Raw genomic sequence first — 121,896 nt, 5'->3', positions numbered from 1 at the left:
AATATTACAATAAAACTTGTCCCAGGCAGTGGGCTGCAGGAATAAACTTAGAAGGTAAGGAGGGAGGAGCGCAATAGTGGGGAAAACAAAAACAAAAATGAGAACTGAGTGGAGGTAGGAGGGATGACCATCGAGAAAGAGAACAATCCTCCCCAATCTGTAAATAAGAGGAACAGCAACCCAACCGCCACCTCAGTTCTGCCTTTTCCTAACACTCAAATAAAAAGTAAGAAAAGGTGAGTTTTCCTCCCATTGCTTTCTTCACGTGGCAAGCTACCGTAAGCCAGACACTATCAAACTGAAGTATTATTAATGTTATTTTTTAAACATTTAAAAAATATATATTTTATTGATTTTTTACAGAGAGGAAGAGAGAGGCTAGAAAGTTAGAAACATTGATCAGAGAGAAGCATCAATCAGCTGCCTCTTACACACCCCCTGCTGGGGACTTGCTTGCAACCAAGGTACATGCCCCCGAATGGAACCTAACCGGGACCCTTCAGTCCACAGGCCCATGCTCTATCCACTGAGCCAAACCGGTTTCAGCTTATTAATAATTTTAACATCTAACTTTTATTGCTTTCAGGGAGAGGGAGAGAAAGAGAAGCATCAACGATGTAAGGGAATCATTGATGAACTGCCTCCTTCAGGCTCTCTGCCTGGGATGGGGGCGAGGAGCCCGGACCTTTCAACCTATGGGCAGACGCTCTACCCACTGAGCTAACTGGCTAGGACTCCAACCTTCTCCCGGGAAGAGTCGGCCCGGCGCCAAGACCGCGCATGCGCAGTCTCAGCACCGCGCTCCCTCCTCCCGGGCCCTCACCGCAGAGGACGTGACGTCAGGAGGGGCGTGGCGTGGCGCCGGGAGGGGCGGGGCACGCTCTGCGCCGGAAGCGCCTCGCAGATCGTAAATAAGCCCGAGAAAACCGGGCGAGGCGCCGTCTCCATTTTGTGGGCATCGGCCGCTCCCGGACGCCGCGGAGATGGGGAGCGTCCTGGGGCTGTGCTCCGTGGCGAGCTGGGTGAGGCGAGGCGGGCCGGGCGGCCGGCGGGGGGCCGGCGTGGCGGGCGGAGGCGAAGGGGATGCGGGTGCGCGGGGACCGGCGGGTGCGCGGCGCCCCGCACCCCCCAGGGAGTGCCTGCCTTCCCCGGTTTCCCTTTCTCTTTCCCCGACCCCGCCGGCTCCGATTCTGGCCCCGATTCTGGCCCCGAGCGGCTTGCCGGTGGCCGCGGGGAGCGGAGGGCGGAGGAGATGGGAGGCGGCGCCGATGGGAGGAGGGGAGGCAGCGGATGGCATTCCGCCTCGTCCCCCTCATCCCCCTCCCCTGTCTGTCTGGAAAGCTGCTCCCCGCACGCCCCCTTGGTGGTTTTGTCCTGTCTGCCCAGACCCCGGGCCCTCTCCTTCCCGGGCGCCCCCTCCCTCCGCGCACCCCTTCCCCGCGGCCTCCCTCCCCGCGGGGCGTCCCCGGGGGCCGCGGCCTCTTTGTTCTGCGCCCGGACCGGAGGCCGCGGTCGGGGGCGGCGGGCTGGCGTGGCGATGCGGGAACGGGGTCCGGAAATCAGGAATCGTGTCGTGGGACGGGGTCCGCGGCCTGCCTGGTGCGGAGACATCCCACGCGGAGCCGCCGGGGGATGGGGCGCCTGGAAAGGCCGGCTCTGCGGCGCCGCGCACCCTGCAGTCTCTGCACAGAGCGCGTTCTTGTGTAACCTGGAATGCATTACGCGTACTGTGCATTCGTTATGTTTTAAGTCAGAACGATGGTAACTTTAGTGGACAGGGTGAGGAAAATGATATTCCTGTATAGGTTTTTAAAACTCAGCTGCTGAGAGTGCGTTGTTAAAGAATGAAACCCGTTTTTTTCATTTTAATGGCAAGATTTCTTGATCTCGGTGGTACAAATAAACATCAGTTTAAAATAACCACACGCTCCCAAATAAAAAAAAAAAGGAAACAAAACATTGATATTACAGTTAATAAAGATATTTGTAATTTGGGGTGAGATAATGTGGATTCAAATCGTATTTCTTTAACCTATGAATCCTAATTTCCACTTCTAACAATTTGCTTGTCTGACTTCCCAAATTACATCATGTACATTTCCCAGCATTTTATTTTGCATTCTTTTTTCCTTCCAAAAGATCTTAATATGGCTTGAATTATAAATGTTGAATTTTAATAAAATAGTAAGTGGAGATTGTTACTCCAATCCAGGTCGTTCTTGTAATTGGACAGGGAAACTAGATGTATTTATTTTTTTAATCTGGGTTAGGGAATTTACTTGTATCTATTGACGAGAGACATATAGTGTAATAAAATGTGTTACAAAATAATAAATGATGATTATAAGATTGGCTGTTTTTTTGGGGGGGGAGGGGGGAATATAGTGTAATTTGATTATAAAGTTAGATTTTGTCCAGATATCAAGGGGGCATTTTTTTTGTATATAGGAAAGCTTTAAAAAGAGGAGTAGATGTTTTCCATTTTGTTTTCATCTCCAGGTCAGTGATGAGCAAACTTGACCTAAAGGACAATTAACAGGTTAAAGAAACAAGTTTTAAGGTTTCGTTATGTATATGTGTTTTAAGTCAGATGGTAGCTTTAGTGGACAGTGTGGGGAAAATGATATTCCTATATACGTTTTTAAAATTCAGTTTTCCACCTTTATTGACCACAATGTGTGATAGTGTTCGTACTGCCGTTCCAAGGTACATTGGGAAGAGTAACAGGCAGTTTTCTTACCTTCTACTGATGAGATTCCTGGCAGATACGGAAGTCCGGTGGCCAAGGTTATTTAGGTTCTGGAAGATTGTGGCCAGTCTAGGGATGTATCTGTAGCATGCAGCTCCCATCATCTCCTCCGTCCCTTCCTGGTGCCTTTGTCTCTTTCTTCCTGAGGAGTTGGAGTGCAGTTCCACAGCAGTTAAAGGAGAATTTGCCTTTTAATATACACATCCATTTCTTCTGCAGTCTTAATAGCCAATAGGCTCATTTACCTAGAGGTGTTGACAAATTTAAAATTTATTCAAATTTTTAAAAATATTCACATTATTAAATTAGATCAGTTAAGTAAAAATCCCTTTTTCATTCTACTGACGTTTCTAAAGGGAACATGAGTAAATTCATATATTCAGCCTGCCACCTTTAACCAGAATCCCTTTGTACTATTTTTTTATATGTGGCTGTTATGTTTTATGCCCATAACTGCCACAGTTGCTTAGTCTTTGCACTAAACTAGTGTGTTCCTAGACCCCGGGGTATCCCAGGCTGGAAAACTTATTGGAAACATTGACTACGGCTCAGCATCCTGTTTTAATAAGCTTTCCACTTAAGTGGGTTCAAAGCTAAAAAGGATACCTAAAAATCTTAATGTCATCTCCTAATAGACCAAATTTTGCCATATAAAATTTTCAAAAAGGATCATGGATGCTATAATCCCTGAATTCTTTCATATTTAGAAACGTCTGTTAAATTCTTGAGAGACATTGTGGATTGGTATGATGTACAGTTAACCTTGAACAAGGGGGGTTGGTTAGGGGCACTGACTCCCATGCAGTTGAAACTCCAAGTACGACTTTGATTCCCCTGAAACTTAACTACCCTTGGCATCTGGAGGGGTTTGGTTCCAGGACCCCTGCAGATACCAAAACTCACGGGTGCTCAGGTCCCCTGAATAAAATGTGAGTAAATACATGTAGCTAGCCCTGCCCATCCTTGGACTCCTAGCTTCAGATTAAAAATAGTATCGGGTATTTATTGGAAAGAACCCACATATATGTGGACCAAAACAGGTTATACCCATTTGTTCAAGGGCCAACTGTATACTAATAAGTACTTTTTCCATGTGCATGTTGGGTGTCTATATATATATATATATATATGTGTGTGTGTGTGTGTGTGTGTGTGTGTGTATATATATATATATTTTTTAATGTTGAAATGTTTTTGCCTTTTTTCTAATTAAGCTTGATAATTCCTTATATTATGGATACAAATGAATTATTAGACACCTGATTTGTAAATACTACCTTTAAGTCTGTGGCTTGTCTTTCCATTTTCTTAATGCTGCCTTTTAAAGATAAGTTCTTAATATTAATGAGGCCCAACTTATCAATTTTCTTTTTTTGTGGGTCACACTTAATTTTGATAAGCGTTTTGTAAGTCTTTTGGGATCTTCATGTAAACTCTATTTTTACTTTCCAGTGTATGTATCTTGTCTTTATTTTTCTTGCCTTGTTATGTTGGCTAGAACCTCCAATGTGAGGTTGAGAACACAAGTAGTGAGAACAGGTGTCCTTCCTTGCCTTGTTTTGGATCTTGGGGGGAATCATTCAGATTTTCACTAGGAAGTTTGGATGGTTATAGATTTTTTGTAAATGCCCTTTATCAAGCTGAGGATATGCTAGTCCTTGTTTGAAGAAAGCTGTATTTGTTTATCATGGGAATTGAATTTTGTAAATTTTTTTTCTAAAATATTTTTTCTGTATCCATTGAGATGATTATAGTGTGTGTGTGTGTTTAGTCTGTTAATGTGGTGAATTGCATTAGTCAGTTTTCAAATGCTCAGTCAGCCTTGGTTTCCTCTGCTATATCCCATCTGATCAATGTGTTATCATTTTTATATACTCATTTTAAAGATTATATTTTAGAATAGTTTTAGTTTCACTGAAATATTGAGAGGAAGATACAGAGATTTCCCATGTATTCCCTGTCCCCATGCATATATAGCCCTCCTGATTATCAATGTTCACCAGGGTGGTAGATTTTTTACAATTAATGAACTTACATTGACATATTACAATCATCCAAAGTCTATAGTCTACGTAAAGGTTAACTTTTGCTGTTGGACATTCTGTGGGTTTGGGCAAATATATAATGACATATATCCACCATTATAGGAGCATACAAAATAGATTTATTGCCCTAAAAAATCATCCTTGCCTTGCCTATTCATCCCTTCACCTACTCCCAACCCCTGATTTTTTTTTTTTAACTGTCTCCAGTTCTTTCCCTTTTCCTGAATATCTTACAGTGGCAATCATATAGTATTTATGATTTATTAATAAATAAATTTCAGATTTATTTCTTTTATTTAGTAATATCCTCTTAAGATTTCTTCATGTCTTTTCATGGCTTGATAGCATTTTTTTTATTTTTTAGCCCTGATTAATATTCCGTTGTCTGGATGTGCCACGTTTTATTTGTTCATGTACTTACTGAAGTACATCATGGGCAATTATGAATAAAGCTGCTATAAACATAGGTGTGGGAGGCTAACTCAACAATGGAAAATCAGTTAATGTAATCCATTACATTAGCAAGTTTTTAAAAATCACATTATCACGTCAGTAGATGCAGAAAACACATTTGATAAAATTCATACCCTTATTCATGAAAACTTCCAATAAATTAGGAGTAGAGGGAACTTCTTCAACATGATAAAGAATATCAACAATAGCCTACAGCTAACATACTTAATGGTAAGAAACTAAAATCTTTCTCAAAATCAGGCACAAGGCAAAGAATGTTTCCTCTCACCACTTCTTTTTAACATTGTCCTTGTAGTTCTAGCTAGTGCAATAAGATAAGGAAATAAAAGATAAAAGGTATACAGATTCACAGATGACTTTATCATCTATGTAGAAAATTCAAAAGAATAAAGATAAAAAATTGGATCCCCTAAGCAATCATAGCAAGGTTGCAGTATACAAGGTTAATATATAAAAGTATATCACTTTTCTATCATGATACCATTTACATTAGCATCCAAAAACAACACAAGTACTTAGGTATAAATCTTGTAAGTACTTAGATACTTGCAAGATCAATATGAGGAAAACAAAACTCTGATGAGCAAAGTTTAAATGGACATAGATTAATAAGACTCATTGTTAAGCTGTCAGTTTCTCAAATATGATCTATAGGTTCAGTGCATTCCCAGTCAAAATCCCAGGAAGTTATTGTTTGGATATTGACAAATTGATTCTAAAGTTTATATGGAGCTACAGAAGGTGCAGAACAGCCAACTCAATATTGAAAAGCAAAGCTAGAAGATTGGCACTACCCAACTACATGACTTAGTATAAAGCTATAGCAGTAATCAGACAGTGTGGTATTGGCAAAAGAATAGAAAGATTAGTGGAACAGAATAGAGAGCCCAGAAATAGAACTATGTAAATATAGTCGACTGATATTTATTGAATACAAGTGGTGAGAATAGGTATACTTGCCTCAGAATCAGTAGGAAGTAGAAAATACTTCTGTTAAAAAGTACTCTTGGGCTTTATTCTTGGATATAGGTGAGTTACTTGAAGAGAATTTGATCTTTTTGGTATTTGCTTTTAGACTTTGTTAGGTGAGACTGGAGTGGCCTTGAGTTTATGGCTGATTCTCCCCCCGCCCCCCCCCCCCCCAAAGTAATGAGTAAACCCTTATAGCTCAATCAATGCCTTATGGATTACAAGGATTTTTCTTTCTGGCTGGTGGGAATTCCAACTCCTCTTCCTGCCCCCCCTTCCCAAGGGTAATTTATTCCAAAGGTCTCCTGAAGACTCAAGTTGAAGCCTCTGCAAATCTCCAGGGCTTATTTTGTGTAGTTTTCTCTAGGATTCTGCCCAGTGAAGCTGTCTTCATTTCCCTGAACTCTCAGACTGCTGGTCTCGGCCTGGATCCCATACCCTGCACTGGGAACTCCTGGCAGAAAGATGGGCCAATCATAGTGTTTCCTCTCTCAGAAATTACTGTCCTACAGTGCCTCTTGTCTGAAAATCATTGTTTCATTTCCTTTTTTCCCTTGATTAAGGCACTGTTTCTCTGTTTTGGCCCGAGTTTACTTTCGGTTACATTAGAGACAGTTAGCTGGCCTCAGTTCATTTATCTTATCTTACCTAATTATCACTACCATCAAATCGGAAGAGGGAAAAGATAAGGATACCAATTTACTTCTTTTCCTCTGGGGTATTTGAGACTTGTCAGAATTTTGTGAAATCACTAGTATGATTTCTGGGGAGCTGAGGATGGCCTTGTAATCATGAATATTCCATCCCCATTCTGTTTCCCTCCCCCCTTTTACTTTGTTTTAGCTAAACATTGATTGCTGCTGGTGATTTTTTCCCCTTTGTTGTTTTAACTGATTTTATTCATTTTGCTTGATGTAGGGACAAGCACTTTTACGTTAGACTTTGTTCAGTTTTTACCCAGATGACACTAAGTTATAATTTACAGATAATACATGTGAGCCAAACACCTTTTATCCCTTGGTACTTACCTTAACTTCAGTTCTTTTTCTCTTTTAATGAAAGAATGTGAATTTCCCCTCATCATTTTAAACTATTCTTATTTTTGCTATTCTCTCAGATACCATGTTTGTGTGGCAGTGCCCCGTGTCTGCTGTGCCGCTGCTGCCCTAGTGGGAACAACTCCACTATAACGAGGCTGATCTATGTCTTCTTCTTGTTTATTGGAGTGTGTGTGGCTTGTGTAATGTTAATACCAGGAATGGAAGAACAACTGAATAAGGTTAGTATTTTTTTTTTTTAAATTAACTACACCTATAGTGTGTGTATGCACGAAAATGATTTTTTTTTTTGTATTCGAAGCAGAATAATGTACAAAGTAAAATAATACATAATCTCAATTTTAATTGCTCATAATCTTAGGAAAAACAGACAATATAGATGTCTTATTCTGTGATGGTGATATAGAAAATATGCTGTGCTAATAAGAGAAAATAAGTAATTCTAACCAAATAAATGCCAATTTCAGTGGGTGTCAAGAAAAAGAGCCCATTCTGAAAATGAATAGAACTTTTGTATTCAGAGATTGAAAAATAGGAACCTGACTGAAGATAGAGAGCTTCTTGAACCTAGTATGTATGCTTTGGGAAGATCGATCTGATAATTAGGATGGAAGTCAAGCAATTACATGTAGAGGCTGTTGCAGCAATTTAATAAGTGAATGTATAGAGGTTCTGAAATAGTCTTTGATTGTAGAAATGACTTCTGGGTTTAAATATCGGCAGTGATAGGATTATAAATAATAGCAAGGTTCTGGTCTTAAGACGACTGGGATGAAACTGTTGCTGTTAATCCAGAAAAAAGTAATAAGAAGAAAGGGTGTTATATTTTTAAGATTTTTTTTCATAGAGCCAGGTTGTAAAAAGCAGTGAGGAAAATACAATTTATTATAGTTTGTGGCATGTTGACTTGGGAGTACTGAACTACATATGGGGGATGGGGGGGGGTGGGGGGAGGGAGGGAGGGAGGGAGGGAGGGAGGGAGGGAGAGAGAGAGAGAGAGAGAGAGAGAGAGAGAGAGAGAGAGAGAGAATGAATATGAGAAAATGAGAATCAGTAGGAAGTAGAAAATATGAGTATATAACTTAAAAAAGAAAGGAGTTTGGTAGAGAAAAAGGGACCTCTGAAGAAACAGTGAAGAAAAGGGAGAACCAAGAGAATGTATTGTTGTGCAGTCTTCAGAAAGAGAGTATTGGACAACAAGTTCATGACTTGAGAAAGCAGTTTCTTCAGAGTGTTGGGTCTAGAGGGGAGTAGGAGAGGAATCATTAGGCCATGAGGAAATGTATCCAGTGGGTACAAAATGCTGATTTGAGGAGTTTTATAGTGAAGTTGGTGGTCTTGGTAGGGAACTGAGTTAAGGAAAGGATTTTTTTTAGAATGGGGAGGTCTAGTAATTTTTATTTTGAGAGCAGTCACAGATAAGAGATCTCATCTGTGTGAGAGAGAAAGAGGGAGGGAGAAGAAGGTGATCAAGAGAGGAAATACAGAGGTTAGCTACCTTCAAAGCAAGATGAATGATAATAGAATATTTGATGCTGAAAGAGAATATTTATGTCAGAGAACCTCCATTTCAAAGCATATAGTTGTATGCTTGGGGTTGGCTTTGGGTGAGGATAATGGTAAAAATTTAGATAGATTATGATGAATTTGAAAGTAGTTAACATCATAGCTGGATGCTCAGTTAATGTTATTTCAAGTCCTGGGTATAAGCAAATCATGCCAAGAGGTGTTCATATGATTTGCAATGGATCCAGTTGACAATGGTTATAATAGTTTAGCTAGTGGATCTAAATTCTTAACACGAAATATTTCTACTTCTCTGCTTTCTGAAGGTCATCAAAGATTTGTATTTCCTAGAGTACTTATGATATGTAGGGTCATGTCCCCAGTACTGGTTGTGAAGGATATGATACACCTCAGCTTCTACTTGCTGATGTAAGATCTCCTTTTCTATTACAACATTTTCTATTACAACGTGTGCAACATTTGAGATGGTGGCTTCTCCAGCAGCATGGATTCCAGAGTTGACTACACTAGACCAAGAAATGGCTTATTGACTGTGTAGAAACTACCAAAAGGAATTGTAGTGCCTTCTTAGCTTAAATGTAATTTTAAGTTCTTGTGTATGCAAATAGTATATATAGCTCTGAGGACTACCCCCAGTTATTTCACTTAAATTTTTTAAATTTTTTGTATTCTGATTTCAATGTGACTTTCCGAAATGGTCATTGGTCTTTTTCAAGATTCTAAGTTAAAAAATAAAATCTGAATTTATTCATTATCAGAAATACCAGTTGTTATTTACATAGCATTGTTTTTGAAAAGCCATCATTATTCTCTTTAGGGTTTTAAACCCTAAAGAGAATATGATTTGGATCCATTACAAATCATATAATTCTTTAAACTTTTATTGATTATATTTTTCTCTTCCTAAATAGGTAATTCAGTATATCACAGCAGAATGCAAGTTTTAGAAAATTCAGAATAAGTCTGCAAGTCAAAATAAATATTCTCTCTAGGACTTGCATTTGTAGTTTATCATGTGCTCACATAAAGTGAAAAATGAATTAAATTCTAGCTATAAAAATGTTCTAGACTTACCTTGATTACATACTTAGTATTAACTGAAAAGCAAACTTTAATTTTCTAAGTTTTTACTTAAACTACTTGATTACAGAGAAATTTTATGTTTTACTTGAAAAAATTCTAGATCACAGACTCTTGTTTTGTTGTATTAGATCCCTGGATTTTGTGAGAATGAGAAAGGTGTCGTCCCTTGTAATATTCTGGTTGGCTACAAAGCTGTATACCGTTTGTGCTTTGGCTTGGCTATGTTCTATCTTCTGCTCTCTCTGTTGATGATCAAAGTGAAGAGCAGCAGTGATCCTAGAGCTGCAATACACAATGGGTAAGTTTCCTAATATAGCCAAATGCTGCTTGATGACGGGATACATTTCATTCTGAGAAATGTGTTGTTAGGCGATTTTATTGTTGCGAGAACAGCGAACATCATAGGGTGCACCTACACAAACCTATATACGTAGTATAGCTTGCTACACAACTAAGCTATATGATGTAGCTAGGCTATAAACCTGTATAGCATGTTATTGTACTTATTAATACTGTAAGCAGTTATACATATGTACTTGTGTATTTAAACAAATCTAAACAGTACAGTAAAAACATAGAATAAAAGATAAAAAATGGTACAATTAATCATGAATGCAGTTTGCAGGACTGGAATTGCTCAAGGTGTCGGAGTGAGTAGTGAGTGAATGTGAAGACCTAGGACAGTACTGTAGATAAACTTGATGAATACTGTACACTTAGGCTGCACTGAATGTAAAATAACACAAGATTAAGTCAAACATGAGATAAAATGTTGCAGTCAAGAGACATGGTAAACATGAGAGATATGAGGCTGCTGCTGTCGTAACAACAGTTTTACAGGAAAACTTGTTTTTGTAAATAGAAAAGACTACAATAATAAAGAGTATAGCATTCCTTGAAACTAATATAATATTGTATGTCAACTATAATTTAAAAATGTTTTTAAAAAGTATATTATAGTAAATACCAGAGGCCCGGTGCACGAAATTTGTGTACAAGTAGGGTCTCTAGGCCAGGCTGGCAATCAGGACTGATCTATGGGGTGACTAGCAAGGCGATCAGGGGACCCTCTCCTGGTACCACTTTGGGTGGCCTGGGGTCTGCGGGCTGGGGGCAGCTCTCGTGTTGAGTGTCTTCCCCTTGTTGGTCAGTATGTATGTGTCATAGCGACCAGTCATTCCACCGGTTGTTCTGCTGTTTGGTCGATTTGCATATTAGGTTTTTGTTATATAGGATATAAGCCAGAAACAGTTCTCTATTAGCATTATCTAGTTTATGTGCTATACATGATTGTACTAATATGGGCTGTACTTTTATACAGCATAATAGTTTTGTTTACACCAACATTTCCACAAACACTTGAGTGATGTGTTTCACTACAACATTACCTCAGCTATAATGTTATTAGATTAGGCCATATGAATTTTTCTGCTCCGTTATGATCTTATGGAACCATTGTCCTATAGGTTGTTAATCTATTGGTGACCTAAATGTTGTTACATGATGCATGACTGTAAGCTTTAATATAGAAGTCTGGGTAGCCTGTTACCAGTAATTTTGAATCTATCTAAATAAACATTAAAGCCAAATAAACTTAAACAATTTATTATAGAATATTTTGTTATTCATGAATGACAAAGTAAGAATATTTTCTTGTCTACTTGAGAATGTCACTCTTTGGAAACATAAACATTAAATGTAAGCCTTCGTTCATTTATTGGTATAATCTCTGATACATCATGTTTTATATTTTCATCTTAAACGGAATCACCACATCTGTGACTAGTAACAAGAAGCTTATTCCTTTGGTATGTACTTTAACTACTACATAAAATAGAACTCAGTTCCTTAGACATACAATGTAGCCAAAACGAAAAACTTCATTCCTAAACACAGTGATTGATTACCTTTCTAAATGTTTGGTTGTACTGAACAACCTAGAAGGAAATTTCAGGGTCCCTTTCATTATTCTCCTATAATATAGAACACCATTTCTGGTACTCTGTTTGAAAATGTTAAATTTTTATCTCTCCCCCTGTCTCCCCTAATAAGTTTAAAAAAAATAAATTTAGTATTTGCAATTGCTTATTTACTTAACAGGGAAATTAGTCTATAGTTTTCTTTTCTTGAGGTTAGGGTGGCATGCAGGCACTGACCGGGCTGGGCCTTTAGCTGGCGGTGAGCTAGCTGGCTGTGGCCTCGGTGATGAGGCTTCCCTGTGCCATTTGGGCTCTCCGGAGCAGATGGAGATAGGAAACCTTACGGACCCACCCACCCCATGCAGAGTGGATGCGGCCACAGCAGTGATGGAAAGAACTCCGTGCTTTCTCTTCTGCCTCTGTGCAGAATTTGATGCTGTGGTTGGATATTTTAAGGACATTATTGTGGAGTTCCAGTTATGACAGAGAAACGTTATGGACAACTACTACCAGGAGTTCGAAGACACAGAAGAGACTAAACTGGCCTGCATGCCTATTTTTAATGAATATATTTCTTTGGTAGAAAAATATATTGATGAAGAGCTGCTGGAGCGGATTCCTGGATGTAACATGGTGGCTTTCACAACAACTTTATAGCACCATAAAGACGAAGTGGCTGATGACATATTTGACATGCTATCGATATTGACCGATTTTTCTGGCTTTTAAAGAAATATTTGTGGACTACAGAACAGAAGAAGCCTGGGGACTGGACTTACACAATGGTTTAGTGGTAACTTCATTGTGCAAATCATCCTCTTTGCTGGCTTTCCAGAACAATCTGTGGCACTGTGTCCCACCTCCAGGCAATGACGTTGTTCTGGAGAGCAGCAGCCAGATATATTAGGAGAGGCGTTGGCTAATGACAGAAGAATACATCCTGGAAAGACTAGCTCTGTTCTGCCACTCTTCATTAATGTTAAGTAAAGTATTAATGGGTCAAAAAACCACCTGACTTTTCCTGGGACCTGGTTATCCTGAAAACCCTTGTGTGTCAGTAGACACCTCTCCAGGGACTTTGAGTCAGGCTCTGGAGCAAGCCCACATCCAGCATTCCACCTGGACGCTTTCCACAGCATACACGGTGGCTTGTCTGCAACCACCATCAGCACCATTATCAGCCCTCTTTGTTCTGGAAGGCTTTGCATGAATATTGTGCACTGGGAGCTTTTCGTATACATTCAAGTTTCAGTTCTCAATGGAGTTTTGACTGTTGGGAATTGTTTATGTGGGCATTACTGAAGCCAGGCGCCTGCCTTGACATTTCTGGAGCTCCTATTATCACAGCTAATCTTGGTAATAGACTGGAATCAACTGAGAAGAGATGTTCTTGACCTAAAAGCTACATGTGACAATCAATTCCTAGTCTTACATGTGCAGTCCTTGTGTCATTATATCTTCTGCTGGTCCTAATGGAGCCCCACTGTTTCTAGAAATCTCTCTCAAGCATTTTTGAAAAAACATTGCATAGATGAACTAGAGGCCCAATGCATGAAATTCGTGCAAGAGTAGGCCTTCCTCTCCTGGCTGCGCACCACTGTTTCCCTCTGGCCACCGCCAGGCACCAGGGGCCTGGGCTTCTCTCGCAGCCCAGCTTCATCACGAAGGAAATCTGGTCTATTTAGCATATTACGCTTTTATTATTATAGATACAAGACTATCCTAGTAGATATAATCTTAGAACTTCCATGATTACTCCCCTAAAGCTGAAGTGTTATGTGCTGTGTGCTTTTTAAAGTGTGTGTGTGTGTGTGTGTATTTTATTTGATTTCCGAAAGGGAGAGGGGGAGTGAGAGAGAAAAACATCAGTGATGAAAATCATTGATCGGCTGCCTCTTGTGCATCCCACACGAGATTGATTCTATGACCCAGGCATGTGCCCTGATCAGGAATTGAACTGTGACCTCCTGATTCATAGGTTGATGCTCAATCACTGAGCCATGCAGGCCTGGCTGTGCTGTGTGCTTTTTAAAGCAAAAATGCTTTTTTTTAAAAATTTTATTGTGGCACTCATGTTTGTTTTACTGGGCACTGGTGAATGTGTGCTTGTGCTGTAAGTAGAATAACAGGTATTTTTTTTCTTATAACATGTTAAGTGTGTGTACAGATTTGCTTAAAACCCTTTCTGTATAAATCAGTTCTTTGTTAGGTATTCTGTTAGGGTAGGACTCTGCAGTTCTTTCTTCTTAAAACCTTTCTACTAAGACAGTGTTCCACTGATCTAGCTCAGCATGAGGTGAAATAGCAAACAGTTCCCAGTCATCTGCTTTGATTTAGTACATTGGCTTAAGTACTTTTCACTTGGCTGTTCTGGTTTTAAAAAATGAGCTACAGACTGTGTTTTTGTACTGATAACGGTGCTTATTACTTTCGTACTGTGAGTTAGAACAGCATCAAAGGCTCTGGCCAGGTAGCTCAGTTGGATTAGAGCTTGTCCTGATACACCAGATTGCAAGTTTTATCTTGGGTCAGGGCACAAATGAAAAGCAACCAATGAATACAAACTTACCTAGTTGTACAATGTACATTATATTTTCACATATTATTGCACTTATTACATAAAATTAACATGTGAAATGGAACTGAGTCTCATTTTATTGTAACCAATTAAATATAAAAATATTTTCCTTAAAATTGTCCTAAAACAGTGTACATAGTAGTCTTCGCTTCTCATTCTCTGGGTATCATCAGAAAAAAATAGAACAGTAACATGAATTAAAGCTATTCAAGGTGCTTTTAAAAGATTTTATATATGACATTTATTGAATGACTTATTTATTAATAAAAAATCGTATTTCCTGTTCTTTTAGATTCTGGTTCTTTAAATTTTCTGCAGCAATAGCAATTATTATTGGGGCTTTCTTCATTCCAGAAGGAACTTTTACAACTGGTAAGAAACATATTTTTAAAATTGTGTGATATTGATATTTTTTAAAGAAAGTTAAAGAATTGCCTGGAACTATAACTATTTGTTTGTTTTGTTTACCTTTTCTCCCAGTTGGCAAAATCAAAGCATTTATGTATTGTAAAATTGTATTTCCCCTTTTGTGTATTACGATAGTGACAAATAATAAAACTGAACCGGTCACTTATTTGTATATTGTTGTTGTTTTTTCTCTTTCAGTGTGGTTTTATGTCGGCATGGCAGGCGCCTTTTGTTTCATCCTCATACAGCTTGTCTTACTGATTGATTTTGCCCATTCATGGAATGAATCATGGGTTGAAAAAATGGAAGAAGGAAACTCAAGATGTTGGTATGCAGGTAAGTGTTTGTTGTACAGAATATCTTCAAGATAGCTTAATTTTGAAGATGGGAGCAGTATGGAATAACCTCAAAAAAGTAAAAATGGAACTGCCTTGTGACCAAGCAATTCCATTGCTGGGAATTTACCTGAAGAAGCCCAAAACACTAATTCAAAAGCATATACACCTATATTCATTGAAGTGTTACTTAAAATAGCTAAGATTTGGAAGCATTCCAAGTTTATAAATGGAATATTACTAAGTTGTACAAAGGAAGAAAATTTTAACTCTTTGTGACAGCATAGATGGACCTGGAGACCATTATGCTAAGTGAAATAAGCCAATCAGAGAAAGACAAGTACTATAGTATGAACATTATATGTGGAATATAATGAACAAACGGGACTACCAAGCAAAACGGCAAGCAGACAGCTCTGATGGGTGGGTGAAGGGTGTTAGCGGAAGAGGGATTAAGCAAAAAAAAATTAAAAAGGGAGAAAGAACTCATGGACACAGCCACAGTGTGGAGATTATAGGGGGCAGAGTGGAAGAGGCTATAGGGGGTGAGGGTAAATGGTGATGGGGGAAAATAAAGATTAAAACAAACCTTAAGTAATATTCCCCTTCTAGTTTTTGTTTTCTGTATTTTGAAAATAATTTTTAGCATATGTAACTTTTATAAGGTCTATTGATACAGTTACCATTTTTTCTCTAGTCTGACCTCTCTGGTCTACAGCAGGTACACTGCCACAGTGGAGCAGTTTAAATAAATAAAATAAATAAATACACACACACACACACACACACACACACCTATACATACAAAAAATATTATATGATCGGTTGCCTGCTATACAACTCCACTGGGAATCGAGCTTGCAACCTGAGCATATACCCTGACCTGGAATGGAACCGTGACCACCTGGTTCATAGGTTGATGCTCAACCACTGAGCCACACTGGCCGGGCTAGTTATCATTTTTTTTTTTTTAAATATATTTTATTGATTTGTTACAGAGAGGAAGAGAGAGGGATAGAGTTAGAAATGCTGATGAGAGAGAATCCATCAGCTGCCTCTTGCACACCACCCACTGGGGATGTGCCTGCAACCAAGGTACATGCCCTTGATCAGAATTGAACCTGGGACCATCCAGTCCCCAGGCCGATGCCCTATCCACTGAGCCAAACCAGTTTCAGCTAGTTATCACTCTTTAAAACCAATCATATTAGTATGCTACTAACTTGAAAACATAATAGCAGTGAGCTATATGTAAAGAGTATAAAACTATTCTGTTATGAAGTTCAGAATATTTCCTCCTTTTATAGCCTGCATATTGCTCATAATGTTAGTTGCTTAAATAGAAGTAAAACAAGATAAGGCAGTTTCTTGCATTTGTGATAAAATCTAATTGTCCAATTATATTTCTTCCACAGCTTTGTTATCAGCTACAGCTCTGAATTATCTGCTGTCTTTAGTTGCTATCATCCTGTTCTTTGTTTACTATACTCATCCAGCTGGTTGTTCAGAAAACAAGGCATTCATCAGTGTCAACATGCTCCTCTGCCTTGGTGCTTCTATAATGTCTATACTGCCAAAAATCCAAGTATGCTTTTTATTTAATAGTTTGTATGAAACTTCTACTTTTCCGAGTTTTTCTAAATTTTAGATGATGTTAGAATATTTATCTTCACTGTTTATTTCTTGTAGGAATCACAACCAAGGTCTGGTTTATTACAATCTTCAGTGATTACAGTCTACACAATGTATTTGACATGGTCTGCTATGACCAATGAACCAGGTATGTTTTGTTTGCTTGCCTTTATTTTTTTGTAATCCTGCAACTTTTATTTTTTCCAGAGATGGTCATTTTGTGAAATTAAACTATTTAAAGATGAAGACAAATGCATGATTTCACTCATATGTGGAATGTCAAAACAACAAACTCACAGACAATAGATTGGTGGTGACCAGAGGGCAATGGGTGCCAGAGGGAGGGCAAATTGGGTAAAGGGGACTGGCTGTTATGGTGGGTAGAGAAGACAATTGTATTCCTAGAGGAATAGAGTATGGAAATAATTCCATTTCCATGTTTAATGTATTGCTATATACTTCTTAGTTTTTTTCACTAACAGAATTATAAGAAATTACATGAACATGACAAGAAATATACCTAATTTGCACAGTTTATATGATAAATAGGAAGAAATATGGATTCCGTTGAAGAAATAAAATATTAATTCAGTTGTAGACTACAGTTTTTTTCACTGAAGATTTTTTAAAATCTATTACTACCTTGTAAGTGAATATAATTGAGCTTTGTAATGAATATCTTTATAGGTTAGTTACATTGCATTTCATGGGAATAGAAGTAATATATGTCATTTGAGGTGAAAAAATGGTTGAGGAATTAGTTTTCAGGAAAAAAAAACAAAACACAAAATAACCCACACAGACTTTTTGGAAACTTCACTGAATACTTTCCCAACCCTACTTTAATTTTATGTTAGAACAGTTAAAAACTGAATAAGCATCAGGTAATTATTGACACAAAGCATTTGCTAGCATTCTAATAATTGGTATTATGTGTAAGCTATTTCTTTTATAACAATGTACTTTGACAGATTGATAAAATTCCTAGTCACTATTGATATATCACAATATAGAGTAAAAAGCCAGTGAATTTTGGTGTAGAACACCTGAATTCCTAAGTCAGCTAGAGATTCATTTATACTTTGAGAGCTTACTAATATTTCTCAGCTCTGCCTGAGGTTGAAAATGAAATTAACTTTTCCAAGCACTGCTATAAAACTAACAATATGAAACTTGGAAGGTTTCATTATTAATATAAATACAATTTGTCTTAAAATATTTTGTTATACTTCTGCCCTTTTTCAGAAAACCTTTTTTTTTTTTGTAAGGGTATAAAGAATTAAAAAGAACTACAATTATACCTTGAAAAAATAATGTTTTAACTATTCTAATATTCAGATTGGTGGTGGATACTAATTTGAATATTCAATTATGTTATAATCTTAATTTTACATTGCAGAAACAAATTGCAACCCAAGTCTGCTAAGCATAATTGGGTACAATACAACAAGAATTGTCCCAAAGGAGGGAGAGTCTGTTCAGTGGTGGCATGCTCAAGGAATTATTGGACTAATCCTCTTTCTATTGTGTGTGTTTTACTCAAGGTAAGAAAAATATGGAATTTTTTGACAAGAAGTATATTCATTTATAAATCATTTTAATGCCGTTTTTCTTCTCTTCCTAAACGGTCTTTCCTTTTAGCATCCGCACTTCGAACAACAGTCAGGTGAATAAACTGACTCTAACAAGTGATGAATCCACACTAATAGAAGATGGTGGACCCAGAAATGACGGGTCACTGGAGGATGGAGATGACGTTCACCGCGCTGTAGATAACGAAAGGGATGGGGTCACTTACAGTTACTCCTTCTTCCACTTCATGCTTTTCCTGGCTTCCCTTTACATCATGATGACCCTTACCAACTGGTACAGGTGCTTACCTCTTGTGAAACTCTGTGTATAGCTTTCTTAATGCCATTGCAAAATATGGTGTGAAGTACTTTTTATCCTTCAGTGTATTTCAAAACTACAGCGAAATGAATGAGATATTAGTGTGCGAAATGCACTTTCTTTCCGTGCTTTTGTGATAACATTGAAATATTTCTAAATCTTGTAGAGATTAAAATATATCTTCATGAAACTAACATTTCCTATAGAAATTCATGTTGGTAGTTTATCCAATAGTTTATTACTTTTTAAATTCCCGACAAAATACAGTCAAAGATATGTCTCCTGGTTTGTTCAAACCTTGTCGTTAAGGCTTTAAAATTAAAGTGTGAATACATTAATGTAGATGGGTCCATAGAACCTCTTTAAAAACGAATTTATGCTTTTTTAATTATTATTGTTACTTCAAAACTAATCCATAAATCTTTTTCTTATGAGAGGAACATAGCAATTTATATTATTTTTGAAAATTCAAATTTTGTCCAAATGATTACTGAAAGATTTGATATAAGGTTCAAGGTGAACTGTATGTTTTGGGCAGTTCTGTTTTTATTTTTTATTTTTTTTTAATTTTATTTATTTTAAAAATATATTTTATTGATTTGTGTACAGAGAGGAAGGGAGAGAGATAGTTAGAAACATCAATGAGAGAGAGTCATTGATCAGCTGCCTCTTGCACACCCCCTACTGGGGATATGCCCGCAACCAAGGTACATGCCCTTGACCGGGCCCTTCAGTCCCCAAGCCGACGCTCTATCCATTGAGCCAAACCGGTCCCGGCCAGTTCTGTTTTTAATGTATAGTACCTTTAACTTGTAATAAGACTAAGTACCAGCAAAAAATTAATCTGCTTCATTTCTTTGAGAGCAGCCTTTACTGGCATTTACTATTGAAAATTGAACATTAAAAAAGTTTCTACAGAACCAACATAGTAGGTTGTAAGAATCCACATAGTTCTCAGTAATTCACAGCTTTGGCTCATAGGTAATAAAAGTAAATGTTAGACTTTAGATCAAAAGTATACTTGCTATGTTTCATTAACAGAAAAATCAGCTAGGTTTGGGATGTATATCCTTCCCAGTCTTAAATCTGAGAGGGGGATGAGGGAGAGAGGTGAGTTCCCCGTATGTATTTTGAACAGATTATATTCTTTGTCTTCTGTGTTATAACATCTTACTTATCTAGAAGTTACACTCCATTTCTCTGCTGTCGTAACCACTAAGCTAGAAATACACAGAAAGCCTCAGAGTGTTATGTAAAAAAACTACTTTAGATGCCTGCCTCTTACTCCTTTAAAGAAAATTACTGCTTTTTAGCTTTACATTATTAAAGTTAGTATGAAAAACAAGGCAACAGATTAGTCAGGACCTATAGGATCTGTTATCACAAACTGCATACAAAGAACACTTCGGAAGTAATGAAGTAGCTTGATGGCTCATTCGACACCTCTCCTTTGTTTTCTTTGAATTTCAGGTATGAGCCTTCTCATGAGATGAAGAGTCAGTGGACAGCTGTCTGGGTGAAAATCTCTTCGAGTTGGATTGGCCTCGTACTCTATGTTTGGACACTGGTGGCACCTCTTGTTCTTACCAATCGTGATTTTGACTGAACAGGACTTCTGGCATGAAAGTCCCAGTTTGATCATTGCTTGTTGGAAATTAATAGTATTTCCAACTTTTGTAAAGTTGTGTGTGTGTGTGCTTCCCATAAAATTTCTCCAGTGTTCTGGCATGAGATTTTGCTGCTTGCCATTTTATTCATTCTTGCCAAGTGCATTGATAGGTGTGTTAGAATGAATCAAAGGTTTTATGAGTATGGTGGAAAGTTAAGAAAAGTGGACATTTAGGTTCATCTTGTTCTGTACCTGTGAAAATAATAGTAAAAAGAAAAATTGACAATTTGATTTTTAAGTTGTTAGAACTTAAACTGTTTTAGAAAGTATAAAAGGAAGTGGCTGCCTTTTGAAATACTTGATGCCTTGCCTTACAGGAGATTTCAAAGAACATGGACTATTTAAGAATTATGTAAACAAGTCACTTAAATGACAGTTGTCTGAAAAATCTTTTCAGGTTTTTCCGTTATATAAATATAGGGAACTTAGAAAGGTGGGGAGTGTTTGAGGGACAATAGTGTAGGTTATGATGAAGATTGAGACAGAGACTTCAACGAAACTCATATTGGTGATGAGTACTAAATTAAATATTCACTTAGGTTATAATCTTCCTTGGGTAGAGAATGCCTTCCACACCAACATAGTGAACTTTGTTTTGGTCATTGTAAACACATGTGGAAGTAAGGGGTTAATGGAGATGCTGGGAACTCTGAAGGATTTAGACAAAGGCTTTGAAAAGGATAATCATGAATTAGAAGGAAGTTGGTGAAAATCACCTTGAAAGTTCATTTTGAAAATCAAAGGAGTTAAACTTTTGACAGGACAGCAAGAAACTGCAAATACTAGGCCTCAGTAGATACTTAGACAAAATCTAGTCCAATCCTCCTGTTATAAAAATGAAGCAACTGAGGAACAGACTTAGATAGCTAATTAGTGGCAAAGCTGAGAAGTCCTAAGCCAAAAATAGCTGACATTCAAAATTTATTTCTATTAAAAAAAAACCACCCCACATAATAGATTTTACACCTGAGTACTGGTGGGTAATTTATGTAATGTGGATTGCTGGTGTCCAGCTTGCCTTCTACTTTTAAATTGAGGTCACGAGAATGATGGAATGCTGTATAATAAACTGCTTATAGTATACTATACAATTCAAAAAGTGTTTAAAATGCTTTGTATCTACTGCCACCTAATTAATATATATAGGTTATTATAATCTTAAAAATCAAGCAGTATAACAGCCAATTAGAAACTTAGTTACTTGTGTCATTAGTGAGTATATTAATCTACCTTTACTTTTAATATATTTATTTAAACAAAATATAACAATTCAACTTAATTCCCCTTTATTCTGTATTGATATTGTGTTCCATGATTTAAATGTGTGTTCTCTCTAAATAAAAGAATTAAGAGGAAGTGTGCAGTGTATTAATTCTTTATCAGCTCAAATTTAGGTGACTTTAATACTCAGACCCGTGTTCCTCCTGTGTACAAAAGAATCTGGCACTAGAGGGTTAACTGACCATTTTCTCTCCTGAAAAATTCTTTTAAAGGTGGTATTTACTCTTTTTGTCCCCTGAAAGTAACCCCTAACATTAGATCTCAATGGTGATTAAAAGTTGGCTTCTCCTGAAGAACTTTTAGGTGGACCAGCTTAGTTTGGAGAATATTCTTAATTCACTTGATAGATAATTCTCTTCTTGATGTATCTTCCAGGCATTTTTAGTTCCTTACTAAAAAATAAATAAATGCTCTATTCCATGACTTAGTTTTATTACACTTTATTCAATAACTCATTTGAAATGGTCTGTTTCTCCAGTATTATTCACAAAACGACGTCCTTAAAAAAACTCTTGGGTGTTTACCCAGAAGAACTAACATTCACAAAAATTTACATAAATGTTCATAGGAGCTTTATTGGTAACTTCCCAACAGATGAAGTTTTAAACACAATGGTACATCTGTGTCATGGAATACTATTTTAACTATAAAGAGAGGGAACTATTGGTACAACTTGAGTGGATCTCCAGGGCAATATGGTGGGTTATAAAAACTAATCCCAAATGGTCATATATGTTATTGCACTCATATAGCATAATTGCAATAAAATTAGAGAAATTGAGAACAGGTTACTGGTTTGCCAGAGTCAGATGAAGAGAGGAATCCTTGTGGATGAGTTAAGTGTTTAGTTTTATAAGAAATTGCCAAACTTTTCCAGAGTGACAGCATTTCATAGTCAAACCTTTGATATATGTTTGGTTTCCTTGAATTTTTGCATTTGATATCACTTATTTTAGCTGTCTTGAGAGAAATGTGGTATCTCATTATGGTTTAATTTGCCTTTCCCAAATGGCTAATGGACACATGCATATATGCCATCCATGTGTCCTTTCGGGAAACGTCAATTCATGTCTTTTTGGCCTTTTTCTAGTTGGATTTTTTAATTTGTTTTTTTGAGTTTTTTTTAATATATTTTATTAGATTGCTCTTTATCAGATATGCAGTTTGCAAATATTTTCTCCCAGTCTGTAGCTTTGTCTTTCCACCTTCTTAACAGTGTCTCTGCAGATCAAGTGTGTTTCATTTTTATTGGATTTCATTTTCCTTGTCTTGCTTCCTATGGTTGACTTGTATTTGGCTAGTGTTATTTATACCTTTTAGTACTGCCCAGTGACATCTCTAAAAGCATCCTTATTTACTGGGCAAAAGCTGTTCTACTCCTTCACCCAAGATTTTCTAAGATATATATATAGCATAAAGAGAGCTTCTATTAATTTTTTAGTTATTAGAACCAATGGAAGTGGCTCACTAATTGCAAAGCTAATGAGTTCAAAATCTGTAGCTGGCAGACAAAAACAAACTGATGTGTGAAAGGCAGTGGCGCCATGGGCCACTCGGGTTGTTTTTGAGATGGCATGGAAGATACTGAACCTTTGTGCTCAGAAATGTTCCCTTTGACATTCCAATCTAAGTTAAGGTTAACGGTGAAAAGTTAACATTGACAGCATGTATCTTGACATATGATGAAAATGGCATTTCACCTCTCTAATCTTTCCCAAAACCTACAACCCCAGTCTAACCAGGAAAAAAAAAAAAGTAACCCCAAATTGGGGGACACTACAAAAAGTACTAGGCACTGTTCCTCAAAACTATCGAAGTCTATTGTATTGTAGTCTGTTCGATACCAATTTCTTGAAATAGGTTGATTAGCTCTATTGCCCAATATGCAACCAGCTCTCAAAAAAAAAAAAAAAAAAAGTTTGAAAACAAAAATCTAGGAAGTATAGGTGCTAATTCTTAAATGTAGGCATTCTGTGAGTGTTCATCAAAATGTCATACAGCAAAACCAACTTTATCATAGGCTAATTGATATAAATAATTGTGAAGTTAATCTGGAATATATCTGGTCACAAAAAATCACAAAACTTCTCAATAAAGACCCAAAATACTTGTAGTATTACACATAGAAATGTGTTGTATACATGAATCTGAGAAAGATAATTATTTTCTAGTCTGTTTATTCCAGTTAATGTGCAGGTGGCCAGGGCCCATCACAGCAGCTCAGGGCTCAAGGTGGGAACCAAAGGACAGGAAACTTCCATCATGGGGTACACCCACTCTACTGAGACAATTTATTGATAGTGATTAACCTCACGTGCACATCTTTGGAACGTAGGAGGAAACGAGTCCTAGAGAAAATCCACGCAGACATGGAGAGAACAAGCAAACTTCACAGTGGTCCCAGCTGGGAATTAATTTCCTCATCAACATCATAACGAAACAACAGTGAATGAAATATTGGAGGACCAGCTGTAGGGACATGCCTTGAAAAAACACGGTTAGCTCTTGTTAGTTACAGGCTACCTATTTTATCTCTTGAGGTAAAAGAAAGTTGGAGGGGGATGGAGATGGGAGTAATTCTCTAAATTAACTGTCTGCATATGGTGGTAATTTGTTTTCCAAGTAATACACAGAGACTTCCTCTGGTAAACACAAAATTATTTTTAAAGAAGTCAGTTTCCAGGTCTCCAATTTTCATGCGTACTTTCCTAAACTTGATCTGCCTGAAAAGATGCCTCACAACAAGGCTTTATCCCCCTTAACAATTATTCTTTCCACATTAGACAAAACATAACACCTTTTATCTATTCTGAATCTTAAAATGTCAACTTAAAATTACTAAGGGATATAGTTTTCCAAAATCATTTTAGAATACTTTCACAGCTCCAAAATGTCCCCAAGGAGAAGAAACTTGGTCATATCCCAGTGAGGAAGGGAAGAGAAAGAGAAAAGGTCTCTAAAGTTCTTTTTCTTCTAAGTTTCTCAACTCTTTTCACCTGAAAACATCTAGAAAGCTTATGCAGAAAACTGTTCTGAGGTCTTTTAATTAGTTCACTGAGATCCCATTGTCTGAGCCAAATATTTTATAATCTGCTAAGAAAGGGTTTTCTACTACTCTGTGCTAGGTTTTACTTTGCATTTTTGCATCATAGTAAGAGAAATTCCAAGATATCAAGAAACAGAATATGGCCAATAGGGAAGCCACCCATGTAATACCTCATTAAATAGCCCCATAAAATATTCAGGCACCACACTGTTTCCAGCCCCCTGCCTGATCTTCAAGATGGCCTTACCTTGCATTAAGTGTCTATAATCCTCTGAGCACCTGTTCCAAAGAGACTGTGACCTGACTTTCTCTCAGAACAAAAATTATAGACCCTTAGAGGCATCCAGTGATGTGTTCTTTACTCATTTGGAACAATGAGAGGCATAATTCTCTCAGTTCTTTATTAGAAACAGAAAGCAAGCCACTATAATTCTTAAACAAAGAACTATAAAACATTAAGTTTAGAGACTTTATATTCCTCCCATTCCTCCCTTATTATAATACAGTCTATCTTCTGAGAAGAGGCACAAAGATCATGATGTAACTCATATTAAGGATAACAGTTTACAGTTTAAATCTACTTCACAAGAAGAGGGGGAAAAAATGGTTCATGTGGATGTCACCTCCAAAGAAGACACATAATAAACACCAGTATGCAACATTCATTATATTTATTTTACTAAATATTATGGTTCAAAAAAACAAACCAAAAACTTTTACTTAAAACTAGTCCAACTAGGTGGATTGGGCTGACACCTTCCCATCCTCTTCTAGGCATACAGAACTGGAACCATATCAGACACAAGCACTCATGTACACTGCCTTTCCTGAAGAACATGAATGAACTTCTCTGAACCAAGAGAGACAAATGAAGTTTTACAAGATACAGGCACTTTATGTTCCCAGTTTTAAAAATAAGCCAAGTGAAAAATACTTAGTAAAAGTAATTGGAACAGAGAAAGCTTTAGTTCTACCGTTAATTTTAGTGACTGACACTCAATGCCAACAGACAGCATCAAACAAGTAAAACAAACAAAAGTTTAACCTGGGTTAATGGGCATATATATATATAAAAAATAATTCAAATTTACTACCATCAGAAAAAAAATGCCCATCTGAATCCAACTTAAAGATATGCAGTAATGTGCATTAAATCTTGTGTACCTATAGAGCTGAGTAATATCTGAAAGCTTTGCAAGGCTGTGTGGTTAGTGAGAAAAGCAAAAGGTGCTTTTGATTCCACAGTATCCAATTAAAACAAAACAAAGAAATTTACAAAAAAGGGTACCAAATAATACTTTAAAATAAATAGTTCATCATTTTGATGAATATATACATGTAGAGTCCACTTCTTGGGAATTTAGCTATCTAAAAGTGGCATTTCACTATCCAGAGGCGCAGGAGCCAGTTCACATAAATAGAACAGTGTGGCTTCACTAGCTTCGGCTTCAGTCAACGGCTCCAGGCGAACAAGCTTACTTTGGGTCGGTTCTGGGTCCAGGTTGCTATTGAGAAGCTCATCAACTTCTATGGGCTTATCTACAGAGGACAGAACTTCTGAGGATGCTGTGCTCCCCTGTTCAACAGCAGAAGCAGGGTTCCCATCAAGGAATGCAAGAAGTGGAAAGGCAGTGTACTGGATAAGCTGTTTATCTATAACAAAGATTAGAAAAAAAGCACTTTTATCACCAGCTTATACAGAGTTCATGATGTAAGTGGAAAATACAAAAGCAGAGATCTACTTATGTGTAATCACTAAGCCAACAAAATAAGGTATTTGTCAGCAAATTAAAAAATGTTCAAGTCTGAATAGTCTTTTATTCAACAATTAAGAGGCCCGGTGCATGAAATTCATGCATGGGGTGGGGGTGGAGGGTGTCCCTCAGCCCCGCCTGCACCCATTTCAATCTGGGACCTCTTGAGGGATGTTCATCCCTCTCACAATCCAGGACTGCTGGCTCCCAACTGCTCACCTGCCTGCCTTCCTGATTGCCCCTAGCCACCTCTGCCTGCCAGCCTGATCACCCCCTAACCACTCTCATGCCAGCCTGATTAATGTCTAACTGCTCCTCTGCCAGCCTGTTTGCCCCCAACTTCCCTCCTCTGCCAGCCTGGTCACCCCTGATTGCCCTTCCCTGCAGGGTTGATCGCCTCAAACTGCCCTCCCTTGAAGACCTTGTCCCTCCCCAATTGCCCTCCCCTGCTGGTCATCTTGTGTCCACATGGGGGCAGTCAGCTTGTGTGTTGGAGTGATGGTCAATCTGCCTATTACTCTTATTAGACAGGATAGAGGCCTGGTGCACAGGTGGGCCAGCTGGTTTACCCTGAAGGATGTCCCGGATCAGGATGGGAGTTCCCTAGGGGTGTAGGATGGCCTGGGTGAGGGGCCTGTGATGGTTTGCAGGCCAGCCACACCCCCTGGCTACCCAAGTCGAGACCCTGGTATCTGGAATTTATTTACCTTCTACAATTGAAACTTTGCAGCCTGGAGCAGAGCCAAGGCCCCTGCTTGCTCCGCAGTTGCCGCCATTTCTGTTTGAATTCGTTTACCTTCTACAATTAAAACTTTGTAGCTTTAGTGGAGGCTTAGGCTAGGCTGCAGAAGCTTGGCTTCCTCTATTGCATGGGAAACCCAAGCCCCTCTCCTGCTCTCTGTGGTCGCAGCCATCTTGGTTGTGGTTAATATGCATACTCGCTCTGATTGGCTGGTGGTGTGGCTGGTGGGCATGTTTTGTGGGTATAGTGGAGTGATGATTAATTTGCATATTACACTTTTTTATTAGGTAGGATTAAGAAATGAAGGTTCTTTCCAAAGTTAAATAGAAAATCCCCCCACACAACTTAAATTTTAAGAACTATTACCTTACCAACTCAATTTTCTCTATATTCTGGAACCATTATGCAGAGAACTGAGATCAATATATCTGTGTTCAATTGTTAAGTATGGCAAGAAGTTCACTGGCATGCATTAGCTTCTTTACAGGACATTTACTTTAGAAATTCTATAGAAATTAGTACTACATTTATACCTACCTGTTTTGGGTTTAGATTTTCTTCCCTCTTCTGAAACTGGCTGAACTACATTACCCTTGGTAGTTTCTAATCCTTTATTCTCCGACTAAAAGAGAAAAAAATAACAAATTTTTTTCATATTTTATGTGTTCCTGAAAAGAGCAAAAAAAAAAAAAAAAAAAAGTGAATATTGGTATATTATCTGACATATAGAGAAGAGGGAGCAAGAAATATGTACTAGAGAGAGATTTGAGTAGAGGTAACAAGACTGATTTAAAAAGCTATTGCTGTCATCAAGTGGATGAAACAAAGATCCTGAACTAGGATGACAATAGTATGAAAAGGAGGGAGCATTTCAACAGCAGAATACACAGAATTTGTCAAGGCCAAAAGATGGGAATAAGTCAAAGATGGCTGGTTTCAAACTTCTAATAAAGAGATCACCCTTTAAACAAATCAATTTTAAAATTTTCATTAAAAATGTACTATACATTTCATTCACAGAGTAACTGAACACATTTAGAAAGTTGAGGATAACATGATAACATCCTAAAACTATTTATCCCTGTATTTGGAAGTCTCACAGTTGAGATGGTTCTTCATTTCCTTTATGTGGCTCTTTTAATTATTTTCTCAGTTCTTTTCTGTCATTTAAATTGCTTCTTTCAACCAGTGATGTCTTCTCTCCTTACATATGATTGTAAGGGAATTAAATCACTAATGCTGTTAAATTCTTCAGTGCTCTTTTCAAAGATATTCAAAGTGAGGTGTAGAGATTCACAACTTCTCCTAAACAGCTGTAAATCCCAGATAGCTGTTGCTGGTTAGGTACATATGGTATAACAAACACACTAATTCCAGTAATTCCCTGATATTCATCGTAAAATAAAGCAGTAAGAGTTCTAGGATTCCGAAACAATAAAAACACCATGATATAACAACTTACACCTTTCCAAAAATTTATATTAAAATAATTCTTAGCATTTACAATAAATATTAAAGCACTAATACCATTATTTTTATACTTCTTAAAATAGGTATTTTCCAAGGATACCAATAAAACATATGAGAACCAGGATGACAAATGGGTTTCAGCTCCCATGCAGACTCTTATTCATTAATAGGGGCCACACAGATTCCTGTATTGAGGAGTATCCTAATTTAGTAGGAAAGATTATTATAAATCCATGTCACATAGTATCTGTCATGATCAAGGGAATAGCAGTTGATGTGATATTGTTCTTGGTAGTTTCTAATCCTGGGTAATTTAAAGTTGAAAGAATTTATGAACTTTGAATCACTTTGGATGATTTATGTTAGGGATTGGCAGACTTTTTCTATAAAGGCCGGTTAGTAAATTTAAGTGTGGGTATGTGTGTGTATATATACATATACACACATACATACACACACACACACACACACACACACATATATATATATATATATATATATATATATACACACACACATACATACACACACACATAAATGTGTTCTCTGTCTTAACTACTCAATTCTGTAATTTTCATGCAAAATAAGCCATAGACAGTACATGAAAGAACAAGTATGGCTATGTTCCAATAAAATTTATTGACAAAAGCAGGCAGCATGCCTAAATTTGTCAAGTGGATCATAGTTTGCCTAGATTTATGTTATAAGATTCTATGTACCATTTCACTATGTTTCAGTAAATATGATATTATTAAATGTTAGACCTTAAGTTGAATGAACCCATGTATTGCACTTGTTTAGTGATGTGATATAGTGTTTGTTTTTTGTATACACTATGTCATTCTTTATTCTTGGATCTCCTCCCTATTCCGAAAACCAATACCTTAAATCCAGTTAAACAGCAAAATACATATTGCTCCAAAATATATAGAAAAATTAGAGTTCTAGATAGTGTCCAATAGTTTAATCAAGTGATCTCCCAGCACTTTGAGGACTGATTTCATACTAATAGTTAATGGCACTGATAGTTAAATACCAGTAAAACTGGGTAATGATTCACCTATAACCCAAAGCTAATTTTTCATCTGGAATTTTACTATCTTGATCACACATATTAGGTAATATAAAATGCTTTGTAACTGGGAGAGGTATTGCTCTATGCTTACTAAGACCTCTTAAAAATTCTTATAGCTATGGGTCCTGAGCAACATGAATTAAAACTTACTTTTGTATTATTGATGTAATCTGTGGGATTCATCTGCACAGAACTAGTGAAAAGCTGAAAGACCAAACAAGAAAGATGATAAGTTTAAAAAATATTAAAAAGCTAACTGTATTCAAAATTTTTATACAGCCATGTTGGGTGAAGAGATGTAGTTCCTGCACTAGGAAGCTTCCATGGAGTAAAATACGTTGCGAAGAGAAAAGCAGAAAGAAAAACAGAGCAAGCTAGCCCATGAATGAGACATTGTAACGAATCCTATCATATATAATAAAAGGCTAATATGCAAATCGACCAAATGGCAGACAACTGGTCATTATGATGTGCACTGACCACCAGGGGGCATGAATTCAATGCAAAAGCTGCCCCTGGTGGTCAGTGTGCTCCCACAGGGGGAGCGCCGCTTAGCCAGAAGCAGCAGCACTAAGGATATTCTCCGAGGGCTCTTGGACTGGGACAGAGCACAGGCCGGGCTGAGAAACCACCCCCCTCCAGTGCACGAATTGCGTGCACTGAGCCTCTAGTTTCTCTATAAAACTATAAAGTAAAAACTTGAGACAAATGGTGATTTTTCCAAAACTCCATTCTCCTTCATTTCCTTAATTTTTCTTCTCCCTAAATACCTTGGGCCTTAAGTGCCAACCAGGACTGAGTTCACTTTCCTGACACTGTCTTTACTGACTATTTGCTAATGATGTGATAAATTTATAGAATCTGTTCTGATAGTGGCTCCTAGATTACAGATAGTATATCTCTGCTGGTTCTTTTTAATTCATCTAGCGAGGGAAGCTATAAATGCTAAAATCATTGCTTACTGTACTCCTCAGGCCAGCCAGTTTACAGACATAACTTTTGTTTAAACCGTGTCAAAGTCATTAATTTCATAGGGATTTATTGACCATATAACAACATCATAAAAAATGTAAAATGAATACACTATTCCTGCTCTTCAGGAGCTTACAATCTAAAAGATAAGAACAACAGCAAATAGAAACATATGATCATATACAATCTATCTACACTAATAAAAAAGAAATGCAAATTGACCTTCGTTGACACCCACCAGCCAATCAGGAGTGAATATGCAAATCCACCCAACAAAGATGGAGGATTGATTTGCATACGCAGGTGCGGAGAATCAGGGGCAGGACGCTTGTGTTGTTGCCATGGCGACAACACAGGTGTTCAGCACTACCCCAGCAGCTCTGGGCCTCTGGGCAGCGTGGGAAGGTGGAAAGGCAGCTCTGGCCCAGAGCAAAGGCAGAAAGGCGGCTCCGGCCAGAGTGAAGGCAGAACCAGCAGCCAGGGGAAGGAGGGCCCATTTTTGCATAAATTTTCATGCAACAGGCCTCTAGTATTATAATAATAATGGATGGTGGAGCTCAAAAGTACAAAGGAGTTAAGAGAAGGAAAGAAGAAAAACACAGAGACACAAACATACACATATGTATAGAATAAACAAAAGGTCTGAATAAAACTATGCAATATGTATCAGTCCCTGGGGAATGATTAATGATTTGGAAAGGAAGGAAGAAAAGAAGAATACATTATAACATTAGCAACAACCAAGTTCAAATAACACACAAATTCTAAGTTGAATAGTAAGTTGTGTACATAAGGTTCAAAAGTAAAGCGAGGCCAGTCAGGGAACAAGACCGTTCTCTCCGCAGTAAGAAGTGGACAGAGCAGTGAGATTTGGCAATTTCAACATTTCCAGAGAACACACCCAACAGTTCACAGAGGCCACAGGGAGGTTCCTCCTCTATCCTGTCTGGATACTGATTCCTCTCAAAGTTCTACATTCATGGTAGACCTAAAGATATCCCAGCTTCTTCTTTTCTTACATAACTTTATCACCTACTGATCTTTAAAGAGGAAGAGACTCGGTTCCTTAAGAGTAGACAACTATAGGAGACTGCCAGTCTCTGCAGTTCAGCTTAGAGGCCTAACCAGATTTTGTCCCTAATGGGAGTGGCATCTGAAGTGGCCCACTCATTCTTTGCCCCACTCCTCCTATACATTGACTCAGGATTGCTTTCATGTATTCCCAGCAGATGCATGGCCTGGACTAAAAAAAAAAAAGATCACAGAGGAGGAGCTGACATAGTTGGGTTGAATTCTATGGTTGAATTCTCTTCTGCCGACTCCACATGGGATCACTAATAACTGAACTTTGCAGAGAGAATCCATGAACTCTTCAGCATACTTATTTATGCCCTTATTATCTTGCCATCTCAGAGAACAAGCCAACCTATACATGGATTCTTTATTTATAACAATACAGCATCATTCAAGGATGAGATAATTAAGGTCTTGTTAAGAGAGCCAGTATTAGAAACAAAAAGTAGGGATGCTTGAGAATGTTATTTTGGAAAATATTCCGGAGTTGGTGAATGATGAAATAAAGATCAGGAAGACTAGATGCCTCTGTGATTACTACCCTGGGTGAATAAAATGAAGTCTAATACCACTACAGAAAACTAAAAAGCTAAAAAGGGTATCTAGTTTAGAGAATAAAGAAAAATTTGGTGTTAAACAGAATCTAAGGCAAGATCTGATGACTCTTAAAGGCATGGACTTAGAATTCAAGCAAGTTTACTTTAAAAAGTATTAAGAGCCCTAACCGGTTTGGCTCAGTGGATAGAGCATCGGCCTGCACATTGAAGGGTTCCAGGTTGATTCCAGTCAAAGGCATGTACCTTGGTTGTGAGCACATCTCCAGTGGGAGGTGTGCAGGAGGCAGCTGATCGATGTTTCTCTCTCATCCATGTTTTTAAGTCTCTCTCCCTCTCTCTTTCTCTCTGTAAAAGATCAATAAAATGTATTTAGGAAAAAAAAGTATTAAGAGCTGGAGATAGATATTTGAGAACAATTCTATTGTACAAGCATAAATCCCTTCAGAGAGGAAGGCTAGAAAAAGAAAAGGAAGATAAAATAAGAGGATAAAAGACTGAGTACCTTGGGAAAGACCCAAGTAGAAGTAGAAAAAGCAAGAAAAAAGAACAGTTTTTGAGGAATGGAGAATTTTTAGGGCGACAGGAGACAATAAAGATCCCAGGACTTCTAAAATAAACAGAACAAGTTCTATTTCAGAAAATCAATAGTGTAAATAATAATGCTCCTAATTACTTATAATTCTTGTTAACAGCCCTTCTGGGCATTAGCTACATTTTATAGATAGGGAAACTTGGAAAGAAAGCTTAATTTTTCCAAGGTTAATATTAACACAGCTAGTAAAATAAGTAACAGGAGCCAAAAGGAGAACCCAAATCTGATTCAAAACAAATGTTCTTCCACTAGCCCAGAAACCTTAATTAGGAGAGGAGGAGGAGAGCAGGAAATCACAGCCTACTTACTATGGATAAACCAAGGCAGCACAAGCTTAGAGTAAATAAGACGACAATACAGGGTTTCAAATGAAATACAGAGTAAAAAAGAAGTAACACACATAAGCCACTCATTTCTAAATGAGTGAAAGTATAGAAAAGCAGAATGGTAAATGAGCAGAGCAACATATCAAAATGCTTTTTAAGATGGGGAAGATCAAGGATAGGGGGAGAAAAACAAAGATGCAGGGGACAGGTGTACAAATTGGCTTTAAAGAGCAAGTACTTTCTGTAAGATGAGATTCCACATCTTATGAGAGGACCAGGAAGAGGTGAATTATCCTTTGTGAATAGGAAATAGTTGGCTGGATGAGGTCTTGAGGACAAATGAGTATGAAAAATGTTTCAAAATTGAATTAAAATAACCTAGTTGAAGATTACAAGGATTTGTAGATGTAATAGGATTTTATTTTTTTCTTAGTGATCTAAGGAACAGATATTCTAAAGGAACCTTGATTCAGAGTGAGTATAAAGATAGATAGGATAAAAGAGCAGTCAAGTTACTGTTAACAAGTTGAAGTAGGTCATTAACAAGGATGTTGAATTCACTTAAGATGGTAACATAGGTCAGCATGGAAAAGAAGTCTTCAAAGAAGATGAAATCCATCCTGAGAGGCACATTATTTGGAAAAGGTATTAAAGTCTTGTGACACAGACTGATCAGTAGAGAGATAAGGTGGTCAATTAAGATTGAAGAGTAAGACACAACTGATTTCTTTTAGCCTCATAGAGCTCTTGAAAGAACAAGACTGTACACTCTTGATATGAGAGAAGAATTTTAAGGAGAAAAAAAATATGTCAAAACCTTCAAAAGGCAGAAATATGTTCACAACATAAAATGGAGAGAGAACCAGATTCATCTGGATGGGAGCAGGTCACAAAGAAAACTTTAGGCAAGGGGAGAAGGAGTAATAGTTACACAAGGGATGGGAACAAGAAAGGTGGTTAGTGCCAGGAATGGTAGGATGAGTATTTACAGACCAGACAACACTGGAGTCAAGTTCATATAGGTGGTAGTGGGTGGGGACTGAAGCAGGAGAACCTTAGGACACAGGACACAAACATTATAAAAATATAGCAAGTATAATACATTTGAATAGAAAACATTCTCAAAGTTAGTAAGTGCCTTCATGCTATTTCCTGGCCACATATCTCTATTAGTAACTTGCACCAATTTCTATTCAATAACAGTTTATTCTAAAGAAAACCATAATACAGCAACAAATCCAGACAAGACTTAATAGTACTGTTGAACAGAGTTGATATGTTGTTACAGGGGGATTAACTGCACTGCTATTTACAGATGGGTAGTGATTACCTTTGTTCATTGTCTTGAACCCATCTGTTCAATATTTCTAATAAACAAAACCATTAATTTTTAAAAAATGCAAAAACAAGTGTAGAATACAAGAAAATGATATACTGATTTATAAATAACGTACAGACACACAAACTACCAGTACAGCTAAAATTGTTCAAAGTACCTACATCAACCAGGAGATCTGGGTCTATGCTAAACTGTCTTCCAGACAGCATGGCTTGAAAGTCCTCTAAACTGCAATCAATACTGTCAAGATAATCCAACAGCTCAACCCTAAGGAAAAAGATTTTAAAAAAAGAAATCAATTAGCTTTTCCTGTTTTTATGTTTAAATTACATTGCAATCTAGCAAGGCAAAACATCCAGCAACTTTGGAATCCTTACCAATTCTTATCTTAGAGGTTCTATTCAGTATCTGGGATTCCTAAAAATATGATTAACCAAGAACTCACAGCACTTTTACATAAAACTTCAGTGTTTACAGAAAAAAAGGTTTTGCAAAAACAGTCTGATTTCTTTCTTTCCTCTATATTATAAATTATTAAATGGTTAACCTCTTATTACTGGTTATTGCTACTAATTTCTGTGTGTTTTTTTTTAGGCTAAAAATAAGTCCCTTAATAGAGATATGTTATTCCATCACCCTGATATAAACACAAATACAATCACATATATTTTATGGACATTCAAAACAAGTATTTCATTAAGAAAATCTGAAGAACTGCCAAGAAAATACCAAGACTGCTCATGGAATGATTAATTCCTTCTCAAAACAGCATTTGTGGAGCTCAACCCTGACCAAAACACAGAAAGGTACCGTATACTAGATGGGTTCATAATGTGAAAGGAAGGTCAAAGAGAAATAGAATATATAAAGTAAATAAGCAAAGAAAATAAATTTAGACATCTAAATGAACACTCACTTTCCCAAAAGATTGATGTTATCATTTAAAATGGAATCCATCATGGTAACAGGATCATCTGCAGTCAGACTGGAGGAGCCATTTAGCTGGATGGCACTAGACATGAGAGGACTTGTGCCATCACTGCCTGAACTTAGGGATTCTCTGGCTGGCTCATTCTGATCTCCACTCTGAATGACTGGTGCATATTCATCTTCATTGTCATCTTCAACAATGACAATATCAGGGTACTGGCTACAGCTATATCAACAAAGGAGAAAGAACCTATTACAGACCAATTTAATAAATTAATTCTAACCATTCCTTTTCCTTGGAAATTCTCTCCCCAAACCACATATCAAAAGGCTTAAATTTCTTGGGGGAGTATCTTAATCACAAATATTGATAGTTCATACAATGTAAGATCACAAAGAATCAAAGCTGTTTAGCTACAAAATTAAAAAATCAGAATTCTTAGTAGTTTTTTGTTGAGTCTTTTTTTCTTGGGGATGGGGTCGGGAGGGATATCTGGTTGAATAATTTGGTTTAATTTTTCAATTTAATAACCCAAACATGAGTCAGATATTAGTTCATCAAAGAATAAAGTGGTTTGTATTTAGCTCTTTGGTAAGAAAAGTAACTATTTTCATAAATGTTATTTCACAATCTCCTTACTTGGAGGGATCAGATATAATATCTTCATTAGTTTCTGGAATAACTGGGATATTTTCTTCATCTGCATTATCGTCAGTAACATCATAAATAATGATGTCATCTGAAATCCGCTCCCTTGGTTTTAAACCTTCAGTCCTACTGTGTGGAACCTAAACAATCAGTGAGAAAAAAACACATTAAAAAATGAAATTATATTAACTCCAAAACATTATTTAAAAATGCTAATTGAGAACCTACTATTTACTAAATGTTGACAATACAACAGTGAGCAAAACAGATATATTCTCTGCTCTTCTTGGACTTATACACTAATTAGTATTAGTAGTGCAGAAGTATAAGATATTCTCTGCATTCTACTTAACTATTTTTTTAAAAGGACCTTGAAGAGCTGCCACTTGCAACCACTGCCAGTGCCTGGTGCCAGTCCCGATCACTTGGCGCCATCAGCGGGTGCAAGCAGAAGCTGCTAGCTCTGATCGCCACTGAGGGCTTCTCCACCTCCCCGATTCTGAGCAGCCAACCCTTGCACCCACTGACGGCACTGGCCCCGCTCACACCTGCTGCTGGCGCTGGCCCCAATCACTCCACACTGTCAGCGGGTGCAAGCAGGGCCAGTGCATGGGAGTGGCAACAGTGGGAGTGGGAGTGGCGGCGGTGGGAGTGGGGCTGCTGGCAGACAGGGGGCTAGGGAGTGGGGCTGCTGGCAGACATGGGACCAAGGGCTTCTGCGTGAGAGTCTGGGTGAGGACGTGGAGGATGGGCCGAGACCTGCTCCTGGGCATAGCACAGTCTCATGGCCCACAGTTCCTTTCAAGGTGGACGAATTCGTGCACTGGGCCCTAGTATATACAATAAATAACAACAAATATTATTTATGGGTTCACAAATATAAAATGACTACAGAATTAATAAATACTAACTCAAAACTGATTATCTCTAGGTGACAGGAGAATTGGACAGGGGGAGAGAAGCAAACTTAGGAACAGACAACTGAGACAACTATATTTATAATGGTTTAGCTATTAAAATAATCTAATATAAACAATGAAAAAAGTCATGATTTAATAAAGCTAGAGGATGAACACTTAGATTATTACTCAATAAACTTATATGAATGCATGAAATATCACTATTAATAAAAATCAGTTTGAGACAATAAATATAAGTTAATAAAAAATTACTTTATGATGGTGATTATCAGCTGGTTCTTTGACTATGTGCTGAAACAGATTCTTCTTTTGGGCTCCATTAGTGTTCAGAAGTAAAGGCCTAAAAATCAAAAGATATCTATGAATTCACTGAAGCAAACATACAAGGAATTTAAACTGCTTTTACTACAAATACACTCATGGTAATAATGAATAGTAAGGATAAAATAAATTTTAGTAAGGATACAAAAGAAACTCCTAAAAATGGTTATATCTTAGAAAGAAACTGGGGAAATCAGTGTGTCTAAAACTTATTTCTTCATTCATTTTTACTACTTTTGCTATAATAAATGTAATCAACTACTCTCTTCAGATATATTTCATTGCTCACTTAAGCATATAAATTTTTTTTAATTTTTGTTTTTTCTTTGGTTTTTAATTTTATCGTTTAAAGTATTTCAAATAGTGGTACATATATCTCCTTTTTTTCCATTGACCTTCCCCAAACCTCCCCTACCCCACAGCACATTTCCCTCCCACCCCACCTCCAGTGTCTTGTGTCCATTGATTATCCTTATATGCATGCATACAAGTCCTTTGGTTGATCTCTTACCTCCCCCCTGCCTCACAACCCTCCCCTGCCTTCCCACTGCAGCTGCAGTTTGACAGTCTGTTCAATGCTTCTTTGCCTTTGTATCTATTGTTGTTCATCAGTTTATAATGTTCTTTATATTCCACAAATGAGTGAGATAATGTGATATGTATCTTTCACTGACTGGCTTATTTTGCTTAGCATAATGCTTTCCAGTTCCATCCATGCTGTTGCAAATGGTAAGAATTCCTTTTTTACTGCAGTGTTGTATTCCACTGTGTAGATGTACCAGTTTTCTAATCCACTTGTCAGCTGGTGGGCACTTGGGCTGTTTCCAAATCTTAGCTATGATAAATTGTGCTGCTATGAACACAGGGGGTGCATATATCCTTTCTGATTGGTGTTTCTGTTTTCTTGGGATATTATTCCTAGAAGTGGGATTAGTGGGTCAAATGGCAAGTTCCATTTTTTATTTTTTGAGGAAATGCCATACTGTTTTCCACTGGCTGCACCAGTCTGCATTCCCACCAGCAGTAAAGGAGGGTTCCTTTTTCTTCATATCCTCTCCAGCACTTGTCATTTGTTGATGATAGCCATTCCGACAGGTGTGAGATGGTACCTCATTGTTGTTTTGATTTGCATCTCTCGGATAATGAGTGACTTGGAACATGTTGTCTTCTCTCTCTTGGCTTTCTGAATGTTCTCTCTTAAAGTGTCTATTTAGATCCTTTGCCCATTTTTTGATTGGGTTATTTTTGTTAAGATATATGACTTCCCTGTAAATGTTGAAGATTAAACCCTTATTGGAGATAACATTGGCAAATATGTTCTCCCATGCAGAGGGCTTTCTTATTGTTTTGATGATGGTTTCTTTTGCTGTGTTGAAGCTTTTTATTTTGATGCAGTCACATTTGTTTATTTTCTCCTTAGTTTCCATTGCCCTAGGAACTCTATTGGAAAAGATATTGCTAAGACAAGTATCTGCTATAATATTTTGCTGCCTTTGGCTTCTTCTAAGATTTTTAGTTTCCCATTTTACATTGAAGTCCTTTATTCATTTTGAGTTTATTTTAATGTATGGGGGTAAGTTGGTGGTCTAGTTTTAAGAACAGTGCTTACATGGTAAAAAATAAATAGGTAACATAAGAACTACAATAGTTAGTGGAAGTAGGTTAATTAAGGCAACTGCATAAGCTGTGAGCATAACCAAGCTTTGCTAAAATCTTAGCCTTACAAGATACCCTTTTTCTTCTTCCAAATATTCCTTTGTCTACTATTGTTCTTATGTATTAGTTGTAACAATGGTAGTTACTGACAATTATAGGAATTACAATCCATGGCTGACATATAGTCTTTTAAAGACCTTATGAGTAGATTAAACATATCATCAAGTAAAAAGGCTTATTTTCTTTTTTAAAGATATGGCCTTTAAAAAAAATTTCACTCAGGATTTCTAAAGATAACATTAAATTGTTAATGTAATGAAATGCAGATTTTTTATTAACTGTATCTGTAAAGTGATCATTTAGACAATCCTTATCTTTCAAAAACATGAGCAGGATGACAGCATGAGGAAACAACATACTCTTGAAACTTGAGTGTAATTTAACAAGGGAGGACTGTTCATCCAGGAAAACGGGCGTACACTCAGAAAATGTGGGCCATTCATGGGTTAAACACTAAAATTTTTGGTTGTCCATGTGTAGGTCAAAATATTTTATCATAAAATCTTACCTTTTACGTTTTAAACTCACAAGCTGGTTATTCTGAACCAATGTAACAATAAACTGGACAATCTAAAAGGAAAATATAAATATAAATTTTTTCCATCATAGACTCCTAGTTCTTTAGTCCACATTCCACATCTTATAAAATTAATTCAAATATTGCATGCCCTCTATTCCAAGTCACATAATTTCTCCAATATTAAAACATTTGAAATTTGTATGCATCTTAAAATTGGTATAGAAGAATAACCTGTAATAAAGATGCTATTATCTAGGATAGAGATGCCTAACACACCCATCCACTTACATATCCAATATTCAGTTTAGTTGTTTTGGTGATACTTATAAGCATGCCTGAATACAGATCCCAACTTTTAAAATACTTTCAAGAATATTATGATGCAAAAATCAAACAAAAACTGGTATTTGACAGGCAATATTTTTCTTACACCAGGTAATATAATTAGAGATACAAAAAAAATTGTTAATACTTTGTCACTAAACTGCTTACTCAAAAGAAAAATGAATCATAAAATTTTCAAGTTATTCTAGAAAAATTGTTGAGGATCTAAGTATCTATAAAAGCTTCCTGCTAACAATCAAGAGAAGCTGATTTAATCTTCAAAGTGTGATTAAATTTAGAAGAAAACTATTAAACAGTGAAAGGAATGCCACATTCCTTTATTCTTTATGACAGTATTCCTTAATGGAGCAGAATCACTGCATGGAAATTTGTAGCCCAACTCTGGAATTGCTGAAATCTGAAAATTCTGAGGAGGGGCCCAGCAATATGGGTGTTTAGCAAGCCCTCCAGATGGTACCAATGTGAATGAGAACCATATATGACATGGTATGCCTTGAAATTATACTGTAACTTCCTAAAGGAGCTAAAAAAAGTGAGTATCATATGGAGAATGAGAAACAGTACAGAAGCAATGAATAAAGAAAAAAGGGATTGGGGGACAATATGGACTCTGTGCAGAAAAGTTTCTTGAAAGCTTTGTGAAATGTAATTTCATGATTAAAATAAAGAATTGTCAAATAGAAAAACCTATTGTATAGCTTTAATATTGTGTTCTCCCCCAAAGAAGTTACTAAATAGTTTGCCTTACTGTAGGGAGAGGCTATAGCGTTAAGCCTCAGACTGACCTGTTGGCAAAGCCACAACCAAGTCCCAGCTGAGAGGGCTCAGCCCTCTTAGCATAATTAAGCTTGACCTTAGACACTCCCTAGATCTTTCCTGGGTAGCTAACGGGCTGTGGGAGGTGCAGCCAAGTGCTGCCAAAACAAGTGAAACTCACAAGAATATTGTAACTATGGTGACCATTACCTTGTTTACCTCTGACTATAAAATAAAGGCTCAGCTTACCATCTGTATCTCTGTGGCCTCAGCCAGGCACAGGAGATCCACCTAGTCCCAGCTTATTCTCTTTTTCTGTTTTTTCTACATCCTTCACCGCCCTCCCTCAGGCTTACCAAACCCTTGGCTGTGCTGGCATGACACATCTTACAAAGTAATATGAGCTTTTTCATGGAAAAGAAATATAAACATTTCATTTTATTTTTAATAATTTGTTAAATTTATTGGGGTGACAGTGGTTAATAAAATTATATAGGTTTCAGGGGTACAACTCTATAATACATCAGCTGTACTACTATACTGTGTGTTCACCACCCCAAGTCAAGTTTCCTTCCACCACCACAGCTAACCCTCCTTTCCTTCATATAGTTGTCTGTCTATGGGGGGTTGGTTTTTTTCCTTATTTTCTTTTTTCTCCTTTTCCTTAATCACTGCAAAATATAAACTTTTAAACTGAAGAGTCAGACAACATTAGAGTATATGAAAAGGTTGGCCACTATATTGCTTACTCAAAAGAAAATGCTGAGAGATGACAAAAATATATTTATGCTTAAAGATATCTTTGAAATCATTCAACTTCAATTATTTTTTTCATTTATAAAAAAGTGTTATGGGAAAATTCTAGAAACATTAGTAATTGAATTTATAAGAACATGAATCACTGCTAAATTTCTTCTGAAATTTGTTTTACCTCTTAGTTCTTTTTACACTTCTGCCATCCCACTGCACATGTGGTATATGTTAGATGCCTCATCTTCTTTATAACCTGAAGAAGATGAGGCATCTAACATATACCACATCTGACTTCTGCACCTGACAAGTTACTATTTTCTTTTTTAAAAATATATTTTATTGATTTTTTACAAAGAGGAAGGGCAAGGGATAGAGAGTCAGAAACATCGATGACAGAGAAACATCGATCAGCTGCCTCCTGCATACCACCTCCTGGGGATGTGCCCGCAACCAAGGTACATGCTCTTGACGGGAATCGAACCTGAGACCTTCAGTCCACAGGCACACTCTATCCATTGAGCAAAACCGGTTTTGGCCACATACACTATTTTCAATTAATCTACAGTCAAGAGTAAATTGCAGAATTAAAAACAATTCCAGGAATAGAGAAAAAATGATTATATAAACTCCCTAACCCCCAACAAAACACATAGATTCAAACTCAAATCTGAGCAGATAGAATGTTAGCTTTCATGAAAAATTGAAATGATATATAAGCATTTTACAAACTATTCTTGCCATTAGGGAGGGTAAAAAACCAACAAATTGCAGATATTGTAAGTTAGTATTTAAGCAAAATATTGTTTTCTGAAAAATGAGGAACAGATTTTTAAAAATAAAGTAACAGGATAAGGTACATTATCGTTTAAAAATCAGGTATTCTTGCCGAAACCGGTTTGGCTCAGTGGATAGAGCATCGGCCTGCGGACTGAAAGGTCCCAGGTTCGATTCCGATCAAGAACATGTACCTTGGTTGAGGGCACATCCCCAGTAGGGAGTGTGCAAGAGGCAGCTGATCAATGATTCTCTCTCATCGATGTTTCTAACTCTCTATCCCTCTCTCTTCCTCTCTGTGAAAAATCAATAAAATATATAAAAAAATAAATAAAAAAAATAAAAATCAGGTATTCTTAACAGGACTGCATGTTGAAATTAGCTATGGAAAGTTTTGAAAACATATGTAACTTGGGACTCAGAATTGAATTTTACATTCAAACTTCACTTGCATAATAATTTAAAAAAAATTAAAAATAAGCTATTTTGACTATAGGCCAGAGGTCGCAACTACCATTCATCTCTTTTCTAAGCCTGTTCCACTAGATTCAAATCCTGTCAGTCATAATGCTATTTTTAGCTAAAGTCCTCTGAGCATGGACAAGCTGAAGCTCTCCAACTATGCACCCTCCTCCCCCCGAAAGAAAATTCTGTTGTTTAAACTTAGAGTCCAATTCACTCATGAGCAAAAAATAGCTACCTTAATTACTTTTATATTTCACCTCTTATTAACATATGAAAGATTATATGAATAGATCAAATCACAAAGAAACAATGCAACAAAGGGATTCTCAGTTCCTCCAGCAATTTTCAGCTCAAGTACTAAAATATAGGATTTATTTTACAAAATTATGTTAACTGCTTTTCTGCAAAGACTAATAGTGACATATATTCATAACTCATTTTTTTGAACTCATAATTTGGTCAACCGATTTGAAAACATTATCTTCTGAACCTGTACTTATGCCTTTTAGAGTAAAAAAATAGTAAAAACAAATGAACAAAGAGTCCCCACATAATAAAGCTTTGTTTTTTATAGTAATAACTGTGTAAGAAATTGACAATGTATTAATTATGCATCTAAGAATAAAATATTTTAAAGTTGTTCTGTCAGGCAAAAGGATCTTTAGTAAAAGTTAATGACATTAACTGGGAGTAAGAAATTACTATATTTTTTATTAAAAGTAATATTAACACTTGGCCTAATTTGTTTGATTTCATAATTTTACTTCTAATTGTGCACTTAACATATAAGAAACTAAAATCACGGACTATTCAAAAAGTATTCTTTGGGTCACAAATGGTGCTTATTAAAACACGCAATTAGGATCATGAGGGAAAAAGCTTACCTTTCGAATAACTTGTTGCTGTTGTGCATGTTTTGCTCGTAATTCTGACACCTCCTTCCAAAGGGACTCATTCTCACTATGTCATCATTTATTTAAAAACAAAAGCAAAAAAAAAAAAAAAAAAAAAAAAAAAGAATTCATTCAGAAAGCCAGACCCTAATATATTTAATTAAGCATAGCAGAGAATACCACAAATATAAAGAACTAGCTGATGGTTGCTAAAGGTGTATGTGTGTGGGAGGAGGGGTGGGGGAAGAGAATTAAAGACATGGGGATAACACATTTTTAAAAATTAAAAATAAAGATAAAAAATACCAGAGGATTTAAGTAGTTATTATATATTTTTATGAGACTAGAAAATCTTTGGTTCAATTATATAAATGACAACTATCTTGACACAAATCTAGAATCGTTCCTTCATAACTGCAGTAGCTTCTACTCATGACACTATATTCACAAAAACTTAAGGCTCATGCCTACATCCATATAGTAGTAGGCAATTTATTTCTCTGACAATCTGGTTCATTATTTCTTGCTTAAGCCAGTGTTTTTCAACCTTTTTTGGGCAAAGGCACACTTGTTTCATGAAAAAAATCACGAGGCACACTACCATTAGAAAATGTTAAAAAAAATTTAACTCTGTGCCTATATTGACTATATATAAAGTAATTCTCTTGAATAGGAATCAAATAAACACAAAGAAAGTATTTTATAATTACTTTATTATGAAATATTAAGTAAACAAAATAGTGAAAAATTATAAAATTCTTGTCTTGTCTGCACCTACAGCACACCAGGCAACATGTGCCGCAGAACAGCGGTTGAAAAACGCTGGCTTAAGCTAACCTTTCAACTATGGCTACCAAGTGAATTCAGTACTTGTGCTTAGAAAACAATTCTTAACGGAAAGTGATATTTACCTAGCAATTAAAATGCTCCAGGTACTATCATAAGCATTTTATATGTACTAATCATTTAAACTTCTTTCAAATCCATCAGGAAGGGAATTATTATCTCTATTTTATAAATTAGGATACTAAGACTCAGAGAATTGAGAAGACTTGCCCAAGATCACACAAATAATTTGCTAAGGGTTAAAGATGAACTAAAGTCAGTCAGATTTTAAAAACGGTATATTAAGATCTGTCTAAAAAAAACAAGCGTATAAAAACACTAGGAAATATTTGTCTTTGAAAAGCATATTCAAATATATGGCAAACCAATTAACTGGACCAGGAATAATATTTTCTTTTCCTTCATTCAACATTTATTGAAATTGCATTGCTATTGAATGTTAGCAGCAATGATAATGCTGAGAAAACATAAAAGATAATCCACCTATTACAATATTCATTGTTTTGTTAATTTCCACAAAATCCATCTTCTTCAATCCAAACTATTACAAAAAGAACTATATTTACAAATAGGGGGTATTGAAAATGAGACTTTAATACTTACCCCCCCAAAAAATACTGTACTTTTTCAGACTTGTGTCCTTTCCCCCCTATTTTTTATGTCCTACTTTTTCCTAAGAGATAGGTCACACAAAAAAAGAATAGGCGGCACATGTAGTACTTTGTGTGCCCTCGTGTATGATCATATAAAAGTTAACCTCTCCTGGCTTGTGTGGCTCAGTTAGTTGAGTGCCGTCCTATGAACCCTAGGATCACAGTTCCATTCCTGGTCAGGGCACATACCCAGGTTGCAGGTGCAGTCTGAAGTTGCATGTGGGAGGCAACCAACTGATGGAGGTCTCTTTCTCTCTTTCTCTCTTTCTCTCTCTCTCTCTCTCTCTCTCTCTCTCTCTCTCTCTCTCTCTCCCCCCCCCCTTCCTTCCTTCTTTCCTTCCTTCCTTCCTCTCTAAAATAAAGACATATTTTTTAAAAGAAAAGAAAAAAAACTTATGTTATTTCCTACACTAATTTAAAGATCTACTCTTTCATCAAATACTAAGGCATGTGTATAATATTGTTTCAAAAGCTCATATTTTTATATTCTTTCGACCACCATTATGAAGATACAATATTGGGGTAAAGTCTATGGCTACACATTAAAAATAAAGGGAACCAATATTTACAGAAAAATATTCTTTGACCTTGGCTTCAACAACATTTTCTAAAAGTACTTAGAGCACTAACCTCCAATTCACAACACACAATGAACACACCAACCCCATAACAGAATTATATTTGGAAATAATACTTTACCTTTTTAACTCAGAAAGCCTGGACTCAATAGTCTCTTGTTTTATTTGAACCTTCTGAGCACTACTTATAATTTTTGTTAAATCTTCCTGACGAATTTTACTTTCTTCTGGTTTTGAAGATGAAACCTTTCAAAAAGCATATTTAGGATGTCAAACAAATGCCTTGACTGTAAATCAAAGCTTCCCTATTAAGAGGATCTTATAGCTTGTTCAGGAAGTAATCCATTTCCAAAAAGACCTGGATAAGATTCTAGGGAGAGAATACACTTCATAGTTCAGAGAGAGGATAAAGAATAATCAGTCTATTTTTTAAAAATGTGGGTAAGTTTCCAGTTTCCACAAGCAGGAACACCTTAAGGGCTTTTTTCCTCTTCATTTCATTCTGTCAAACTCCCTGTAATTTCCCCAAGCCTCTTTATTATCACATTCCAAAAATTTATGCAGTAATAGCTTCTTGTTAGGCCATTTTCTTCCATGGCCCACTGCCCTTTTACCTCTCTACCCTCCCACCCCCATTTTCTGGATTTGGTAAGATATTTCAGTAAAAAATTCATTAAAAAATGTACTGTTAAATGCCTACTATATACTTATTCTGGGCATTTGAATTCAACAGTAAATGACATAAAAAGCCCTCCACAGAATTTACATTCTAGTAGGGCTTACATTTTTTTAAGCTAAATTAAAAGGAGTGAGCTACCCCAATATGAATGGCTCCTCCTCTCAGTCAGCATGCAAGCATTTTCCTTCCCTTTTAAGGTGTTTGAGCACTCAGTATAATTCAGCACGGGGGGGGGGGGGGGGGGGGGGGAATAGCAGGGAATAATTAAAACTTTATTAGTCTAAGTTATCCTAACAAAGAACACCAATGTATTTCTATACATTCTCAATTTCAACACTGATGTCTCAGCCAAGTGTATGACATGGTAATGCCCTAATTAAATCATGTTAACAATACCCCACCTTCCTTTTAATGTTCTCCAACAAGTCATCCTGGCCTTGTTTGAAGTAAGGATGCTGAAATTCAACAGGACCATCTCGTTCCTGCTTTACAATTCCAGAGTCAATATGTACTACTTTACGGAAACCATCTGAAAAAGATTCAAAATTCAGATGACTAAAACAGAGAAGTCAAAATTTAATAGTGCTTCTATGTAGTATATTTCCTCCTTATCATTCTAATGGGAAAAAACTGTTTAATCAAATATAAGTGGAATTATACATTATTTGTCCCTTTGTGGCTAGTTTATTTTACTTAGCATAATGTCTTCAAGGTTTATCTATGTTGTAGCATGTCTCAGTTTTCTTCCTCTTTATGGAAGAAAGTACTCCAAATATACTGCTGTCCATACTCACACATATTCAGTTGCCTCACAAAGCTTGCCATGTTATTGTGCTTGAAGTATTTGGGAAGTATTTCTTTTGCAAACCTTTGTTCATCCAAAACCAGAAAACTTTGACCATTCTGAAAAAAATAAAAAAGTCAAATAGTTAAGGTCCTCTGATATGAGATTGTATATAAGAACCCCCAAACTGGACAATTCTTTTATGATAGCTTCAGACCAACAATTTATAACTGTTAATGGCAACAGTAACAAACTTCAATTAAGTGCCAAACTGCAATTAAGCTTTTGATACCAACTTCAAAAGCTCAGGCCCAGTCGGTGTGGCTCAGTGGTTGAGCATAGACCTATGAACCAGGAGATCACAGTTCGATTCCTGGTCAGGACATATGCCCAAGCTGTGGGCTCTATCCCCAATGTGGGTGTGTGCAGGACACAGCCAATCAGTGATTCTCTCTCATCATTGATGTTTCTATCTCTCCCTCTCCCTTCCTCTCTGAAACAAAAAACAAGTAAAAAAAAAAAAAAAAACAAAAAAAAGCTCAGGAGCACATCTCAAACCAAAATTTCCATCATGCTCTATAGTGAAATATTAGAAAAATTCCTATTAAATCATAAGAAAAATAAGCACAATATGTACATAGCATAATTATTTAATATTGTTTTAAAGGCAACAAAATTAAGATAAAATTAAGACAAAAATAAGATAAAATTTGAGAAAAGTACCGACTGAAAAACTATATGAGACTTTAGTAAAGTACCTGGTTACTAATTAATACTTAAGTTCACTAGTGTTCTTTCATACAGAAAATAAACAACTTGAAACTTACTAGAATACAATCATCAAGTCAGACAGACCAATAGAATAGAATAGAATAGAATAGAACAGAATAGGAGAGCCCAGAAATAAATTCTCACATATAGTCAAAAAGGATTTTTATAAGGGTGCCAAGACTATTTATTTAATAAGGAAAGGACAGTCTTTTTAACAAATGATGTTGGGAAAACTGGGTACTAACATGCAAAAGAATGAAGTCTGAACCCTTATCTTACATCATATACAAAAATTAACTCAAGTGGACAAAAGACCTATATTTATTAAAATTTTAGAAGAAACCATAAACAGAGGTTTCATGACACTGGATTTGGCAGTGATTTGTTGGATAACATCAAAGCACTGCAACAAAAGCAAAAATAAATAAATGGAGCTACCTCAGAATAAACACTTTTGTGAAAAAAACCAAAAACAAAACAAAACAAAAAAACCACTGTCAAGAGTATGGAAAGGAAACCCACAGAATCAGAGATAATATTTGGAAATTATGTATCTTACAAGGAGTTAATATCCCTAATATAAAAAGAAACCTGACAACAATGGCAAAAACAACCAACCTAATTAGAAATGGGCAAACGACTTGAATATTTTTACAAAGAAGATATACAAATGGCAATAAACACATGAAAAGATCCCTAACATCACTAACCATTAAGGAACTGAAAACCAAAGCCACAATATACTACTTCATAGTCATTAGAATGGCTATTATTTAAACACACACGAGAGGAAGGGCACAGAAAATAAGTGTTGGTAAGGATTTAGAGAAATTGGAATGCCTCTGCATTGTTGGCGAAAATGAAATTAGAGTAGTCAATGTGGAAACAGTAGAGTGGTTCCTCAAAAATTAAACACAGAATTAAGCATGCAATTCCCTTTCTATGCATATACCCAAAAGAGTTGAAATCAGGGGCTTAAAAGGATATTTGTACACCCATATTCATAGCTGCATTATTTACAGTAGACAAAAAGTGGAAGTAATCCAAATGTCCACTGGCAGGTAAATGGATAAAGAAAATGTGGTGTATACACACACACACACACACACACACACACACACACGAATATTAACCTTAAAGAGGAAGAAAACTGAGACATGCTACAACGTAGATAAACCTTGAAGACATTATGCTAAGTAAAATAAACTAGCCACAAAGGGACAAATAATGTATAATTCCACTTACATGAGTTAAGAATAGTCAAATTATCAGATACAGTAGTTAGTAAGCTAGGAGAAAGAGGGAATTGAAAGTTATTGTCTATTGAGTATGAATTTTTAGTTTGGGATGATGAAAAACATCCTGGACATGGATGATAGTGATGGCTGCATAACAATATCAATATACTTAATGGCATTGAACTATAATAGTTCAATGCCTAAAAATGGTTAAAATGGTAAGTCCTGGCTCGGTTGGTTGGAGCATGGTCCCATATACCAAAAGGTTACAAGTTCAATTCCCGGTCAAGGTATGTTTACCTAGGTTGTGGGTATGATCTCTGAATGGGGTGTTTATGGGAAACAACTGGCAACCAATTGATGTTTCTCTCACATGGATATCTGTCTGTCTCTCTCTCTCTCTCCCCCTCAAAAATCCATAAAAACATATCCTTGGATAAGAATTAAAAAATGATTAAAATGTTTAATTTATGTTATATATATTTTATCACAACTGCAACAATTAAAACTTAAATGGAATAAAATATTCCAATAATAGAAAAGTTTCTAAAAATAAAATTTAAAAATATACAAGACCTTTCAGAAAATATTAAACTACTGAGAAATGAATATATGGTTGTAAAATGGTTAATTCTGCCTAAATTAACCAATACATTAATTTCTCAGGTGAAAAAAAAACACACAAAAATGATTTTTGGAGGCAAGGTGAAGAGCTGCTAACACATTAAGTACTGAAGTTCATTTGTAAAAATAATTATTTAACAATAGGTAAAAAAAATACTAAAAACAATTGGAAAGTGTTAATCCTATCCCACACAGATGGTAGAATCATGGAGTTTACAAAACCATGGTGTTTCTTTAGTTTGGTACTAAAGAAAGGAGAGACTAGAGAAGTCAGAGGAAGCAAATCTGTCTGAGAATTTCTAAGATAAGTAAGGGTAGCATTGAAAGCAGAGGATAAAATCAAGAGGAAAAAGGATTAATAAACTCTCCATTTGGAAGGAAATAAACAAAAGCTCTCTGCTACCTCACTTTTTACAAGCAAGCTTTTGGAAGGATTACCTACATGATAAACCCAGAAGCCATACAGGTAAAAAGCAGTAAGTTTATTCATGGAAACTGCTACCTGCCTACCTTATTTTCAGATGCCTTTACTTTTTAAATTTATTTTTGTATCTTTCAAAATTAAAATTGTATACAGTTAAGGTGTAGAATACAATGATTTGAGATACACACACACGCGCGCGCGCGCACACACACACACACACACAAATTACTGGTCAAGCTAATTAACATACCATCTACACCAAACTGAAAAGATTCTGCATCACAATGGAATCAACAAAATAAAATAACCTAACAAAATAAGAGAAGATATTAGCAATAATTTATCTGATAAGAGATTAAGATCCAAAATATATAAGGAGAACATACAAGTCAACAGCAAAAAATATGAACAACAAACCACCAACAACACAATTAAAAAATGGGCAAAGGATATGAATATAGACATATTTCCCAAAATGACATACAAATTGCTAACTGGTATATAAAATGGTGTTGAACATCACTAAACATCAGGAACAGCAAAACAAAACCAATGTGGTATCACCTCATACCTGTTAGGATGGCTAACTATAAAAAAAATGAAAGACAATGGGCTGGCAAGAATGTGAAGGAAAGTGAACCCTAGTATACTGTTGGTGGAGATGTACATTGGTATAGCCATTAAGAGAAACAGTATGAAGTTTCCTAAAGAATTAACAATAAAAATACAACTACGATATGATCCAGCAACCCCTCTTCTGAGTGTATACACAAAAGAAATGAAATCAGTATCTCAAAGAGATATCAGTGCTCCCATATTCACTGCAACACTATTCACAGTAGACGAGATATAGAAACATCCTAAGTGTCAATCCATTGACAAGTTGTGATATATATATTAAAAAGTTGTGATATAAAAAGTTGTGATATATATATCTATAATAAAAGTATAATATGTTAATTAGGCTGGACATCTTTCTGGACAGAGCCAGGGCTGCGAGAGATGTCCGGGTCCCAGGTGCCTGCTGGTGGCTGGAGGGAAGCCCAGGTCCTGGGTGCCAGAGGGAGGCCAGTGCCAGCAGCCAGGGGAAGGAAGGCCTACTCTTGCATGAATTTTGTGCATCAGGCCTAGTAAGTGTATAATTATATAAACATATGTAATATATATATATATATGTATATGTGTATATACATACATACATATACATATATACACATATATATGGCATTGTGGGCAATTATATATATATGTGTATATATATATAATTTTTATATATAAAAATTTTCTTACTAACTGAAATATAATTTTGTTTGATGCTGAAACTACATTTCTCAGTCCCCTTACAATAAGTGGTGGCCAAATAACACACCTGACAAAATAGAAGTAGAATATATTCAATGAGGTTTTCAGAAAAGTTTCTAAAAGGGGAGAGATTCAAACTATCTAATCCCTATATCCCATATAGGAACTTGGAGCCAAAGACCAGTGCTCCAGCAAAGCCCTGGAGTAGAGGAACAAAGTACGGGTGATAAACATCTTCAGATGTGAGAGAAAAACACACTTTTTGTTATACCACTCTTGTTTGGATTTCTATTACTGTGTCTAAACTTAACTGATAATAAGATTATTAAAATAGATTGAATAAAGTTGAAAGACTATTAACAAAACATTTTTCAAATTTATGATGAAAAATTAATTGCATTGATTAAAAATTTCTAACAAATGAAAAATCCAATATGAGTTTTAAGGAGTCTGTTTTATTTATAATTGAATATACAGCAAAACAAATAATTTTCACTTATTAGATTGGCAAAATTTAAGTTTAGTTACAAATATTGGTTATTAGGTAATAAATTATAAACTCTTACATTTCCCCCCATTTTCAAAGGACTTTCCCTTTAATTTTCTCTCAGTCTACCCACATTTTTTGTCTTTTCCTTCACTGCAAAATTTATCAAACAAGTATTTCAAAGTCTCTTTCTGCAATTCAGGACCATCTACTAATTTTCACTAAAAATTGGTTTCTGTTTCTCTCCACTAAAACCACTTTTTCTAAAATGTCAAATGACAAATTCAATGCCCTCTTCACTCCTGATCTTCCTACACCTGAGTCATTTCATTTGGCATTACTGATAATCTCCTCTATTTTTGGTTTTGAAACTCTATACATTATTGACTTTTATTTCTTACATTTCCTTTCAACTGCCTTCCATCTACCAAGAGGTAGTGTGTTTTTTGGTTTCTATCCTTCAAGGCATCTATTACCCTCTTTCCTTAGGCAATCTCATCCACACCAGTGTATCTAATTACAGACTTTATTATGTGTGATGATTATCACATCTATACCTCTAACCCTGACCATCTCAAATTTCACACTTGGATTTTCTATTGTCAGCATTTTTACACAATTCTCTCTAACTCATTATATTCTCACCCTATTGTCTATTTCAAACCTATCTTCCTATTCTCCCAAAGTGAACTTTTTCCTGTATCCCCCCAATCCTGGCATGCCTCTCTCCCCTTTAAGTGACCCAATTAAGTTTGACATCAACAACAAAAATTAAAAACTCTCAATTATAACAGCTAGTACTTAATAAAAATAAATGTTGAAAATGTTCCCTTTAAAAATAAGAACAAGGGAACCTATGATCACTGCTTCTATTTGTCACTCTTACTGAGATCGTGACCACTGCAAAGGAAAACAAATTGAAAGTATAAGGTTCTAAAAGAAAGAACAAAATTGTCATTTATAAATATTATGGATGTACACTTAAAAGAAACCAAGCCAGTAAATGATTAGCTCACTGGTGTATTATCAATATACAAATGGTACTTGTATTTCTAATTACCAGCAAAAATTAGGAATATATTTTTAACTAAAGGATACCTAGGAAGAAATCTAACAAAGATGTGCAAGACCTAACTGCAAAAAAATAAAACTTTATTAAATAATAAGATGAATTTAGCAATGTGCCTTGTTCATGGCAATATCTATTTTTCCTAATCTGATTTATAGTTTCAATGCAATTACAATAAAAATCCCAATAGGTTTATTTTTAAAAATAGAATTTGATTTTAAGACATATATGGAAGATCAAAGACAAACAATAGTTAAGGCACTCCTGAAGAATAAATTGCCCTCCCAAAAGCAAGACCTTTTATAAAGCTACGGTAAATAAGACATGTGATAAGGGATGCGATATGTCATTGTCTGATGGAACAGAATAGATCACCTAGAAACAAAACCACAATATATAATTTTGCTGTAAGACAGAGTTAGCAATACATATCACTGGCGAAAAAAATAAACTATTCAATAAAGAGGCTTAGGACAACAAAATATTTATATTAAAAATAATGAACTGGATCATTCACAGGACACAAAAGTAAATTCCAAGTAATTAATACATCAAATGTAAACTTTTAAAACTTTCAGAAGGAGATGGAAAAATATTTTTCTTTCTTTGGAGCAGGTAATAGAAAATATCCTGAAGAAAAAAAAAGCATAAACCTCAAAATAGACTATATATTAAGCTATACTAAAAATTAAGAATTTCTGCTCATCAAAAGAATGTAAAAAGATAAAGCCACAAACTGAGAAAAGATATAGGCAGCACATATATTCAAAAAATATACAGAATATACATGGAATTCCTACAATTAGTCACAGATAAACCACCCAATAGAAAAATGATCAAACATTTCATAGAATAGGAAACATAAATGGTTAATAGATATGAAGACGTGTTGGAATTTATTACTAGTAATCGAGGATTATAAATTAAGACCTCAAAGCTCCAAACTCCACCTTGAACACCAGTTCTTACATCCAAACATCCTATTCAACATTTTCATATGAATGCCTTGGAGTGCAGAAGTCATTCAGGTTCTTCTGAAATATTTGTTGTCCTTCCTAACACTGCACTTCCCCATCTCCTTTAAAATTAGATGTGGACAGCCTTGGCTGGGTGGCTCAGTTGGGAGTATCATCCTGTACACCAAAAGGTAGAGGGTTAGATTCCATCAGGGCACATACTAGGTTGCAGATTTGATCCCTGGTCCAGTTGTGTAAGGCAGGCAACTGATGGATGTTTCTCTCTCCATCCTCCCCTTCCTCTCTCTCTAAAAATGAATAAAAACATATTCCAGGGTGATAATTTAAAAAAAAAATAGGTGTGGCCATATGAATATGAAAACATAAGCAAAATAATTTTCAAATATTACTAGTGATCCATCTGTAATCTCAAAGTTAATATGGCCCCACCTGCATTTCTCCAAATCTTCCAGCAAATAGTACCATTATTCATCCTGTTGTTCAGGCCAAATCTAATTCTTCTGTCCCTCCAATTCCAGCCAATTTATCAATAAGTTATGCAGATTTGCCTTCAAATCTGACGACTTCTCACCACTTTTACTGCTACTATCCTAGTCTTAGCCACACTATATTCCAGTGTTTTTCAACCTTTTTTGGGCAAAGGCACACTTGTTTCATGAAAAAAATCACGAGGCACACCACCATTAAAAAATGTTAAAAAATTTAACTCTGTGCCTATATTGACTATATATAAAGTAATTCTCTTGAATAGGAATCAAATAAACACAAAGAAAGTATTTTATAATTATTTTATTATGAAATATTAAGTAAACAAAATAGTGAAAAATTATAGAATTCTTGTCTTGTCTGCACCTACGGCACACCAGGCAACATCTCGCGGCACACTAGTGTGCCGCGGAACAGCGGTTGAAAAACGCTGCTATATTCAACACCATAGTGGAAAACTGTGATAACTGGAATAGTTCCCTCATTCCAGTCTTCTCACCATACACATAAAGCCTTATATCATCTGTTCCTACCTCCCTTTCTGACCCCACATTCTCTTAAGAACACTCTAATCACCTGGGCCCTTTTCAAACCCATAAAAAATGCCATGTTCAAGGCTTTAATGTGCCATTCCCCTTTAGTCCATGCTTTCTAATCATTCAAGTCTTGGTTCAAAAGTCAACTGTTCAGAGGAGCTTATTACTCTACCTCAAATACCCACAAGTCTGTTACTTACATGCTAGTTATCAATTTATTGCTCCAAATTAATTCTTCATTGTCTGCTCTGCAAACATGGAATTGGGTCCCATAAGTACCTTTCTTTTGCTAGCTGGTGTGGTACTTCCTCATGGAATTGGGTCCCATAAGTACCTTTCTTTTGCTAGCTGGTGTGGTACTATGTCAATGGAAAAAACCAGAGATATATTAAAAGAGGAAAGGGTTCCTCTTCCTGATGCCCTGTCCTTAACAGGCTCCTTCAGGGCAGCAGCAAATTGAATTATCTCTAATATGACATCTCCCCATAAACAGCTTTCTAGGATACTCTAGGCCTGTAGTCGCCAAACTCAGTAAACAGAGCCAAATGTCGATTAAAGTTTCTTTTGCGAGCCAAATTTTTTAAATTTCTTCTAACACCACTTCAACTATATAGACACAATGTAATAAACTAAGCATGGCTAAATCCAATTAAATTTCACCTGCAAAACAGCTGCCTCATGGTCATAGTTTGCCAACCTCTACCTTATAAGTTCTATTTCCCAGTAAATTCTGAAGGATGAAATTCCAGTAAGTTCCACCAGTGTGGCACCAGTAACTTCTTTGCCATTCAGTGAGAAACGGTCATAACTTTCTCTAACAAGGCCAGGATCTTAGATTTGGGGAGAGGACTCTTACTTTGGCCTCTATTAGCCCTAGCGATGGTGGCTGCTTCTTACAACTGTTACTCCTGTATTTTAGATTTTTCTTCACCAATTCACCAATATAGTCAGCAATTCTATTAAACTTTTCATGTTAAAAAACTGCATTGACTTCTGTCTCCTAACTAGACCCTAAATTGATACTCTCTCTTGAAGCTTCATTTTCTTTATGGTACTTACACTAACTATATTATTTGTGTTTGCTTGTTAATTGCCAGTGCCCTTCACTAGAATGTAAGCTCTATGAAGGTAGACATTCTGTTCACCACTGAATAAATTCCTAGTATGAGCACGCTATTTGGCCATGAGAGATTCACAATAAATATTTGTGAGTAACTGAATAAAGTTGTGGTCACAGGAGAGCAAATTTTATTTTTAGGATTTCAACTCTTGGATTTTATCAAATAAAGAGATGAATGCCCCTTGGTTATTTTTGCTCTCTCTTACACACACAACCCTCATTCACTCATATCATTCTTGGTCTCCACTTATGGTATTCCTGCAGTCTCCACTCTAAAATTAGTAAATAACCTCTCTGGGTGCAAACATTCCACCTTCTGCTGTTTAGACTGTGAGGCTCAGGCAATACAACCCAAGACTCACCCTACACACTTTACAAGGGGAGAAAAGCCATTACTGAATGCAGTGAGAGAAATAGGGAGCTTTTCTTTAGGCCTCATCCATAAAGGTTGACAAACTTCTGAAAAGTAGTAATAGTTGTTATTGCTCAAATTGGTCCTCTTAAAGACATCTAAAAATTCTTACTAATAATCTAATACTTCAGCCCCCTTATTTTAAAACATTTTTCAGAATAGAAACTTGTTGCCGAAGCCGGTTTGGCTCAGTGGTAGAGCATTGGTCTGTGGACTGAAAGGTCCCGGGTTCGATTCCGGTCAAGGGCATGTACCTTGGTTGCAGGCACATCCCCAGTAGGGGGTGTGCAGGAGGCAGCTGGTCGATGTTTCTCTCTCATCGACGTTTCTAGCTCTCTCTCTCTGTTAAAAATCAATAAAATATATTAAAACTTGCAATATTCTTTTAAAAACAAAAGTCTACAATTTAATGTTCAACAACCATTCCTTTTGAGTCTTGAGCTCATTCTCTTGTGTAGATACAAACTTAAAAACAAAACAAACAAAAACTTATCAATGAATCTTTTTAATTTTTCTGTAGGCCCATCTAGGATGGCTTTCTGCCACTCTTGTGGCCTTTCTTGATTTCAGTAGGGAATACTGTAATAACCCAATTATTGCTGAGAAGTTCAAAATGTTACCAAAACAGGGGGAGGTTTAAGGGCCTACAGAACAAACTTAACCAAGACAGCTAGAGAATACTGGACAAATTCTGTTTTTGTACTCTTTCCTTCCTATTTCCTGATTTGTCACTGCTGATTTGAGAGGGGTAGGGAAGTACAGAATGCCAAAGAGGCACACGGATATAAAGTCAGGGGAAATCACTTCTTGGTCTTCTCAAGCAATCAGAAGAACGGAGACAAAGGTAATAACACTGGCAAAACAACTTTTCCAGTTTTCTCATTTTTAGAGTGTTTCACTTCAACATAAACAAATATCAAATATCAACAGCAGTAAAGGCTGTTCCCACAATCAATAGCAAGAACTTTCATTCAACTTCCACAGTCTCAACTCTGAGTATCAGGTTTCCTCAGTTGCTTCCAAGCTAAACCTGTTTCCTCTGTTTAGGACTCTTCTACAATTGAAACAGCTTTAGATTGTCCAATATTACTATCAGCCCCAATTCAGCAATCGACTACCTACCCACCAAAGCCAAAATAGCCACATAAAAGTTACAGGAACTAAAAGAACAAAAAATGAAAGTAAAAAGAAACATCCATGGGGAGAATATGGGGAAAATAAAACATGTACAATGTGTTTTAAAGACACTCTGGATCTAATACTCAAGTTATATAAGTTTTGAAAAATATTAGGCCACGCTTTTCAAACTATAGTTTGAAAGAGTTTTCTCCCATTGCCTTACACTCAGCTAGAGGAGTAAATTACTTTCCACTAGTGGAAAAAGAAAAATACTGCATTAAAATTACCTTTTGAAAGCATCTGCTGTTTCTAAAGGTCTTAATATGATTTTCACTGTAATAGTATAAATGCTAAATTACATCAACAAAAGTTCAGCCAAACAAGTCTGAGGGAAACCAGAAACTTTTTCAAAAATAGCAACTTCTAAAAGATGAGAGTAACTTTTGTTGTTGTTGTTTTTCTTCATCTAACATCATTGTTTAATTAAAGCTCTACCTTTCACTGTCACTGCTTTTGGAAAAATCTGTGGCAGAGTGTGACAGCTTCCCTAAGCCACTAAGCTTTAGCCCTAGACAACATGAATCCAGAATTGTCCACTGACTTGTGAAAGGGTAACTCTTTGGTAACTAAATACTGTGTCAATCTATATTAAGTGTAGTGATGTTGCTGAAACACTGATCTTGAAGGTCAGATATCTATCCTGTTTCCCCAAAAATAAGACAGTGTCTTATATTAATTTTTGCTCCCAAAGATGCGCTAGGTCTTATTTTCACGGGATGTCTTATTTTTCCATGAAGAATATGGTATACATTTATTGTTAAATGAAAATAAAGGAAATTTATTACCTGTATACGATACAGTAGTACGGTAGTTGTCAACACAAACCAAACTGTGAATCCTACAATATCAAGAATTTACTCATTTATTCAATGACAATCATGTCATCATCTTCTGGAACATCATCATAACAATCCAATTCCTGAATTTCCTGGTGAATTTCTTGTGACTCCATTTCTTTCAGAATCAGTGGACCAAATCTCTCATGTTTAGCCTAGGGGGGCCTTATTTTTCACTCAAAAGGAAACCTGTAAGTAGGTCTTATTTTCGAAGGATGTCTTATTTTTGGGGAAAAACGGTATGTTAGATTCCCTCATCAAATAATGGCTAGCTTTGTAATTATGAATAACTAACCTGTCTAGGCCTCAAATCCTCATCTATATAATGATAAGGCTAAACTTGATGATTTTTAAGATTCTTTTCAGGTATAGTTTCATCTTTAACATTCTTAACCACTTTCATTATATATTTCAAGAATTTCATTGATTCAGTATTTATTAAGTACCTACTGTGTTCCTGGCATAGACACTGTCCCTCCCCCACTGAATTTATATTTTAATTGTCCCATCATGTATTAGAAAATGCATATTTAAACTCAGACTTAATGGGATAAGTAAGAATGATTTTAAGTTGCTTATTTGGCTTAGAATTCATAAGATGATGCACTTATGGATTAGTATGAGACTCCACAGTTGAAACTGCTCATAAAAATACCAAAATAATTCGGCTGATGAGAATTTATTAGACTTGTCACCAACATAATGCCCTTTAATTAAATCAATTGCCAATATATTTATGTACCATTTCTAGGCAATAAAAATAAGGAGGCACATGCAAGCCAATCAGTTTGGATGGGGGGCGGCGGGGGAGTCTCAGTCCAATCTCCAGCAAGGCTGGGCAGCAGCAGCCTGTGCCCATCCATCCTTGTCAACGTTTAATCCTCCGACTGATGAAAGCATGAGACATCTGTTTATTTTTAAGTATATGCGGGCAGCTGGCTGCCCTATTTTCACCGTTCTGTGTACCACTGTACACAATTCATCAAACGCTTAATACCATCAAGCTGACCATTCCGACCTTCAAGAAAATTAACTCCTAGAAGGAAGATTAAAAAAAAAAAATGAATGACAGAAATGCAAGGCAGACTATGGTGTTCCAGTAGTCAAAGCATCAACACAACTGCTCCCTGCTGAGACAAGAGTAATAAAACAGAATTCCAGGAAAGGAACAGAAAAGAAAGGGCCAGAGAGGGGAGGTGACATTTACCCATCCCCCAGCAGGTGCCAGGTCCAGTGCAGCCCCGGGCACAAGGACCTATCCCAAACAGAGGACCATCTCCACCGGGGAGAGCCACTCCCCTCTTACAACACGATTGCAACAGCCTGCGAAGAGGGCATTCTAACGCCAGCCCACGCCGTTCGGGTAAAAACCACTCTGCCGAGCGTCTCAAGTGCAAGGCCGCCCATTCATTTCGCCAACCTCGCCGCACAGGCCCGAGCAGACAAGGCGCTGCCGCCGAAGGGCCCTTCGTGCTCCGTGACCGTGACCTGTGTGCTGGCCTTGGAGCTGGGATCCCACCACGGACCAGGGCATCGCGTCCATCCTCTGAAGCAACTCGGCGAGACCTTGCGATTCCTTTCAGCTCCATTCGCACTTTTATGAAATCACCATCAAAACCAGCTCCTACAAACGGCTCAGAGTCTCCCGTAGCGTGCTGCCATTTTCTCCATGATATTTCGTAAAAGAAACGATTGACAAGCAGCAAGCAATCTGCCTTTGAACCTCTGCCCCCTCCCCGGCTGCTCGCCTCCTAAAGATGCAGTTCCTGGGGGGGGGGGGGGGGGGGGGGTGCGTGTGTAAGCGACGCGCGCGGGTCCCCGAGGTCCAGTTCTCCGCGGAACCCCGCTCCGGTTCTCCGCGGAACCCCGGCGGCGTGGGGGATGCCGGCCCGGGCCCGTGGCCGGGGCAGCCCGGTCGGTCGGTCGGTCACGCCGCGCGGGGCCGGGGCGGGCGGGCGGGCGGAACCGCGGCTGATGGAGCAGGAACGCGGCTCCTTCCCTCCCTCCCTCCCTCCCCCCCCCCGCCCCCGGCCCCTCCGCCGGCCCCGCGCCGGGAGGCCCGGGTCCGAACGCCGGCCCCGGGACCGTTAGGCGGCCGCCCAGGCCGCGGCCCCGCGCGGGCCGCCCCTCCCCCACCGCGGCCTGGGCGCGCGGCGCCGGCCGGGACCCCCGCGACTCCCCGTGACTCCCCGCGCGAACAATAACACACGGGGCCCCCCGAGGCCGGACGCCGAGGCGCCCCCCCTTCCCACGGGCCTCGCACGGGGCGTTGAGACGCAGGCCGCGAGGGGCCGCCCCGCGGGAGCCCGGGGAGCGGAGGCCGCCGCCCCCCCTCCCCCCGGCCCCGTACCTGGCTCCAGGTGATGAACTCGTTGGTGTGGGCCTCCTCCACCAGCGTCCACAGCTTGCTGAGGAAGGCGGGCACGTTCGAACTCTGCTTCATTGTTCACGAGGCGCGGGGATTCCAGGTTCTACACCCGAACGCGGCGGCGGCGGCGGCGGCGGCGGCGGAGGCAGCTGCTCCCCGAGAACGCCCACGACGCAGGCGCAGCAGCTCCGTCCGGGCCCCGCCCCCCGTCTCGCCGGGCGCGCAGCGAGGAGGACGGGGGGCCCCCACGGCCGCCCGTGATGGACAGGGCTCCACGCCCCGCCCCTGGTCCCCGCGCCGATCACCGTTCTCAGCCAATCCCGGGCACCCGCTACGCGAAAGAGACAAGCGATTGGATACGAGGGGAGCCGAGGGGGGTGGGAGCAGAAGGGGGCGCTGCCTTCTCATTGGCCTTTTATACCAGAGCCCTGACCGTAGCGGACCTTTGGCGGAGGGACCAGTTTGGCAGTTTCCCGCGGGACCGGTTCCTGGGCTGTGGCTGAGGGTGGGAGGCAGGTGTGTTTTGAGCCAGTTAGCAGGAAAAGAGTGTAATAAATCAGATGAGAGAGGACAGCGACTTTCAAGCACGATGTGTTAGGCCCTAAATTGAAACTGTCTGAATAATAAACCTAGAAAAAATAATAATAATAAACCTTGTTCTTAAGGTTTTTTTTTTTTGTTTTTTATTTTATTTTTTAAAATATTTATGGTTGAGAGTATTACAGAAGTCCTCTTTTCCCCACCATTGTCCCCCTCCACCTGCTTCTTGTCCTGCCCCAGTCCTCCACCACCCTGTTCTCTGTATTCATAGGTAATGCTTGTATGTATATAAATTCTTTGGTTAACTTCTTCCTGCCCCTTTCCCTCTGAGATTCCTCAGTCTGTTCCATGCTTCCATGCCTCTGGTTCTATTTTACTCATCAGTTTATTCTGTTCATTAGATTCTTTGTTTGTTTACTTTGATTTTTGGGTTCAATTGTTGTTAGATATGTATTTATTGCCATTTTTATTGTTCATATTTTTCTCTTCTTCTTCTTCTTCTTCTTCTTCTTCTTCTTCTTCTTCTTCTCCTCCTCCTCCTCCTCCTCCTCCTTCTTCTCCTCCTCCTCCTTTTCCTCCTCCTCCTCCTCCTCCTCCTCCTTTTCCTCCTCCTCCTCCTCCTCCTCCTCCTCCTCCTCCTCCTCCTCCTCCTCCTCCTCCTCCTCTTCCCCTTCCTCCTCCTCAATAATGCCCTTCAACATTTCTTATAATACTGTTTTGGTGGTGATTAACTCCTTTAGCTTTTTCTTGTCTGGGAAGCTCTTTATCTGATCTTCAATTCTAAATGATAGCTTTGCTGGGTAAAGTAATCTTGGCTGTAGGTCCTTGCTATTTATCTCTTGAGTATTTTTTGTCACTCCCTTCTGGCCTGCACAGTTTCTATTGAGAAATTAGCTTACCATTGAATGGGTGTTCCCTGCTTTCTTCTTGTTGCTTTTAAAACTCAAAATAGGCCCTTTAAAATATGTTTATCAAAAAGAGGAATTTAAATATCTCACTAAATTCCTAAGCTTGTACTTACTGATGTGACTCGAGATCTGCAATAGGCACCCTACATTTAATTCACTATATGTTCAACATAAGAAACAGTCTTCCTCACACTATTTTAATCAACTAAAATAATTGTTTCCACACATATTTTACAGACATATTTTTATTTGCTGGAGATAGCTTAGTTATAGTGGGAGAAAAAATGGACAAGGAGTCAGCATATCTGAGTTTAGACCCAGCTTCAAGGACACTTTAGAGCAGTGGCTCTCAACTTTTCTAATGCTCTGACCCTTTAATACAGTTCCTCATGTTGTGGTGACCCCCAACCATAAAATTATTTTTGTTGCTACTTCATAACTGGGCAACCCTGCTATCGGTTCTGTCACTACCCACAGAGAACCACTGCTGTAGAGCCCAAGACCATTGGAAAACAGAGATATTTACATTATGATTTATTAACCGTAGCAAAATTACAGTTATGAAGTAGCAATGAAAATAATTGAGAACCACTGCTTTAGAGGATATTAAATTGCATTGATATCTTGTAATTTAGAGTAATCACTTAATCTGTTGGTGCCATTCTTCCTCACTTACCCATTGGGAATAAGAATAGGTCTATTTTTACCCATGTAAAGTATTATTAATAACATAGTAGGTTTGAAAATGCTTTTTTAAAAATTAGCTAATAACACTTTACATTTAACATAGGATTTCTTACTTCCTGGATACACATAAAATAATACCTAAAAAATGCATTCAGTTTCCAATGAGCAAATGTTTGTTGCATACAGACCTTTGTGTTCAGCACTGGTCTGTCTGCTGAAGCAAATCAGATATATGGTATAATACACCTGAGAAAGAAACTAATATTTGATGAGCCCTTATACAGACTCAGCTTTTTACATATGTTATCGTATTTAATACTCATCAATACCCAATGAAGTCAGTCTTAGCTCATTTTCCAAATAAAGTCTCTGAGGCTCAATGTGAATTAACTTATCCCATCACCATTAGTAAAATAAGACAGGGTATTTACACCCAGGCCTCAAAAGCCTGTGCTTTTTCTATTGTATGATGATTGCAACATCTAGGATAGATGCTGAAGATGCTTATATTCTAACTCAAGAAACAACATGAACACAATGATCAGCAATCATTAATATTTTTAAAATAAGAGCTAAATTTACAGAATAAAACAAGTGCTTGAAAAGTTTAGAAAGACAAGAGGTCAGTGAATTAAGGTGATAAGAGAAGACTTCATGGAGGACGAGGACTTGAAGTCGGGTCTTGAAGTACAAATACACTTACATAGCTGAAAGGAAGGCAGACGACAGCGAGCAAAGATGAGGAGGGAAGCAAATGATCACGGTCTGCCTATGGAGAGAGACAACTCAGAAGCTAAGATTGGTGTCTGGGGGTTGGGGGGAAATGTGGCCAATTTCATGGCTTTGTATTATTTCTGTCTGAGAAGAACAAGTGTGGTTGGATACAAGTAGAAACTCCTCTTTGGGTTTTAACCTGCACAGGCATTGGCCTGTGCTTAGTAGGGCTCCTTCCTTCCTTGTTTAATGCTCTGCTGTCACCATCTTGAAATTGTTAATTTTTAAACAAGGGATGCTGCATTTTCATTTTGCACTGGGCCCCTCAGGTTATGTTGCTGGTGTGTTTCCAGTATATTACAACTTATAAGCCACCTAGAGGCCCAGTGCACGAAATACATGCACAGTTAGCGTCCCTAGGCGTGGCCAGTTATCAGGGCCGAATGGGGCCTTCCTTCCCCCAGTTGCTGGCTGCCAGCTGGAGCCTTCCTTTGTGCCATGCTGCCCTCTGGTGGTCAGCACACATCATACCAAGCAATCAAATTCCTAGTTGGTCAAACTCCTGAGGGGACAATTTGCATACTAGCCTTTTATTATATAGAATAGTTCTCAAAATTAAGCATGTATCCAAATCACTTGGAGAGAGAAGACTGCCAATATAACAAGTGAATCAGAATAACTTAGGTCAGTGGTTGGTAAACTCACTAGTCAACAGAGCCAAATATCAAGAGTACAACTATTGAAATTTCTTTTGAGAGCCAAATTTTTTAAACTTAAACTTCTTCTAACGCCACTTTTTCAAAATAGACTCACCCAGGCCATGGTATTTTGTGGAAGATCCACACTCAAGGGGCCAAAGAGCCGCATGTGGTTGCTGACCATGGACTTAGGTAGTATTTACAATACTAAGAAGGCTGGGTAAGGGATTAGTTATTAACCAGATAATATAGTGATGGCACCAGAAGATAGATGATGTGTCTAAAATTTCATGTCTGGGATTAAAAAATGTCCTCCTTTGTTCCAGAGGGCTCTGTCAAAACAGATTTCTGTTTCTCCCCTCATTCCACTCAGTAGGTCTGAGTTCAGGCTAAGAATTTGTATTTCTAAAAAGTTCCCAGGTGACACAGATGCTGCAGGTCCTCAGACCACACTTTAAGAACCACTGTAATAAAGAAAAATTTAATCTGACCTTCTCTTGCAAACGTATACAGACTTGTTGTTACTCATCTCAACAAATTCCAGACATTCCAGGAATTATTTAAACTATTGTATTTTCTTTTTCTATGAACTTAATCCTTAATGTGGATTACAATTAATAAACTTTTTGAGAACTTCATGGACTAGAAACATTTTGGGAGAGAAGAGAAAATCATTGTTGGTCATTTGCACTTATTTATAAAACTGAGAAGCAAAACCAAATCAAGCTTTTAAATTCACAATTGTTTGCCACCTTCAATATCCCACAAATGTCAGAAGAAATAAATCTGAGCCAATGTCAACAATTTTTAAATGTTGACAATATTATAAGATACAAATATCACTTTTTTTAGAGTGAATTCTCTGGACTGCAAGATTTTTAAAAATTTAGAACAACATTGGAAATATGAGTGACTCTGACCTTTGCCTACACAATAGAAAAGAATATTGTGGAGCACTTTGATGCTTCAAAGCACTTGATTCAGACTGTACAAATTCTGCCTAATCAATTATGCAAAAATAGTTGGAACGGCAGTACAAACAGAACTTTTAAAGATTATTTTCAAGTGCAACATGACTGAAGCCAGAGGTAAATGGCATAGAGTTTCCACCCACATTCTTGTCTGTCCAGTGTTGATTTTGTTCAATTTGGGATGACATAAGGGGACCTTTGGCACATCACTGGACACCTAGATCTTTCTATATAAAATGTGAGTGAAAATACCAACTTCTTCCAGTTGTTGATGCTGGACAGGAAGCAGGGACTTGTTAAGTTAAGACAGTAACTTGCATAGCAACCTCAGTGCACCTGAGGGATCTACAACTTGAGGGCAGCTCTTAGCCTAGCTGGAAATGAAGTGGAGGTACTTTCCTTTCACAGGCACCCTTACAGCCGACTGATAAGTGAAGGAATCTATGCACCCCACAGATTAAGATCCTGGTGGAGGCCCAGGCCCATGCAGAGATGTTGATGAGAAAGAAAATCAAGACCAGGAAAGTTTAAAGGACTGGAAGCATTAGAAAAACGTTGATTAGCCGAAACTGGTTTGGCTCAGTGGATAGAGCGTCGGCCTGCAGACTGAAGGGTCCCGGGTTCGAATCCGGTCAAGGGCATGTACCTTGGTTGTGGGCACATCCCCAGTAGGGGGTGTGCAAGAGGCAGCTGATGGATGATTCTCTCTCATTGATGTTTCTAACTTTCTATCCTTCTCTCTTCCTCTCTGTAAAAAATCAATTAAATATATTTTTTTAAAAAAAAAAGAAAGAAAGAAAGAAAGAAAGAAAGAAAGAAAGAAAGAAAGAAAGAAAGAAAGACAAACGTTGATTAGTGGCATGGCCTGTGATGTAAGCCTTAGGTTATTTCCACTAAAATAATATCAAGCTAGGGCACCATTCCCTGGGACCGGTCTTGCTCCAGATGGAGGTGGTGACCCAAATAGATGGTGTTTGGACGTTGTCTTTCTATGCAGTGGGGTTAAGGAATTATTTTATTCAAATCATTTAATGGCGAAGACCAGAGGCCCCTCGAAGATGAAGTGAATGGGGTCATATGGCTTAAGTACAGAAGTCTACGCATACCTTCAACATAAAATGAAACCCGAGAAACTGGCTTCATTGAAGAGGTAGCCACTGTCACAGATGTGTGCTGTGATCTGAGAGGTGAGAATGACTGGGACAATTCTGACCTCTTTAAATTTTAGCCGAGTGCTATGAGCAGCATTTAGGGACCACCTGGGAAGGGAAAAGTCCTTTCTACTCTGTGGCCCAGGGGCAGTTCTGTATAGCAGAGGTCAAATAGAGGCATCCTAGGACAGAACTGATGACATCTGACCTTTCAGAGAAAAGGCTGTCATCGTTTGAATTAAGGAATGGCAAGAACACCTGTAAGAACCGCTACGTCTTTACTTATAAAGCCCTTATATATATGATGATTAACACATTTGCAATAACTTACTTTTATTGATTTTTTTGAGAGGGAGGGAAGGAGGGAGAGAGAGGAGAGGAGAGGAGAGGAGAGGAGACGGGAGGAGAGGGAAGGGGAGGGGAGGGGAGGGGAGGGGAGGGAAGGGGAGGGGAGGGGAGGGGAGGGGAGGGGAGAAGGGGAATAAAGAGATAGAAGCTGCCTTCTGCATGGCCCCTCCTGGGATAGAGCCCCAGGCATGTGCTCTGGTTGGGAATCAAACCGGTTACCTCTTGTTTAGATTGGGGTGGACCCTAAGTCCAATGACTAGAGTCCTTATGAGAGGACACACACACACACAGAGGAGAAGGCCATGTGAATGTGGAGGTGGCGTTTGGAGTGATGCCACCACAACCTGGGAATGCCAAGAACTGTTGGCAGCTGCAGAGGCTGGAAGACAGGCATGAGACAGATTCTTCCTGGGGCTTACAGAGGCACCGGCCCTACCGCCACCTTGATTTCTGACCTCTGACCTCTCTGTAAGAGAATGAATCTCAGTTGCTTTAAGCTAAAATATAAAAGAAAGTCTACAGGGATTGATTATGGTTACACTTGCACACACACAAAAAATCACTTTTAAATACGGCCATTCAAACAGCTGTACGCACTGTGATAGTTCATTGGAATTTACTCCCCAGGGACAGTTAATTAACATTTGAAATGCCCTAATTAGGAACGCTTTCTCCAGGAGTGGTTAGTCAGCGTTTGAAAAAACGAATCAAAAGCCCGCTCTAGGAAGGCTTTACCTCAGAAGTCTTATGAGGATAATAGAAATGGAAAGAATAGGTTTTTATTGGTGAAATGAATGAAGATAATGCGTATTGACTAGAAACTGTCTTGGAGCTCCCATCCTTCACTACAGTACCCTCAAAACCTCAGGAGCCTCCTAGCCTGTGCTTTCCTTCGGGCGCTCTCTCTAACTTAAATTCTCATAGGTCCTTTGTTCAAAGTGGTTCACAGGCCAGACCAGAAGATCTGGATAGCCTGGGTCAAAGATAAAAATAGAGGCCCACATGCATATTTTAGAACGTTTGATGACCAAAGTCAGGTTAGCAAGCTGTTAAATAAAGTACGTTCTATTTTCCTACCTGGACAAATATATATATTCATAATAACAAATTTGAAAGATATGTGTAAAGTTATAGTTTTTATAAGACACTAGATGGGCAAAAAATCCAAACACATCAAATTAATGTCTGGCATCCTGTTGATTAAGTTGGTGTTTTATTTATTTATTTATATTTTATTTATTTATATTTTATTGATTTTTTACAGAGGAAGGGAGAGAGCTAGAGAGCTAGAAACGTCGATAAGAGAGAAACATCGACCAGCTGCCTCTTGCACATTCCCTACCGGGGATGTGCCCGCAACCATAAGTTGGTGTGTTAGATGACTAATAAAATAAAGACACAGTATAATTCATAAGACATATGTTTAGCCTATAAATTTGTTTTTTCCTGCCTTTATTTCAGCAACATTATTAGACTGTCATTAAGATTTTCATATAATCAGTGTCTTACTGATGGTGATGATGCAAGTATTAAAAAATGTAATTGTATTCAAAGCATAATTGTATTTAAAATCCAAATTGAATAAACAGGGTGTCCCCCCAAAAATGTATATACACTCTAAGAGCTGATAGCTAAATTTTGAAAATGAAATGTATTTTAATAAATGCTGCCTTTATAATTCTTCAGTGTGTGTATATATATTTTGGGACATCCTATATTTTATAAAATGTTATTTAAATAATTGTAAAACTTTGAAAGAGTAAAGTTCTATGCATGTTTTTTAAGTTACAAATTATTCATAATTGTGTAATAAATTAAAAATTAAGTATACATTATAATTAATACATTTTAAAATTTAAATAGCCCACCCTTTGGCTATTGTGAACAATGCTGCTATGAGAATTGCTATATATATATATATATATATATATATATATATATATATAATTTTATGTTTTGTTTTTCTCAGTTGTCAATGCCTGGTAAAAATCTTTCAAGTCCACTGACATAGCTATAATTTACTTATTTTAATGGTTCATGGTATACTGTGGCGTGTGAGCAGCACAAAATAGTCAGCCATTCTGCTACTGGTGGGCATCTGCTTTGTTTCAAGGCATTTATTTATTTATTTATTTATTTTCACCATGAAAGATGCTGCAAAAAAAAAAAAAAAAAAATCCTTAAACGTAAGTCCTTAAATACAGGTGCTTTTATTTCTCTGGGTTATTGCCTTGAGATTTTCATGTAGAATTTGCATGGCAAATCAATACTTTCCATTATTGTGCCGGCATCTGAAACAAAAGTGCAGCCGATTAAAAAGCCCCACATCTGAGCCAACAGAATGCCATTGTGTACAAATCCAATACTGTGACGCTGCTAGCAACCAGAAATGTCAACATCACGTTTCCATGGCAATAGCAAATATTTAAGCTGGATAGAAAAGAATCTAATATTCGGTGCTCAGCAGAGCTCTGGCAGATAGAAATGAAAGGAGATACCTTTTTTAAAAAAAAATAGTTTCATAATGCATGAAGGTCAAAGCCAGGAAATGGTAGATTTTAATCCATATGAGTCTGAGGGTACTGACGGCTGAAGATTCCTTCCATGGAGCTTCTGGCCTGTCTCATCCGGGTGTACTTCCACTGGCTCACCTTTATAATTGTCAGTAACTGGCTCCTCCAGCCCCTACTCAGCCGAGCGGTGAGAATAAGGAAAAGGAATGAGTGTTACAGAGATAGTAATGGATGTGGAGACAATGTCATTCTCAGATAACTGAGTTACATTCTCATAGGGTCATACCCAGTATGATATATATTTAGTTTTCTGATTTGGAGCTTTCCCACTCCAAAGCCCACGCCTTCTAACCGTGTTGTTTAGGATTTGCCTTCGAAGACCCTAAGGGAACCAGAACCACAGCTGGTAGCCAAGTCTCACATCTGACGCGTCGGGAGCATTTCAGTGGCAGCCTTTTCTCCAGACTCTCTTTGCTCCTCTGGACCCTGTAACTAGGGTTCCGTCACAGGTTTCTGATTTGCACTTCAATTTCCATGCCAGGCCCAGAGCTCTGCATCCAATACCTCCCCCCACCCTTGGCTGGGCTGCTCCTTCAGCCCTGAGGGTTGGCCGCAGGCCAGCTAAGACTTTCAGAGGCCAATTTACAAGACTCTATTAGAGTAAGTATAAGAAAGTGTAATCAAGTTCTGCTTTTTTCATGATGATTTCTTTGATGCTTTTTGAAAATATAAAAATATTGCCCAAACCGGTTTGGCTCAGTGGCCTGTGGACTGAAGGGCCTCAGGTTCCATTCTGGTCAGAGGCACGTACCTTGGTTAAGGGCACATCCCAGTAGGGGGGTGCAGGAAGCAGCTGATTGATGTCTCTCTCTCACCGATGTTTCTAACTATTTCTCTCCCTTCCTCTCTGTAAAAAATCATTTAAAAATATATAAAAATATGCAATAAACAACAACAACAAAAAGAAATACAAGAACATGTTTGGGTTCATCTGCTTTGCTTCATGGTTAGGTAGGTAATTAGGTGCTCCGCTCCGGAGTCCAGCTTCAGCCTGATAGATGATTCAGGTGCTGTTGCTAGGCATTCTGGGCTGGATTGTGTTCTCCCCCCTCAAATTCACATGCTGAAATTCTAACTCTGTGGACCTCAGAACGTGACTGGAGATAGAGACCTTAAAGAGGTGATGAGGGCAGATGAACAGGTCCTAATCCAGTATGACTGGCGTCCTTATAAGAAGAGGTGAGGCCGAAACCGGTTTGGCTCAGTGGATAAAGCATCAGCCTACAGACTGAAAGGTCCCAGGTTCGATTCCGGACGGGGGCATGTGCCTTGGTTGCGGGGTGTGCAAGAGGCAGCTGGGGTGTGTGTGTGTGTGTGTGTGTGTGTGTGTGTGTGCAAGAGGCAGCTGATTGATGATTCTCTCTCATCGATGTTTCTAGCTCTCTTCCTCTCTGTAAAAAAATCAATAAAATATATTAAAAGAAAGAAAGAAAAAAAAAGAGGTGAGGACAGGGGCAGCACCCAGAGAGGAAGCGTGCGAGGACACAGTGAGAAGGCAGCCTCTGCCATCCAAGGAGAGAGGCCTCAGAAGAAGCCAGACCCGCTGGCACACGGATCTCAGACTTCTAGCCTCCACACTGTTAGAAAAGGAGTTTCTCTTGCTGAAAACACCTCGTCGGTGACCCTATTTGGGCAGCCTTGGAAAACGAATATCCGAAGGCAGCATTGAGCAACCCAACTCTTCCCTGGCTTCTCTTTTGGGGTATCAGTACCCGCCCAGGTAGGGGCCGGCTCCCCACACCCATCATACATGTGATAGGATCTGCCGGGCATCTGCTCCCGCTGGCCTGTCTCGTCTCCTGGTTCTATCTGCTCACTCTCCCTCCTACCCTGCTTCCACCCCCCCAACCCCCTCTGCACACTGGCCTTGCTGGGAACCCTGAAGCAGAGATTACTGACTACTCTCTGCAGGAGGTCTGGGACCTTCAACTGCACCCACAACCTCAGCTTATCTCAAAACGCCAACCATTCCGCACATTAAAGCAACTTCAATAAAAATATTGACTAACCAGTTGATTTATAACGGCTGGGTAAACGGACAAGCACATTTTTTAATGGCTACTCATATTTTCATTTTAGTCATCAAAATGTATAAGGTAAGGCACTATTCTAAGCTTAGGTGAATAGTTCTCTATATTAAGTTTAGATTATTTTTTTCTCTGATACATTAATTAGGAAGTATTTAATGAATTATGCAATACTTGATACCTGAGAGGAAAAAAAACTTGACCATCAATATTTTGGATGTAGTCAAACCATGTTTTCCCTTTCCTAGCCTCTTGCTTTTATTTTTATATTATTATTATAACTATCCTCAACCGAGGATACTTTTCCATTGATTTTTATTTATTTTATTTTTTAAATTTAATTAATTAATTAATTAATTAAATATATTTCATTGATTTTTTACACAGAGGAAGGGAGAGAGATAGAGAGCTTGAAACGTCGATGAGAGAGAAACATCGACCAGCTGCCTCCTGCACACCCTCTACCGGGGATGTGCCCTCAACCAAGGTACATGCCCTTGATCGGAATCAAACCCGGGACCTTTCAGTCCGCAGGCCGACGCTCTATCCACTGAGCCAAACCGGTTTCGGCTATTTTATTTTTAAAAATTCTTTATTGTTGAAAGTTTTACATATGTCTCTCCATTGATTTTTAGAGAGTGGAAGAGAAAGACAGAGAGAAACATCGATTGGTCGCCTCCTGCATGAGCCCTGACTGGGCCTGGGCCGCGGAGGAGCCTGCAACCCAGGTGTTCCTCAAGGCCCACGCTCTAGCCACTGAGCCAAACCGACTAGGGCAGCCTCCTGCTTTCAAATTACCCTTTAAGAAGTCACTGCGCGGCTCAATGCTACTTACTTTTAACTGCAAATATACAGCCCAGCCCTGCAGGAGCGCTCCAGCTCCCTCCTGCAAGTGCTTGTCTCCGTGCTCACCTATTGCTGCTCCCATTTCTCTCCAGGTGTAACGGGCTACTTGGTGAAGCTCAAACGCCAGGAACACGTGTTCTGAGGCCATTTGCACTGACGGCTGCCTTTCCTGGAGTGCCCTTTCCCCACATTTCCTCAGAGACTTCCTCTTCTCTCTTAAAAGTCTTTTCTCAAACACCCTCTTTTCTATGGGCCCCTTCTGACCAGTCTATTTAAAATTGCAGCTGTTTTCGCCATCACCTCTCTATGCATCCGGAATCCCTTTCTATTTTTTTCTCCTAGGGCAGGCAGGCATTTTTATTTTATTTTTTTTTATCTTTTCACGGATGCATCCCCTGATTCTAGCAGAGTGCCTGTCACATTGTAAGTGCTCCATAAATATTTGTTGAAAAATAAATAAATGAAGGAAGGACGGGAGCAGATTTGTAGGAAATGCCCTACCAACTAAGTGTACAGCCAGAGGCAGGTTCCAGTCAGTGATACAGGAATTGGACTCCAAGTTAACAAAGAGATGGCTACTCGTTGGGTCAAGAAAGAATTGAGGCTGACCTTTAAAAACATGAAATAAAAACGGAAGTACTTCATTGTTATCATAAACTTTGGTCCTTCAATGAACCCCTGCCCAAGGATTACCATACTACCTGTATAAAAAAAAAAAAAAAAAAAGCAAGCATTTGTTCCACCATTGAAAAATGTCAATATTATTGTAATATTTTGGACTTTGGTTATTTACAATTAATTTGTTGAACTACAACCTTTTAAATCAGTTTTCAACATTTGATAATTCTTGCTAGATTTCCTAAAATTTCCATTTTGATTGTGGTTCTCACTTTATTTGTGCTTCCGTAATTGTTCTGACTATGTAATGTATCTCTTCACTGCAAAAAAAAGAAGGGTTTTCTCCAATTTACCTTACTTATGTTAATGAAGGCAGTATAGAAGAAAGAGCACAGGGAAGTTACTGCAGAAGAAAGAGCACATGGGATTTGGTAGACATGGATTAGATCCCTAGCTCTGTCTTTATTAATGACACCGTGACTATGGACCTTTCTGAGCCTCACTCATTTACAGAATCTCATAAGGCTGTTGTAAAATTTTAATTGAATAACGGATTTATTGTGGATAAATACATGTGTAATAACTGTTTTTCTAACAGTGTCAAAGGACCCTGAAGCAGTAAGGTACTGTTTATTTGAGCCATTCTTCTCTGATATCTCCTCAGCTTCTTGACAATTTTCACTTCCCACTAGTGAATGTGCAGGCTTGCATTTCACGGCGGTCACTCATTCACTCGTAAGGTCTGAACTCCGCTGATGAGCTAATGCTTTCTGGGTGCCTATTAGCTGTGCTCATTCATGTTAGTTCCACGAGCGAATCAAGTAAATACACCGCACAACTCCACGCTCCCCTCCAAAAGGAATTCATGCTCTCATGAAGACACATAATGAAAATGCACACCATGATTGGGGAGCAATTAAATATTAACTGGGTAACGTTGAGCAGGAGTACAGTGAAATAAATGATTAGACTAAGTTGGAGAGATTTGAAAAAGCTTCCTGGGAAGAATAGAGAGTATTTGAATAGGCCTCGATTAACCCTTAATATAACAACAATGCCAACAATGAGAAAGGCTTGCAGGGTTTAACACTAGTATGTTCCAGGGACAGTTATAAGTATTTTACATTTCTTACCTCGTTTAATTCTCAGCAAACCTCTACGAATTACCGTATTTTTCGGACCATAAGATGCTCCGGACCATAAGACGCACCAGTTTTTAGAGAAGGGAAATGAAGAAAAAAAGATTCTGAAACAAATAGTGTCCTAAAATATTTTATGTGCATTAAAACCCAACATCACAGTCATAAACACATGTAATCAACCCTGTAAAGTAAACAGCAGCATTTAGAACCATTTTAGAGCCGGGCAAGCACACAGAGACCACACAGAGCAGGGCAAGTAAAAAAACTTTTTTTAAAAAAGTATATGTGTAGGCTATATTTGGACCATAAGACGCAGGGACTTTTTCCCCCCACTTCTGGGGGGGGGAAAAAGTGCGTCTTATGGTCCGAAAAATACGGTAGGTACTATGATTTTTATCCCATTTTACAAAGGAAGGAAGAGGCGGATGAAGGATGAGGATGAGTAATTGTGATATCCAGCCTCTCCCACGGAGCCTGCAGCAGGCAGGAAAGACTTGCTGGCAGGCAGTCTGTTTTAAATCCTGCAGAGGAGCCATCCTTATTGTCTGGCAGATAATGTACAAAATTCCCTGCAGTACAAGCCCATGCTCGACATACTTAAACTGTTCCCTCTTCCTCCTAATTACTATTCATCCTGTTCTCTCCATTTATGCTCATTGATATGTAAAAATTTTCACTTATAATCCCATCTCCCTGGAGAAAAAGATTATGTTTTTCTGATGGTACAGATATCATACCGCCTTGATAGTTATTTATATCTGCTTAATATCATATTGGGAGCAGCAGAGAAAAGGAATCATGCCATTTTCACTTTCATAGTCCTTATTGCTGCCTCCCAACTCTGGTGCCTGAAACCTGCCACATGCTGTAGGTGTGTGGTAAGCATTCATAAAATAAGTAAATCATAGAATATAGCCAGAGGCATTATTCTTCCCACTTTACAAAAGTTGAAAAGAGGTATTCCTTTCAATTAATGTGAAAAGAGAAAAAGAAATTTTGAGACAATGGCTATGATTATAGAAGTAAGAAAACTTATGGATGGGGAAAAACAGATAAAGGGGGAAATTAGTACAAAGAACATTACAAAAATAATAACTGAACATAAAATAAAAACGGAAAAATAGGAAATATTTGGAAAAAAATAGTAAAAATGAAGGAAAAAAAGGAAAAACAAAACACAAAGAAAAGACAATATATGAAAAAAAGTGAGAAAACATGAGACCACAGAGAGGAATAAACAGGAATTTAAAAATGCTCCGTTTGTCGGGCATAAGTCTGTAATTGGGCCACCCTAACAAGTCCTTCCTTCTTAATAGAAGTCATGAGTGAGATGATTTGTTTTGGCCTAATTCTCTTCCCCAAGGTGGAACGTATCCCTATAAGGAACCCGAACTCTGATATGATTGGTGCAAAGGTACTCGTAATAAGAGTCACGGAGGTGCTAAAAATTTGAAAATGATGTTTCTAAAATATTTAAAAAATAAATTGACAAGATATTTTCCTAATTATAGTTACCCAAGACTTAATCTTTGGTGAGAATGGGTTCCATTAAGGATAGCTAGACATTTTTATGCTATGTTTGAGAATAAAGAGATCTTCCAATTATTTCAATCAATATGATTTGCACACTCTCAGCGTGCGGGGTTTTGCATATGCCTGGATACAAATTTAGGCGTGGTTTGGCTGCAGTGAAACCCTAGCCTCATTGACCTTCACCATCTGGCTAGTGCCTCTGGCTCCCTCTGCTGTTCATAATGTGTTACTGCTGCGACCTGTAAATGCATTATTTTTGGCGGCTGAGTTAAAAAGAAACACAGCAGGAAAAAAAATGATAAGAAAAATGTCTATTAAAGAAACCTGAATGTCATTTTAAGAGGTCCAAAATGGTATTTAATATGATTATTTCCTAATTTACACCTTCTCAGCACTGCAATCGCACATTCTTAGCAAAACTTCATTCCTGAGTACGTCAGAGTTGTATTTCCTAGAATCAAAGGGAAAACAAACAAACAAATGGGATTACCTCAAAGTAAAAAGCTTTTGCACAACAAAAGAAACCATAAACAAAATGAAAAAGGAGCCCACCGAATGGAAGAACATATTTTCCAATGACACATCTGATAAGGGGTTAATTTTCAAAAAATATAAAGAATTTATCCTACTCAACACCAAGAGGACAAACAACCTAATTGAAAAATGGAGAAGGACCTGAATAGACACTTCTCCAAAAAGACTTAATTTTTCATGACACTAATTAGGAAGAAAGGATATAGTGAGAAAAATGAAGGCATAGAGATGTAGTCCAGATTAAGTGCTTTTAATATAGCATAGTAAAAGGAGCGAGCCTCTTCTAATTTAGAAAAAAGTGTGTTTACTTAATTTGAATATATGCCATAAAACAGAGTTGTATATTAAAAATGTTTACTCACAGAAAGTAGTGCCGTTAACTGACTCTGCTACATGAGGCTCAGAAAGTTACTTGATAAAAATGTTTGATGATGGACTTTGATTCTTTTTGTTTACTCTAATAATAAGACACTTAGGTTTTGAAGTTTTTATGATCTACATTCCAATTTTTCTATCAGTAATACTTTAAAAAAAATATATGAAAAACAAAAGAGAAAGTTTTTTTTTCGTATCGCTGAAACTATTTATTGGTAACACAAGTGTCACATTTAATTTAAAATAATTACACTCTAGCTTAATGTCAAAAGAAAATCTAGCTGAAGGCTCTCCAATTTTCTAAGGGAAATTAGAGTTTGAATTCTGTTCAAGAAGAATTTTAAATAATTGCAACTGTAATTACTCCTGTTAGATTCCAACTGGCATATGACTTAATTTAGATAAGACTGGAAGTAATATTCTATCAGGACTACATTAAAATTCTCTCAAGTTTCTGTATTATAACTTGATTAGATTGTTCATCCTCTATAACCAGTACGTGTTGTGTTTATGTTCAATAGAAATGTTGCTTTTTTCCTCTAGGTGGCGCACAAGGCACATTTATGTTGAAAAAATCAATAGAAAATCACAAAAGCCTGTCCATATTTTATTCTGCATTTGAATAAAACCAAATCTCTTCTATCTATCTATTATATTTTAATAGTTAAAATAACATTACACCATATTTTTAGGTACTGGTATGCATAGAATAATTGCTTGTAATACAGTAAAATGCAGGTATAATATTTTTCTTAGCATGATAAAATTGTTAGCCCTCCTTAATAAAATTTTTGATATACTATATCTATATTTTGATATATCTATTTATTTTCAAGTGAATGATAAATATCCAAATATTGATATTATCATCAGCTATACAACTATCAATGCAGGATTAAAAACAGTTCAGCATTGAAGATTAGCTCTTCAAGCTGTGCATTGTTACCATGCCTTCATATACATGAAACAATTCCTTTCTCTTCCTTAACATCAGTGAAAGGCACAGGAAGTCTGCATGCAGTGGCATACACAGTTTAGATGATCTTCCCTCCATGCTTGTTACATGGTTGGAAGCATCCACAAGAGTGCAGGGCAGGCTTTTTGCAGCTCCTAACTACTCACCTGCCAGCCTGCCTGCCTGATTGCCCCTAACTGCCTCTGCCTGCCTGCCTGATTGCCCCTAACCCCTCTACACCTGCCTTCCTGATTGCTTCTAACCTCTCTGTCTGCCTGCCTGATCACCCCCAACTGCCCTCCCCTGCCGACCTGATCCCCCTAACTGCTCTCCCCTGCCAGCTTGATTGCCCCTAATCGCCTTTGCCTTGGCCCTGCCACCATGGCTTTGTCTGGAAGGATGCCCGGAAGGTCTCCTGGACTAATTAGCATATTACTCTTTTATTAGTATAGATACTCTTTTTGGTTCATGACTAAGCTTTTTCATTTCTTTGAAGTTAACTAAATTCCAGGTAGAGCGTGCTGAAGTCTGAGGTTCCATGGCAATCTGCACAGTTGCATGCTGCTCATTCATAACTCTCTGCAGCAACCAAGAAGGTAACTCACGTTTGCCTGCTGAACATTGGCGAAGAGCCTTCTCTAAAAGTTCTTTCAGGCTGACGTTTTCTCTTTGAGTGTACGAAAAACACCTTCCCCTTCCTTAACTTCCTTGCACGCAATAGCCTTTTGCCTTACTTATTACATGGGTGGCTTTGGCAATGTTCCTGGTGTCCACAGATTATTTACTTGGTAGAGTAATCAGAAACCAGGTGTACCCTGCAGAATTTGTCTTCAGCTAGAGAGTTTTATTCATGGTTTCTCTCCACAGGTACATGTCCAAACAGAGGTTATTGAGGAAGTGGGGAGAAGGCACAGGAAGAGTTTAGCATGTAGCAGATCTTCATTAGTCTATATTAATTCCCTTCCACAATGGCAATATGAAGGCTAACAAAACAAACTCTGGTTGATTTATGCAGTTCTGGTCAATCTCTTTGCTTTTGGCCTGGAGCCTTACAACAGCCACTATGATAACCACTCAGAAATGTGCCGCCTCCTAATCTACTTTTGTTACTCCACTCAGCAGTAATGTGGCTTTGAGGTAAATGAATCTAAGGCCAAGCCCTCCTTTCTAAAAGTAAAGCAAAGTTCAGAGCCTGAAAGGAGTGGATGTCTCATTTTAAAAGGCTCCTGAACTTTGGGTATTATGTGGATTATTGCCGTCTCAGCATGATAAAGCAGCAACCAACAACTTGCATTTTTTAACTATAAATCAGAAAGTGATTCTGGATTGAAAGTAGGTTTGAAGGCTTTCCCTAACATTTTCATGTGTGACTGAGGTTTTGGTAACAGAATATATGTGGCTATCTTTGGACCTTGTACATATAACTAACTCGTGGGTTTCTGGAGCGGCCATCGAGAGGTCATAGATGATTCAAGCCAGATAGTTCACTTGATGACAGATTGATTCCAGTGAGGTCAACATGACTAGCATGCTCTAGGTACTAGTTAGGGTCACACAGAAAATGCTGTTCCTTGGCCACATACTGTATTCAAGCTTCTGGCTCGCTGTTCCTTATGTACTTGTTCCAAATGGAAGGTTGGAGCAAATGCTTCTAATAATAGAAATCAACTTGAAGTTGCATCTTGTGATTGCTCATTGGGATCTCGATCTGCGGAACCAGCCCATTGTTATCTGTCCCTTCTAGTAGGGAAATGCGTGGAAAGATAAAAGAGCAATTAAATACATATTCAGAAATGTGATGCACTGAAGAGTTTGGGGATTTTTCTAAATTGCTCAATAGTTTATTACTATTGTATGTTTTTATTTATTAGTTGTATGTGCATCGATGATATATATATATATTTTAAAATATATTTATAATTGATTTTTTTTTTTTTTACAGAGAGGAAGGGAGAGGGATAGAGAGTTAGAAATATCAATGAGAGAGAAACATCCATCAGCTGCCTCCTGCACACCCCCTACCGGGGATGTGCCTGCAACCAATGTACATGCCCCTGACCGGAATCGAACCTGGGACCCTTCAATCCGCAGGCCAATGCTCTATCCACCGAGCCAAACCGGTTTTGGCTGCATCAATGATATTTTAATAATAAACAATAATCATGGTGTTTTCACAGGATAACTTAACGGTTAAAACACATGTGTCAAACACAAGGCCCGTGGGCCAAATCGGTCCCGCCAGGCCTTGCAATGTGGCCCGCACCGCACTGTCATCACTGCACTCCGCTGCGTTTCCATCACAATGACAGTTTATGACTGTTCAGTAAACCATTCGGCCCACGATTTAGGCTGGATTTTAGATTTTGGCCCCTTCTCTGATTGAGTTCGACACCCCTAGGTTAAAACAATCATGTAAGGCCCTACCCAGTTTGGCTCAGTGGCTATAGTGTTGGACTGCGGACCAAAGGGTCCCAGGTTCGATTTTGCTCAAGGACAAGTACCTCGGTTGCAGACTCCTCCCTGGGCTCTGGCCCAGCATGTGCAGGAGGCAACCAATTGATGTGTTTCTCTCACATGGATATTTCTTTCTATCTTTCCCTCTCTCTTCCACTCTCTCTCAAAGTCAGTGGAAAATATTCTTGAGTGAGGATTTTAAAAAAATATATAAGTATTTTCTCTCTAGCTACAAGTAAATTTAATTCAATGAGATTTTATGATATTTTTAGTAAATGCAACATACCATTGTCTAATTCACACATTTGGTTGATTACCTGCAGTTTCAGTAGCAGCACAGCTCTGTGCACAAAAATTGGGTTTGGAGTCAGAAACATTTAGGTTTGAATTCACATTCACTCTATCTAAACCATAATAGTTTCTTTACTAACAGCAGATCAATAATATTTCTACTTTCTAAGGTTGCGGCAAATATTGTATTTAGTGCCCTCAGCATCAAAACAGGAACCAAATATTGAATAGTTGCTCCTGAGATTTTCAGAAGTATAATAAGAGGGATTGACCTATGACCTGTTTTTTTTCTTTCCATTGTTTTATTTGCAAGATTAAAACTGTAAGAAAAAATATAACCCATGACACCATGACTTCTTGATAGAGAAAACATCGAACACAGACATAGTACTTTTTAATGTTGGACATAAATGTGAACTATATTTTTATCTTTCATTAGCTCAGAAGTCTGTATCTAATTTTCTCAAAGCAAAAAAAGCTAACGTCTTCAAGTTGAAATTCATTGTGTTACTTTTCTAAAGGTATTTTATAAGAAATATTAATTTTGTTTACTTTATTTAGAGATGCATGCACTAAAGGGTTTTAAGCAAAAAAGAGCACCCACCTGATGTACCCGAGAGACCACGCACAACTCAGCCTTTGTCTTGCCTTGTTATTATATTTTTATGGAGGGCTTGGGAGTTGAGGCGCTCAGATTTTTATTCTTCCCACCTTATTATTTATGCCTAGTTTTCTCATCAGGGATTTGCTATGTAAAATAGAAAAAGAAGAGGAAAAAGATGCATGGACCTGGATTTGAATCCTCACTTTTTCCTGCAAAACATTTTTTTTTCTTACAGACTCTTGATTTATTTCCGTATCAAGCATCCAGTAAGTGCTTTGCACAAAAACCATGCTAGCTTTGAAGCACTTAAATTAGTGTTTTGGTTTCCATTGGGGAAGGACAAAGTTTATGTGGGCTGTTGCTGGAACAAGATGTACATTTGAGACTCTGGAATTCTACTACGATTTTTATCCCTTTTTTTTTGTAGCATTGGGGTATTGTATTTATATTGTTGTTTGTTTAATTTATCTATAAAGCCACTGAAGTCTGCAAACAAAATGAGTTTTCAGCTTGTTAGAGCACCAGTGTTGACGATTTAGAATGTGGCATTATTCTTTTGAAATAGTACTGAATCAGTACTTTACAACCTAATTAGTTCTGTGCTCCTGGGAAATCCTAAAGTTCTAACTTCGTATAAAAATCCCATGAAACTTCTCGATGATAGTAGTTCTCCAAGAATATGACGAAGGTGATAATGTATTTGAGCTATATCTACTATTTTTATTTTGATAGTTACTCAGCAACATTTAGATTCCCCATGTCCTTTCAAATTGTTAATATGTTATTTCTCTGTTGCTTGAATCAGGTAATTTGTTTTTAGCGAATTGCTTCAGTAGCTATAATATTTTACCCAGGAGCATCTCAATTTTACAGGTGAAAATGAAATACCTGTATCTTATAAATGAAGCTTAGCTGGAGGATATGAAAGGTAGGGCGCTGTCTATGCTAAAGATCAAAATACAATTATTGTTAAATCTGTTCTCAGCACTGCGACCACGGTTAAGAAATAAAGAAGCTTTTATGATAAACAAAGTCAAGAAGACATTACATTTGGCTTGTTTGTCTTAAATTTGCCATATGGTTCTGATGAATCTATCTGAGCTCAGTTTTCTCATCTATACAATTACGCCGTGTTCCATGAGATTTTTTTCCTACGCTAGCATGTGATTTGAGTTGGATACAGATATCACACTACTCAGTGGTAAGAAACCCAGAAACATTCGAGTATAAGAGGCCCAGTCTGAAATGCCATTGGAAACTATAATAGGATAGAAAACAATAGTTAGGGTGTACTTGAATCTGGGAATCAGATACCAGCTAGGACTCAGGAGGGAACACATGGCCAAGGATTAGGTTGGGCAGAGGGTTCAAAATCTGAGCAGTTCTGAATTTAAGGGACTATCCAGAGCCAGAGTGTAGGGAAAATAAATATAATAGAACAATAGACTTAAGGCACCAGCTCCAAGGAAACTTTAATAGTTTGAGGTAACACTCTGCCTTCCCTGGTCCTTCATGCACTTCCCATTCAGGTATAACCAATCCAAATCTTTAATGAAATATGCTTTCTTTCTTTTGCATTGTGTTTGGTTTGTTTTTTTTTTAAAGATGCTTTCTTAGACACCATTGAATTTGGGTAAGTTAAGCTATATCCACATAATCTTCAGGTGGATATAACCATGAATTCCAATCAAAAGGCACATGCCTGGGTTGCAGGCTTAAACCCCAGTAGGGCGCATGCAGGAGGCAGCTGATCAAGGATTCTCTCTCAGCATTGATGTTTCTATCTCTCTCCCTCTCCCTTTCTCTCTGAAATCAATAAAAATATATATTAAAATAATTTAAAAATAAATTAGACATTTGATGTCTCCTATCTTATGAAAAGTTATCCACCCACCAAAAATGTAGAAAATGATCTGGTATAAACCAGTCCTGTCGGTAGAAGAGGTCACAGTGACATTTGCTGGGCACTCATTCACATGCTTAGGAGTCAGAAGAGATGGAAATAATGTCCCATGTGGGTTGATTATTTTGAAATCTGATAAAAATTATCATCGATGTAAAAACAATTCTATTGACTGGATGATCACAGGACATCATGTTTCAGGACAGCTAAGTTTTGCTGTGGGGCAAAAAGGCAGAAAATGTACTGGATGGCAATTGCATTTAGGCTCTAAAGAAAATAATCTGCAGAAAGACCTATGTAAAAAATATATAATTTGTCCAGATTGGTTTTCATTTGGGGAAAGGAGTTTGAAATATTCCCAAAGCAGTTTACTCATCAACTGAAAGTCCTCCAGAAACAGAACTATTGGGAAACCATGGTCTGCAGAAATGAAAAGCTCCCTCAGTTAACCAATGTCACCCCAATAAGTTCAATAAAAAAATAAAAAGAGCCCTAACCGGTTTGGCTCAGTGGATAGAGCGTCGGCCTGCGGACTGAGGGGTCCCGGGTTCGATTCCGGTCAAGGGCATGTACCTTGATTGCGGGCACATCCCCAGTGGGGGATGTGCAGGAAGCAGCTGATCAACATTTCTCTCTCATTGATGTTTTAACTCTCTATCCTTCCCCCTTTCTCTCTGTAAAAAATCAATAAAATATATATAAAAAAAATAAAAAGAAACCAGCCCTGCTTGAGTTTAAATTTAAAAATAACTTGATGGCTAGATTTACTTGGTACGGTTAAGTAACCTTATTGATTTTAACATTGCTGTTACATCTGAAATAAACGTATGTGATAATCTGGTAAAAAAAAAAAAAATCACCCTTTACCTTTTCCCCTCTCTGGCCTTTGGCGGCCAACTAGGTTCTAAGCCCCATTGATTATCCATCTAAAATATATCTGCCATCTCACTCACTCTGTCATGCCTGTTGCCATCATAATTAACATCCTTCCATTACCCCCCTCCCCCCAAGCTGCCATTGCCTGCCTAACTTATTCTCATATTCTAATTCCGTGGTCACTTCCACACTTCTCTTGATTAATTGCCTCATGATTAAAGCTTTGAAAGGTCCAAATAATAAACTAAATTGGATTGATAAGGTATCAGGGGACTTAGGTAATCTATCCATAGTTTATAAATATAAGGTGCATAATGTGTAACTACAATAAACGTTTGATCCACAGGTAATGATCAGCATAATCACACCAAGCACATATGCTCTTTAAAAAATATATATATTTTATTGATTTTTTTTTTTTTTTTTTTTTTACAGAGAGAAAGAGAGAGGGATAGAGAGTTAGAAACATCGATGAGAGAGAATCATCTATCAGCTGCCTCTTGCACACCCCTTTCTGGGGATGTGCCCGCAACCAAGGTACATGCCCTTGACCAGAATCCAACCTGGGACCCTTCAGTCCACAGGCCAATGCTCTATCCACTGAACCAATCCAGTTTCAGCTTTTAGCATCTTGTATAGACCTCCATCTGTGAGTGAGGTTTCTTGGGGTGACAGGCTGCATAACACTGTTCTAACCCATTTAAGATGAAATACCGATTTCATTGTGTCTAGGAAGGTTATATAAGACTGCATCACTTTGAACAGCCAAAGGGGAGATATTAATGATAATTATAATTGTGTGTGGACAGTGGTGTAAACTGGGACTGTTCCAGGCAAGGTGGATCACCCTAGTCATTCCACTTCCTTCTACAACTCCGTGCTTCCACCACCTATAAATGGAACTAAAAATTTTTTTGGGGCCTGACCTTCAGGAACCTTGGCATGCTAGGGTTTTATTCTGCCCTTTCTATCCCTTCTCATCATCTAGACACCACCCTACAAGGAGGTGATGTTAAATGCAGGGAGGGATTTCAGACGGCAGAATCTTCACCTGAGATGAGAAACACAGAGGCAGGAGAGATGGACAAAGCTACCAACTTCATGATTATACCAATCATTTACTAGAAGGGGAGCTGGTGTGTCAGGAAAGGTGAGTCACGGAGAGAAAAATGAGTAGGTTGGAAACAAGTCCCGGGAGAAGTTGGCGGCAATGGCAGCAGTAGAATTCTGACTATTGTCTAGCCCTGAAAATTTGTTATCTGGAATGGTCCACCATCCAGCAGCATTGGCATTGCCTGGAAGCTTTGTAAAAATGCACATGCTCAGACCGCACTCTAACTTTTATTTTAATATGTATATTTTTTATTGATTTCAAAGAGGAAGGGAGAGGGAGAGAGAGAAATATCGAAGAAGAGAGAGAATCATGGATAGGCTGCCTCCTGCACATCTCCTACTGGGGATTGAGCATGCAACCCAGGCATGTGCCCTGACTGGGATCCGAGCCCAGGATCCTTCAGTCTGCACGCTGAGGCTCTATCCACTGAGTCTAACCAGCTAGGGCCTCAGGCCCCACTCCAGACCTGCTGAGTCAGACTCTTCATAATAACAAGACCCCTGGCCGATTCCTTTGTGAAGCCCTGGCTTTGAACAGCTGCTTGTCTTGCCTGCAGGCTTCATGATCGAGCTGGGTTCTGGTGCGTGAGCGGATCTCTCTGAGTTGACTCTTCAGGTGTGACATTCAAAATATCTGGTAATAAAGACTGGCTGATAAACTTTTAGTCTTATTTCCCCATTTTCCTTAGGGCTTCAAGTGATAGCATGACTTTCACAAAGGTGTGGGTGGGGGAGACTCAAGCTCTGTGTGTGCTAGGATAATATAATATTTGCCAGGGAATGAACTGAGATTTAGTAAGAGCTGGGTGGAGAATAACTGAAATAACCTAATTATGGATGAACCAGCGTTTTCAAGTGTCTGTTCATGTCATTAAGATCTGTAAGGCTTTTGACCTTGGCTATATTCTTGCCAGTTTTAAGGGTTGCAGGACAGGGAAAACAGTGAGCCATCTGGTTTTACTAAACACTTTCGCACGTACAAGGACAAGATGTATTACTTGGAGCAGCTGGGAGGTGCACTGTTGGAAGAATTTAGGACACTTCTCTATACAAACTGTTTCTCAAGGATGAAGAGCTTGGCCCGTATCAAAAATTAAAGCCGTTTCTGTTGGAAGTACTTCTGATTCTCTCTTCACATGCGTCAGTTTTCTGTAGATGGGTCATAAATAAACATTTACTTAATGAGAGACGGTATCTCATGGTTTGAGCTACATACAACCGCTCTTGCACCATTCCCTTAATGGAATAGGAGATTTTGCTATCCTCATCTTCATCAAGTGAATTGTTATATTTTTTCTTGCTAAATAAAAATTAGTGAACTAAAGAGGACACCTGGCTAGTTAAAATTCTGTTACTTAAGAAAAAAAATGAAATCACATGTTGAAAAAGATTAATAATACATTTCTGATGAAAAATAACTATTTTTTTCTGTAGGAAAAAAGGCAACATAAAATCCAGGATATTCTGCTAAGTATATCTACTTCTGAATAGACAAAGATCACCCCCAGGTGTTGTGATGTTTCACTTACATTCTGTAAGAATTCCGTTAAACTTGTTCTCACTAGTAAAGTGGATGCTGTAATTAAAGTCACCGTGAACTTCATCAGCGTTGGAGGCAAGTTCCTCAGTAGACAGAGGTGGTGATTTGCTTGTAAAAATACAAATGAAAAGCTGGAGGGCTATCTGATCATATGCTTCCCATGAGTTAATAGCGTAATGCAGCTAGATATATGAGGGCAGTAACTAAGGCTTCCTTGATTTTTGAATCTATAAGGCCTACCTAACCTGATAATAGCACTTAGTTGGTAGATATTTGGCAAATGTTTGCTGAATGAATAGTTATTGAACTATATTAAAGTTAGCTTTATGTTTGGTTGTAGTAATAGGTGTCTAGAGTTTATAGTTTGAGATGATTCATACCCAAAATATTACATCTGCTTCTGAGTACCATGGTTTTAGAATTGCATTGACAAAATGCAGAAGAAAACACTGGAAACTCTGTTGAAGAAAAACCAAAAAGTGTGTTCTATGGGGAATGTTATAGTGGAACAAAGAAGGAAAAAGGGAGAATTTAAACAGGCATTATCTCAAAATCTTTATGGAAAAATAAAAAAAGTAGAGAAGCTGCAAAGTAGTAAATTGTAGTTTAATGTAAGAATTTTCTAACCAGTAAGGCTGTTCACTGAAGGTGTGGGCCTGCCGTTATGGTGATGCATTTTCTGTCACTGGAGACTAGATGAGCATTGGTCAGGAATGCTGGGTAAAAAGGTCTACACTGGATGGGAGGATTACTTTAAAAAATTTCTGAGCCTGGCCAGAATGGCTCAGTGGTTGAATGTCAACCTATGAACCAGGAGGTCAGAGTTTGATTCTGGTCAGGGCACATGCAGGCTGGGTCCCTAGTCGGGGGCACGCAGGAGGCAGCCAATCAGTGATTCTCTCTCAGCATTGATGTTTTTTCTTCTCTCTCTTTCCCTCTCCCTTCCTCTCTGAAAAGAATAAAAAAATATAAAAAATATTTCTGATTCTTAAGCATATTAGGGCATGAGCTGCAGATTTTTGTTTTTATTCTATTATACTATTCAGAAAATATTTATTGAACTTGGTATTTGTTAACTTTTAAGGAGTTAATGCCGCCTTAGTTTGCTTCTGTAAATCTGAATGAGCCAAAATGAAAGATGAGAGGTCAGGCCATAAGGATAAGAAGGACCAGGACTTTTAAAATCATTTAGAAGATTCAAAATTTCCAGTTAACTTCTAGTTGTTAAATTTCTATGCAATCCTCTTACTGATTTCTCTCCTACAGAAAATACATAAAGAATTTAGAGATATTGATGAAGCAGAATTTTCTCTGAGTTTACTTTAGTTCCTAGTAATTACAATTGATTTGCATTTCTGGAAAACATTTTGTTCAGTCATTCACTCATATCCCTTACTTTTCAGAATAGAAAAATTTTGACATATCTGCCAACACATGGGGACACAAAAACTTACTCTTTCCCCCCCAAAAAAAACTTACTATTGATATTTTAAGTTCATAGATATAAGAATCATTGCCATTAGAGGTTTGTTGGTATTCAAGGACAAATTTTACTTTTGAAGTGATATGATAGTGCAAACATTACCTCTGCAGTATAATGATTTCCTAAGGAAGTCAAGGATTCAGATAATAAGATTGGCAGGCATGATGACAGTAGCTAGTATATCTGAAGGAGATGAGAAATATCAGGTTCAAGAATTTCTAGGTACATTGCAATCTCTAAGGACCTTTATATTAAATCAAAGAATAAAGGTTTTGTACACAGACAATATAGAGTTCTGGAAAATTTTTCTGTGTCAAAATTGCTGCAAAAATACATAGAAAAACTAAGAAACCCACCAAACAATTCAATTGATCTTTGTTGTAACTTTTCTCCTCCTACTTGTCCCTGGCAAATTTGAGAACAAAGTCAGTGTTAAACAAAGAGATTGTTCTGAGCATGACAATGTGAAGTAAAAGATTTTCTGTCTAATATTTCCCACATGTCAGACTAACTAAGTTTATTGTTCCAAGTACTTTGATGGAGCAAAAAAGTTAATGAAATAAAAACTAGTAGTGAACACAGTAAATTCATTATAATTGGAATTTCCCATGGTCTTACATTGCTATTAACTGCAATTGCATTGTCATTTCTCTAGGGTGGGACCTACAAGTTGTATTCATGTAAAACTATACACAGTTTTTCTCTCAAAGTCAATTTTTTTAGGCTGCTATTTTCTGAACATTTTCCCTTTATCATTAGTTAAAATCTATTTTGCTACATAGCAAGAATATATGTATCACATATGTAAGTTCTAAAGTATATATAATGCGCACCAAGGAACCTGTCATTGAATTAGAAAGTTTACCAATATTTTACATCCAAACTAGGAGCTCACTTTCTCACTCCTCCTTTGGACTTCTCCATCTACCTTGAGAATCAGTACCGAGGTTTACCATTTCCCTGCCTTAAATTAAAGAAAGAAATCACATATGTATGCATGCCTAAGCAATATAGTATTATTTTTGCTTCTTTTGAGCTTTAAAATTTGTATCAGACTGTATTGGCTCCTTTTATTAATTTTGATTTCAACATTTTTTAAAATTAGTTATGTAAGAGGCATCTGTTTTTGTTGCAAGTTGTAATTTTGTCATTCATTCTGTTTTATTATCCTCATGCATGGACATACCACACTTTATCTGTTTTAGATCATCATTTTCTAATTCCATTTTATTATGGCATACATTGTCATTGTGAGCCTTTTGGAGCACATGTGCAAGAGTTTCACTGAAATATATATGGAAATTTCTTTAGGAGTGGAAAGTCTAGGTTATGGGCTGTACACATATTCAACTTTACAAAGCAATACCAAACCGTGTGTTCAGGTGGTTCCATTTGACCCCTTTTCTCATATTACATGTGCTATAGTCAACCCTATCCTCTCCAAAACTTAATGTTGTCATATTTCTTATTTTTTTTGTCATTCAAATTGTCATAAGTAAAATATTTTACTCTAAATGTTAAAAATCATAGACTTTTCAAACAAAAAAGATAGTAAAGAAATGGCAATCAAGGAAAAACTGGTGTTCATTCATCAGTTTTGTGAGGAACTTATACTAAGAAAGAAGGGAATAAAAGAGACAATTATTTCTCTTAGATTTTCTGATAGATCTATCTAAAAATAATAGTACCTTAGACCAGTTATAGGTTATTCTTTTGAGGGGCCTCCCCATCACACTGAGCAGATTGACTGTAGTCCAGGTTAATAATAGGGGTATGGTGGGGAGGGGGGGAGGGCGGGGAAATTGTTAGAAACCGACCGGAAACTCATGCTATACATGGAGTATGGCATTGTCTTTTGCTTTATTATATAAAGTTTACAAACTTTACTTTAAAAAGCAGTCATTAATTTCTCAAAAGCAAACAATGAAACCTAATCATATATACAATCTTAAAATTACACAAGTTAGTTTGCCTCAATTAAGCTTGGGCCTTATTCGCTGATGATTGAAGGAAGCTGTTGTATGCCTTTCTTAGAACAGTTTTGTATTTATTTATTCACTCCTTTTTATCCCTTCTTCCATCCTCAAATAGTCACTAACTCTGTATTTGACCTATAACTTTTACATTTTGTATGTAAAAATATGTATTATATTTGAACTATTTTATACAACTTCTACTATGACAACAAATTTCTAAAACCAAACTAAGCTAAAATTTGTACCTTACTCACCCTTGATTCATTATATTATTTTTGATTATCTAAAAAAAAATTAGTGGGCCGAAACCGGTTTGGCTCAGTGGTAGAGTGTCGGTCTGCGGACTGAAAGGTCCCAGGTTCGATTCCGGTCAGGGGCATGTACTTTGGCTGTGGGCACATCCCCGGTAGGGGGTGTGCAGGAGGCAGCTGGTTGATGTTTCTTTCTCATCGACGTTTCTATCGATAGCTCTCTATCTCTCTCCCTTCCTCTCTGTAAAAAATCAATAAAATATATTAAAAAAATTAGTGGTTTTTAAAATTTGGTATGGTTTTTTTTCTTTTATTAAGAAGAAAAAATATGGGAAGTACTAAATCAGAATAAAGGATCAGAAAAATAAATCACACAAAATTCTGTCTTCTGTGCTTAGAGACAGAGACCAACCCATAAGATGTGGGCCTTCAGGGATTCTCAAATGTTATTGTGCCTAAGAATCATTTTGGGAGCTTGTTAAAAATGTATATTTCTGGTCCTTTCTCTCAATATATTATTTCCAAAGGTCTGGAATTAATATATTAATTCCAGGCATACAGTGCTTAGCCAATAGCTAATTATTGTTTCAAGTAGGACAGAAACTTGGGGATCAGATTGACCTTCTGGCTCCCCAGATCTGTATGACCATGTACAAGTACCTGTTCCTGAATGCACTGAATCTCACTTACCTTATTAGTAAAATCCCTACTTCATACAATTATTGGGAAGATTGAATGAGAAGATGTATGAAAAGAACTTAGCAAAGAGACTCATCTGAGTTACAAACTCACAAAGCGAGAGCCTTTGTTAGTCTGAACAAGCAAATCTGGACCAACTTTGCTATGTTTGTGCAATCCAATTGGGCAATGTTCAAAGCAGGAGCCTGGGGATAATTGAGGAGTCTAGGAGAAATAGACTGATGATGAAAGGCAGGAATAATTCAGCATTTACAATAAAGTTAAAAGGTTTAGAGTGGTTGTGGGAAGAGACATAGCTGAAGGGCATACAGAAGGCATTGCTGACCACCTTACAGAATAAAATGATTACAGTATTTGATGCAACTAGGGAAAGGAAAAGGAAATTGCAATAGTTTTCCTAATAAATGGTGGGGAGGATTGCCAGTCATCCTGACATGTTGGAGGGAACACTATTTAAAATTACTAAAATACCATTTCAACAAGAGCACACACACAAAAGCTGCTGTCCACTTGCCCTTTGTTGATTAAATAATAACAAACAAAAAACACAGCAAAGAATTTCCTTTAGAGAAAGGAAAAAAACAAGGACTTGCTAAAGAATGGAGACCATCAGATTAGAGATCCAGATCCTAGAATTATTATTACTTTTAAAAGCCACAGATGTGGATTGAAAATGATGAACTATTTCTGTTTTCATAGCATTTCAGTGGTTTTATTAATTTATAATATAATTAAACCAACAGACATTGTTTTATTGCATTAGTTCTAATGGTGTTTTATATACAAAATTTATATGAAGTGCTTAAATAAAGTGTTTCTGAACAATTAAAACTCACTGTTTTTGTAAAAGTTTTGTAAAATGGGATGTATGAAGCAAGAGAGGGAAGTAAAAATTCATTAAAGTGAATATTCTGGAAAAATAAATTATTTTTATGAATTTCTTATTCAAAACTTGGACCCCAAAGGAGAGGAACAGATAGTCTTTTAGTTAAAACAAGAAAACTCCTCTGACCGTAGTCAGCCTGGAAAGCTTTATGTGTGAGTAGATAGTGAACTGAGCTAAGGCTGCCAAGAGCCAATCACAAAGTCTCTTCTCCTCATTCCCCAAATCCATCCTAACAAAAAATTAACAGTGTTTAATGGAACACTGACCAAGTCAAGACTTTCAAAATCCACCTTCCTCTCAAACCCCATCAGTCTCCCAGAACTAATGACTGTAGCTTTCTTCTTTTTTTTTTTTTCCCCTCTGCAAAAAGTTTTAAAAAAATATTTTAAAACTTCAGATAGGAAGGGAGAGGGAGAAACACCAATGACGAGAGAAAATCATTGATCAGCTGCCTCCTGCACACCCCCTACTGGGGACTGAACCCGAAACCCAGCCATGTGCCCTTGACTGGAATCGAACTGTGACCTCCTGGTTCATAGGTTGACACCCAAGGGCTGCAAAAAGCTTTATTGTTTCATTTGGTCCAGTGCATGGGAGAGGGCTTCTGGGTGGCTAAAAGAATGGCTAGTAGTTCCGGGGAGAGGCTCAGGCCAAAGCCAGACACAAGCGGGATGCAGAGGGGCCTTTCAAAGGCCTCTGGGCTCAACAGGCTTCTAGTTCTGCTTGAGGGTGAGCCTTTTGAAGAGATCCTCTCCCAGCCCAGCCTGGGGGCCGCAGCCTGCGGAGGTGGGTCAGGTGTCACCCATCTTCCTGATGAGTTTCACCTCCTCACCCCGGAAGTGGTTCTGCAGGAAGTCCCAGAGCTGAGGGTCAGCGCGGGCAGAACCCTGGGCTGCAGCTCCACCAGGGCCTGGTTCGGGGTCCTCCCCAAGGCCAGAGCGGCTCCCCTGGTGCCCTGAGTTTTGCCCCCTCACCTTGGGGAGGCTTCAGCTCCTCCTGGAGAGAATGCGGCCACGTGCTGGGCTGGTTTTGCATCTTTAAGATGCTCTTCGCCCTCCCACTTCACCAACTCACGGGAGAAGTGGTCCACGCCCAGGGAGAGGTCGGTTGGAGGCCCGCAGCGGCAGGCTGGTGTGAGGGTCTCCGAAGGAGGAATGCACCAGGCCAGACCTGTGAGGGATTAGGAATTCATTCCATCATCCACACACCAGCTGGCTCAGCCCGGATGGCTCCAGCACCCGGTGACCGGTGACGGAGTCAGCGGCTTTAAGGGACTCTGGGCGGAGACCTCTGTGCAGAGACTTCTCTATGCAGGTCCGGATTCTAGGAAGTCCGGAGAGAGAGATTATGGTTTTAGCAGGTGGATTGTGGTCTAGGCAAGTGGTCAGCAAACTCATTAGTCCACAGCGTCAAATATCAACAGCACAACGATTGGAATTTCTTTTGAGAGCTAAATTTTTCAAACTTTAACTTATTTTAACACCACTTCTTCAAAATAGACTCGCCCAGGCCATGTTATTTTGTGGAAGAGCCACACTCAAGGGACCATGTGGCTCTCGAACTGCAGTTTGCTGACCACTGGTCTAGGCAAGTGGCATGCCCATTGGGAAGTGGCCTAAAGGTCAGTTACCAGGGGCGGGCATATTGATTCAATTGTCCAATCAAACCTAACAGGTGACCAGGCAGTTAACTGCAGCCTCCACCTCGGTGGGGTAATTCTGAAAAAATTGGGAGCTCATGGTTGTGGCAATGAGGAGTTAAGGTGTGTTGGCTGGTCTCTGGCGTGATGCGGTAGGTGGTGATCTGTCCTGACTTTCTTTTTTACTGGTGTAAGATTCAAATAAACAGCATTTGATTAATTCTTTATGTGGTTTTCATCCTCCTGACAATTGGGATTAAGGTTAATTTTCAGTCTTCTTCATGGCCACACGGGGATGGTGTGCCACTTGGAGACCACAGAATCTGTGTGTCACAGCATCATCATATGCGTACAGGTATGTTACAAAGCACGCACACAGATTCTTTCAGCAAGCAGCTTTGCCTAGCAGAAGCACTCTGTAAAATGCTTCTATGGTCTAGCAGAAAGGACTCCAGAGAAAGTATCTGTAAGTTGAGAAGGTTGGTTTTTTTAAGGTGTCTGTGTCATAACTTCATGGAATCCTTGCTTGCTTCCCATTTCACTGCTAGTAGTCTACTCCTTGCTAGTCTTTGGAGATGGACCCTATCCTCGTACCTTTATTCTTAGTTCTGAGGAATGGGGAGAAAGAGTAAGAGAAGGGGCAAAGGAAGTCTGAGCTGTAAAAATAGAAAAAGGCACGCTAGTATGATACAGAGCAAAACAAAAATCAAATGATTTGTAACTGTTAAGACTTGCCTGACACATTGTAATGCTTTGTAAATATCTGTAATAATAAAAGCATAATATGCTAATTAGGCCGGATGTCCTTCTTTCTGGACAACCCTTCAGACTGGATGTCCTTCTTTCTGGACAACCTTTCAGACGAAGCTGAAGCCAGGGCTGCAAGGGAAGCCCAGGTCCCGGGTGCCAGAGGGAAGCCGGTGCCGGCAGCTGGGGGAAGGAAAGCCTACTCTTGGATGAATTTAGTGCACCGGGCCTCTAGTTTTAAAATAAATAAATTTGTCATTAATAAGTACAGTATATGCCCTTTATGTCAAATTAAGCCAATTTTCCTCAGCGAGGTAGGGAGTGGGATGGAGAGTACTTGAAGTCAGATAGGTTATACAGTTTGGTAGGTTCCTAAAATTCTGCTCTCAAGATTTCTCCCACATTCAATGGCCATTGTGATGAAAACTTTTAACGACGGAGGAATTGACTTTTAAAGAGTCCTGGTAAAGGATTGTATCTAATCTAGGGGACCATTTAAAAATGTCAGTATGTTATATGGAACGTATGACATTATATGTTAGCACCTGTTGCTCTTGAATACTGACTTGTTTTAGGATTCAGAGTTTCAAAGGACGTGATGCTGAGGGAATGAGAGTAGTTAATCAAAGGGGAGGGGAGTCATAAAACAACTGTAGGTAAAGGTGGAGTGGAAAATTTACTCACATCGAACTTTTGAGTAGATTTTATCTATGCTCATTACATGCATTTTTTTTCTTCTTGAACAATATTTGATATTTCTTCTTTTAATTCCTCCTCCCTCTCTCTTCCTTTCTTCCTTCCATTTCTCTTTCCTTTTACATTTATTTAGGGTAGAACCTTATGATTAAGAATCCTGTTAGAAAGTAAAATTGAAAGTCTGTTGGCACAACTTAGCATTTGTTCATCTCATAGATCAAAATAAGTTTAAGAACTCTGGCAGACCTCACTGGGGAGAGTGTAAGATGGGAGAAAGCCAGCTCACCTCGGGAGAAAAGGTTTAGTGTAACTGTGACCTGAGAGGATGAGTAAGTCTCACCCAGATCACAGCAGGCCTGGCTGCAGTCTGATTACCTGGCAGTCCGACTTGTCTGGGGCTTAAGGAACAACCCATTAAATGAAGTCAGCAATTGTGAAGAGAAGAAAACTTGCAAAGGAAAATACTCAAGTTTTGAGCATAGTGTACTGGATGCTGAGAATCAAAACAAAGTAAAGGAAGCCCTAGAAATGGATCTATTAACAACATCTAATCATTATTAATTAAGCACTCGCTTTGTTTCAGGAACAGTTCCAAGAATTTCCATGTTCTAATTCATTTATTCCGTACAATAACCCTATGAGATGTGTTAATTTTATCCCTAATGTACAGATGAGAAACTCATCAATATTAACAATGCAGTGACCTCCTTGCCTATGTCTCATGGTGGTCTGTGTGAGTTTCTCTAGGGTATGTACCTACAAGTAGAATTGTTTGGTCCCAGGGAATGCACATCTTTCCCTTAATATAAGGCCAGTTATTCCCTAGCATGATTACATCATTTTATCGTCCCAGCTGTACATGAAATCTCCCATATTGTCTGGCTTTTAAACTTTTGCCAATTCAAGGTGTGAAATTATATCTTTGTAGTTCTCTGACTAGTAATTTAACTTAGTATTTCTCTGATTACTAATGCTTTATCATTTTTTTATGTTTGTTGGCCACTAGGTTTTCCTTTTCATTTACTCTTTTTATTCTATATTAATTCAAAACTACAATTAAAATACAAAACAAATATCATTCAGAACTAGCTTTCCCATGGTTCTGGATGATATTTGTATTGTATTTTAATTATAGTTTTGATATGGTTGTGAGAGGCAGCAAGCACAGGTGTTTACATATGCCACCATCTTGGTTGTTCCTTAAGTTGTACTTTTTATTGATTAGATATTATATGCTTTAACTACTAATTTTTTATATGCAGTGCAAATATTTTCCAAGACCATCTCCCTTCCTTTTTCCTTTCTGCACATCCTCTCTCCTTCCCTCTTATATACATTAGTTTTAACTTTTAATACAGTTAATTTATCAGTCTTTTTCTTAATGGTTTATTCTTCTTACTATGAAAACCTAAAGAGATTTTCCTGTATTTAATAATCTCATCTCTGTCATGTCCAAGTTCTCACATGTACATGTCTCTGTTTCTTTCTGATATATTTTTCTTTTTCTTTTTCTGTTTTGCCAATTCCTCATTGTCTCAATTGCTTTTTAGTTAGCCAAGATATCAGTAGGGTGATTCTCCATACCTTGTTATTTTTATTCAGTATTATATTTATCTATCTTGAATCTTACTATTTTTCTTCAATATTATATTTAATATTCTTGGGTCTTTGCTCATTCTTATACATTTGATAATCAGTTTTGTTAACTTCAATGAACTGACCTGTTAGTCTGAATGTAACTGAGTAATATAATATATTAATTTTGGGGTATAGATTTCCATTTGTTTAGGTTATCTTCAATATTTTCCAATAATATTTTTTATTTCTTTATGATACTCTTTGTTAGATTTATCTCTGGTATCTTCTCCTTTTTATTATAAATGGAAGCTTAAAACCATTTTATTTTTAGTTTGTTGGTATATGGGAATGCAGTTGATTTTCTGCATTGATTGTTACACTGACCATGCATCTAGCAACATTGCTAAATTCTCTGATTGATTGTAGTTATTTGGCTGTCAGTTTTCTTGGGAAAATGAAACAAAAGGTATATAATATATACCACACATATGAATAACCACTTATATATCTATATAAGTGTGTGTGTGTGTCTTCTTAACTTTATTCTTGTCTTACAGAGCTAGAGCTAGCTGGGAGCTCCAATACAATATCATATAGTATTATAGTGGGTATCCTTAGCTTTATTCCAGACAGCATTCTTCTAATGTTTTATAATTTAGTGTCTTCTTTGCTTTAGACAAACAGGACATTTCCTGCTACTTTCAGACAGACTAGGTTAGGCTGTAATAACAAATGGCCTGAGCATTTTAGCGGCTTGCAAAGAAAAGTTATGTTGGGCTCATACTTTTCTTCCTTATGGGTCAGCTATGCTCTTCTCTCATTACCTTATGCCAGGAAAAAGGGTGATGGAGCTTTTTTTAAGATATATATTTTTAACTTTAAAAATATATCTTTTTAAAAAATATATATTTATTTTGGAGAAGGAGAGAGAGATAGAAACATCAGTGATGAGAGAGAAGCATTGATCAGCCATATCCTGCAAGTCCCACACTGGAGGTCCAGACTGCAACCCCAGCATTGTGCCCTGATGCTGGAAACTAAATTAGTTTCACTGAAAAAGAGATGTTGACAGGAAGCCAGGAAGGCTGGTCAACAACCTTAATTGCTCTAACCTTTAGTTGAGATTATGTTAGCTGAAGCAGAATCTACCTTATTTGTCCTGTGTAAGTTTCTGTTATTTCCTGCCCAGGGGCTACATGTAAATTTCTGTTTATGTTGCTTAAGATATTTTCCCCAAAGCCTCGATAAAAGGGATGGCAGGGCCAGAGCAGGAGTAGTTCTCCTACTAGAGTTGGACTACCGCCTGGCCCCCCAAATCGCCAAATTGAATTTCTTCAAGTCTCTTCATTTGTGTGCGGCCCTTCTCCAGAAGCTGAACCCTGAATTGGAACTCTTTCTACGCGGGCTGTGAAAGAGAGTCCTATACCCTGATTTCCTGGTTTTATAGATCGACACTCAACCACTGAGCCATGCCAGCTGGGCATCTCGGTCTTTAATATTACCATTTACGTGGCTGAGGAAAGCAGTTCATGGTGAACACTGTCTTGGCTCCTAACGTTCCTGCCGGAGCATCATGTGTGGGGATGGGGGTGGTGGCACACATCTCTTTTGCTTAGATTTATTTGACCAAAGAATATCTACTGGCCACACCTGATTCAAACAGCCTGGGAATACCCAATTCTCCCTTAGAGACAGGACATCATGAAGAGAGGCTAGGAATATTTAAACAATAATATAATTGCCCACAATGAGTGCATTCAACTTCTTTAATAGCTATGTCTATTTAAGTTTTACAAAGCACTTTGTCTGCAATGCCAAATTTATTAGCATAGTGCTATTTTATTGTCCCTTTTCTTTCTTTCTAAATCCAAGCAAGAATTATCTGCATAAGGAAGTAAACTTTCTTAAGTCTAAAGAGTCTTATTGAATCAATCAATATGGTTCTTCAATTAGATAAAAAGCCTTTGGGGTGAGAATTCTAATCCTAAAAATATAACCTGTTGGTATTTTCCTCTGCCTTGGGTCTGTTTATAACTATTATGATGGGCACAATAAAAAATGCATACTTTCTCTTTCTTGATGTAAAACTTGTGCCCCTGAGATTTTGATATGAGGGCAGTGGGAATTAGAATATTATCTTCCGAGATTGACAAAATTATAGGGGAGGGCATCAGGGAATCTGGAATAGTTCTAGACTATGACTGTTTGTATTTTAGAAAATGATATATTTAAAAAAATAAGGAAAACATTGGAAGATTTATTTTCATTAGTTGAGGAATATATATTATCACTATGATATATAAGTGAATATAGTGATGGAAAGGGGAGTGTGTGTGTGTGTGTGTGTGTGTGTGTGTGTGTAGAAACTGTCTAGAGAAAAGATTATAATAGTTGCCAGATACTCATCTATAAAAATCTGGATGCAAGTTTTCTGTTATGTTAGGTTTAATATGAGTCTAACATGCTTCCATGGTGTTTCTGGGCATAATGTTCTTATAAGAGTAAATCAGATTTTTCTAAGACTTTGTGAGGAAGATTAATGTCAATCTTCTTTGCACAGCCCAGAACCCTAACATACACTGGCTCAGGAGAGGATCCTGGCGTGGCTAGGGAGTTTCCAAACCAAATGTTTGTATCTCAAAAAACTGAGAACGCTTTCGGTACCCATCTGTTTTAATTCTTCCTTTTTTTTTTTTTTTTTTTTTTAGTGAATAATCAAGGGCCAACTCACTTAATTATATGTATTATAATATTTGATTTTCTAAAACTGTATAACTCATTCTGAGCGCTTACCTTATAAGATTTAAGTATTTAAAATTAATATTTTAAAGACAAAACATTTTTAGTTTTAAAACATCCTTATGTAAAAACTACAAAAAATAATTTAAGGCACTGGGGAAAGAACCCTGGAGTGGGAGCTAGAATACTTGAGCCCGGACTCTTAATAAGTATGTTTCTAGTCATGGGACTTAGGCAAATTGTGGAACTTCTCCGAGGCCCAGTATCCTCAGTGGTTAAAATAAGCGGGTGGGGCCAGGTGAAATTCACTGAGTAGTGTTTCATTAGGGTTTCTAAAATACATTTTCTTATTGCTTGTATTATCTTCAAAATAGGTCAGTCTCCTTAAACACAAGAGCTAGGGCTAAGTACTACGGTAGGTGGCAAAGAGAAAAGGGTATGTTCTTAGAATTGAAGTTAAACTTATTTTTTTGAAACAGCTAGCACATGTTTATAATTCCTTAGTTAAGCATGCAAGTTCTTCCATTGACTGATTTCTATCTTTCTCTAATGTGACCTTTTCACATGCTAAACTATTGTACCTCTAACTTTCCCAAACAAACCTCAGTGTTTCATCTCTCAAGACTTAATGCACACTATTTTCTCTACTTTGAATGTTTATCTTCACTTATCTGTTTTGTAAATCTTTAGTATTTAATTTAACAATTAAAACCTGCTCAGTCTCCTTCATCAACAATGTTTGCTACTTTCTTTTGTACCATACGTATTGCCTAATATATTCTTCTATCGTGCATGTTATTGTGAACTTATCTGTTTTTCTGAAATAAAAATACAGATAAAATGTTAGCAAAACATTGGCACATAGATTGTATCCAATAAATGCTGCCCAGTCTTATTAGGATTATTGTTCATCTGTGTTCTGAGCTTCTTGAGGAGGACAGCGGTGTCTGGTCTATTTTTACATATAAAGAGTCTGGTGCATGGTGGGTGCTCAGAACCCCAAATCCCTCCTTTACTTCATTAACCCTAATCATTCTTTTGAATTATTGGTTTTTATATTTAAAATTTCAGTTTGAAAAGAAAATCATGAAGATTCGTATTTTTTTGTTTTGTTTTTTACATCTAGATTAATTTACAAGTGATTTCCACAAGCTGCCGTCAGAAAAAAATAAATCCATTACTTAGTTGAAATGAATAACATTCCCATAGCAAGATGATTTTGGATGCCAGTTTAAGAGGACAAAGTCTTTGCAAAGGCTTTTTGTGTTTTTGTTTTCCCCCACCATGATATTAGTTTTCTACCGCTGCATAACCATTTACCACAAACCTAGTGGCTTTAAACATCAGTCATTTTTTGTTTCACAATTATGTGGGTTCAGCTGGGTGCTCTAGTCTCACAAAGCTGAAATCAAAGGGGTAACTAGCCTTGGCTTCCATTTGGAGGCTCTCAGGGGTGGGGGAATGGGAGGGAGGCAGTCCTCTTCAGGTGCACTCAGGTTAGCAGAAGTCAGCTCCTTGTGGTTGTAAGACTGACGGCCCTGCTCCCTTGCTGGCTGCTGGCTGGAGGTCCAGGCCAGCCTCTAGAGATTATCTGCATTCCTTGGCTCATGCCCACTTCATCTTCAGGAAACAATGCTACGCTTAATCCCTTTCCTGACTTTCTCTTCTGCCTCCAGCTACAAGAGTTCTCTTCTTTTGTGGTTAGATTATATTATATTAGGGTTTGTGTGATTTCCCTATCTTATGGCCAGTGGTACCACACAATGTTATGTAATCATGGGAATGACATATTATCATATTCATAAATTCTGGGAAATAGGAGGACATCTTTGGAAGACCATAGCTCTATCTGCCTTGCATTATATCAAGAATCTTGAAGGATGTATTTAGGACAAGCAAAATGGGAAATGTTTTTAAGTTATATTCTGGGTAAGAACTGTTTGACCTATGTTGTAGGTATAATTTTCACAGATAACTATGAGGAGAGGGAATTCTTATTTTTATCCTGTGCTGGGTAGTACAACTTTCACATTGGAAAAATGCAGCAGGATTTGTTCTCTTTCTGAGTGCTTCATTTTTATTACTAACATTGATAAAGGGTGGGGCAATAATTGCACATTATAGATTTATAAGAGAGTTCTTAACTTCTATACATTCTTTTGTCTTCTGATTGGGAAACATTTTGTTGTAACTTTAGTAAATAAAAATATATACTTGGATATCATTATTAGTTGATCATTTGCTTTTTGGAACAAAATTTTTTTTGGCCCTCACTGTGTCAGGTACTTTGTTATGGAGCTGAGAATATAGCCATGAACAACTAGATCTGTACTTTTCACTCCCTGAAATTAATGTCTTCCAGGAAAGATATGCACAAAAGAATAATTTGAAGTGTGAGCACTCTTAAGGAGAAGCCTATCCTAGCCCAGATACTGTGAAATACTGGGATGATGAGCAAAAGATTAGAGAATGTTTTGTTTAAATCTAGTGGAACTGACCTGTACCTCCAAAGGAAGTCTCTTGGTTTTGCAATTCAAAAGTGTTATCAAGGTTCTGGAATTTCCCTACTTAGCAAATATTTAAATTCCACTTTCTAAACTAAAACCCTAACTTCTAAAGTTTAAAATACTTGTATCTAGAATTCATGATCTCATAAAATAGTATTAAATACTGTGTATGACATGAGATAAATTAATGGCAATTTGAAAGAATGTACTTCTATGCTTCCTTAATTCTTTCTTTCTTAAGCTACTCCTTTTATATAAAAAAGAAAAAACAATAATACACAAAAGAAAAAGCCAAGCAAAACCAACCTATTTTTTGTAAAATAACTTATTATAAGATTTTTCCTTGGTGTGGGACATTGTAAATATAACTACTTTTACATTTAGAGGCTTGCTATTTCATTCTATAAAAATCTCAATTGACAAAATTATTGTCAATCAAATAAGTTAGAATAATGTATAAAATACTGTATTTTCTCATTTTAAAATAAATATATTTTTAATGCAAAATATGCTTCTAAAAACATTTTCATTACATGCTACTTTCATGATTAGTACTAGCTTATATTATCCAATAAAAATATAATAACAAAAGAAAGATCAATCTTTATTTACCAACACTGATTACGAAGTTTTTGCAAATGTCCCAAATGATGTAAAATGGTCTAGGCCAGTGTTTCTCAAAATCTGGTGTTTATACAGACCATGTAGGACCTTTTTAAGAAATAGATTCAATTTCAATAGTCCAGAGGTGGGACCTGAGATGGTGTATTTCTTTAAAAAAAAAAAAAAATATATATATATATTTTATTGATTTTTTTACAGAGAGGAAGGGAGAGGGATAGAGAGTTAGAAACATCCATGAGCTGCCTTCTGCACACCCCCTACTAGGATGTGCCCAAAACCAAGGTACATGCTCTAGACTAAAATGAAACCTGGGACCCTTGAGTCTATAGACCAATGCTCTATCCACTGATGGTGTATTTCTAACAAACTTCCACCGGCTGCTAGTCTCTGGAGTAGACAGGATCTAGAACTGTGGTTCTGAACATTGGCCTATATTAGAAACACCTGAGAAAATAGAAAATTCCTGATGCTCAGCTCATACCCCTAAACAATTAGAATCTTTGATACTGAGACCCAGGCTTCAGCTTAAAAAAAAAAATTCCCAGGATATATCAATGTGCAGCAAAACCTGAGAAACCACCGGTCAGAGGATTATTGTCCCACACCATTGGCAAGAGCTGGTGGATTCACTCCAATGGTACTTGAGAATCACTCAGACACTGAAAGTCAAATTACCCCATTAAATAGACTGCAGCTGAGCAAACACAGTGTGCACCACATTATTTAAATAAGAGCCCAGCATGCATAGGATATGTTTGGCTTCCTAGGTCCTCAGAAATGTTATTGTTTCTGTCCTTGCATAATTTTGCTATCGAGTTCCTGCGCGTAAGTACATCTTGGGAATAGTGGTTGAAATATGAAAAATAGGCCATTAAGTTTCTCCCTGCATGAGCCTGGAGCGATCATAAGGCTGATCTCTTCATGTGGACTTGCCTGATCTTTTCAGAGATGGCAGGATTATCGGAAGAGAAGCTGCTACCAGATATTAGAAATTTCTCTGCTGCCATTTTGCACTGGGAACACTGGGGTCCCTTTGTGGCTGGAAGCTGGTCACTTTCTCACCTCCACCCTCCCTGGAAAATGAATTCTGTGGGCTTCCTCACATAGCTCACCAACGTCTCTTACTAGAATGTCTGACCGAGTGTCAGGATTGCTCCTAACTGCAGGGATGTTTCTGTGTTGGCAAGGCAGGCCTTAAATAATGGGAAATTCCTCAAGCACAGGGAGGGTATTTGAAGCATGCTGGGACAATAGAGAGACAGATCAGCCGCCTCCTACACTTCCTCGAGTCTTCCTGTTGTAATTTAAGTTAGTATAGGCAGCATCAATTTCATTCTGTGTCAATGAACAGTGATTTAGGGTCTACTGCATACTGAAGGTGTAACCAAGTTCAAGATAAATTGATGTAGAAGTGCCTGCAGTTTGTTAAGTATTGATTCACATGGATTGTTTTAATGTAGTGTTGCAACATGGAATAGATTGACATATAGACAGAAGAGGAGTTCTTAGTTTCACAATCTGTGGACAGTGCAAAGCGGGAGAAAATAACATACTATTGTAAAGCTCATTTACTTTGACTTAAATCAGGTATAAGGGGATAGCTAACATGTATGTTTGTGTTTATATTTGTGTTTTTCTGTAACTCTCTCACCAAATATTATATCCATTCTTCAAGGGAAAATATTTAGATTTTTAAAGTTTACTGTTATTCATAGTATCTAGCATATAAGTGTCCAAGTATTTTTTGTTGAGTTGAATTATTTTGGGAAATGTATAGTCATTGGACTCCAAAAACACACCTATATTACTATGTAATAATATTACAGAAGAAAATGCTATTTTATTTTTAAAATATAGTTTTATTGATTTCAGAGAGGAAGGGAGAGGGAGAGAGAGATAGAAACATCAATGAGGAGAAAGAATTATTGGTCAGCTGCCTCCTGTATACCCCATATTGGGATTAAACTCACAACCCAGGCATGTGCCCCAACCAGGAATCAAATTGGGACCTCCTGGTTCATAGGTTGATGTTCAACCACTGGGCCACGTCAGCTAGGCAGAAAATGCTATTTAAATGCAATCTTGACCATTACAATGATAACTAACAGTTTTTAGGCTGATAATTGAAAGACTTAAGATTATTATAATTTTTAGGAGGTTAAGCCTTTCTAACCCAAGTTATAGCTGAGACAATCTTTATGTGAAAATAAATTTTTGAAATTGGTGTTAATAATTGTCATGATATCAGCAGCTCTTCTCTTCATTGTTGTTGTTATTTCATATTTAAAGGATACTTTTCCAATACCAGGATTGAGTATGTGACCCATTCATGACTAAGAGGGTAGAAATGTCCCAGAAGTCCCTTATATACTTGAGATGCCTTCTGTCTGTGGATCTATATTATTCAAAACTATTATATGCCCACATTTTGCTTTTAGGAATTTGTTAAAATTTGAGCATTTTATTAATGACTAATAAGCCTCATTCTTATCATTCAGTATATTTGATTTGCTTATGATTTTATTCCATAATTCTTTACAGTATGAAGACATTTTTTCCCTACATCAGATGATTATATTTGCCTTGGAATTTACAAAATTACAAAAAATAGTATTAACCATAATAAAATACTATTATTTTATTGGGTTAGGTAGAATACCTCACCTTATTTGTGGTGTAATTGCATAATTTTTATTAAAAAACTTCTCTTTTTGTTTCAATGTCAATGTTTGGGAGATAAAACTAATGGCTCTAGCCCTAGCTGGTTTGGCTCAATGGATAGAGTGATGCCGGTTGACTGAAGGGTCCTGGGTTAGTCTCCAGTCAGGGGCACATGTCCTGGTTGGGGGCTTGATCCTCAGTAGGGGATGTGCAGGAGTCGGCTAATCAATAATTTTCTCTCATCATTGATGTTTCTCCCTCTCCTTCTCCCTTCCTCTCTGAAATCAATAAAAATATATTAAAAACAAAACAACTAATGGCACTAAATGCAGAGTAATTCAGGAAGAGGAGTATTATTTGCATAATATCTAGATAACAGCTGCTTAGCTGGAAGCAATTCAAATTATATGTGTCTTTGTCTTTTAATAGCTACCATTACTGCACTAAATGATAGCAAGGAGCCGCGTGTTACTTGATTTACGGTACTACAAGGTGTGTTGCGACAACATTATTTACAACAGACAGCCACATTTTTAGTGGAGGAAAGCACTTTGAGGTTTAACGTAGCTTCTAGAACAACATTTACTAAAGAAATCCAAAGGACCCTTGCAGGAGTCTCATAAAATAGTTGTGTGTTCTATTGGTTTTTCAATATTTTTGTGTCAGGAACCTAAATTACTGCTACAATGAGCTATACATTTTAATTTTTCACTTTTCATCAAAATAAAGAATAAAGTAGTTTTCCTGGCTGGTACAATTTACTGAATGCCAAGGATTCATTTTCATTCAATGCTAATTTTCTTTATGCCCCAAATACTTAGGATATTGTTTGCCCATTAGAATGCCTGTTGCTTTATTTTACCAGTAGGTAATATTAAGTTGATAGTCAAATATCTTAGATTTTATCAAAATATAAAGCATGTCTTGAGAATAAAATAACATTTTTAGGCAGTTGAGAAAACATTAATATTTTTTCCTTCTTCAGCCATAAATCAATTATTACATAAAGAAGGTAGATATTGAAGCTAAGGAAAATCAACATGAATTTAAATAGCAGCAGTAAGTTGACTTTTAAAACGTAATAATGATTTAAAAACTGTTAAGAGGGTCGGGTTATACTGTTTCATTGAAAATTTTGCTAAAGAGAATAGTGTTGGTCAATACTTTTTCACATATTTTATTAAATGTCTCTAAATTGTTTTATTGAGAGCTTTATAACCATAGTCAAGTGTAATTTGAATAAGTATTCACCTTTAGCATATTAAAACTGCATTAAAACATTTTTAACAATAACATTTATTTATAATTCCTAGAAGTTAGTATGCTTTATTTTTGTTTTTCCTTTCCCGTTATAATTTACATGTATACACCTATTTTAAAAGAATTCTAGCTAACTGTGGTAGATACGGATCTGTTTACAAACTAATTGTATCTAAAATTTTCTCTGAAACAGCTCAATTTGCGTTTTGCATTTTCACCCACCTCTACTGTTGCAGGGGGTTGAGTCTGGAAGTTAGGCTGGAAGTTTCCTGGAACTCTCTCCAGCAGATGCCAGAGTTCTAGGGGCTTATTCAGGTGTGTGGGGCAGCAGTGATTTTATCATTGCTTTAGCAATGACATTCGGTGGTCCCAGAAGTGTGGCTCTTTCAGCTCTGGCAGTTTTCTGCCCCTTGTTTGCCACACTTGAGACATGGGGATCATTTGAAAGACTACATCTTTGCCTAGAACAGGGGTGGGGAACCTTTTTTCTGCCCAGGGCCATTGGGATATTTATAACATCATTCGCTTAATGTAATTCACTTCTTATAAGTTTATGTTGCTATGAAAAAAGCTCCTAGATTTATTGAATTTCAAGTATGACCTGTGGTTGCCTTGGCCAAATGATTTCTAGGGCCGTACATAGCCTGAGGCCGGACGATCCCCACCCCTGGCCTAGATCTGCCATAAAGTCATTTATTTCTTAAATATTGATTTTTCTCTGGTGCTTTCTAAAGCAGAAAATATTCTCTCTCTCTCAGCACCCCCAAACGTTTATTTGTTGCTTTTCCTTCCTTTTGTTGGTTGCTGTGCAGAAGAGAAAGTATTTTATTCCCCAAATCAACATTGGGTTTAAAGGTTTAGTGTTCCCTAACCAGTTTGGGTCAGTGGATAGAGCATCAGCCTGGGGACTCAAGGGCGTCAGGTTTGATTCTGGTCAAGGGCATGTACCTTGATTCCGGGCACATCCCCAGTAAGGAGTGTGCAAGAGGCAGCTAATTGATGTTTCTCTCTCATCGATGTTTCTAGCTCTCTATCCCTCTCCTTTCCTCTCTGTAAAAAAATCAATAAAATATATTTTTTTTAAAAAAGAAACATTAAAAAAAAAAAGGTTTAGTGGAGCAGTGGGTAACTGGGTGGTGACTAATGATTTCTGTCTTTCTCTTCTCCTGAATCACCTGCGTTATAACTGGTTCTACTGTGGTAGATTGCATGCTGGACCAGCTCTGGAGTTAAATGAGAATGGACAAGTTGGAGGTGAGAAGTTGTTCCTCAGAACAATCAAAAAAAGACAAAGAAAAAGAGATGGAAGAGGAGAGAAAGCTTCCAATTAATGGAATGGTGAGGGAAGGAGAGTTTTACTATTCAGTGTGGCAGCACATAGTACAATGATTTCCTGTGTATTCAAACATGCAAATATACACACTTAATAGAAACCAGTGTGCTGCAGATAACTTTTTGAAGTGCATCTATAAATTCATCGTTAAAACCTGAAAAGTGGTAGCTAAGAGAGTAAGACCCCACTAAATAGCTGTGTCTCTTTGCAGACAGATGGAGACAATGTGTTGTAATTTTGTCCAGTGGATGGTGGACAGAAATGATGTGTGCAAATTAGAGGCCTGGCCATAAGTTGTCCTTTATGACCTTCTAGCTGCATTTTCTGTTACCACAGCACTTTCAGAGCCATAAGTTAAGATGGAGAGAATCTGAATCCCTAAGTCACCACATGAAAGAGAGAAGAGATACTTTTAAGCTCTCCAAACTAATATCAAGAAGTGATAAACAAACTTTGGTATGTTAAGCCACTGATATGTGGGGATTTATTTGCTGTTGCAAAATAGGCTATCAAATTCTAAATAATACAGTTCAAAATTAAGATGAATATTCCGTTACATGAGTTTTGTGTCATAAAAATCTTCACAGTAATGCCCCCTTGAAAAAAGGTGGGTATCCATTCTTTTTGTTTTAAAATTATAAATCATCTACTGCTGGACAGGTTTTTGACAAAGAAACTGAAAGCCAAATTGTTAGGCATTTCTGCCAATTGAAGAATGACTTGGAATAAAGATAAAGCATGTTAGAAATTACAAGTTATTGTGGAGAAATGTGATTCCACTAGGAAAAAAAAGAGTTATGAACAATGTTTCATGGCATGCTATTTCATAAAATGAGGTCTTCTCAGTATCTAAAGGTCAGTTATACAGAGACAATTTCTTGTCATTAAAATTTTATTTAAATGTTCTCTATTATCTTAGTAAAGTTTAACACCTACTATACAGAAATCTTTCTTAAAATCCCCATATTTTATCATTATTTGGTGTAGATATTGCCCAAAGCCTGAATTATTTAAGTTGAGGAAATTGTGATGTTTGGGATATATTAGCAGTTCCTTTAATCAGTTTACAAGTGACAAGAATTCAATATAGAAAGTATTTTTCTAAATAAGATTTTAGACTCTGGGTTTCTCCTTCCTGCCTTCCTTCTTTTCTTTCATTCCTCTTTATAATTTTTCATCCTAGAAGAGCTTATTTAAAAAAATATATATTTTATTGATTTTTTACAGAGAGGAAGGAAGAGAGAGAGAGAGCTAGAAACGGCGATGAGAGAGAAACATCGACCAGCTGCCTCTTGCACATCCCCTACCGGGGATGTGCCCGAAGCCAAGGTACAAGCCCTTGATGCTCTATCCACTGAGTTAAATTGGTTTTGGCTTATTGTCTATTTTATTATCACTTGAAATTAAGGTTCTATAAAAATATTTTAAAGTATTTGAAATAGTCTTTGTAAATCCATTTAATTTTTTCTATCTCTTCTGAAATCCTCTCACAATGTGAGATATTCTAAGTATATTCCTGTGCAAGCCAGAATCCCAAGAACTTACTTAATGCTGACTTTCCTTTCACTACTCACTTTTATTCTTCCTAAATATCTCTTGAATCTATCATTTTGGCTGTAGCCCTACCTTCACCTCTGCCTACCTCATCTATTGTCTGATTTTTTAAGTTAACTCCTTCCTGTGATTGAGGCATTTCTCAGATTTATCTCCAAGTGAGAATCAACCATAAGGAGCCCTAGCCAAGGACTAATCACAGAGAGGTGGTAGGGGTTAGTCTCTGAAGACCAGTGTGGAACAACCTTTATGAGCACTTTTTGCACTGGGGCTCTGTATTGGGCTGAAGGAGACTCTGTTTAAGACATATAGCAGTCTCAGGCCTTTCTGCTCATTCTTTCTGACCTTTCTTTTTTAAAGTTTGCATTCTTGCATTGCAGTCTGAAATCTGTCCTTGGATATTCAAAGTCCTTTGCTTTTGAAAAGAAAAAAAATATTTTTATTGATTTAAGAGAGGAAGGGAGGAGAGAGAGAGAAACATCAATGATGAGAGAGAATTATTAATCAGCTGCCTGCTGCATGCCCTAACTAGGGATTGAGCCCGAAACCCAGGCATGTTCCCTGACCAGGAATCAAACCATGACCTCCTGCTTCATAGGTCAGTGCTCAACCACTGAGTCATGTGGGCTGGGCTCAAGCTCCTTCTCTTTAACTTTCAAATAGATTACCACCAATAAATCTCTTGCTCTTCTAATTCCATCTTGGCATCTACTTCTTGGAAGACCTGAACTGATACACTTCCAAACTGCTTTCCTATTTATTATTCATTCGTGCTCCCCTTCAAAGTTCATGATGAAGCCAGAATATATTTATATCACCCTGTCATTATTTGGTTAAAACCTTTTATTGCCTTCCCATTCTTCCTAAGACAGTGACCAAAATCATTAATATGATGTAGAAAGCCCCATCAGTTCTGGTTTGGCCTCCTTCACCAACCTCATCTAGCCGCAAGCTCTACCCTGGCTTTCTTTTACTTTAATGAATGCTTTCTTCTTTTTCCATATAGTTCCATCTGCCTGTACACTTTTCTCCTCTCTGGTAACTTCCTTTTATCTTTTAGGACACAGCTTAAACATTTCTCCCTCAGAGAAGTTTTATGTGATCTCACAAACTATATTACATCTTGTTTTGTACTATTGCAATGGTCGTTCATCATAAAATATATCACGGCTGTGATTTGACATTTATTCATGGTGCTTTGAGGTGAAATCAAATCCTTCAGTAGACTGAGAGCTCCGAGACGATGGGGTCTGTGCTTTGGCTTCCTTGTTCATAGACTGCGTGGTTTTCACTGTGTCCTCACATGACAGAATGGGCAAGGTCACTCTTTGGGGTCTCTTTTATAAGAGAATTAATCCCATCATGACGGTTCTGTCTTCATGACCTAATCATCTCCCAAATGTCCTACCTCCTGATACCATTGCATTGAGGATCAGGAGTTATCTTATGAACTTTGGGGAATACAAACAGTATATGGCAAAAACAAAGCTTTGATTACAAATCTGGAATTACCTGACACCTCTTTCACTGGGTATAGACTCGAGTTCTAGTCAATCTAGTAGTGGACATAAATTTGCAGCTCATTTGGAATATGCTACATCATTTAAATTATGTAGTTTTTATTTTATTTTAATTTTTATTGAATTTAGTTGGGTGACATTGGTTAATAAAATTATATAGATTTCAGGCTTACAATTCTATAATACATCACCTTTATTTGGACATTTGGGTGGTGATTAGGTCATGAAGACAGAACTGTCATGAGTGGGATTAATTCCCCTATAAAAGGGGCCCCAAAGAGTGAGCTTGCCCATTGCGCATTCACTACCCAAAGTCAAGTCTTCTTCTGTCACCATTTATTCCCCCTTTATCCCCTTCTACCTCCTCTATCCCATTTCCTCTGGTGATCACCATACTGTTGTCTGTGTTTATAGGTGTTTGTTTTTTTCATTAATCCCTCACTTTTTTTTTCTCCCTGCTTCTCAAACCCCTCCTCTCTAACAGCTGTCAGTCTGTCTTTGTGTCTCTAAGTCTGTTTCTATTTTGTTAGCTTAGTTTGTCCATTAGATTCCACATCTAATTGAAAACATATGGTATTTGTCTTTCTGTGATTGGCTTATTTCATTTAGCGTAACACCCTTTAGGTCCATCCATGCTGTCGAAAAAGGTAGGATTTCCTTCGTTTGTACAGCTAAGTAGTATTCCATTGTGTAAATTTTAATACCTTTTCTATCCACTCATTTACTGACAGGCTATTATGATATAGTTTTATTGGAAAGACTTTTTATACTCTTTCATTGCTATGTGGTCAGTAACAATGTCACAATCAGGTTTAGTTGTCCTTTCTTGAACTGACTGCTGCTCTGGAAATGAAATCTCAAATTAGTGGCCTTTACTGATGCCTAACTATATATATTGCATGTGAATGAAATAATAAGCTTTAGAAAAAGGATTGAAATTTCTGGGCAGTCTTTGAACAAAACTACAATCTATTCTTTTGAGAAGTCTCATTTGAAGATCAAAACACATGTAATTAGGAGATTGGCTTCAATTTCCAGACATAATCTTTAGTAACTGTTTGAAGAATGTGTATTTGAAAAATATATAATAATTCAAAATTATAATTTGCTTAATATTGGCTCCTTTGAACAAGTGGCAGATTAGCAGTTTAGGTTCAAAACCCTATACAGCTGTTCCCTCACGTTCTGTTTACGATTTGAGACAGCCAATTCCACTGTTAACTTCTTGAAAATGGTGATGTGTACGTATATGTGTGTGCAGGACATGCAGCTCAAACTTACATTTCTAATTTAAAAATGTCCAGATATTCATAAAAGGTGGGTAAGAGAAGAGATCATTATGTAAACTACTAGTAGTCCTGCGCACAAATCCGTGCACCAGGAGCTCCCTAGTAGCTCGCTGCTGCCCTCCAGTAGCTCTCTGCCCGCTGCCCCACCCTCCTGTAGCTCCCCAGCCCCCCCCAGCTTACTGCCCTGACCCTTCCTGTAGCTCTCTGCCACCCACTGGTAGCCATTAGCTTGCTGCTGCCCTCCTGTAGCTCCCCACCCGTGGCCCACCCTCGTATAGCTTCCTCCACACCCCCCTCCCCATTTCCCTCTCATAGCTTGCTGCCCTTCCCCCTCATGTAGCTCTCGCAGCCTGCTTGTAGCTTGCTGCCCCACCCTCCTGCTGATCCTTGATCTGGTCCTTATGCGGCCGGTTGTTATGCTTCATGGCATACCGACCATTTGCATATTACGTCTTTATTATATAGGATGTTTCCCAGTAAAAATATTTTTAAAAATCACGACTAAATGTAAAATATATGTGAAGGTACTTTACCTGCCCTCCAAGATGGCCAAATTGTTGTTTGCCATTCCTGCAGGAGAGACAGGAGATATAGTGATTGGGAGCTGGGGTTGTGGAATTAGGCTAACCTTGGTTAAAACCTCAACTCTATCACTTTCTACTTGTGTGGCCTTTGGCAATTTAGCTAATATCATGAAGAACCGCCTTTCTTATCAATAAAAGGGTGTATATATATTAAAATTCTTATAGACATATAATAGAGTTTAAATAGGAATGTGTGTATAAAAGGGAGTTAGCCTAGTGCCTGGAACATAATATGTTTTCTATTAACATTATTATTAATGTTTTTATTAATAGTTTATTTTTCAATCTTTTCCTAGAGTAATGATTAAATTTAGAAATGAGAAGCCTCAGAGTTCCTCTGTTTTTGCTCTATATTTCTTTTCTTTCCTCTCTCCTATTTCACTAAATTATTTATATCGGAAGAGTACCAGTATATAGAGGATGGATGAAGTGGCTTAGACAAAATTGAATTTGGTTCTATCTCATGTGATAGTCAGAGGTAGGTGGGTCTATAGGTGTTCAAGGTGCTGCTCAGTGAGGCTCTGTAGGAGTCTGGTTCCTGTTCGTTATGCTGTGCTTGGATGAAGTCTTCTCTTACTTGAATGAAGCTGCTTCCCTAGCGCCTTGCCCGTGTTCCAGCCTTTAGGACGGCGAGAGGAGAAAGCAGAGGTCAATCATATTTCTTTTAGAGGATTGGTCCAGAAGTGGCATCGTGTATTTCTATCTACAACCCACTGATCAGAATATAGTCACATGGGACAGCTGTCTATAAGGAAGGCTGTGAAAGGTAGTCTGTTGTGTGATTTGTGTCAGAAGAAAATGCAGGGTTTCTGTCACGAGAGTGAAGGGAACAGTTAGCAAGCAGCCTTTGCCACAAATGCTGTGATATAGTGCGAAACCTCTATTGGGTCAGAGGTCAAGATCCGTGGGACTCTGACTTGCATCAGTTTAAGGGAGTTTTGTGACCCCGAAATCACTGAGCTTCTACAGGTCTTAGATTTCTGTGTGCCTTACTGCCTAACTTCTTCCCTGCCTAGGGTACCCCTTAATCCTTTTTTATTTTATTTTAAAAAATATATTTTATTGATTTTTTACAGAGAGGAAAGGAGAGGGATAGAGAGTTAGAAACATGGACGAGAGAGAAACATCGACCAGCTGCCTCCTGCACACCCCCTACTGGGGATGTGCCCACAGCCAAGGTAAATACCCTTGACCAGAATCGAACCTGGGACCCTTCAGTTCACAGGCCAATGCTCTATCCACTGAGCCAAACCAGTTTCAGCCCCGTAATCCTTTATTATGTGACATAATAATAATTAACTTTCACTGAGCCCTTGCTCTATGCTGGGCACTAATCTAAGTATTTTACATGTGCTATTTCATTCAATATTCTCAACAACACTGTGAAGTAGGCACTGTTAGCCTCACTTTATAGACTAGAAAAACAAAGCCGGGAAGTGCCAAGTCACTTGTGCTGTGGGATTTGGTTCAGATTTTTTAATACCAGAGCGTTTATGTGAAGAGCAGCAACCAGTTTAACCCCTTAACCGAAACGCATTAATTTCTTATTTCTACTGTAGCAATTTACCACCAATCTAGTGGCTCAAAAGGCACACACATTATTTTATAGTTCTGGAGGTCAAAAGTCTGCAAGGGGTTCTATGGGGCTAAAATCAAGATGCTGGCAGGGCTGGTTTTCCCCTTCCAGTTTCCAGAGGCCATTTGCCTTCCTTTGCTTATCCCGGCAGCATTGCATCTATCCAAACTCTGTTTCCATCATCACATCTCCTTCTCCCTCTCCTGCCTTCCTCGTCCGCTTGTAAGGACCTTGTGATTAAAATTAGGACCCACCCAGCTAATGAAGGATAATCTCTCCATCTCAAAATCCTTAACTAATTATATCATCATAGTAACTTTTGCCATTTAAGGTAATATATTCACAGGTTCCAGATGTGGACATATTTGGAGGGAGCCATTATTCTGCCTACAACAAATGCACTTTTTTTTGTTTGTTTGTTTTTTTGTTAATCCTCACTTGAGGATATATTTTCCATTGCTTTTCAGAGAGAATTGAGGAAAGGGCAGGGAGGGGGAGAGAGAGAGAAACACTGATGTGAGAGAGACACATAGACTTGTTGCCTCCTGTACGCACCCTGATTGGGGGCAGGGAGTGAGCCTGCAACCAAGGCACATGCCCTGGGCCAGGAATCAAACTTGTGACCCTTTGGTCAACAGGCCAACACTCTAACCACTAAGTAAAATGAACCAGGGTATAATTTTTATTTAAACCTCACAATACCCTTATGGAGTATGTATTCTATCCACTTTAATGACAAAGAAATCAAAGCATAGAGATGCCAAATTACACCAAGGTAATACCACTGATAAGTCTTAGAGCCAGGATTTGAAGATGAGCCCTCTGAATTCAGATTCTGTGCAATTAGTGCTTTTTGCCATACTGCATTTAATAGTAATTTATAACTGCTAATTAAGTGGTTGTAAGAGGAATAATTAGATAATGAGTAAGAGTACTATGAAAATACAGGTAAGGTCATGAGAGATATTTATTATTGTTTATACCAGTATGTTACTTGATACAAGAAAGTGAATTTAGCTGAAACTGGTTTGGCTCAGTGGATAGAGCCTTGGCCTGAGGACTGAAGGGTCCCAGGTTCGATTCCGGTCAAGGGCATGTACCTTGGTTGAGGGCACATCCCCAGTGGGGTGTGTGCATGAGGCAGCTGATCGATGTTTCTAGCTCTCTATCCCTCTCATTTCCTCTCTGTAAAATATCAATAAAATATATTGGGGGGGGGGGAGAAGAAAAAAAAGAAAGTGAATTTACTAAAATTACTCTAGGTTTTAAGTTTTTATTAAATGTATTTGGTTTTAAAACATAAAATCTAACATCTCAGAGGTCATCTGGAAGTTTCTAATAAATATTTATTGGGAAAGTAGGCTGATACATACTATCTGTTTACCATATGAAATTTTTGTTCTTTGGTTTCAGAAAAATTGTTGAATAGTTAGCATAAGGTTCCTTTAAGCCTGTAGATGGCAGTATCTTTCTGTGATTGAGTATTTGCTTCTTGTAAACACTGGTTGGAGAGCGCCTGAAGTTAGAGGTAGGACTGCTATCTGCGAGGGCTATGCACTGAGGAACCCAAGTGGGGGTATATTTTCGACTTGGCTTTCCAAAAGCAATTTTCCCTTATTGGTTTTGAAAAGCTATCCCATACCATTTATTTGAATAAGAATTGAATCACATTGTCTGGATCTGAAAGGAAAAGCTGAACCAAAAGCAGGGCATTCTCCACAAAAGTAATGCCAGGGAGCCTTCTGTTATCATCCTTGGACATTATATTTCGGCAGATACACATTTTTTCTAAACACAGTGACCTGCATGATGTATGTGGCATTCCAAAAGCAATGACCCAGTAAATTTACTAACAGTTCCAGTAAATTTGCTTCACGGAGCCCGCATCTGAGGCTTGCCTTCTGCTCTTGGCATTTTCTGCCTAATATACCATGTAATATGGTTTAAATTGAGGGTTTTATTTTGTCAAATCATTCACTGGAGAGGCTAGTGAAGCCTTTTACTGTGCATTAAACACATCGAAGCCGCTGATGGTCTGGGTGCATCGCTTTTGAAGGCTTTGTTAGAGTTGTGAAGGGAAAAAGTCACCTAGACTCCTATTGCCTTTCAAACACATTTACTTCTATATTGTGTGTACTCCTTATTTTTATGTTACATTGCATAGAAGTATTTAGACTGCTGTACTTGAGATTATGCCTCATCATCTCTCACTGTCTCTCTTTTGCTTGATTTGCTGATAATGATGAGAAAGGAAATTCCCATTAATATGTTTAAGTTGAATTGTAATATTAGTTCTTCAGGTCCTCAACAATTTGGGACTGTCCCAGCACTGTTTGAATTTAATGAAACAAATTTGTGAATCTGACCCTCCAGGGGCTGCCCTCTGGGGAAAAGATAAATTTTGCATAACTGTATCTCTTAGGTTGATTTCTGACTTTTTTTTTTTTTTTCAATGAATCTAAATATTTTTGGAAGCAGGAAACCTTGTTTAAAATGTGACAAGCCGCCCAGCCAGTGTGGCTCAGTGCTTAACCATCAACCTATGAACCAGGAGGTCACGGTTCGATGCCCCAACAGGCCACGTGCCTGGGTTGAGGGCTTGATTCCCAGTGTGGGGCATGCAGGAGGCAGCCAATCAATGATTCCTTTCTCTGAAATCAATAAAAAGCATATTTTAGAAATTGACAAGTTTTTATGAATATTCATGTTTACTAAGGCAAAAATGAGAAATGAGATGAGCCAAAAACACTTATTTAAGGGAGTTCATTTATTGTAGGCAATTGGTCTTAAAGGGGAGACCAAAGATACTGAGCCCCAGGGAATTGCTCCATAATTAGCTTTGCACTGTCATCAATACAATGAACATAAAGTGATGTACAATTTATATAGCAGAAAGCCTTTGCAATTCTGACATACAAAAACAAGAGAAACATCTGTTTTCTGTTGATTTTATAAAAAAGTTTCTTTTATATAACCATGTCCAGGACTATGATTAGCACCACAAAATTATATTGTAGTGAGATGCTTAATGGAACAACAGTATCTATTATACAACTATCACCCAACTATTTTTTTTTGGCAGAATTTCATGTTCTAGTAACACAAATACAATGTGTATACAATCTTGTCTATTCGTTTTCTGCTCTGTGCAGCCTGGCATCAGGATTGGTAACTCTGATGGCCAGCTGGATTGCCCTTTCTTTAAAAATTTTTTAAAAAAAATTGATTTCAGAGAGGAAGGGAGAGGGAGAGAGAGATACAAACATCAATAATGAGAGAACCATTGATTGGCTGCCTCCTGCATTCTCCCTATTGGGGATCTATCCCACAACCCAGACATGTGCCCTGACTGGGAATTGAACTGTGCCCTCTAGGTTCCTAGGTCAACGCTCAACCACTGAGCCATGAGGGAGGGCTGGGTTGCCCTTTCCATTGTGGCTTTCCGGGTCTGAGAGGAGACACTGTGAGCAATCTCAGCACAGAATGATTTGTTGCACATCAGCGGCACTTCAAGCTCCTTGACATTGTGGACCAGGAACTTCCAAAAGCCAATGGGTCAGCATGTGCTTTGTTTCCTTTTACTCCCATAACCAGTGCTGGGCATCAAGATCTGGCCTTTGGATCTCCTGTACACCCTATTACACCCTATTACCAATGCCTCTGGGTTTCACCAGTTGCATTTAATTTGGACATATTGGTCTGACTGGTGCCAGGGAACGTCTTGGTCCTCTTTTTGACAATCTTGAGTTTCATGAGGGATCTGAGGACAGCCAAAATGCAAAGTAGGAGATGGCTGTGACCAAGGAGAAGCCACCCAACCACTTTTTATTTTTTATTTTAATTTTTAATTTTTAAATATATTTTATTGATTTTTTACAGAGAGGAAGGGAGAAGGATAGAGAGTTACAAACATTAATGAGAGAGAAACAACGATCAGCTGCCTCTTGCACACCCCCTGCTGGGGATGTGCCCACAACCAAGGTACATGCCCTTGACCAGAATTGAACCTGGGACCTTTCAGTCTGCAGGCCGAGGGTTTATCCACTGAGTCAAACTGGTTTCGGCTACCCAACCACTTTTTAATGGTTTAAAATAAAAGAGACTATACGGATAGTCAGTTGCTGTCATTTATAGAAGTGTTTAATGAACCAGAGAAAAGTATTCTTTCTCTATCCTCACTGGCTTCATATTCAATAACACAGCTGAAATAAGCATCAGTGGTCTAAGGAATTTGATTTTAGTGCCACGAATCAAATTTTCTACAGGTTACTTCTTAGAGCCATTGGAGATTATTCCCATTTAAAAATATTTTTATTGATTTCATAAAGGAAGGGAGAGGGAGAGAAAGATAGGAACATCAATGATGAGAGAGAATCATTGATCAGCTGCCTCCTGCATGCCTCCATTTGCCCTGACCTGGAATTGAACCATGATCTCCTGGTTCATAGGTTGACACTCAACCACTGAGCCATGCTGTCTGGGCCCAATTTTAATTAGATTTTAGACACATGAAATTCATGAACTAAATCTTTCATTTGATAAATATTTGAGCGGCTACTTTATGTATCAATTTGCTAGTGAATAAAAGAGACATAGGTTTTACTCTCATGAAATTTATTTATTTAAAAAATATATTTTATTGATATTTTTACAGAGAGGAAGAGAGAGGGATAGAGAGGTAGAAACATCAATGAGAGAGAAAAATCGATCAGCTGCCTCCTGCACACCCCCTATTGAGGATGTGCCTGCAACCAAGGTACATGCCCTTGACTGGAATCGAACCTGGGACCCTTCAGTCTGCAGGCTGACACTATATCCACTGAGCCAAACCGGTTTTGGCTCTCATGAAATTTAGGTTCTTCCAGGGGCGTGGGAGATTAAACAACTAATTTCATGGAGTAACTTAAACAAATTATAACCATTTTTTTTTTCTAAAATAATTTTAGATTAATAGCTGTTTCGCTTGAACACAACAGTACAAAAGTGATTTGGTCATCAAAATATCCCCATACCCAAGTATATTCTGAATATTATTACATTGCCAAAATTCTCCAGGTGGATAAAAATGCATTACTTAAGATTAAGAAGCATTCAGCTGCTGGTGCTGTTGGAAGCAATCTTATTTAATTTTCCTCAGAGAGTACACTTGCTGCTAATTTTGTTTTTGTATTGAAAGACAGCAATAAAAAAATGTTTGACAGTCAAGGTACAAAGGAAAATCACATCATCAAAGAGTCTGTATTGATATATCTGGAAGCAATTTAATCTTTAGGCATTCAATTTCTAATTCTCAAAGATACTTAAAAATAATAATAAAAGTCTTTGAGTATGGAAAAAGCCATAAATTCCTGTAAAACCTTGTAAAACTATTTTTCTGGTAGCTGACTAAAGAGCTGAATTATACCCAAATATACAGGTAAAAAGTCCATTCTCTGTACCCATCTGGGTCACCCTCACTGGTTGAACATGAACCAGAATAAATTATAAGGGGAAGGTGACTGCTTCATACACTTGACGGGAAATTATGACAGACTTAAAACAAATCAAAATAACTGAGGAGGCTTAGAAGTGAAATCCGGAGTAATTGTTAAAACAGAATAACTTCTCATTAGTTTAGTAGGGTCCAGATTTTCAATATCCTTTCCTCAATCTGTCCATCTGGTATTCTACAATAGAGAGAGCACCAAGCCAATGTTTAAAGTAGGTGACATTTTTTTCCATCCTTCCTTTCCACCTTTGTTATAGTTTTTCCTTTGCTCTAAATCACTTTTAAAAATACATAGTTTTTATTGTTTTCAGAGAGGAAGGAAGAAGGGGAGATAGAAACATCAGTGATGAGAGAGAATAATTGATTGGCTGCCTCCTGCACACCCCACACTGGGGATGGAGCCCGCAACCTGGGCATGTGCCCTTGAACAAAATTGAACCTGGGACCCTTCAGTCTGCAGGCCAACACTATACCCAGATATTATTATCATTCAAAGTTCATTGTTCACATTAGAGTTCAATTTTTGTGTTGTATATTCTAGGGGTTTTGACATGTATCCATTAGAATTATATGGAATACTTTCACTGCTGACAAAATCCTTTATGCTTCACTTATTCACCCCTCCCTTCCTTGCTAACTCCTGGAAATCACTGACCTTCTTACTTACTCCATAGTTTGCCTTTTTTAGAATATTACATAATTGTAATAAAAGAATATGCAGCCTTTTTAGATTGGCTCCTTTCACTTAGTTATATGGATTAAAGTTCCCTTTAATGGCTCGATAGATATATTTTTAGGACTAAATAATATTCCATTATCTGGATGTACCATGGCTTATCCATTCACCCAATGAAGAACATCTTGGTTGCTTCCAAGTTTGGCCATTATAAATAAAGCTTATCTAAATATATATGTGCAGGTTTTTGTGTAGGTATAGTTTTCAACTCATTTGGGTTAACACCAAGGATTGCAATTGCCAGATTGTATGGTAAAAGCATGTTTAGCCAAACTAGCCAGTTTGGTCCATTGGATAGTGCATTGGCCTGAGGACAAAAGGGTCCTGGGTATGATTTGATTAAGGGCACACATCTCCGTTGTAGACCAGGGCTCATGCAGGAGGAAACCAACTGATGTGTTTCTCTCACAATGATATTTCTCCTTGTCTTTCCTTCTCTCTCCCATGCTCTCTAAAAAAAATCCATGGAAAATGATCCTCAGGTGAGGACTAAAAAAAAGCATGTTCAGTTTTGTACCAACTGTCTCCCAGAGGATCTGTACCACTTTGCATTCCCTGCAGCAATGAATGGGAGCTCCTTTTGCCCCATATCCTTATCAGGATTTGCTGTTGTCAGCATTTTAGACTTTCATTATTCTAATGCAAGTATAGTATTATATCATTGTTTTAATTTTCAATTCCCTAAAGACATACTATATTGAGCATCTTTTCTTTTCTTTTTTAAAAAAATATATTTTATTGATATTTTAGAGAGAGGAGGAAGGGAAAGAGATAGAGAGCCAGAAACGTCGATGAGAGAGAAACATCGACCAGCTGCCTCCTGCACACCCCCTACTGGGGACATGCCCGCAACCAATGTATCGGGTCTAGTAATAATGTCGTTTTTAAACATTCGTTTAAAATCTTGCTTGGCGTTGACTTGTATTGACATAACCTTCAAACACGTGGTATCTACAGAACGTGTGAAGTGCAATTAACAAGTTTTGCTTGAAAAAGTTTGTGTTTGGTTTGGTTTTTGTTGCAAAACTAGGGCTAAGAAGATGGCGGATGAAGAGCATATTCGGCACTGCATGCTTTACGAGTTCCAATTAGGAAGAAAAGCAAGTGAGGCTGCAAAAAACATCTGTAGTGCTCTTGGTCAAGATGCAGTTAGCGCCAGAAAATGCCAGCATTGGTTTGAGAAATTTCGCGAGGGAAATTTTTCGTTCGATGACAAGAGTGGTCGAGGCCGTGTGTCCAATTTTGATCAAGAAGCTCTTCAAGCTCTTTTGGTGCAAAATCCTCAAATTACCCAACAAGAGCTTGCCACAACTTTAAATTGTTCACAAAAAACAATTTCCAATCAATTGCGTGCACTTGGCAAAGTCCAAAAGTTTGGAAAATGGGTTCCTTATGAGTTGACCGACAACAACCGTAATCAAAGAGTCACAATTTGCAGTTCGCTCCTCTCTCGTCAAAACCGTTTGCCGCTTTTAGAGCAAATTGTTACCGGAGATGAACAATGGGTGCTGCATGTTAATTTGAAAAGGCGGCCTCAATGGTTGGACAAAAATGAGGCTCCGCAGCCCACGCCAAAACCTGACTTGCATGCGAAAAAAGAGATGTTGTGTGTTTGGTGGAATTTTAAAGGAATTCTTCTTTATGAACTTTTACCATCTACCCAAACCATTACAAGTGCAATGTATAGTGCCCAA

At 37.8% G+C, this 121,896-nt stretch overlaps 2 protein-coding genes and 1 pseudogene across 6 annotated transcripts; 1 reads left to right on the top strand and 2 right to left on the bottom strand.

Moving 5' to 3' along the window:
- Nucleotides 1-864: 864 nt before the first annotated feature.
- On the top strand, nucleotides 865-21,692 carry SERINC1 (serine incorporator 1). Its single transcript, XM_036415289.2, has 10 exons — nucleotides 865-1,022; nucleotides 7,355-7,516; nucleotides 10,034-10,203; nucleotides 14,695-14,774; nucleotides 15,009-15,146; nucleotides 16,561-16,730; nucleotides 16,835-16,925; nucleotides 18,177-18,321; nucleotides 18,419-18,649; nucleotides 20,138-21,692. Exons 1-10 carry the CDS (start codon nucleotides 984-986, stop codon nucleotides 20,271-20,273), a joined length of 1,362 nt encoding a protein of 453 aa, XP_036271182.1. The 5' UTR covers nucleotides 865-983; the 3' UTR covers nucleotides 20,274-21,692.
- Nucleotides 21,693-25,317: 3,625 nt separating this feature from the next.
- HSF2 (heat shock transcription factor 2) lies at nucleotides 25,318-61,243 on the bottom strand. Of its 5 annotated transcripts, XM_036415284.2 has the most exons (14): nucleotides 60,958-61,162; nucleotides 59,626-59,643; nucleotides 47,157-47,265; nucleotides 46,764-46,891; nucleotides 45,805-45,929; nucleotides 43,598-43,673; nucleotides 39,609-39,670; nucleotides 37,316-37,403; nucleotides 36,135-36,283; nucleotides 35,481-35,720; nucleotides 34,726-34,831; nucleotides 29,855-29,908; nucleotides 27,697-27,781; nucleotides 25,318-26,316 (listed from the first exon to the last, which is right to left on the bottom strand). In XM_036415284.2, the coding sequence occupies exons 1-14, from the start codon at nucleotides 61,048-61,050 to the stop codon at nucleotides 26,024-26,026; spliced, it is 1,626 nt and encodes a 541-aa protein (XP_036271177.1). In that variant the 5' UTR covers nucleotides 61,051-61,162; the 3' UTR covers nucleotides 25,318-26,023. The 5 variants fall into 5 exon arrangements, with proteins under 5 accessions (XP_036271177.1, XP_036271179.1, XP_036271178.1 ...); XM_036415286.2 differs by lacking the exon at nucleotides 29,855-29,908 and having other exon boundaries at nucleotides 60,958-61,161; XM_036415285.2 differs by lacking the exon at nucleotides 59,626-59,643 and having other exon boundaries at nucleotides 60,958-61,160.
- A 55,803-nt stretch (nucleotides 61,244-117,046) lies between these two features.
- LOC118705465 lies at nucleotides 117,047-120,821 on the bottom strand (annotated as a pseudogene).
- Nucleotides 120,822-121,896: the final 1,075 nt, after the last annotated feature.

Source organism: Pipistrellus kuhlii, unplaced genomic scaffold (assembly GCF_014108245.1).
Source record: "Pipistrellus kuhlii isolate mPipKuh1 unplaced genomic scaffold, mPipKuh1.p scaffold_m20_p_5, whole genome shotgun sequence".
In the NCBI taxonomy this organism is placed as follows: domain Eukaryota; kingdom Metazoa; phylum Chordata; class Mammalia; order Chiroptera; family Vespertilionidae; genus Pipistrellus; species Pipistrellus kuhlii.
The sequence above is the reverse complement of the archived record's forward strand: the minus strand, read 5'-3'. Positions and strand labels throughout refer to the sequence as shown.

Coding starts and splice junctions, on each gene's coding strand:
- SERINC1 (XM_036415289.2), top strand. CDS start 984: ATGGGGAGCGTCCTGGGGCTGTGCTCCGTGGCGAGCTGG. Junction 16,731..16,834: donor CTATACTGCCAAAAATCCAA/GTATGCTTTTTA, acceptor TATTTCTTGTAG/GAATCACAACCAAGGTCTGG. Junction 16,926..18,176: donor TGCTATGACCAATGAACCAG/GTATGTTTTGTT, acceptor TTTACATTGCAG/AAACAAATTGCAACCCAAGT.
- HSF2 (XM_036415284.2), bottom strand. CDS start 61,050: ATGAAGCAGAGTTCGAACGTGCCCGCCTTCCTCAGCAAGCTGTGGACG. Junction 39,671..43,597: donor AGCAACAAGTTATTCGAAAG/GTAAGCTTTTTC, acceptor TTTTCCTTTTAG/ATTGTCCAGTTTATTGTTAC. Junction 26,317..27,696: donor AAAATCTAAACCCAAAACAG/GTAGGTATAAAT, acceptor TCTTTGTTATAG/ATAAACAGCTTATCCAGTAC.